We start from the raw sequence: 131,898 nt of genomic DNA, 5'->3' as shown, positions 1-131,898 counted from the left end.
TGCTCATTCAAGGCTTCCAGGAGGAGTGGGACAGACTTCCCCAGGACCGCATCAAACGCCTGGTACAGAGCATGCGTCAGAGGTGTACAGCCTGCATCACAGTTCAGGGTGGACACACAAGATATTGAGGACTGCTGTCATTCTGTCCTTGACTGTTAGGAGTGTTGTGTCCATTCCAGTGTCATTTTGTTTTGACTGTATTCAGGTGCGTGCCTTTGTGTTGCAGTGCTGTGACTTTGGTTGCACCACCCCTTGTGATGTTCATGCTGTTTATTTTTTGTGATTGAGGCAACCTCTTGTTTATTGATGTGTGTTTAGTAAAGATAGCTGAACTTACCTCTGTGTTCAAATATTTTTCATTTTTGCATGGAGGATTTCAATGGGTGTCCTCCGAAAGATTTGATAAGTTTATTTTGATGTTGAGTTTATACACTGAACCAGTGTCTTCCACACCTCTCATCGCTCCTCTCCTTCATGTGTATGGTCATGCATCATGACCGATGCATTTGGTCTGGTCATGATGCTGGTGACGTGGGCGTCAACGTGCAGCCGTGGACTTGGGTCGTGAACAACAACCCTAACAACTCGGTTATTGGGTAACCCGTATTGGTACGTTTATAGGGGGTAGGCAATGGAATACCTTAGGGCCAGGTACAGTCACATGAAAAAGTAAGTACACCCCATCTAAAGTTTTGACTTTTTCAACATATTTCAACATACAGCTATTTGATCTTCATTTCAACAATATTGACAGATAAAGGTGATATAATATAACAAATATCATGAAACATTTACATTTTGTAGTCCATTGTATAATTTAAATAAACATAAATGCAAATTTTGCATGTGGAAAAAGTAAGTACACCCTTGGCTCTAATAGGTGGTATTGCCCCCTTTGGCAGAAACAACCTCAAGTAGGCATTTCTGATAACTGTCTACCAGTCTCTGACATCGACTGGGAGAAATTTTTGCCCACTCCTCCATGCAGAATTCTTTCAGCTGTGCGATGTTTGAGGGGTTTCTTGCATGCACAGCTCGTTTCAAATCCCCCACAACATCTCGATGGGATTTACATCCGGGCTTTGACTTGGCCATCCCAGAACCCTCCATTTCTTTCTTTTCAGCCATTCCTTGGTGGATTTACTGGTATGTTTAGGGTCATTGTCATGTTGCAAGGTCCACCTTTGGTTGAGCTTCAACTTTCCGACAGACGGCCTCACATTATCCTCAAGCACCCTCTGGTACAATGAAGAATTCATAGTGGATTATATGATGGTGAGCGGCCCAGGCCCTGATGCAGCAAAGCTGCCCCAAACCATAATATTTCCACACCATGCTTTACAGTTGATATCAGGTTCTTGTGGTCAAACGCTGTCTTTGGATTTCGCCAAACATGTCTTCTGGTACTGTGGCCAAATAGCTCCACCTTTGACTCATCTGTCCAGAGCACATTGTTCCAGAAGTGCTGGTCTTTGCCGAGGTGTTCATTGGCAAACTTTAGTCTTGCCCTGATGTTCTTTCTGGACAGCAAAGGTTTCCTCCTAGCACACCTCCCATGTAGATCAAATTTGTGCAGCCTCTTTCTAATGGTAGACTCATGCACTTTGACATCAACAGTGGCAAGAGCTACCTGTAGGTCCCATGATGACATTCTGGGGTTCTTAGAGACTTCTTTCAGCATCTTGCGGTCTGCTCTCGGGCTGAACTTGCTGGGGCGGCCTGGCCTGAACGAGTTGGCAGTTGTTTGGAATCTTCTCCACTTGTAGATGATCTTCCGGACAGTCGAATGATTGATTTCAAATTGTTTGGAAATCCTTTTAAATCCCTCCCCAGACTCGTAGACATCCATAACCTTCTTTCTGAAGGCCTCAGAGAGCTCTTTTGATCTAGGCATGGTGACGCCGCACACTTCAACAAGAAAGAGCAAACCAAATTAAATGTCTGAGGTTTAAATACGACATGTTCCTCCAAGATCCTCTCTAACGATGTTCTAATCATTTGCACCTGAGCTGGTGCACCTGATTCTAATTTTAGATATTTGAAGTAGTGATAAATGTAGGGGTGTACTTACTTTTTCCACATGCGAAATTTGCATTTATGTTTATTTAAATTATACAATGGACTAAAAAATGTAAATGTTTCATGATATTTGTTATATTATATCACCTTTATCTGTCAATATTGTTGAAATGACGATCAAATAGCTGTATGTTGAAATATGTTGAAAAAATCAAAACTTTACATGGGGTGTACTTACTTTTTCACGTGACTGTAGGATTGTAGAGGATAGTGTGCTCCGAATATCGTGATGAACAAGAAGAAGCCTCTGTACCTAAGTAGGGACCCGTTTGACCGAATGTCGTGTAATAGTAGAGGATCAGTACTAATGTCCCGTGACCAAATCTCTGGAACAAAGGTTTGAAAGTATTTTTGACATGCCTGAAGGTTACTGAACAAATTTGGCTTGGGCTGCCCTCTTCAAAGTTCTGGCAATTTTCGGGTGGGGGTCAAATGATGTCAAACAGGGGTCCTAATTGAAAAATATTCTAATCCTTTTGAAAAGTATACTAAATTACTCGTCTCGTTTGAAGGAATCCAAAAAGGTATAGTTCGCCCTATCTGCGAACTTTAGTTACCGCGCTATGGACAGAAACATGAAAAGGTCAACGCACTTTGGGCAGGGGGTCAAATTTACTAATACGGTTAAGATTGTCCAATTTCAATGATCTTGGTGCCTAGTTATATGTTTTCTGACATGACAAATTTAATTGAACAGCTTTGAAAATTCAAAATAGCCATCTTGACCTTGAAATTTCAAAATGGCCGCCATAAATGAATGTTTGTACATAAAATTGGGTAACCCGGTTCTGGGTCAATTTTTTCCATTTAAAACTTATGTTTAAAGTACCATATTGACTGTGAGTGTCGATGACAAGACAGTTTGGCAACTAAATATATTCAAGCATTTTTTAAATGGCCGGCATGGACACCAAAATGGTGACTAAAAGAAGTGAAAAAAGTTACAGAAGCTATACATTTATAATCAAGTATAATGATATTTTCTTTAAAGTACCATATGACATGATGGACAAGAATGTGTTTATTTTACAAAAGTGACTCCAGATGCATGTCCCATATTGAATTCCACACAAAATGCAATATGTTAATGAGGATGACAGGCTGTGAATAACTGTACTTCAACAATGTGCTTTGCTCCATTGGATGAAAGTTTGTGGACAATGTAGGACAAAGCTGTTGTTATAAATCTTAAGGGGAATTGCAATAACCATTCTCAGAGAGCCTCCTCAGCGTCGACGAGTCTGGCATTTCACTCAGGCCAACTGGCACGGTCTTCAAACAGCCATCAATTATCTGGACTGGTCTCCCATCTCTACCACCTCTGACATCAACTCATCCTGGGAATTCTTCCAAAGTAAATTGCTCTCTCTCATGCACAGATTTATCCCATCTCGTCTTCAGTTGTCATACCCTTCCTCCCGTCCATGGTACACGGAATCTTGTGGTGAGGCTATTGCCCAGAAACAACTTGCTTTCGTCTCCTGGAAAGCAAATCCAACGGAAGGAAATCTCATTTCCTTTCACAAAGCCCGAAACAAGTGTGTGTCCACCCTCAGGAGAGCCAGGAAACGATATCTCTCCGTTCTCAAGACCGAACTCTCTTATCTGTCTCCCTCTTCCAAATCCTGGTGGCGTCTGGTCAAATTGGTTTCTGGTGTTTGTTCCCCCTCCATCCCCTCCCTCACCTCAAACGGCTACACGGCTGACTCCGCACGTGAAAAAGCTGAATGCCTCAACTCTGTGTTTGCCTCTAAATCTTGTGTCCCAAACCCATCCCTCTCTGTACCCACCGTACCCAGTCGTACCCAGCTGCTACTGGACTCTGTGTCCTTTCCTCCTGACAAGGTGGAAAAGTTTCTGTCAACCCTCGACTCTGATTCTGCAACTGGTCCTGACGGCATCAGCCCACGGGTCCGAAAATCATGTTCTTCCGCTCTTTCACTCCCTCTCTCTGTTCTCTTCACCCTCTCTTTTGCTCAAGATCATCTGCCATCTGCTTGGAAATCAGCCAACATCACCGCTTTGCACAAAAAAGGTGCAAAAACAGATCCTAGCAACTACAGACCAATCAGCCTTCTCCCAATTATCAGCAAAGTCATGGAATCCATCATTGCTTCAGACATGAAATCTTTCCTCTTCTCCAATGGCTTGATCTCTGACCATCAATTTGGTTTCAGACCTGGTCACTCTACTCTGGACATGCTGCTTCTGCTTTCTCAACAATGGATGGAGGTCCTCAATGCCAAACAGGAAATTAGAGCTGTCTCCCTTGACATATCACGTGCCTTCGATACGGTCTGGCACCCCGCTCTGCTCACCAAACTCTCCTCCTTTGGTATCCATGGAAATCTCTACGCATGGCTGGCGGACTTCCTCTCTAGCCGTAGTCAATGTGTGGCCCTGAATGGGTTTCTCTCATCTCCTCTTCCCGTTCAGGCTGGAGTTCCCCAAGGCAGTGTCCTGGGCCCTGTGCTTTTTCTGGTCTTCATCAATGATCTCTCTGACTCTCTTGAAAATCCGCTCTGTCTCTTTGCTGACGACTCTACTCTCTGTCGCTCCATTCCTCATCCCTCAGATCGGCAGTCTGCAGCCTACTCACTCTCTGCAGACCTGGTCAAAATCACAGACTGGGCAAACAAGTGGAACATGTCTTTCAATCCTGACAAATCTCACACTCTTACGATGTCTCTCCGAAAAGACCGACTGGACAACCCTCCCATCCACTTTCTGAATAATCCTCTCCAAGAAGTTCTGTCACTCAAGCTTTTGGGTCACACTATCTGCCATGATCTTTCCTGGGAAAACCACATTTCAAATCTGGCCTCCAAAGCCAGTCGCCGACTGGGCATCCTCCGTCGTGCGAAGTCCTTCCTTGGCATACCTGAGCTCCTCACCACATACAAGGCTTTCATCCGCAGCTCAATGGAATACTGCTCTCCCCTCTGGGCTGGTGCTCCTGCCTCACACCTAGCTCATCTTCACGCTGTTGAAACCAAAGCGTTCAGAATCATTGGAATCTCCCGCGATGAAGCTAACTCCAAGGGCCTTTCACTCACTCACCGCAGGCAGGTTGGTGTTCTTTTCGTCTTCTACTGACTCCTCTCTGGCCTTGCCCCCCCCCCCACCCCCCAGCTCTCTCTGTGCTCTATCCCCCAAATATTCCTACAGGTCGCACAAGATCTGCCTGCAACCCTCTTATGGTTAAACTGCCAAAATCAAGACTCTCTGCTCACCTTCACTCCTTCATTCCACTTTTCTCCCGCCTCTGGAACAAACTCCCTCACTCTCTTCAATCCCACTCCAACCTCCAGGTCTTTAAAACAGCTGTTCACCACCATCTCTTATCTTCCCCCATCCAAAACCTTGATCTTTTCTACCCCTGCTAATTTCACCCCAAATCCTACACTTTTTTGAAATACCAACTTCTGTCCTGGAAGTCCTTGGTCTCCTTGTGTTTTACACCTCTCCCCCCCCCCCCCCTTCCCACGCCTCCTCCCCCCAGGCCCTCTCCCTCCCGCGCTTCTCCCTGCTCTCAGGTGTTGTGTTTGTGTGCTTCCCCTCCTCTCCCCATCTTGTCTTCCGCTCCCTCTTTTTGTATGTTTTGTTTTGGTGGTTGATTTGTTTGTGAAATAAATGTTAGCTCTTTCCCTAGCCTCGATTCAGTATACAACAAAAAAAAAACAAAAAAAATGCTGTTGAATATTGAATGCACACATTTTTAAACCTGAATCATAACCCTGACTGAAGGCTAGGCTGGTGAGGCCCTCGACATTGAGCTGGAACACTGACAGGCCTTGGTACACTGACGTACGGGGGTCGGCCGCTTCAAATCATCGCTGAAGATGTGGGGCCTGGCAGACAGCGCCGCGTGCGAGTGCGGCGAGCCTGAGCAGACTGCCGAACACATAATTACCACCTGCCCCCTATACAGACCACCTTCAGAAGCCGGCCTCTTCGACGTAGGACCAGAGACGAGGGCATGGCTGCATGACACTGAGCTGGCCATCTGATGATACAAGAAAGAAGAAGAAGAAGAAGGCTAGACTAACAAGACCCTTCTGTGAAAAATGTCAACACCTGTACAGTACGGTGAATTAAAATTTCCTCCTCTTGTCCCCCGCTCCCTTTATTATGTTTTATGTGTTAGCTCTTACACGAGCCTCAAATTAGTATACAGAAAAAAGAAAAGAAAAGGGAACTAAGTCAAACTTGGTACAAGTATGTATAATTATGTACGTACCGATAAACTGATTTGATTATGAGGTCAAAGGTCAGAGGTCCCGTTGGGTAAAAATTAAGTTACTGCACTTACTTGTGAACCAGTAATGGGATTTTGACCTAACTTGGTGTAAGTATATATTATCATGCAAAGATGAACTGACTAGATTTCGGCATCAAAGGTCAGAGGTCATGTAAGGTCAAATGTGATACTTGCGGACAGCTGAAGAGATTTAAATCGAACTTGGTACAACGTACAAGCACGTATAATGATGTAATAATGTAGGTGGAGGTATATCGGTCGACATCACAATTTCAAAGAGTGCCATTCTCGTTTTATACTAATATCTTTATACTTTATACTAATATACTAATATACTTTATACTAATATACTTTATACTAATTTATACTAATATCACATTTTATACTCGTTTATATATATCTTGTTCCTCACTCGTCCGTCTGTTCGATTTGATGATGTTGTGGCGGACACGAAAGCTCACTGGCGTGAGGGCATCATTCCGCGCACCAAGTGGGCGGCGGCCACGCCCGAGGGGTAGGCGTGGCCGCGGGATATACACCGGGCGCGCAGCCCGGAGCGCTCCAGTGCTACAGTTGAGCTCTTATAATAAAGACTCTTGAACTTACCGCGTTGTCCGCTTCCTCCTTGTTATACAAGTAAGCGCGCGTAGCACCGCACTTCAATGTTGATATTAATGGTGCTCTTAACTATAAAGCCCCTTGTTAGTGGATATTAGTTAAGGTATAGAGGTTCACTACGTTAACAAATATAAATTCGTTCAAAATTTTGGGAGATTAGTAAACCGATACATTTTTGGAATCATCAGGGCATGGAGAATCCGAAAATCAATGTTGGCATTTGCACAGACACCGATTTTGGATTTTCAAAATGGCCGCCATAAAATACATATTTTGCACTATCTCGGCTTCTAGTCAACCTAGAAACTTCGTTGAATATGCTAATCCTATGTTTTCTGGGTCAAGGAATCCAATAAAGGCCTCAAAATAGTGCTCAGGATTATAGAAAAGCAACAAACAAAGGTAATTGAAAACCATCGTCTTTATATTTGTGATATAACTGTATTACATAATACATGATATTGCAAGTCCTTTGAAGTTATAGGTATGGGTTTATAAAGCAAGAAAGCAGCCGTGTTAGTATCAGATTGAACTATAAGTCCTATACACAGGATCTACTAGGTCTATACCAGTGTTTCCCTAACTTTATCCCCCCACGAACCCCCTGTGGATGTCAGAGGTGTCCACGAACCCCCAACTTTTCGAGACACGATCTGAGTTATTATTACACTATAATACGCATAACAGTGCTTCGTAAAAGATCAAGTTCATAGTGTAATATTGTAATGAAAAAAACCAAGAGATGAACAAATATTTATTCGGAAACTTCAAGATCAGATCACGAATTGTATCACGCATCGATCACCCATCACACACGATGAGACGGATGTTCCTGTTTTTCCTCCACGAGGCGTTTGATCCTCGGAGCTGTCTTGGAGAGGGTCACCCTCATGTCAGGGCCGACGTCAAGGCGTGCCCGCAGCTTTGTTTTCATGACGACCAACGCGGAGAACCTGGCTTCGCAGAGGTAGGTCGTGACGAAAGGCAGTGTCATTCGGAGCGCTTTCGCCGCTAGATTGGGGAAGGCCTCGTAGTTGCTTGCCCAAAACTCCGAGGGACTGCCGACGGTGGAGAACTGCATCTTCAGGCGGCCAGAGGCCTTCAGCTCGATCAGATCATCCTTGAGCTCGTTGTCGTCGTCGATGTCGTCCATTAGAATCGTGAAAGGATCCTGTATCCACGGATCGACCGACAGATTCGGAAAGTATCCATCAAAACTGTCAGACAGAGACTTCAGATGACCCTTGATGTCGACGACAAGCGTGGAGCAGAAATCATTCTGAGCATCGTCATCCGCGAGGATTTGAGCGAGCTCCGGGAAGTTGACGAATGACCGCTTCTCCATGCGGTTGCTCCAAAGCCGCAGCTTTTCTCGAAGCGAGTTGATCCGTTCCGCTGCTTCGCCGATCGTGAGGCTGGTCCCTTGACGTGATATGTTGAGAGCATTAAGGTGCCCGAAAATGTCGCTGATGTACGCAAGCCTCGCGACGAAGACAGGGTCGCCGAAGTAGTCCGCCGAGTCGTTGCCTTTCTCACGCAGGAAAATTTCAATCTCCTGACGCAGCTGGAGGACGCGGTTCAGAATTTGGCCCCGGGATAGCCAACGCACCTCGGTGTAGTACAGAAGATGAGTGTATGCAGCACCGATGTCTTCACAGAAGACCTGGAAGAGGCGGTGGTTGAGAGCCCGAGCGCGGATGAAGTTCACTGCTGTGACAACGATAGCCATTGCATCACCGAGCTCCTTGGGGAGCGTCTTGGTCGCAAGGGCGTGGCGATGGAGCACACAGTGTGTCACGATGACGTCGGGGCACTTGTCTTTCACCAGCGCAACGAACCCGGATCGCTTTCTCATCATCGCCGGGGCCCCATCCGTACACAACGATCAGAGCTTCGTCCACTCGATGCCGTTTTCTTCCATGAAATGGTTCACGATATTCATAATGTCCACCGATTTGGTTGTTGTTTTGAGAGAACAGAACAGGAACTCTTCCTTCACAGCAAATCCCGCCAAGGAGCGTGCAAAAACCAGCAATTGACTGCAGCTCGCTACGTCGGTGGATTTGTCGAGTTGCAAGCTGAAATGGCAGCGCGATTCCCGGAGTTCTTGTGTGACCTGAGCCACAATATCCTTTGACATGTCTTCAATTCTGCGCTTGATGGTGTTGTTGCACAGGGGAACACTCTTGAGTTTATTGGCCTCCTCGGGTCCGCAAACCAAGTTTGCCATCACCACGGCGCAGGGCTTTACAAGCGTTTCGCCAATCGTATGAGCCTTTTTGTCTTTTGCAATGAGGAGCGCTACTTCGTAGGAGGCTTCAAGGATAGGCTTCGTCGACGATTGGAACCCGTGCCGAGTCAAGCTACCCTTCGCCATGAAGCGAGCTTTCTTGCTTCGGAACACGTCTTCAGAGTCATTCTGATGAGTCGGATGGGTGCTGGCGAGGTGGGCTTTTAGCTTCGATGGCTTCATCGACGCCTCCGCCAGCACTTTGTAACACAGAACGCATTGCGGACGTTCAGTCCCATCCTTCTCCACAAACTTCATGAACCCCCACTTGATGTACGAATCATCGTATTTGCGCTTCTTAGACATCATGGATTGCGGTCTGAAATTGTGAAAAATATATATATATATATATGATGTTGATATAAATTATATGATATATCAGATTTTATTTCAACAAAAAGTACTCTAGTTTTGACTTTCAGAAACGTCTCACGAACCCCCTGGGATGGACTCACGCACCCCCTGGGGGTTCATGCACCCCAGTTAGGGAACCCCTGGTCTATACCGTTCAGGAATATGCTTTTACAGATCTTCATCACTGTCCTGAGTGTCATTTTCACAAAGGTGTCTACGCAAATGCCAACATTAATTTTTGGATTCCTCATGCTCTGAATATTCCAAAAATGTATAGTTTTGCTAATCTCCAAAAATTTTGAATGGAAAAACATAGTGAACCTGACTAGTAGCTTGGAGGTTTTATACACACTCACCTCTGAGCTGGCCAGCTTGGGTTTGAATCTCGGCCAAGTTATAAACTGTCATCCTGGTGTTTTGCATACAGGGTGCTCCATCAATCTGTGTGCCGTCTCTCGGATTGATGTTCAGTTGAGGGACCGGTCTGCCAATGCTAGTGGTTGGTGGATGTGAAAGATTCCACAGTGTCCTTCATGAAGAGTAGGTGAGTTATGACCACCCATCTGAAAAAAATTCCTGCACCTTCCATCAAGTATCCTGCGTCAGACTTATTTTTCGTCGTCAAATTTCATCATCGTCAAACTCAATTTCTTCCCATCTCTCTCTAAAACTCCTCTCAACTCTCTAATCTACTTTGAAAGCTCCACAATTACACCATGTGATTCAATAAACCTACTAGGTATTACCCTAACATCAAATTTTCCCTGGAATCCACACATTACACAAATAGCTAAGTCTGCCTCGAATAAAGTAGGAGTCCTGTACAAATGTCGAAGATTCTTCTTGAAGACTGTGAGTTGCTTCAACTATATAAAGGATGGATTCGTCCTTGTATAGAGTACTGCTCTCACATCTGGAAAGGTTCTCGTTCCACATATTTACTGGACAGAATTGAATCCAAAGTAATCCGACTTCTCAACTCTCCCAATCTGATCTCAAACGTCGACCCACTCGAATTCCGCCACCAAGTTGGCTCTTTCTCTTTTCTACGGGTATTACTTTGGTTTCTGCTCCCAATAACTTGTTGCTCGTTTACCTTCACCATTAGCGAGACCACAGAATACTCGACAAGACACTACATCGCATGATTATTGTGTGGCCATTGGCAACTCAAGGGTGGCCTGTTATGATGTTTGTTTCTTCTTCTCCACTGCCAAACTCTGGAACTCTTTACCTTCTCGTGTTTTTTCCAAACACTTCCAACCTTCCTCTTTTCAAAAAGCAGATTTTTTACTTCCTCAAAAACTTTTAGACTATTCTCTCTTTCTTCACTTTTCCATCAATGCAGCTCTTTTATTTAAGGTCTGGCCTCGATGAGGACTATATAGTCAGTGACTGAAGCCTTCAACATAAAAAAGAGAGTGGCGAATCCATCCAGGATTGATTCTAACGAAAATTTTCAATCCAGGTAAAGACATTACTTGTAAAATACACTGTGATTCTCTGTTCTGAAGTGAATATAATTTTCTGATAAAATAATATCGGAAGTCAATGAAATCATCAGGTGTGATGCATTGCTCTACTGGGCAGGTTAAATTGTTCATAATAACCCGTGCAATCTCTAACCAACAAGCACACTGATTGCCAGGATGAGGCTCATTTGTTTACCACTCCTCTTTATTCATGAACTCTTCCTACTACTGTAACTTTTGGCGATTCTTCCTCATATAGACCTAGTATCTCAACCATTCTGTTTATCACTTCAACACATTTCCGGTACTCCCATTTTCGCACACCTCTTCTCACCTTCATTCCCATGCCGTTGTTGGATGGCTCGACGTGAAATATTGAACCAAACACTTAATTCTTTTAGCAACGTCAATTGGCATCGATTATTTTGAAAAGGTCGAACACAAATAGCATCCCGATTCTAACTGAACCACAGTGTTACATTTCCGTTATCATTGTCTATTGGTGACTTTGGTGTGGCATCAAACTTTGGGACTGATTTGTGCCCAAGGAGAGAAGAGGCAAGAGGAGAATAAAAATAGCTTGTCTGCTTTATATACGTCACGCAGATGCAATTCATAGTAAACCCACTTTTGTTTGGCTTAATCTGATAAAAGCTTTAGTTACTGTCAGGAAATGAAATGCAGGTCTCTCCTGGCATTATGTCATCAGTAGGGAAGGGGAAGGGAGAGCAGGGTTGATTTGGGAGAAACAAAAACGCCCAAAGAAGCTAAGACAAAGCAGTAAAAGCAATTTGCACAGTTATTTAATTTACGCCTCCAATCTTTCACCCAGCCCGCTGCCCATATCCCAAGCATTGACTTCTGGCCATTTTATTACGATTATAGCTGTTACCCGACACCATATTTTTCCCCATCTCTCATTCATCAGAAAATCGAATTACAGACAGAACATAATGCTCCCCCTTTGTTGTCCCCCGTCGCAACGCGGAGCGAAAGGGGGCTATGGTTTTCCCCTGCATGCGTGCGTGCGTCTGTGCGTGCGTGCGGGCGTAAGCGAAGGACCGAATTATAATTTGGTGTGTGGGTGCAACCCACGTCAAAATCCAAGATGGCCACCACCATGTATGTCTGAACCTTGTGAGCGGAATATCTTGAAAAATAAGCGAAGTACCAACTTGTAATCTGGTGTGTCGGTGTATCTAGGCATAAGGAAGAACGCTATTGAAAATTGGGTCGCCACATCAAAATCCAAGATGGCCGCCACCATATATATGTCTGAACCTTGTGAGTGAAATATCTTGAAAAATAAACGAACTACTAACTTCTAATCTGGTGTGTGGGTGTATCTACGCACAAGGAAGAACGCTATTGAAAATTGGGTCGCCACGTCAAAATCCAAGATGGCCGCCGCCGTGTACGTCTGAACCTTGTGAGCGGAATATCTTGAAAAACTAGAACGCCACTCAGTAGAGCGCATACTCCCGCCGTGGGTCAAGTTGGAATAGTACGATTTCACTAAAGTTTGAGGGAGTAGTTCAGTGACAACACAAGACAGACACTGCACCAATATATATTTAGAATATATAGAAAATAATATTTAAAACAAACAAGGCAATTTCACTTACATTTTAGGATTCAGCGTTCAATTCTATATAAGTGAGTGTATTTTGAGGCATGTGTGACTTCAAATAAAATTGTAAGCCAGAAAAGACTTTCGTTTCATTCCTTAGGGATACAACATGTAAAACTGGCCCAAACGTCAAAACAAAACTCGCTCATTTTAAGTCGTACAAGCTAATGCGACCACTCATTCTTCTGGGAAGAATCCCGTGAACATGCTTGTCACACTTATAACTCACCTAAGTCTTTATAAGTTCATCAAATACTGACACCGCGATTGACATTCGCTGAGGTAAATGTTGATATCTCTTCTGAGGTAAAAAAACAAACAAAACAAAAAAGCAGTTTTAAAGCATTATACGTATCAAACGATACATTTTATGAAACCGGGAGACCGAATACACACTTTGGTGGTTTTAAAATGACAGAATATGTCTTTATTAGAAAAAAAAAACCTTGAAGTCGACGCTGCTAACAAAATACACCGCTCTAACGCATAACCACGAGTTTAAACTACATTTACAACAAATATGAAAACTATTTTAATATCACAATGTTAAATATAGAATATATAGAAGATAATGTTAAAAACAAAAGAGACCTGTCTTCCAATGGTAAACAATCCTTCAAAAAATTTCTGGATCCGGAATAATATCCTGAGCTTCACCAAAAACTAATCAATTCTTCCTTATCCCAAGGGCAATCATCCCACCAACTTTCATCCAAATCCGTTCAGAACTTTTCCAGATATCTTGTTCACAAACACACACACACACACACACACACACACACACACGGACACGATCGAATGCATTACTCCCTCGCGGGAGTAATAAGCGAAGTACCAACTTTAATCTGGTGTGTGTGTGTGTATCTAGGCATAAGGAAGAACGCTATTGAAAATTGGGTCGCCACGTCAAAATCCAAAATGGCCACCACCATATATATGTCTGAACCTTGTGAGCGAAATATCTTGAAAAATAAACGAACTACTAACTTCTAATGTGGTGTGTGGGTGTATCTACGCATGAGGGAGAACGCTATTGAAAATTGGGTCATCACGTCAAAATCCAAGATGGCCGCCTTGCGTCTTCCACTTTGTCAACTCACATCACTTCACCGACTGGGGACCTAGGCGTAATTATCCTCAGCTTTGCAGAAGACGACCAATGAGGCTTGTTACTCAACTGAAAGGTAGGTAATGGAAAAAATTCTCGTTGGGTCTAGTTGGGAACACACGAGTTATACTTAAGGTGTACACATGGATGATTGCACTTGATTGATGAACTCAGTAACACTTGATTGGGGTCAAGGTTAAATACCAAAAAATGTAATTACGAGCACATTTTAAAACATCTTTTAATGAAAGTTTATATATGCAATCAACTTTGGGGGACACATTAAATATGCTACGAATTTTTTGGGATTTGACCCCCGGGTCATGCCCCAGGGGGTGGTGACCTCGGATCACAGGGGTGAAAGCAGGAAAAATTTTAAACTCAAAATTTGATGTTGGGTCAATCCTGGTGGAACCTTTTGCAATCCTTTAACTTTTTTTCCTTGGGAAGGGTGAGGATTTGGGATGGCGTGCCATCGACCTTGCTCTACTTTAGCTTTGTGGGTGAGCTTCTTGAGAATTGATTAAATATATTAGCAGAAAATTTGAGTAAACCCATAAACTAGGAGAGAACCTTCAAACCCTTATCACATATTCAGGACCACACCCTTGCACAAACTGTAACCTATAACCAGTCACAGTTGCATCACATGTTCTGATGAAGTGATTGCATGTCCCAGACAGGCGTGTCTCAGAACTCACATCAACTACATTTTTGCTGGTGGTGGTAGTTTGTGTGCAGCCTGTCGCTGCTTGACTGCATTGTTTTTTGGAGGCGCTGCTGTTGCAGTGCCCCTGTTACCAGTCATCTGGTACTCATTTTGCCGACCTCAGAAGGATGACAGGCTGAGTCAACCCACCTGGTGTTACTTCAACGGCATGACAGGAGCTCCAACTCATGACCCTAAGATCTAAAGCCAGCCACCTTAACCGTTAAGCCAACACCAGTCTTGATTCTTTGCTAATTCTGTCAAAAGTTTTCTCTTTGTATTGCTAAATATCTTTGGCTTTATTTTTCCCCAAGAGTCCTATTATGAATGTAACTGTAAATTAATTGTGCACAAAGTGTTACAGAAATCCTAACATTACAAGGACACAAAATTTTTATTTTTTAAAATCTTTTTTCAAAATGAGAATTCTAATTTTCCTTTTTTGGAGAATTTTGATCTTAATCAGACTCAGTGGCAATGTGGCGAGAACATCTGCTCTGGTTTGGTATGAAGTCAGGAGGGTTAAAAAGATCATGGTTTTGGATGGGGGATGATCTGGGATGGTGATGAATGGCTGTTTTAAAGACCTGAAGGAAAATAAGGAGGAACAAATGAGTGGAGGGTGGAGGTGAGCAGTGATCCTGGATTCAGGTAGTTTCACGAGAAGGGAGTTGATGGTGGACTGTGTGAGCCCTGGAGAAACTTGGGGGGAGGGGGGTGGAGGGGTGTGGGGGAGGGAGGTCAAAACATGGAAAGAGCAGAGGGTGCAAGACCAAAAAGAAGGTGGTAGATATTGCGCATTCCACATGGCACGTCCAAGACGCAACATGTCAAATCATTATTTGCACTTCCCAAAATTTACTCCCTTCTATCCATATTGAGAACGTAACCTCCTCCTTAAATGTGTTTGACCAGCTTGTGGTTCTATCAATGTCTGCAGAGGGGGAAGATGCTGTAACCTGCCTATGTGAAGGAAGAGGATGTTACAGCGGAGGGTGCAGTCATCAGCAAATATAGAAAGAGGAATTTCCAGAAAGTCAGAGAGACCATTGATGAGGATTAGCAATAGGATGGGGCCAGAACCCTGCCTTGTGGCACTCCAGCCTCGACAGGTCGAGGAGATGAAAGGATCCCATTGAGAGCCACATGTTGACCACGAGCGTAGAGGAAGTCAGTACCAAGAGTGGACTTGGCCTTGGATTCCATAGGCAGAGAGTTTGGAGAGCAAGGCGGGATGTCAGACTGTATCAAATGCTCGAGATATGTCTAGACTCTAAAGAGACGTCCCTGATGTAATATCTGATGTTGATGGCCTCCATCGATTGTTAGCAAAGCAGAAGCAGCATGTCCTAGGCAGAGTGACCAGGTCTAAATCTGAACAGATGCTCGGAAATCACGTTGTTGGAGAAGAGGACGAATTTGATGTCGACTGCAATGATGAATTCCAGGACCGTGGTGATGATCGTAATCTCATAGGTCTGTAGTCAAGGGGATTCGTTTTTGTACCTTGTTTGTTTGTAATGCAGTGATGGCTGACTTGCAAGATGAGGTATGGTCCTTTCCCTCTTCCTTTCCCTCTCCCTTCCCCTCTCCCGCTTCCCCTCTTCCTTTCAGCTCCCCCCCTGCTCCTCCTCTCCCCACACCTTCCTCCCTCTCCTCTTCCCCCCTCTCTTCCACCCTCATCTCCCCCATCCCCTCTCCCACCTCCCCACTTTCCCTCCTCTAACCCCTCACCCTCCGTCCTTCTCACCACCCCTTCTAGGCAACGCCGGGTACTTCAGCTAGTTTTAGTATAATACATATTTCAGTCATTACTTTCAGTGGTGCTAAGCTATCTGCTCAGACATGAAACCAATGTGAAATTGTCCTTGTTCAGCTTTAATTGGCTACTGGGAGTTTTCCTTCAGCATTTGAGATATTTTACACAAGGGAATAAACAAAAGGAAACCCAACCACAGGTGGAATTTACTGTGTCATGTATAGTACGTATGCCTGAAACTCAATCTCATCAAAGTCACATAGTGGTAGTTGGGATTGGGGGAGTGGGGTAGGGAGGGAGATATAGAGTGAGTGAAGTGGATAGCTAGGGGATGTGAAGGTAGGAATTGGAAGGGGGGTAACGGGAGTGATTGGTGGAGGGTAAGAAATTAATATGACAGAAAATATGTCTTTTTTCATGTTTTGTCTTGTGGTGGAGCTTCAGCAACTGTTCCTTCACATGGATCCATTCTGTCGGACTTCCTTGACCTTTCGGAAACGAATCACTCCAGTGTTGATAGTGTGGGAAATCAGGATTTGTTTCACATTTTCTGTCCATATTTGTAACCTAAATTCACAATATTTTTGGGTAACTTCGAATAATATCTTAAGCACAATTAAACCTCATACTGAAGAAATCTTACTATAAATTAGGACAGGTAAGCTAAGAAAGATAGCCTTCAAGTTCAAGTATCGGTAACAAAGTATTCTGTTATTAGTCCCCTACCGGTGTTCACCGGAGGGGACTATAGGTTTGCACTCCGTTCCTCCGTCTGTCCGTCTGTCAGTCCGTCACGCAAAGAACAGCTTTCCGGACTTTTTTTCGAAACGCTTAATGCTAATGATTTCAAACTTGGTACATGGTTTCCTCCCAGGACAGATCAAGTTCGAACTTCACGACGTTTCGATCATTTTTGACAAAGTTATGGCACTTTGAACTTTGGGAATTTCCTCAACAGTTTTCTGGACTATAATTTGGAGTGCGGTAAGTCATAATACTGTCTTCTATGACAGTGCTACCGAATGCGGGTAGGGGACATGTATTGCAGCGCAATACTCAGAATGCTTGTTTTGCTGGCAATCTGTTATGCCCTGAGCCCAACTGAAGGCTGTACTCCTATGATGAAGAAGAGGCCACGCTATAGTGTTGAAGATAGGCCATTCACTCTAGCACTGGATGAAAGGCCCTGAAATATTTCAGTTGAGAACATCCAAGCATTTGCGTAACTCATGTTCCTGGATCCTGAGTTGAGATCTTGCACAGCCTCTTCTTCATCATTACCGACGAGCACTCCACACTCTGCTGCACTATTGCCCGAGTGTTCATCGAAAAAAACAATGTGGTCCTCTGCAGTAAAAAAAAAGATGGATGTCATGGCGACGCAATCTTTTGTTCTGTTCTTGAATACCTTAGGGGGGTTCATGCCAGAATAAGATGACAAAGGATGGAGGGGAATTGTATTCACAGAAGGGCAATGGGAATAGATGGACAAAGGATAAACACACGAACAAAGACAGAACTAGCACGGCACTCGGTAGAGCATATACCTCCATCAGACAGAACAGTTTACGTTTTGTATCCCGCCGGATCTGCATCTGTCCACAACGTTTTGAGATATCCTGCTAACAGACAGACAATTAGACAAACACACAAACAGACAGACACAGGGGGTGAAACCATAACCTCAGTCCACCTCCAGTGGCAGAGGGAGCTAGAGAGTTCATAGAACACCTTACCGCACGCAGTCTTGAGAAAAAAAGGACATGGGCGGGGTCTGAGGGCAGCAAATTTGATTGGTCGAGATTACGTAAAATGCCATAATATTTTGTCCAAGTACTGCTAAACCGAAGGTTTTTGGAAGTTCCCAGAAGGTGATGTTTGTTCTCCAGTGTTCAAGTATATAATTAAATTGAAATAAATTAAAGATTTTAAAGGTTGTAAAGGAATAAGAATTTTTTGAAAGCTTACCGCCGTTGCTGCAGCGTCTCTTACACCACCTTGTCAACTTTCCTGTCACATTCGTTAGTCGTGCCTGTTGTTTGTGTCCTTTATGACGTCGTCGCTAAAAACAGTAAGTTTCCTGTTCGGAATGATTTTCAATGTCGTTGGACTGCCAGACAGAATAAAAACATCATCTCACTCCTCTCTGCTCATGCGAGATTGGGACAAATTCAGAGGCAAAGTTCTGTAAAACTGCAGGTTCATTTTCTGATTGGTGTTCGAAATATAACATTCAATATAAATTATGTTCCTCGATCATAAACTGACGTTTGTGGACAGACAAAGTGACCAATTGCTTAACCCCACTTGTTCCTTCACGTGTGTGGGATAATAAGCGTAGAGCCTGCAAAAGAGAAGTGGGAGAAGGAGGTAAACAGGATTCGCGGGGGTAGAAAAGTTTATAGGTGAGAAATGTATGGTTCGGTCCATCCTGTGCAGTTGTAGCGGTTACCAGTAGCATGACACAATTACCCTGCACCGGCCGATGACGCAACCGGCGAGCGGTCACGTGTCCGGACTCGCCCGGACGTGTTGAGACTTGCCTTTACCGGGCGAACGCTTGCCTTGCATACCACGCCCCGTTGAGAGGCGTGGCTTATCTATTTGCATACCACGCCCCACCTGAGAGGCGTGGCTTTTGTGTGTTGAGTTTCTGATATATATTGCCGCCCGTTCGATGGGCTGATTCAGTGCTTTGGAGTTCGTTTGAGTGAGCTGGGAATAAATAGCTCAGAGAAACCTAATTCCTGGCATCGTCCATTTTGTCCGATTTTATCGTGCGAGCACAGCTCCCACAATTGGTGACCCCTTTCTACGAACACGGCGATGGAGTCAGCTGTAGCTTTGAAGCTCCCGGGCTTTTGGGAATCTCACGCAGCCGTTTGGTTTGCTCAAGCGGATTCTCAATTCGCCCTGCGAAAAATTACGGAGGACACGACGCGCTACCACCACGTGGTCTCCGCGCTCAACGCCTCTGCCGCGGCCCGGGTTCTGAGCTTCCTACAGCACCCACCGGACGCTGACAAATACGGCGTGCTCAAAGGCCTACTCCTCGGTGCGTTTGGACTCACGGAGACCGAATGCGCACGACAACTACTACACCTCCCGGAGCTGGGCGACGCCCGTCCGTCCGAAAGCATGGACCACATGCTTGCTCTTCTCGGTGACCACAGCCCGGACTTCCTCTTCCGCGAGCTGTTTCTCCAGCGGCTACCAGGGCAGGTACGGTTAGCTTTGGCTAATTCGCCCATCACGGACCCTCGCGCCCTGGCCAAGGAGGCCGATAAATTTTGCTCGGCCAGGCGACATGTCGGAGCGGCCGCCTGGGACCCTGGGCCGACCGAGGCAACGCCTGCGCCATGACCGGCGCCTCCACCGGCCGAGTCTGCGCCACTGACGGCTGTGGCCGCCGCGACGCCCCGTCGACCGAATCCGACGCGACCGCCGGAGCCTCCACCAGCGCGGACCATGTGCTATTACCACGCCAGGTTCGGGCAGAAGGCCAGAACGTGCCGCCCACTGTGCACTTTCGGCGGGTCGGGAAACCACCAGGCCGGCGCTCGCTGCCTGCCATGAGCATCGGCCATTCAGGCAGCCTTCTGTTTATCACGGACACGGAGTCCGGGCGGCGTTTTTTGTGCGACACCGGCGCTCAGCTGAGCATGATACCCGCCTCGGTGGAGGACAAACAGGCCACCCTTTGCGGCCCCGCTTTGGTCGACGCAAACGGTTCCTCCATCCGCACCTTCGGTTCGCGCAGCGTCGAATTCTGCTTCGGGGGGCAGCACTTTAGGTGGGACTTCATCACGGCGAACGTGCCCATGGCCTTGCTGGGTGCAGATTTTCTTTGCGCGCATGGGCTTTTGGTCGACGTCAAACGGCGTCGGCTCATCAACGCGGAGACCTTCAGCTCGCTCACTTGCTCATTGAGCGGCTCCGCTCCGACCAAGCTAGCCTGCGCGCTCCCGGCCATGGACGATTTCACCCGCCTACTCGCCGAGTTTCCCGCCCTCACGCAGCCGACGTTTTCGGCCGTCGCCGTCAAGCACGGCGTCGAACACCACATCCCGACCACAGGTCCACCGGTCTACGCCAGAGCTCGCTGCCTCGACCCGGCCAAACTCGCAGTAGCGAAGGCGGAATTCGACGCGCTGGAGCGATTGGGAATTGTGCGACGCTCGAATAGCGCGTGGGCCTCGCCCCTGCACATCGTGCCCAAACCGGGTGGCGGATGGCGACCATGCGGCGATTACCGCCACCTCAACGACGCCACCACCCCCGACCGGTACCCGATACCACACATACAGGACTTTTCCGCCCGTTTGGTGGGGCGGGTGATCTTCTCCAAGGTCGACCTCATTCGGGGCTACCACCAGGTACCTGTCCAGCCGGCCGACGTTCCGAAGACGGCTGTAATTACACCTTTTGGCCTCTTCGAGTTCCTCCGAATGCCGTTCGGCCTTAAGAACGCGGCTCAGGCCTTCCAGCGGCTGATGGACAGTGTGCTGCGCGATCTCACCTTTCTGTTTGTCTACCTGGATGACATTCTCATCGCCAGCACTTCCCGGGCGGAGCACCTCGTCCACCTGCGCACGCTTTTTGAGCGCCTTGGCCAGCACGGCCTCATCATCAACCCGGCGAAATGCCAGTTTGGCGTAACGGCCGTCGACTTCCTGGAGCACCGCATCACGAAGCGCGGGGCCGTCCCGCTGCCTACCAAGGTGGAGACAGTCACAAGTTTCCCGTGCCCTCGCTCCATCAAGGCCCTACAGGAATTATTGGGGATGGTAAATTTCTACCACCGGTTCGTGCCTCGCACCGCCCAACTCATGCGCCCCCTGTACGAAGCCCTCCGGGGCAGGCCGGCCAAGCACGACGTCGCCTGGACCACAGAGATGGACATGGCGTTCACCGGCGCTAAGCTGGCCCTCGCCAATGCGACCATGCTGGCGCACCCGGTGCTCGACGCACCCATCGCCCTCACCACGGACGCTTCCGACTACGCGGTGGGCGCCGTGCATGAACAGTGGGTGAACGGGGCTTGGCAACCGCTGGCCTTCTTCAGCCGGCAGCTTCGCTCCCTAACGAGCGCAAGTATAGCGCTTTCGACCGCGAGCTCCTCGGCCTTTACCTGGCTGTTCGCCACTTCCGCCATCTTTTGGAGGGCCGCCCGTTCACGGCGTTTGTGGACCACAAACCCCTGGTCTTCGCCATGGCCAAGGTTACGGAGCCGTGGTCGGCCCGCCAGCAGCGCCACCTCTCCGCTGCGTCCGAATTTACGACGGACATCCGGCACGTTGTGGGCAAGGACAACGCTGTGGCCGATTGCCTCTCCCGGTCCGGCGCGTACGCCGTCCACCTGGGTGTGGAATTCGCCCGCATGGCGGCCGAGCAGACCGCCGACCCCACGGTGCAAGCCCTCCGGACAGCGGACACAGGCCTGCGGTCGGCCGACGTCCCCTTCGAGGACACAGGCACAGTTCTCCTGTTTGACGTCTCCCTGGGCCAACCTCGCCCCATCGTGCCCACCAGATGGCAGCGGCACATTTTTGACACCCTCCACGGCCTTTCCCACCCGGGCCGGAAAGCATCACAGAAGCTCGTGGCAGCGAAATTCGTCTGGCACGGGCTCTGTAAAGACGTCCGCGACTGGGCCAATGCTTGTGTCGCCTGCCAGCGCGCGAAGGTCCACCGGCACACCCAGGCCCCGTTGGCACCATTCGACGTGCCCGCGCGGCGCTTCGACCACGTCAATGTGGACCTGGTGGGACCCCTTCCCTCCTCGCGGGGCTTCACCCACCTCCTCACAATGGTGGACAGGACCACTAGGTGGCCGGAGGCCGTCCCGCTGGCATCAACAACATCCGCCGACGTGGCGCAGGCCTTCATTGGCACCTGGATTGCCCGTTTTGGCGCCCCCTCGGACATCTCCTCCGACAGAGGTCCGCAATTCACCTCCGAGCTTTGGGGCGCGGTCGCCCAGGCCTTGGGGGTCAAGCTTCACCGCACCACGGCCTACCACCCCCAAGCCAATGGCTTGTGCGAGCGGTTCCACCGCTCGATGAAGGCCGCTCTCAGGGCCAGCCTCCAGGACGACGGTTGGGCCGACAGGCTCCCGTGGGTCCTATTGGGCCTCCGAACGGCCCCTAAAGAGGACCTCCAGGCTTCCACCGCCGAGCTGGTCTACGGCCAGCCACTGCGCGTGCCGGGCTCGCCAACGCTCGGTCCTCCAGGAGGCCGCCAGGAGATTTGCCCCCTTGCCCACGTCCCACCACGGCTGCCCCCAACCCCACGTCCCCCCAGTACTTCGCACTGCGGAGTACGTTTTTATCTGGCACAGCGCACACCGGGGACCGCTCCGGCCGCCGTACGATGGACCTTTCCGGGTCCTGAAGAGGGACGACAAGTCGTTCACCATCGACATCGGCGGCAAGGCGGACCGCATCTCCGTGGACCGCCTCAAGCCGGCCCATTTGGACCTCGACCAACCTCCACGGTTGGCCCTTCCTCCACGACCGGTCCGTCCCCCGTCAACCAGGCCCCCCGCCCGGCCATCCACCGCCCCGCCACCTACCACCCCCACACGAATCGTCAGGGGTCGTTTCGGCTGGGTCATCAAGACCCCCCTCAAACTGACTCTCCCGGTGCATGTTAATTTTGGGGGGGTTACCGATAGCATGACACAATTACCCTGCACCGGCCGATGACGCAACCGGCGAGCGGTCACGTGTCCAGACTCGCCCGTGCGTGTTGAGACTTGCCTTTACCGGGCGAACGCTTGCCTTGCATACCACTCCCCGTTGAGAGGCGTGGCTTATCTATTTGCATACCACGCCCCGCTGAGAGGCGTGGCTTTTGTGTGTTGAGTTTCTGATATATAGCTATTGCCGCCCGTTCGATGGGCTGATTCAGTGCTTTGGAGTTCGTTTGAGTGAGCTGGAATAAATAGCTCAGAGAAACTTAATTCCTGGCGTCGTCCATTTTGTCCGATTTTATCGTGTGAGCACAGCTCCCACACAGTACTTTATTGAACTGTATAAAACGTATTTTAGGGCTTGTGCTGCTTATAACTCCCCCCTTACAAAGTACTTGTTCACCACCCCCCCCCCCTCCGAATCTTCAAGCACTCGTAAAGGTTCTTTTTCCTCACTCCACACTCTGCCCAAGTTTTGTCACATCACTCAATGGGGATTGAATATGGTCGTGGTGGTTATATGGGGAACAAAGGGCAGTTTCCTAAATTAACATAACTGCATTTACAATCGCTTGAATGTGCATTGGCATAAAATGCGGTTCGAAGCTCAAAACAGCTTAACCGCACATCAGGGGCGTCAGAATTCCCGGATTGCACAAGCGAAATGTTATGTGTACGTGAACGCATATGCGACCCCTTCTGATTGGGCGGTCAGCGCAGGCAACGGACGGGGGCGGAGCAAGTGGAACCCGATCGCGATTGAGGGAGCGGGAGAGACGCAGACAAGCAAAGGGAAGGCAGGGGGTGGGTTGGGGGAGAGGCTGGGGGTTGTGACAGGGACAAGGAAATGTTGCAGAAAGGCACACGGCGAGGTGCACCTTATTGCTGGATGCAAGCTGGCTCTGTGCGCGCTCGGAAGGCTCCTCAGGTAAGGACCGACAAGGGGCGATCAACGTCGCTCCTCACACACCCACATTAACATTAATAATCCCTACCCTCCTTTCTTCCTCTCCACCACCGCTCTACGGGTGTGGAGCGCATTGCCGGCCGCGCCCTTGCGCTGCCTGCGATAACAAGTGAGTCCTTCATTCATCATTGGGAGAACACGTTTTTCATTCATCATTGGTAGGACATGAGCGAGTTTTTCATTCATCATAGCGCCTTGGCCACATCCTCACCAAGGAGGTAGACCAAGGTAGGACATGAGCGAGTTTTTCATTCATCATTGGTAGAACATGAGTGAGTTTTTCATTCATCATTGGTAGAACATGAGTGAGTTTTTCATTCATCATCGGTAGACCATGAGCGAGTTTTTCATTTATCATTGGTAGACCAAGAGTGAGTTTTTCATTCATCATCGGTAGACCATGAGCGAGTTTTTCATTCATCATTGGTAGAACATGAGCGAGTTTTTCATTCATCATAGGTAGACCAAGAGTGAGTTTTTCATTCATCATTGGTAGACCATGAGCGAGTTTTTCATTCATCATTGGTAGAACATGAGTGAGTTTTTCATTCATCATCGGTAGACCAAGAGTGACTTTTTCATTCATCATCGGTAGACCATGAGCGAGTTTTTCATTCATCATTGGTAGAACATGAGTGAGTTTTTCATTCATCATCGGTAGAACATGAGCGAGTTTTTCATTCATCATTGGTAGAACATGAGTGAGTTTTTCATTCATCATTGGTAGAACATGAGCGAGTTTTTCATTCATCATTGGTAGAACATGAGCGGGTTTTTCATTCATCATTGGTAGAACATGAGCGAGTTTTTCATTCATCATTGGTAGAACATGAGCGGGTTTTTCATTCATCATATTCATAGGTAGACCAAGAGTGAGTTTTTCATTCATCATATTCATAGGTAGACCAAGAGTGAGTTTTTCATTCATCATATTCATAGGTAGACCATGAGCGAGTTTTTCATTCATCATATTCATAGGTAGACCAAGAGTGAGTTTTTCATTCATCATATTCATAGGTAGACCAAGAGTGAGTTTTTCATTCATCATATTCATAGGTAGACCATGAGCGAGTTTTTCATTCATCATATTCATAGGTAGACCAAGAGTGAGTTTTTCATTCATCATATTCATAGGTAGACCAAGAGTGAGTTTTTCATTCATCATATTCATAGGTAGACCAAGAGTGAGTTTTTCATTCATCATATTCATAGGTAGACCAAGAGTGAGTTTTTCATTCATCATATTTATAGGTAGACCAAGAGTGAGTTTTCATTCATCATATTCATAGGTAGACCAAGAGTGAGTTTTTCATTCATCATATTTATAGGTAGACCAAGAGTGAGTTTTTCATTCATCATATTTATAGGGAGACCAAGAGTGAGTTTTTCATTCATCATATTCATAGGTAGACCAAGAGTGAGTTTTTCATTCATCATATTCATAGGTAGACCAAGAGTGAGTTTTCATTCATCATATTCATAGGTAGACCATGAGCGAGTTTTTCGTTCATCATATTCATAGGTAGACCAAGAGTGAGTTTTTCATTCATCATATTCATAGGTAGACCAAGAGTGAGTTTGTCATTCATCATATTTATAGGTAGACCATGAGCGAGTTTTTCATTCATCATATTCATAGGTAGATCAAGAGTGAGTTTTTCATTCATCATATTCATAGGTAGACCATGAGCGAGTTTTTCATTCATCATATTTATAGGGAGACCAAGAGTGAGTTTTTCATTCATCATCGGTCGAACATGAGCGAGTTTTTCATTCATCATAGGTAGACCAAGAGTGAGTTTTTCATTCATCATCGGTAGACCAAGAGTGAGTTTTTCATTCATCATTGGTAGGACATGAGCGAGTTTTTAATTCAACATAGGTAGACCAAGAGTGAGTTTTTCATTCATCATCGGTAGACCATGAGCGAGTTTTTCATTCATCATAGGTAGACCAAGAGTGCGTTTTTCATTCATCATCGGTAGACCATGAGCGAGATTTTCATTCATCATAGGTAGACCATGAGCGAGTTTTTGTTTCATCATAGGTAGACTATGAGCGAGTTTTTAATTCATCATAGGTAGACCAAGAGTGAGTTTTTCATTCATCAAAGGAAGACCATGGGTGAGTTTTTCATTCCTCATAGGTAGACCAAGAGTGAGTTTTTCATTCATCATAGGTAGACCATGAGCGAGTTTTTCATCATCATAGGTAAAACATGAGCGAGTTTTTCATTCATCATTGGTAAAACATGAGGGGGTTTTTCATTCATCATAGGTAGACAATGAGCGATTTTTTCATTCATCATAGGTAGACAATGAGCGAGTTTTTCATTCATCATAGGAAGACAATGAGCGATTTTTTCATTCATCATAGGTAGAATATGAACGCGTTTTTCATTCATCATCGGTAGACCATGAGCGGGTTTTTCATTCATCATTGGTAGAACATGAGCGAGTTTTTCATTCATCATCGGTAGACCATGAGCGAGTTTTTTTATTCATCATTGGTAGACCATGAGCGAGTTTTTCATTCATCATAGGTAGACCATGAGCGAGTTTTTCATTCATCATAGGTAGACCATGAGCGGGTTTTTCATTCATCATTGGTAGAACATGAGCGAGTTTTTCATTCATCATAGGTAGAATATGAACGAGTTTTTCATTCATCATAGGTAGACCATGAGCGAGTTTTTTTATTCATCATTGGTAGACCATGAGCTAGTTTTTCATTCATCATAGGTAGACCATGAGCGAGTTTTTCATTCATGTAGAACATGAGCGAGTTTTTCATTCATCATAGGTAGACCATGAGCCAGTTTTTCATTCCTCATAGGTAGACCATGAGTGAGTTTTTCATTCATCATAGGTAGACCAAGAGCGAGTTTTTCATTCATCATAGGTAGACCATGAGCGAGTTTTTCATCATCATAGGTAGACCATGAGTGAGTTTTTCATCATCATAGGTAGACCATGAGTGAGTTTTTCATTCATCATAGGTAGACCATGAGTGAGTTTTTCATTCATCATAGGTAGACCATCAGCGAGTTTTTCATTCATCATAGGTAGACCATGAGTGAGTTTTTCATTCATCATAGGCAGACCATGGGCGAGTTTTTCATTCATCATAGGAAGACCATGAGCGACTTTTTCATTCATCATAGGGAGACCATGAGCGACTTTTTCATTCATCATTGGCAAACCATGAGCGAGTTTTTCATTCATCATTGGGAGAACAAGTTTTTCATTCATCATAGGGAGACCATGAGCGAGTTTTTCATTCATCATTGGGAGAACAAGTTTTTCATTCATCATAGGTAGACCATGAGCGAGTTTTTTATTCATCATAGGTAGACCATGAGCGAGTTTTTCATAATCATAGGTAGACCATGGGCGAGTTTTTCATTCATCATAGGTTGACCATGAGTGAGTTTTTCATCATCATAGGTAGACCATGAGCGAATTTTTCATCATCATAGGTAGACCATGGGCGACTTTTTAATTCATCATAGGTAGACCATGAGCGAGTTTTTCATTCATGTAGAACATGAGCGAGTTTTTCATTCATCAAAGGCAGACCATGAGCGAGTTTTTCATCATCATAGGTAGACCATGAGCGAGTTTTTCATTCATCATCGGTGGAACAAGAGTGGGTTTTTCATTCATCAAAGGAAGACCATGGGTGAGTTTTCCATTCATCATCGGTGGAACATGAGCGAGTTTTTCATTCATCACCGGTGGCCATGAGTGTGTTTTTCATTCATCAAAGGAAGACCATGGGCGAGTTTTTCATTCATCATAGGTATAAGATGAGCAAGTTTTTCATTCATCGTTGGTGGAACATGAGCGAGTTTTTCATCATCATAGGTAGAAGATGAGCGAGTTTTTAATTCATCGTTGGTGGAACATGAGCGACTTTTTCATCATCATTGGTAGAAGATGAGCGAGTTTTTCATTCATCATCGGTGGAACATGAGTGTGTTTTTCATTCATCAAAGGAAGACCATGGGCGAGTTTTTCATTCATCATCGGTGGAACATGAGTGTGTTTTTCATTCATCAAAGGAAGACCATGGGCGAGTTTTGCATTCATCACAGGTATAAGATGAGCAAGTTTTTCTTTCATCATTGCTAGAACAAGACGAGGCCTCTATTCATCATTGGTGGACCAAGAGTGAGTCCTTTATTCATCATTGGTAGAACAAGAGCGAGCCCTTCTTTCACCATTGGTAGACCAAGAGTGAGCTTATCATTCATCAAAGGGAGAAGAAGAGCAACTACTCCATTCATCATCGGTAGAATACGAGTGAGTTTTTCATTCATCATTGGAAGACCAATCCGTCATTCATCATTCGTAGAACAAGAGCGAGTCCACAATTCATCATTAGTAGAACAAGAGTGAGTCCTCCATTCATTATTAGTAGAACAAGAGTGAGTCCTCCATTCGTCATTAGTAGAACAAGAGTGAGTCCTCCATTCATCATTAGTAGAACAAGAGTGTGTCCTTCATTCATCATTAGTAGAACAAGAGTGTGTCCTCCATTCATTATTAGTAGAACAAGAGTGTGTCCTCCATTCGTCATTGGTAGAACAAGAGTGTGTCCTCCATTCGTCATTGGTAGAACAAGAGTGAGTCCTCCATTCGTCACTAGTAGAACAAGAGTGAGTCCTCCATTCGTCACTAGTAGAACAAGAGTGAGTCCTCCATTCATCATTAGTAGAACAAGAGTGAGTCCTCCATTCATCATTGGTAGAACAAGAGTGAGTCCTCCATTCATCATAGGTAGACCATGAGCGAGTTTTTCATCATCATAGGTTGACCATGAGTTAGTTTTTCATCATCATAGGTAGACCATGAGTGAGTTTTTCATTCATCATAGGTGGACCATGAGTGAGTTTTTCATTAATCATAGGTAGACCATGAGTGAGGTTTTCATTCATCATAGGTAGACCATGAGTGAGTTTTTCATTCATCATAGGTAGACCATGAGTGAGTTTTTCATTCATCATAGGTAGACCATGAGTGAGTTTTTCATTCATCATAGGTAGACCATGAGCGAGTTTTTCATTCATCATAGGTAGACCATGAGCGAGTTTTTCATTCATCATAGGTAGACCATGAGTGAGTTTTTCATTCATCATAGGTAGACCATGAGCGAGTTTTTCATTCATCATAGGTAGACCATGAGCGAGTTTTTCATTCATCATAGGTAGACCATGAGTGAGTTTTTTATTCATCATAGGTAGACCATGAGTGAGTTTTTCATTCATCATAGGTAGACCATCAGCGAGTTTTTCATTCATCATAGGTAGACCATGAGTGAGTTTTTCATTCATCATAGGCAGACCATGGGCGGGTTTTTCATTCATCATAGGCAGACCATGGGCGAGTTTTTCATTCATCATAGGTAGACCATGAGCGACTTTTTCATTCATCATAGGGAGACCATGAGCGAGTTTTTCATTCATCATTGGCAAACCATGAGCGAGTTTTCATTCATCATTGGGAGAACAAGTTTTTCATTCATCATAGGGAGACCATGAGCGATTTTTCATTCATCATTGGGAGAACAAGTTTTTCATTCATCATAGGTAGACCATGAGCGAGTTTTTTATTCATCATAGGTAGACCATGAGCGAGTTTTTCATAATCATAGGTAGACCATGGGCGAGTTTTTCATTCATCATAGGTAGACCATGAGTGAGTTTTTCATCATCATAGGTAGACCATGAGCGAGTTTTTCATCATCATAGGTAGACCATGGGCGACTTTTTAATTCATCATAGGTAGACCATGAGCGAGTTTTTCATTCATGTAGAACATGAGCGAGTTTTTCATTCATCAAAGGCAGACCATGAGCGAGTTTTTCATCATCATAGGTAGACCATGAGCGAGTTTTTCATTCATCATAGGTAGACCATCAGCGAGGTTTTCATTCATCATAGGCAGACCATGAGTGAGTTTTTCATTCATCATAGGTAGACCATAAGCGAGTTTTTCATTCATCATCGGTGGAACAAGAGTGGGTTTTTCATTCATCAAAGGAAGACCATGGGTGAGTTTTCCATTCATCATCGGTGGAACATAAGCGAGTTTTTCATTCATCACCGGTGGACATGAGTGTGTTTTTCATTCATCAAAGGAAGACCATGGGCGAGTTTTTCATTCATCATAGGTATAAGATGAGCAAGTTTTTCATTCATCGTTTGTGGAACATGAGCGAGTTTTTCATCATCATAGGTAGAAGATGAGCGAGTTTTTCATTCATCGTTGGTGGAACATGAGCGACTTTTTCATCATCATAGGTAGAAGATGAGCGAGTTTTTCATTCATCATCGGTGGAACATGAGTGTGTTTTTCATTCATCAAAGGAAGACCATGGGCGAGTTTTTCATTCATCATCGGTGGAACATGAGTGTGTTTTTCATTCATCAAAGGAAGACCATGGGCGAGTTTTTCATTCATCATAGGTAAACCATGATGAGTTTTTCATTCATCATAGGTAGACCATGAGCGAGTTTTTCATTCATCACAGGTATAAGATGAGCAAGTTTTTCTTTCATCATTGCTAGAACAAGACGAGGCCTCTATTCATCATTGGTGGACCAAGAGTGAGTCCTTTATTCATCATTGGTAGAACAAGAGCGAGCCCTTCATTCACCATTGGTAGACCAAGGGTGAGCTTATCATTCATCAAAGGGAGAAGAAGAGCAACTACTCCATTCATCATCGGAAGAATACGAGTGAGTTTTTCATTCATCATTGGAAGACCAATCCGTCATTCATCATTAGTAGAACAAGAGCGAGTCCACAATTCATCATGAGTAGAACAAGAGTGAGTCCTCCATTCATTATTAGTAGAACAAGAGTGAGTCCTCCATTCGTCATTAGTAGAACAAGAGTGAGTCCTCCATTCATCATTAGTAGAACAAGAGTGTGTCCTTCATTCATCATTAGTAGAACAAGAGTGTGTCCTCCATTCATCATTAGTAGAACAAGAGTGTGTCCTCCATTCGTCATTGGTAGAACAAGAGTGTGTCCTCCATTCGTCATTGGTAGAACAAGAGTGAGTTCTCCATTCGTCACTAGTAGAACAAGAGTGAGTCCTCCATTCGTCACTAGTCGAACAAGAGTGAGTCCTCCATTCATCATTAGTAGAACAAGAGTGAGTCCTCCATTCATCATTGGTAGAACAAGAGTGAGTCCTCCATTCATCATTAGTAGAACAAGAGTGAGTCCTCCATTCATCATTGGTAGAACAAGAGTGAGTCCTCCATTCGTCATTAGTAGAACAAGAGTGAGTCCTCCATTCATCATTAGTAGAACAAGAGTGAGTCCTCCATTCATCATTGGTAGAACAAGAGTGAGTCCTCCATTCGTCATTAGTAGAACAAGAGTGAGTCCTCCATTCGTCATTGGTAGAACAAGAGTGTGTCCTCCATTTGTCATTGGTAGAACAAGAGTGAGTCCTCCATTCGTCATTAGTAGAACAAGAGTGTGTCCTCCATTCATCATTAGTAGAACAAGAGTGAGTCCTTCATTCATCATTAGTAGAACAAGAGTGTGTCCTCCATTCATCATTCGTAGAACAAGAGTGTGTCCTCCCTTCGTCATTGGTAGAACAAGAGTGTGTCCTCCATTCGTCATTGGTAGAACAAGAGTGAGTCCTCCATTCGTCACTAGTAGAACAAGAGTGAGTCCTCCATTCGTCACTAGTAGAACAAGAGTGTGTCCTCCATTCGTCATTGGTAGAACAAGAGTGAGTCCTCCATTCATCATTGGTAGAACAAGAGTGAGTCCTCCATTCATCATTGGTAGAACAAGAGTGAGTCCTCCATTCATCATTGGTAGAACAAGAGTGAGTCCTCCATTCATCATTGGTAGAACAAGAGTGAGTCCTCCATTCATCATTGGTAGAACAAGAGTGAGTCCTCCATTCATCATTAGTAGAACAAGAGTGAGTCCTCCATTCATCATTGGTAGAACAAGAGTGTGTCCTCTATTCATCATTGGTAGAACAAGAGTGAGTCCTCCATTCATCACTAGTAGAACAAGAGTGAGTCCTCCATTCGTCACTAGTAGAACAAGAGTGTGTCCTCCATTCGTCATTTGTAGAACAAGAGTGAGTCCTCCATTCGTCACTAGTAGAACAAGAGTGTGTCCTCCATTCGTCATTTGTAGAACAAGAGTGAGTCCTCCATTCGTCACTGGCAGAACAAGAGTGAGTCCTCCATTCGTCACTAGTAGAACAAGAGTGTGTCCTCCATTCGTCATTTGTAGAACAAGAGTGAGTCCTCCATTCGTCACTGGCAAAACAAGAGTGTGTCCTCCATTCGTCATTGGTAGAAGAAGAGCGAGTCCTCCATTCGTCACGGGTAGAACAAGAGTGAGTCCTCCATTCGTCACTGGTAGAACAAGAGTGAGTCCTCCATTCATCATTGGTAGAACAAGAGTGAGTCCTCCATTCGTCACTGGTAGAACAAGAGTGAGTCCTCCATTCATCATTGGTAGAACAAGAGTGAGTCCTCCATTCATCATTGGTAGAACAAGAGTCAGTCCTCCATTCATCATTGGTAGAACAAGAGTGAGTCCTCCATTCATCATTCGTAGAACAAGAGTGAGTCCTCCATTCATCATTGGTAGAACAAGAGTCAGTCCTCCATTCATCATTAGTAGAACAAGAGTGAGTCCTCCATTCATCATTGGTAGAACAAGAGTGTGTCCTCTATTCATCATTGGTAGAACAAGAGTGAGTCCTCCATTCATCACTAGTAGAACAAGAGTGAGTCCTCCATTCGTCACTAGTAGAACAAGAGTGTGTCCTCCATTCGTCATTTGTAGAACAAGAGTGAGTCCTCCATTCGTCACTGGCAGGACAAGAGTGAGTCCTCCATTCGTCACTAGTAGAACAAGAGTGTGTCCTCCATTCGTCATTTATAGAACAAGAGTGAGTCCTCCATTCGTCACTGGCAGAACAAGAGTGTGTCCTCCATTCGTCATTGGTAGAAGAAGAGCGAGTCCTCCATTCGTCACTGGTAGAACAAAAGTGAGTCCTACATTCGTCACTGGTAGAACAAGAGTGAGTCCTCCATTCATCATTCGTAGAACAAGAGTGAGTCCTCCATTCATCATTGGTAGAACAAGAGTGAGTCCTCCATTCATCACTAGTAGAACAAGAGTGAGTCCTCCATTCGTCACTAGTAGAACAAGAGTGTGTCCTCCATTCGTCATTTGTAGAACAAGAGTGAGTCCTCCATTCGTCACTGGCAGAACAAGAGTGAGTCCTCCATTCGTCACTAGTAGAACAAGAGTGTGTCCTCCATTCGTCATTTGTAGAACAAGAGTGAGTCCTCCATTCGTCACTGGCAGAACAAGAGTGTGTCCTCCATTCGTCATTGGTAGAAGAAGAGCGAGTCCTCCATTCGTCACTGGTAGAACAAGAGTGAGTCCTCCATTCGTCACTGGTAGAACAAGAGTGAGTCCTCCATTCATCATTCGTAGAACAAGAGTGAGTCCTCCATTCATCATTGGTAGAACAAGAGTGAGTCCTCCATTCATCATTCGTAGAACAAGAGTGAGTCCTCCATTCATCATTGGTAGAACAAGAGTGAGTCCTCCATTCATCATTAGTAGAACAAGAGTGAGTCCTCCATTCATCATTGGTAGATCAAGAGTGAGTCCTCCATTCATCATTAGTAGAACAAGAGTGAGTCCTCCATTCGTCATTGGTAGAACAAGAGTATGTCCTCCATTCGTCATTTGTAGAACAAGAGTGAGTCCTCCATTCGTCATTTGTAGAACAAGAGTGAGTCCTCCATTCGTCACTGGTAGAACAAGAGTGTGTCCTCTATTCTTCACTGGTAGAACAAGAGTGAGTCCTCCATTCGTCACTGGTAGAACAAGAGTGAGTCCTCCATTCGTCACTGGTAGAACAAGAGTGAGTCCTCCATTCATCATTGGTAGAACAAGAGCAAGCCCTCAATTTATGATTGACACGGCACAGTGGAATCTCCCTGTTGGAAATGATTTTTTGCATCCGGTCGTGTCCTCCATGTACTCTTCTCTGTCCTTCACTTGTCCGACATTGTATCTCATTCTCCAAGCTCGGTATCCATCAGATGACTGTGGCATCCGATTTTTAAACCAAAGGAAAGGAAGTGGCGCTTTCTAAATATGTGCTGTTAGCATTGCTTCCTCTGAAGCAGAGTATCGTGTCGGACATCCTTGTCCATGAGCCTCGACTGGCGCATACAGGAAGAAAGTAATCAAAGAAAATGACTTCAATTACATGGAAGTGTGACATGTGACGGTGGGGCGACTGACAATGTTTACATCATAAGGTCAATGTATTTTCCTTGTATTAAAAATAGATAAAAAATATTTTTTCCACACAATGTCATAAATATAGCAACAACTATGAATCAAAATACCTGAAAACATCCCGGGCGTCTTTTTAAAGTGGTTTGATGAATTTTTTGAAGGGACTGTCTGAGATCAGTTATGAGGAAAGGATGGCAGTACAGAGATGGCGTGTTTGCCTCTGAACTGTCTGCTTGATGATTTGCTTCTTTGTGGCATCGAATACGATTAGGTTTGCCATCGTCATGGGCAAAGGGAAGGCAGAGTACATCGTCCTTCGGATTTCCATTCTGTGTTTCGATTGTGCATGTTGAAAATCCCATGCTATCTCTCGAAAAGAGCAGGCTATTGTGGACTGTGCCATGGCCAGCCTCATTAACCCAACTTAGATTAATTGATGTGGATGTGAAATTGGATTTAGTTCATGGTGGGGTTGAGGTTAGTAAATGAATGTTGAGTTAAAGTTAATCTATTAAAGTTATTGGAATGTGGATTACTGATATGATGTGTCAAGTGGCCTCCTGCCGGGTAGTAACGTTTACCTGCGAATGTTGCAGGTCTACAACAGCTTCGTATTGCGTCCATTATTGATATGCGCACCCATTGGTCGGACAGTTGCCAGACCACACCCATATCTGTCGCTTGACTCCACCCACTATCCCACCGAACCAAAATGATATGGCCACCATCTTGATTTTTGGGTGGGCCTGACACATTCTGTCTCTAGGCCTCTGCCAATTATACACTGCCTGGGTTTGTTGCGTCAGATTTATATTGGCTTTGTTTAGGTCAAGTGTTATTGATGATTAGGGAACCCGAAAAATCTCATCATATGTCGAATATTAGTGAGGTTTAATCAAGCACGGCAGAACGTACAGTACGTCAGTACACACGGTAATCAGGCATTACATTGCATTATGTAATCAAGCATGATGTTTCCTGAAAGATATTTCCTGAAAGTCCTAGTCGTGTCCATTTATTTTATACCTTGTGCACTGCGCTGCCCCAACCCTCTCCCTTCCACAGATCTCCCGATGTCCCTATTCTCTTCTGTTGGTGTGCTTCCCTCTCTCTCCCCTCTTGTCTTTTGCTCCCTTTATTATGTTTTATGTGTTTCTGTGAATGGTTTTATGTGTTTTATGTGTTGGCTCTTACACAAGTCTCGACTTTGTGTATATATATACAGTGTATATATACAGTGTATATATATATATATGTATATATATATATATATATAATGTTATGCAAATTACGAAAAAAAATAGCGTTATGTAATTTTTGAACGCCCTCATATTGGGGTTAAGCAATCCGTGACAGTGTGATGAATCAGCTTGTTCTGATATAACCCTGGTGGAGGGTGACATGGATAAGAGGTGTTGAGTTAATTTTTTTAGTAGCGCATTAAATGTGTTTCCCAATTGTGCTGTTCATCTTTTACGAGTGCTCTAAATACCATATACTTTTCCCAATCGGCCCGTTACCAGACTTTGTAGCAGGTTGTGACCACAGTGCAGTCATTCTTGTTTACCATTTGAGCTTTTGTCACCAAATTTTCAACGAAGCTTTATTATGAGAATATGAAGAAGACACATTCATAATTTGGTCAAAAGGTCAAAGTTCAATGTCACACAAAATCGTCAATGCTCATGCAATTTAACTGAAATTTTAGGAATTTTGATATTGGGTCACTAAATGAGTTCAACCTCCCCCTCCAATTAAAGGTCAGTTAAGGTTGTGGTCCAGTTTCATCGGAATTGCATGTGTAGTTTCTGAGAAGAAAGCAAATACCTATTTTCGGGGGCAACGCACCCCCCCACCCCTGTAGACCTCTAAAGGGGCAGATTTTTAAAATGTCGTGAACAAACTTTTGTCGTGAACAAACTTTGGTACATCACGGGTGATCAAGGTTGTGGTCCAGTTTCATCGGAATTGCATGTGTAGTTTCTGAGAAGAAAGCCAATACCTATTTTGGGGGGCAACTTCCCCCCATAGACCCCTAAAGGGGCAGATTTTTTTTTAATGCCGTGAACAAACTTTGGTACATCATGGGTGATGAAGGTTGTGGTCAAGTTTCATCAAAATCGTGTGTGTAGTTTCTGAGAAAAAAGCAAATTCCTATTTTGGTGGGGACAAACCTGAATCCACCTTAACCCCCGGTAAAACCCCTTAGACACCGATTTTTTTAATGCCGTGAACAAACTTTAGTCACAATACAACAAATATAATTCGTGCCAAGTTTGGTCACAATCCCTTCAGCGGTTTCGGAGAAGAAGTTGCAAGTGTTTACAGACTGACGGACTGACGGACTGACGGACTGACGGATTGACGGACTGACGGATTGACGGATTGACGGACTGACGGACTGACGGATTGACGGATTGACGGACTGACGGACTGACGGATTGACGGATTGACAGAATGACGGACTGACGGACGGACTACGTGCCATCCCATAAGCTCCCCGCAACTTTGTTCCAGGTGAGCTAAAAATCAGCTCTACGGGGTTCTACGTGGGGGTTGCCCCCCTCCCCCTCCAAATTGTTGTTCTCCAAAGTTGGTTCGTGAAAGACCTGGACCAAAAGTATTACCCAGCAAATCCCACAACAAGGTGGGACTAATTGGGACCATGAAAGTACTAGTATTTGCATAGTCTAGATCTTGACTTTTGCTGGATAATGTAACAATTAAGGTTTTATCAAAAATAATTCTCATTTATTTTGGCTATGTTGTATAAAATAAACAAGACTGATAGTCTAACAACGACATAGCCAGGCTTGGATCTGCTAAGTGGAGGTTCTGCTGTCCCCCCGTCATGTGACCAGATCCTCAGCTCTGATTAGTGGATATTTGTGAGGGACATACATACATACACCGGACGGACAGACAAACGGTGTTCCAGATGGCATTGCCCAACGGGCTACGTCGTAAAAATATGGCTGCCGAACCACGTGACCGATAACGTCATAAATTTTTTATCTCGACCAATTTATCCATTGATCATGCTCAATAAATTTCGTATTGATTGGATCAAGCGTTCTGCTTGTCGATTTATGACGTCATAATGACGGCACCTATGACATCATCATTAACATATGTTATTCCCCATGGGGAGTACTTTACAATGAGCCACTTTCAATTTTTTCCATGGAGTGGTTTCGGAGATATGAAGTTGCAAATGTTTTCGTTTTTTCCAAGATGGCACCCTAGCACGTGACCCATGACATCATAATTATGATTAAAAATTACACAGGAGGAGGCGCCCCTATTGTGAAAACTTCGTGTGTCAATCAGACCAATGGTTGCAGAGAAAACAAATTATAAAGGGAATAAACCTACAAAATGCCAGCAGAAGGGACATACATACAAACATACAGTCACGTGAAAAAGTAAGTACACCCCATGTAAAGTTTTGACTTTTTCAACATATTTCAACATACAGCTATTTGATCTTCATTTCAACAATATCGACAAATAAAGGTGATATAATATAACAAATATCATGAAACATTTACATTTTGTAGTCCATTGTATAATTTAAATAAACATAAATGCAAATTTCGCATGTGGAAAAAGTAAGTACACCCTTGGCTCTAATAGGTGGTATTGCCGCTATGGCAGAAACAACCTCAAGTAGGCATTTCATATAACTGTCTACCATTCTATGACATCGACTGGGAGAAATTTTTGCCCACTCCTCTGTGCAGAATTCTTTCAGCTGTGTGATGTTTGAGGGGTTTCTTGCATGCACAGCTCGTTTCAAATCCCCCACAACGTCTCGATGGGACAAAATGCCAGCAGAAGGGACATACATACAAACATACAGTCACGTGAAAAAGTAAGTACACCCCATGTAAAGTTTTGACTTTTTCAACATATTTCAACATACAGCTATTTGATCTTCATTTCAACAATATCGACAAATAAAGGTGATATAATATAACAAATATCATGAAACATTTACATTTTGTAGTCCATTGTATAATTTAAATAAACATAAATGCAAATTTCGCATGTGGAAAAAGTAAGTACACCCTTGGCTCTAATAGGTGGTATTGCCGCTATGGCAGAAACAACCTCAAGTAGGCATTTCATATAACTGTCTACCATTCTATGACATCGACTGGGAGAAATTTTTGCCCACTCCTCTGTGCAGAATTCTTTCAGCTGTGTGATGTTTGAGGGGTTTCTTGCATGCACAGCTCGTTTCAAATCCCCCACAACATCTCGATGGGATTTAGATCCGGTCTTTGACTTGGCCATTCCAGAACCCTCCATTTCTTTCTTTTCAGCCATTCCTTGGTGGATTTACTGGTATGTTTAGGGTCATTGTCATGTTGCAAGGTCTACTTTCGGTTGAGCTTCAACTTCCCGACAGATGGCCTCACATTATCCTCAAGCACCCTCTGGTACAATGAAGAATTCATATTGGATTCTATGATGGTGAGCTGCCCAGGCCCTGATGCAGCAAAGCTTCCCCAAACCATAATATTTCCACCACCATGCTTTACAGTTGGTATCAGGTTCTTGTGGTCAAATGCTGTCTTTGGTTTTCGCCAAACATGTCTTCTGGTACTGTGGCCAAATAGCTCTACCTTTGACTCATCTGTCCAGAGCACATTGTTGCAGAAGTGCTGGTCTTTGCCTAGGTGTTCATTGGCAAATTTTGTCTTGCCCTGATGTTCTTTCTGGACAGCAAAGGTTTCCTCCTGGCACACCTCCCATGTAGATCAAATTTGTGCAGCCTCTTTCTAATGGTAACCTCGTGCCCTTTGATATCAACAGTGGCAAGAGCTACCTGTAGGTCCCGTGATGACATTCTTGGGTTCTTAGAGACTGCTTTCAGCATCTTGCGGTCTGCTCTCGGGCTGAACTTGCTAGGGCGGCCTGGCCTGAACAAGTTGGCAGTTGTTTGGAATCTTCTCCACTTGTAGATGATCTTCCGGACAGTCGATTGATTGATTTCAAATTGTTTGGAGATGTTTTTAAATCCTTTCCCAGACTCGTAGGCATCTATAACCTTCTTTCTGAAGGCCTCAGAGAGCTCTTTTGATCTAGGCATGGTGACGCCGCACACTTCAACAACAAAGTTGTTGTCGCGAGAGTTGTTGTTGAGATCTCGCGAGATCTTGGAGACGGCGGCAGGGATTTTCAAAGCTCCACACGGTCTCCACGTTTTTCGAAGTTAAGTCTGTTCACAATTGTATTTTGTCGAAACTGTATTTATCTTTCGGTGTGTGAAGTTATTGTGTGCAACTTTGGTTGTTTCTCGGTGTTTATCTTTCATAAATTGATCGTCTGTTTGCCGTGTCGTGTCTTGAGGCCTTGTACAGTGTGCACTGTACAACCTTGAGGCTTTGTTTTTCTCTCAGTGGTCCGTCGTTTGTGATCCAATAACTTTCGTTCTCTGTATTCCCAGGCTTTTCACCCATAGCCTACCTACTTCCTTGTGTAAATCTCAACTCAAAAAAAAAAAAAAAAAAAAAAAATACAATAACAACAACAACATTTCCTTCTCTGTTCTCATTCGTTTATTCATTCTTATTCGTTCGTTCGTTCTTCGACCACGTGTTTCTCCCCCATTTCCCCAGATAGTTTTCACTCATTAACCTTCAATGTTTACACTTTCCCCTCAAGTTATGTATTCCGTCATATTTTATAACACCTTTTTCTTCTTCTTCTTTAAAAGGCTGCTTTCGACTTGCTCACCAAATCAATTCATCCCAAAAAAAATATCCATCTCCTATAGTGCCTTTTTTCTACATTCCCTAAACTCTCCTGCACTCCATCCTCCATCCAGCGTCCTTAAACGTATTTTTAACTCGAAGGTCACAAGAAACTCATTTTGCAATAAATGTTCGTTTCCCATAAATCGTACACTTTCAAAAATCCAATCTCACCCCTCCCCTCCAAATCTTCCCCATAACCCCTCCCCTCCAAATCTTCCCCATCACCCCTCCCCTCCAAATCTTCCCCATCACCCATCCCTTTCAAATCTCCCCCCTTGCCCCCTCCCTCCTAAACTACCCCCTCACCCCTCCCCGCCAAGACGCCCCCTCGCCCCTCCCCTCCTAGACTCCTGCCTCACCCCTCCCCTCCAAATCTCCCCCATATCCCATCCCTTTCAAATCCCTCCCCTTGTCCCTTCCCTCCCAAACTCCCCCCTCACCCTCCCCTTCAAATCTCCCCACCCTCATTGCTTCTCAATTTCCCCCCTCTCACTCCCCCTCCTCAAAGCGTCCTCCCCGCTTCTTCCCCCTTCAAACTCTCACCTCCATCTCCCCCAACCTTCTGCCTCGCTCTTCCCCCTCCTCAAATAACACCTCATAGTGGCTCACCCAATCACCATCAAACCTTTTGTCCGCCCCATCCTTCCCTTTCTCCGAGCTATTCTGAAATCTCTGACACACCTTCAACAGCTCTCCCTACCTCTTCCACCTCTTCCACATCTTACCCTACCCCTCCTCCCCCCTGTTCTGTATCTGATGCTCCCCCTTCCTCTTCATTAACGGTATGGACCTCAAACATCCGGGGCCTTCGTTCAAACTTAACTGATCTCTCCATACAGGTTGCTTCTGTCAAACCAGACGTGATCTGCTTAACAGAAACTTTCCTCCTTTATGATGTCTCTGATTCCATAGTATCTCTCCCGGGCTACTCCCTCCTCCGGTATGATAGACCTGAGCCTCGTCCTGGAGGCGGGGTTGCTATCTTTATCAAAAACTCTCTTCCTCACTCGCCCTGCACTGCACTCTCTCCACCTCACCCCCAGGAATACCTCTGGCTACGGCTTCCCCTTCGCTCCCACCTCTTGTTCATATGTGTGTTGTACCGTCCACCAAACAGTGATGACTCCATCTACATCTCGCTGTCTGATGATATGGACCAACTTCTATCTACTCATCCCAACTCTCTCTTCCTCATATGTGGTGATTTCAACTGTCATCATGCCAGTTGGCTGGGTGTGGGTACCTCTCTCACCAGCCATGGCTCCTCAGCAAAGGACTTCTGCGACTCACTGGGACTGACACAATCTGTCAATTTCCCGACCCGGATCTCAGTCAACGGAACATCTTCTCTTCTGGACTTGGTTATGACTAACTTCCCTGAAAATGTCTGCTGCTCTTCTTCTGCTCCGATCGGATCATCTGATCATGTCCTTGTTAAAGTGGACATCTCTCTGACCATCCTCAGGGAGCCTGCTCAGCGTCGACGAGTCTGGCATTTCACTCAGGCCAACTGGCACGGTCTTCAAGCAGCCATCAATCATCTGGACTGGTCTCCCATCTCTACCACCTCTGACATCAACTCATCCTGGGAATTCTTCCAAAGTAAATTGCTCTCTCTCATGCACAGATTTATCCCATCTCGTCTTCAGTTGTCATACCCTTCCTCCCGTCCATGGTACACGGAATCTTGTGGTGAGGCTGTTGCCCAGAAACAACTTGCCTTCGTCTCCTGGAAAGCAAATCCAATGGAAGGAAATCTCATTTCCTTTCACAAAGCCCGAAACAAGTGTGTGTCCACCCTCAGGAGAGCCAGGAAACAATATCTCTCCGTTCTCAAGACCGAACTCTCTTATCTGTCTCCCTCTTCCAAATCCTGGTGGCGTCTGGTCAAATCCGTTTCTGGTGTTTGTTCCCCCTCCATCCCCTCCCTTACCTCAAACGGCTACACAGCTGACTCCGCACGTGAAAAAGCTGAATGCCTCAACTCTGTGTTTGCCTCTAAATCTTGTGTCCCAAACCCATCCCTCTCTGTACCCACCATACCCAGTCGTACCCTGCTGCTCCTGGACTCTGTGTCCTTTCCTCCTGACAAGGTGGAAAAGTTTCTGTCAACCCTCGACTCTGATTCTGCAACTGGACCCGACGGCATCAGCCCACGGGTCCTAAAATCCTGCTCTGCTGCTCTATCTCACCCTCTCTCTGTTCTCTTCACCCTCTCTTTTGCTCAAGGTCAACTGCCATCTGCTTGGAAATCAGCCAACATCACCGCTTTGCACAAAAAAGGTGCAAAAACAGATCCTAGCAACTACAGACCAATCAGCCTTCTCCCAATTATCAGCAAAGTCATGGAATCCATCATTGCTTCGGATATGAAATCTTTCCTCTTCTCCAATGGCTTGATCTCTGATCATCAATTTGGTTTCAGACCAGGTCACTCTACTCTGGACATGCTGCTTCTGCTGTCTCAACAATGGATGGAGGTCCTCAATGCCAAACAGGAAATTAGAGCTGTCTCCCTCGACATATCACGTGCCTTCGACACGGTCTGGCACCCCGCTCTGCTCACCAAACTCTCCTCCTTTGGTATCCATGGAAATCTCCACGCATGGCTGGCGGACTTCCTCTCTAGTCGTCGTCAACGTGTGGCCCTGAATGGGTTTCTCTCATCTCCTCTTCCTGTTCAGGCTGGAGTTCCCCAAGGCAGTGTTCTGGGCCCCGTGCTTTTTCTGGTCTTCATCAATGATCTCTCTGACTCTCTCGAAAATCCTCTCTATCTCTTTGCTGATGACTCCACTCTCTGCCGCTCCATTCCTCTTCCCTCAGATCGGCAGTCTGCTGCCTCATCACTCTCTGAAGACCTGGACAAAATCACAGACTGGTCAAACAAGTGGAACATGTCTTTCAATCCTGACAAATCTCACACTCTTACTATGTCTCTCCGAAAAGATCGACTGGACAACCCTCCCATCTACTTTCTCAACAATCCTCTCCAAGAAGTTCTGTCGCTCAAGATTTTGGGTCTCACTATCTGCCATGATCTTTCTTGGGAAAACCACATTTCCAAGCTGGCCTCCAAAGCCAGTCGCCGACTGGGCATCCTCCGTCGTGCGAAGTCCTTCCTCGGCACACCTGAGCTCCTCACCACATACAAGGCTTTCATCCGCAGCTCAATGGAATACTGTTCTCCCCTATGGGCCGGTGCTCCTGCCTCACACCTAGCTCGGCTTCACGCTGTTGAAACCAAAGCTTTCAGAATTATTGGAATCTCCCGCGATGAAGCTATCTCTGAGGGCCTTTCACTCACTCACCGCAGGCAGGTAGGTGGTCTTTCTGTCTTCTACCGACTCCTCTCCGGCCTTGCACCCCCAGCTCTCTCTGTGCTCTGTCCCCCAAATATTCCTACAGGTCGCACAAGATCTGCCAGCAACCCTCTGATGGTTAAACTGCCGAAATCTCGGCTCCCTGCTCACCTTCACTCTTTCATTCCTCTTTTCTCCCGCCTCTGGAACAAACTCCCTCACTCCCTTCAATCCCACTCCTCCCTCCAGGTCTTTAAAACAGCTGTTCACCACCATCTCTTATCTTCCCCCATCCAAAACCTTGATCTTTTCTACCCCCGCTAATTCACCCCAGATCCACCTTGTTTGAAATTCCAACTTCTTTCCTGGAAGTCCTGGCAGTGTCCATATGTTTTATACCTCTCCCACCGCCCCCTTCCCACGCCCCCCCCCCCCCCCCCCAAAGCCCTCGCCCTCTCTCAGATCTCTCGATGTCTCCATGTCTCTCGGTCCCTGCTCTCAAATGTTGTGTTTGTGTCCTTCCCCCTCTCTCCTCATCTTGTCTACCGCTCCCTATGTTATATGTTTTATGTGTCGGTTTGTCTTTCTGTGTGATTAATGTTCGCTCTTTCACGAGCCTCGATCTTGTATACAAAAAAAAGAAGAAAAAAAAAAGAGTGTTACGGATTTGTCACTTCTGTTGTTGTGGTTTTCATCCACTGTAAACATTTTTGATTCCATGTACTATTATTGTTTTCAAAAGGTTTATTGTGTATGAACTGTTTTCAAAAGGTGAAAAAGTTAGTGTTAAAAGAAACCGGAAACCGGATCGGGAACCGGACGATGACGAAGAAGAGGAAGAGAAAAAAAAGAAGGCGGAGCGAGTGGAGTCGGACAAGAAGCATAGTTGCTTTGCGGTCTGGAGCGAACATTGGCGAGCAAGAGTCATGAGTGAACTTTGGGTTTCCCAGGAAAGGGATTCCTGCGACAGAGTTGTTGTCGCTGTGACAGATTCACCTGCGTGTCAGGTTTTGCGATTGATTCCGAAGAGAATCCTCGTCGTGCCGTTACGTCTCGAGTACGGGCCATCGGCCGTATTGACTCACGTGCTTTGAGCGTCGAGCAAGGTTTCTTTGCTTCGCTTCAGCCGTTCCCACCGCATTCAGACGTTTATCTGGTGTGTGTGTCCAACGTGGATTTTGAAGGTAAATCTGAGGTTCGCCGACTGTGAGCCGTGAAACGTCCATACCCGCGAGTGTGATTTCCCAGTCGCCTGGAGGGCGCCTTTGGATTTCCCAGTCGCCTTGAGGGCGCCTTGGTGCAGCTTTGGCCGCGTGACTGTAACTGTCATCCGAACAGGATTCTCGTCACGATTAGACATCGTTCTGATGATCGCTGGACCGGATCGACTTTGGCTTAAAGCCGGGATCGACTTCGGCTTGAAACCGGAATCAACTTTGGTTTGAAGCAGGGAAAGAGACATTGGGAATGTTCTTGGTTCACTCACTTGGAGCACAGTGAGTTGTATGTTACGAAACTGATGGTACCATCATAGGATAAATATTGATTGTACTTTTGATTACTATTATTGTTGTACTGTTATTCTTGTGTGATCTTAATACAATATTTGTTTGTTGGTAACAATTGGTGTGGCTTCACCAGTGATCTTTGACATACAGAATAACACATTTTTCTGCCGTGACTCCTCTCGGGGCTCGGAGGTACACCGTGACCAGGGGGTTGGGGAGGAGCACGTAACAGAAATTGGGGGCTCGTCCGGGATCGGCCCAAATTGAAATTTTGGGCTCGTCTTTGCTAAGAGAATTTGGGGGCTCGTCTTTGCTGATTAAATTCCCTAACATTCGTCCGGGATATAATTCCCGAACATTCCCAAAATTCCCAAATTTGGAATTTTTCTAACATTCCCAAATTTTTCAGAAAATTGGAAAATTTTTGTGTGAAGGTTAACAGGTGCTAACTAATAGTCACCACGGTGTTTGATGCAGAAAAGTTTGCGGCGTCCCCTAATGAGGCATAGGTCCAAGCGTTAAAAAGATCGGAACTCTTGATATTGGCCAAACATTTTAACTTGGAGGTCCGAGCTCATATGAAGAAAGCAGAGATGCAGACATTGGTTGTAGAATCTCTGGTGGGACAAGGAACATGGACAGAGGTAGCCTTGGATTGGTTACCCGAGGAAAAATATAATGTGGAGCTCCGGAAAATGGAGATACAACTGCAGAGCCAGGAAAGGTTAAAAGAGTTGGAATGGAAAGCCAAGGAGAGCAGAGCAGAGGAAAGGAGAGCTGAAAGAGAACTCGAGGAAAGAAGCGTGGAACAGGAACGAGAACTCGAGGAGAGAAGAACAGAGGAAAGGAGAACTGAAAGGGAACTCGAAGAAAGAAGAGCAGGGGAAAGAGCAGAGGAAAGGAGAGCCGAAAGGGAGTTAAAGGAACATGACATGGAGTATCAGAAGGAACTTAAACTCAAGGAGCTGGAATTAATGGGAGAACGGAGAGAAGTAGTATCCATGCCGGCTAGTTCGTCAACTAGTCAGAACACTTGGGATGTTGGTAGGCATGTGAGGCTGGTTCCACCCTACAATGAAAAAGAGGTAGCCAAGTTTTTTTTACACTTTGAGAAAGTGGCTCAAATGCTAAAATGGCCTGTGGGGTCCTGGACTATGTGAGTGCAAAGTGTTTTGGTGGGTAAAGCTCAAGATATCTATTCGGCTTTACCGATTGACCAATGTGCAGATTATGAGATAGTGAAGAAAACCATTCTCAAAGCCTATGAATTGGTCCCTGAAGCTTACCGGCAAAAATTCAGTAATGCCAGGAAGAGGTAGAGTGAGACCCATGTGGAGTTTGCCAGAATGAAGGAAACCATGTTTGATCGGTGGTGTGATTCGAAGGGGATTGGGAAAGACTTCAAACTGTTGCGACAATTGATCTTGGTGGAGGAATTCAAACAGTGTGTCCACGCGGACATTAAAGTACATCTGGATGAAAAGAAAGTACCAGAGTTGTATGAGGCAGCAACCATGGCAGATGACTATGCCTTGACACACAGGATGGTGTTCCACAAACCTAACTTCCCTCTTAGAGTTAGCCAGGGGAGTTATGGTAAATCAGGTGCGGAGAACAAATATTCATGGGGGCGGCCTAGATATGACTATGAGGACAAATCTGATACCGTGACTTTTAGGGATCAGAAGACTACAGTTCCAAGACAGACTTATCTTCCGGGCGGCCCGAGGCAGACTTCGAGTTTTTCCTCCGGGCCTACTTGCGCTTTTTGCAAGAAACCTGGGCATTTGATGTCCCAATGTTATGCCCTGAAAAGGAAAAATCAGGAGCGGAGTCAGACTCGTACAACTCCGAATGCATTCGCCAATGCGAGAAATCTTCCTTGGAGGACAGTGCCTTGTGAAGGTTCCCATGCCAAAGTTATGGCATCACAGAACGACCTTGTTCAAGAGGGTTACAAACCTTTTATTTCAGAGGGGTTTGTGTCACTGGATGGTGACTTGACTAACCAGAGACCTGTTAGGGTATTGAGGGACACAGGAGCACATCAATCTTTGATGCTTGAGGCATTTTGCCATTGTCAGAGAAGATGGCAACTGGTGTTAGTGTTAGACGGCAACTGGACGGCAAATGAAATTACAGGGGGTTGGTGGCTATGTTAAAGCTCCACTTCATGTCATCCATTTGAAGTCTGATTTGGTGTCAGGACCGGTCACCGTAGGTTTACAAGCCACTCTTCCTGTAGAGGGAATCTCTTTTATTATCGGGAATGATTTGGCCGGTGGTCGAGTTTCTGGTAATCCAATGTTGGTTGAAAAGCCCAGTAGGGAAAATAACACCGCACAGTTAGAGCAGGAGATTCCTGGTATCTTTCCATCCTGTGCAGTGATTCGTGCTATGGGTAGGAAGCGCTCTGAAGAGAAGGAGAAGTAAGGCGATGTGGATTTGGGTTCCTTAGAGGTATTGGAGGAAAATTCTGAAAGAGGTAATAGGAAAGGGAGTGACTTCAAGGAACTTAAGGAAAAGGTGGCATCTGGAACCAAAGAGGAAATGGAGTGTCCGTCGGAGATATCTGGGAACGAGGTTGAGCAAACAGTGCTGGTCTGAAAGAGACTTGTTGAAGAACAACACGGAGATTCGGAGATCCGGAGTTTCATTGGTAAAGCCGTTACAGAGGAAGAGGCTATGAAGATACCTGTTGGTTACTTCATGAAAGGGGAAATACTCATGAGAAAATGGAGACCACCGGAGGTTCCAGCAAACGATGAGTGGAAAGTTCATTACCAAATTGTGGTCCCACCGCCGTACCGGAAGGAGATATTGAGTTTGGCGCATGAGACATCTTTGGCCGGGCACCTTGGAGTGAACAAGACCTGTGACAGAATATTGGTACATTTTTTCTGGCCAGGATTGCGACGTGATGTGGCGGAGTTCTGCAAATCTTGCCATTCTTGCCAACTGGTGGGAAAACCTAATCAGAAAGTCCCATCCGCACCTTTAAAACCCATTCCAGCTTTTGAAGAGCCATTCAGCCGTGTCATTATTGACTGTGTAGGCCCTTTACCTAAAACTAAGGCTGAACATCAGTATTTGTTGACCATCATGTGTGCTTCCACAAGGTTCCCAGAGGCAGTGCCTCTTAGAAAAATTACTGCGGCAGTTATTGCGAAGGACTTGATGAAATTTTTCACTTTGGTTGGCCTACCTAAGGTCATCCAGTCTGATAAGGGTTCCAATTTCATGTCAATGCTTTTTCAGCAAGTGGTACACCTGTTGGGAGTGGAGCAAGTAAGATCAAGTTCTTACCATCCCGAGAGCCAAGGGTCCTTGGAAAGGTTTCACCAGACATTGAAGATTATGATCAGAACGTATTGTTTTGAATGTGACAAGGATTGGGATGAAGGAATACCCTTATTGTTGTTTGCTACGAGGGAATCTATTCAGGAGTCATTGGGGTTCAGTCCTTTTGAACTTGTGTTTGGACACGCAGTGCGAGGACCGTTGAAATTGGTGAAAGGGCAGTGGCTACAGTAGGAGTCACAGTCAACAGTGGTGGAGTATGTGTCAACGGTTAGGCACAGATTGGCAAAGGCTTGTGAAGTTGCGAGAAGAAACTTGAAAGTGACACAGGATAAAATGAAAGTGAGACGTGACAAGAAATCTCAGATAAGAAATTTCAGTCCTGAGGACCGAGTGTTAGTGTTGCTTCCTGTTCCAGGTCAGCCACTACAGGCTAGATATTTTGGTCCTTATGCAATCGAAAGGAGGGTTAATGAAACAGATTACGTGGTGACAACTCCCGACCGACGGAAAAGCGGCAGCTGTCATGTCAACCGACTGAAGAAATATCATGAGAGGAAGCCTGTGGAAGAAATGGTTCCTGTCTCACCTGTCGTGCCTGTAGTCGGGGTGCAAGAGAATCCAGAGGTTGACGCCGGTGTGAAGTTTGATATCTTTGATGACCAGGCTTGTCCCAGATTGACAAACACAGAAGTGTTGAGTCATTTAGATGAGAAATTAGGTCATTTGACGAGGGAACAACAAGGGCAACTGTCCAGCCTAATTTTTGAATTTGCACATTTGTTCACAGATGTACCTGGTCGTACTGACTTGGTATATCATGATATTGAGGTGGGGGAAGCCACTCCTGTGAAACAACACCCCTATCGGATGAACCCTGTGAAGATGGAGTATCTTCGGAAGGAGGTTCAGTATATGTTGGAGAATGACATCATCGAACCAAGCAGCAGTGAATGGAGCTCACCATGTGTGTTTGTTCCAAAACCCGATGGCAGTTTTCGCTGTTGTACGGATTTAAAACGGGTTAATACAGTGACCAAGACCGACTCATATCCCATCCCGAGGATTGACTATTGATAGAATAGGCCCAGCTAAATTTGTAACTAAATTTGACTTACTGAAAGGGTATTGGCAGATTCCTCTTACTGATAGAGCCAAGGAAATCTCGGCTTTAGTCACACCAAATGGGTTGTATCAGTACAAGGTTCATCCCTTTGGATTGAAAAACGGGACTGCTACATTTCAACGGCTGATTAATAAGCCTATTGCAGACCTTGAGGGGGTGGAGGCTTATCTGGATGATGTCATCATCCACACCATCGTTATGGAAGATCATATTAAACAAATCCATGCATTTTTCAAGAAACTGACCGAGGCAGGGTTGACCATCAACTTATCTAAGAGTGAGTTTGTAAAGGCACAGGTGGTGTTCCTAGGCCATGTAGTAGGTCAGGGTCAGGTGCAACCGGTGACAGCCAAGATAGAAGCCATTGATCGCTTCCAAGTTCCAAAAGGGAAGAAGGAGCTTATGAGATTCTTGGGTATGGCTGGTTGGCACCAGCGGTTCTGCAGGAATTTTTCTGATGTGGTAGCCCCTTTAACGAATTTGCTGAGGAAAGAGACCAAGTTTGTTTGGGATGACAAATGTCAGGCTGCCTTTGCCCACGTCAAAGCAATATTAATGAGCTCTCCTGTCATAGCAGCCCCGGATTTTCAAGCACCTTTCAAGTTGGCTATTGATGCAAGTGATGTGGGGGCTGCGGCAGTTCTATTACAGGAAGATGAGGATGGAGTGGATCACCCGGTGTGCTACTATTCCAAAAGGTTTAACAAACACCAGGCAAATTATGCCACGGTGGAAAAAGAGACCCTTGCTCTCCTGCTAGCGCTTCAGCATTATGAGGTGTATCTGGGAACTACTACCTTTCGTATAAAAGTCTTCACTGATCACAACCCCTTAACCTTCATTCAAAAAATGAAAAAGAAAAACCAGAGGTTGATGAGATGGAGTTTGGCTTTGCAGGAGTTCAACTTGGAAATTGAGCATGTAAAGGGCAGAGACAATGTCGTTGTTGATGCTTTGTCCAGAGTGAACTAACGTTGGAAATTTCTGTTGGTTGTTTGGAAGTTTTATTGCTTTATTTTGGGAAATATTGATTATCGTGGCTCACGGGAATTGATGATTTGGGTGTGAGTTTTACTTTTGTTTGTTAAAAGAGTTTTTGCCTGCAAAGAAAGTTTTTACTATGTTCAAACTTTCTTTCTTGAGGGGGGGGAAGTGTTACGGATTTGTCACTTCCGTTGTTGTGGTTTTCATCCACTGTAAACATTTTTGATTCTATGTACTATTATTGTTTTCAAAAGGTTTATTGTGTATGAACTGTTTTCAAAAGGTGAAAAGGTTAGTGTTAAAAGAAACCGGAAACCGGATCGGGAACCGGACGACGACGACGACGAAGAAGAGGAAGAGAAAAAAAAGAAGGTGGAGCGAGTGGAGTCAGACAAGAAGCATAGTTGCTTTGCGGTCTGGAGTGAACATTGGCGAGCAAGAGTCACGAGTGAACTTTGGGTTTCCCAGGAAAGGGATTCCTGCGACAGAGTTGTTATCGCTGTGACAGATTCACCTGCGTGTCAGGTTTTGCGATGGATTCCGAAGAGAATCCTCATCATGCCGTTACGTCTCGAGTACGGGCCATCGGCAATTTTGACTCGCGCGCTTTATGCGTCGAGCAAGGTTTCTTTGCTTCGCTTCAGCTGTTCTCACCGCATTCAGATGTTTATCTGGTGTGTGTGTGTGCAACGTGTATTTTGAAGGTAAATCTGAGGTTCGCCGACTGTGAGCCATTAAACGTCCATACCCGAGTGTGTGATTTCCCATTCGGCTGGAGGGCGCCTTTGGATTTCCCAGTCGCCTTGAGGGCGCCTTGGTGCAGCTTTGGCCGTGTGGCTGTGACCGTCATCCGAACGGGATTCTGGTCTCGATTAGACATCGTTCTGACGATCGCTGGAGCGGATCGACTTTGGCTTGAAGCCGGGATCGACTTCGGCTTGAAACCGGAATCAACTTTGGTTTGAAGCAGGGAAAGAGGCATTGGGAATGTTCTTGGTTCACTCACTTGGAGCACAGTGAGTTATATGTTACGAAACTGATGGTACCATCATGGGATATATATGGATTGTACTTTTGATTACTATTATTGTTGTACTGTTATTCTTGTGTGATCTTAATGCAATATTTGTTTGTTGGTAACAATTGGTGTGGCTTCACCAGTGATCTTTGACATACAGAATAACACATTTTTCTGCCGTGACTCCCCTCGGGGCTCGGAGGTACACCGTGACCAGGGGATTGGGGAGGAGTACGTAACAAGAGCAAACCAAACTAAATGTCTGAGGTTTAAATAAGACAGGTTCCTCCAAGATCCTCTCTAACGATGTTCCAATCATTTGCATCTGAGCTGGTGCACCTGATTATAATTTTAGGTAATTGAAGTAGTGATAAATGTAGGGGCATACTTACTTTTTCCACATGCAAAATTTGCATTTATGTGTATTTAAATTATACAATGGACTACAAAATGTAAATGTTTCATGATATTTGTTATATTATATCACCTTTATCTGTCAATATTGTTGAAATGAAGATCAAATAGCTGTATGTTGAAATATGTTGAAAAAGTCAAAACTTTACATGGGGTGTACTTACTTTTTCATGTGACTATACATGCATGCATACATACGGATGGACGGACAGACAAACACTGTTCCAGACAGCATTGCCCTATGAGCTATACAATAAAAATTTGCACACCCTATAACTTGAACACCATTTTAACAAGATACAGTGGTCAGATTCCTGCTAATAAGGCATCACCATCAGTTTGTGTTTTGCTCTATTGTGGTAACTACTGGGCAACAGGTGTCACACTATATTAAAGTGGTAACTTAAAAGTCTCATTTTACTTCTGTCTCTTTACTCGGAATGCAAGGCGATCCCGTAAGGGCGACAAGCGAGGATCGTCCGAGGATCGGAGGCTTTTCCTGGACCCAGAACACGCAGACGCGAAGATCACGGACGTTGACTTGGAGCATCTGGTGTTGCTTCCACCCTGCATTGATCCCAAAGAGTGGCTCGCCACTCACGGTGCAGTGCTTTTACTTCCCTTATGTTGTTTTATAATTGCACTATTTGACTTGTTGGGCTGGCAGGATGACCTAAGTCCTAAAAGGTACAGTGCACTCAGAAAGTATTCAGACCCCTTCACTTTTTCACATTTTGTTATGTTGGAGCCTTGTGCTGAAATCGTTTAACTTCATTTTTTCCGTCATCAATCCACACTCAATACCCCCATAATGACAAAGAGAAAACAGGATTTTAGAAAGTTTTGCAAATTTATTAAAAAGAAAAAACTGAAATATCACATTGACATAAGTATTCATACCCTTTGCTATGACACTTGAAATTTAGCTCAGGTGCCTCCCATTCCTCTTGATCATCTTTGAGATGTTTCTACACCTTGATTGGAGTCCACCTGTGGTAAATTCAATTGATTGGACATGATTTGGAACGGCACACACCTGTCTATATAAGGTCTCACAGTTGACAATGCATATCAGAGCAAAAACCAAGCCATGAGGTCGAAGGAACTGCCTGCAGAGCTCAGAGACAGGATTGTGTCGAGGCACAGATCTGGGGAAGCCTACAAAAAAACTTCTGCTGCATTGAAGGTTCCCAAGAGCACAGTGGCCTCCATAACTCTTAAATGGCAGAAGTTTGGAACAACCAGGACTCTTCCTAGAGATGGCCGCCCGGCCAAACTGAGCAATCGGGGGAGAAGGGCCTTGGTAAGAGAGGTGACCAAGAACCCGATGGTCACTCTGCCTGAGCTCCAGAGATCCTGTGTGGAGATGGGAGAAACTTCCAGAAGGGCAACCATCACTGCAACACCCCACCGATCTGGGCTTTATCGCAGAGTGGCCCGACGGAAGCCAAACAGTTCAATCAAGGTTTCATCAGACCACAGAATCTTGTTTCTCACAGTCTAAGAGTCCTTTAGGTGCTTTTTTGCAAACTCCAAGCGGGCTTTCATGCGTCTTTCACTGAGGAGAGGCTTCCGTCTGGCCACTCTAGGAAGAGGTGTGTGCCTTTCCAAATCATGTCCAATCAAATGAATTTACCACAGGTGGACTCCAATCAAGGCGTAGAAACATCTCAAAGATGATCAAGAGAAACGGGAGGCACCTGAGCTAAATTTAAAGTGTCATAGCAAAGGGTATGAATACTTATGTCAATGTGATATTTCAGTTTTTTCTTTTTAATACATTTGCAAAACTTTCTAAAATCCTGTTTTCTCTTTGTCATGATGGGGTATTGAGTGTAGATTGATGAGGGAAAAAATGAATTTAAACGATTTCAGCATAAGGCTGCAACATAACAAAATGTGAAAAAGTGAAGGGGTCTGAATACTTTCTGAAAGCACTGTATTTACACTTACCTCATCCCCAGCTTCTTAGCCAAATTACAAATTCCTGCCACACCTACTGCTGGGATGGCAATGGCAATTCCTTGGCAATAAACTACTTCAGCAGCACCGACACTCTGTAACAGTTTATAGTACAACATTATCAAAAATTTGACTTGTTTCGAGCCGTTCCGTATGAGATACTTTCGTCTGCAAGATGCTTGATTGGTCTGAGAAAAGGAAGAGAAGGGATGATGATCAAAGAGGAAGGAACGATAGTGTGGAAAGAAGTGACAAAACGGTTGTCAGGAGGTAGGATAAAGGGGTGGGGTTCAAAAGCTACTTCATATTTACGTACATATTAAATAGACAAGGTCAGAATTTTACGTGTGAGTTCTCTCAGCTGATTTCATGGTGGGGTTGGGTGGTCTTAAACTACATAAGCTTGGGTTGTGCGAAAGTTGAAGGAAAATGCTGAAATTGTTGAGTGATTGCATTTTGTGCAAGAGTTGTAGGTATTGGACAGGTAAAGGCAGTTTATTGTTATTTAGTGAACACTCCCACGTTGGCACGGATTTTTTTGATGAATCATACATAATAAAGAACAAAATCTTCCAGAACATTTTTGGCAGGTTATTTGTACCGTACTCTATTGCCATTATTCCGCAGTGACGGCACTTCTGTGGTTTTTGGTGAGGATTAAGGTTGACATGCTTGTCTCACTACGGGATAGGACGAGCTGAAGTACAGTACTTATTTTAGGCGGCGTCTATTTATTACGTATGCAAAATGGGAGCATTTTTACTTACTTTTTATTCCTTGTGCTCCCTCTCTTCTCCTTATTCCTCTTCTTAACCTCCTTTTATTTATATACAAGATTGAGGCTCATGGAAGAGTAAGGTGATGAAAGGCAATGGACTGACAGTCGGACAACAGTTGGACACAATAAGTAAGAGAATGAATGGACAGGAGAGCAGGAGAGATTCGATGTGAAAAACAGCAACCTGCAATTAAGAGGGCTATGTTAGGTTAGGTAGGGTTTATATGCTAAGTTATGCTAAGTTAGGTTAGGGAAGGTTAATTGAGGTAGAACTCTCCTCCTTTCCTCTTACCTTACTAACTCTCTTCCTTCTCACGTTTGAACACGTAATGTCAGGCCGGATTACCCCTATAATGAATTAGCCCCCTTCTTGCTGTGTTTGTGCTTGTATCCAGGTTGTTCACATTGTACCTTCCACCCCCTCCCCTTGCTCACATTCTTTCCTTCATCAGTCATTCTTCCTCCAAGTGTCGTCTACTCTGATATTTGTTTGTTTTTCCCATTTTCCACTGTTCTTTCGGTTCCCTTTTGTGTCCTAGCTCTTCCATGAGCCTCACGTTGTATACAAAAAAAAAAGCATTATTCGATCTCCAAAAACTGAAACCGATTCTCAACATGCTCCTAACATTATTAAATAATTTATTTATTTATTTATTTGTATAATTATGACAGATTTTTATTAAACACCATTTTTACAAAAATCTTAGCTGAAACATTGTGCTTTTCTTTTAAGTTAAGCCACGGACTTACTGATCAGTACCCGTGTGTATATTATTGCACGGTATTCTGACTACATCAGACTGTGCAGACATTAACATAATGATGAAGTTCAGCTTTTGCTGTTAGTTCCAAACATGCTATGATGGATTGAGTCATGAGAGCCAGGAATATTCCGAGCTTAACTCTAACCTTCCTTTACTATGGGTTGGCATGAGAGCATTCCAATCTGGGAAGAACTCTGTTTCAAATCCTCTACACCATATGTGTTTGACCATTGTCTACTAATGTCCTTGTAATTCATGTAAATGTACAGCGATGTCTATACTAATGTCTCTGTCCTGGATATGATTTATTAACTAAACTCCACCACGAGCGTTAGAGTCTAACAACTGCGTAGCCGGATAAATTTCAAACTGATCCGATCAAGCGTTCTATTTATCAATTTATGACATCATAATGAAGGCACCTATGACATCATCATTAACATATGTAAGTGCCCATGGGGAGTACTTTGCAATGAGCCACCTTTCAATGGTTTCCATGGAGCGGTTTCGGTGATATATAAGTTTTTAGGTTTTTCCAATACAGCGCCAGTACCACGTGACCTATGACGTCATAATTATCTTTGAAAAATTATACAGGAGGAGTCGCTCCTTTGGTGAATATTTTGTGTCAATCGGACCAATGGTTGCAGAGAAAATGAATTTTAAAGGGAATAAACCCACAAAATGCTGGTGGAAGGGATATACATACATACATACATACATATATACATACATACATACATAAATGCATACACGCATACATACATAAATACATACATTCACATACACATACACATACATACATACACTAGCACACATGCATACATACACATACATACATACATACACATACATACTGTCGCGTCTCCGGGGAGTAAGATCCCCGATGACGGATAGCCGAAACGAGCTTTAACTCCGAGGCGTATTTCAAACTTGGCGGGATTATCTTTTCGCATGCACGGCAAAGGCCCGAATCCTTACCTGATCTGACGGCCGACACGGTGTTATCTCTCGACCCACAAACACAAAAACGAACAGGACAATAAATTGAAAGTCAGCAAATAATGATTTAATGAAAATAATGCGGTGCCATAAAAAATGAAAGGTGAGGTAAAAACTATATTCTAAGAGACACGATAAGGGAAGACAAATGAAAGAAAATGTGTTTGCATGGTGCTTTAGCCAGAACTCAGCCTGGCATCCTCAAACGGCCCTCGAAAGCCTGGCGGTCATCGAATGGGTCCCCGAGTCACCGCGTGGGAACCGCACAAGATGGCGTGCAGTCGCGCCCATAGTATCCACCCATCCATGGAGCGGCGGCCAAAATCCTTCCTCATCTGATTGTCACGATCCACCAGGCTCCTAACACTCGCCTCGCTAGCGTGCACCGCTCAAAGTGCAGCCACCTCCATCGAAGGCACAGGGAGAATGACATAAAATGCGACTGTTCGCCACAAAGGAAGGGCCAGTCCAAGTTGCGAACAGAGAGACGGACTCTTCCTCTCCCACATCGCTGACGTCACTCTACCAATCCTCAGGTCCCATCACAATATCTCGTCCTCTCGACCAATCGCCGTCTTTGTGGCGGGGCCTCACGGCCTTGCTTTATGCCTAATGATGAAGGTCGAGGCGGGGCCTCCCTGTCACGAGTCGTTGGGGGGCGGAGTCTAATCTCTCGAGAATGTTTGGATGACGTCGCCAGCCGTGAGGCAGGATTCACTGGCACGATCGGCAAATGAGCTGGGTTTTATTGTTAGCCCTGACGGCGTTGTGGGCGCATGGATCTCATTGATTGGCAGGCTGAATTTTACAAGAACAAAGGGAAAATTACAGGAGGCATTACACACTGGAGATTATTAACCATAATGCTATGGTTTGAGCCATGGATTTTAGCTGCTTTGAGCTGTTTTGAAATTGATTCACCACAAAACCACCCTCCTTATGGCGACATGCAAACGCTCTTACCCGCACAGTCGGCCTACTTAATACATCAAGATTCTTCTTCTTCGTGGCATACGGTCCATGCTAATTTATACAATCCTGCCTTCACTGAGGTATTTCATCTCTACCCCCCACAAACGTAACAATACATACATACATACATACAAACATGTTCTAGATGGCATTGCCCTACAAGCTATACTGTAAAAAAAAAGATGTAAAGATGCTGCATGAATCTTAACAATAAGATTTAAAGGAACTTAAACATTGAAGTAAGATCATAAATAAAGAGGGCTTAAGGATTCAATTATTGTAGAAACCTCATTAACATTCCAACATTCCTGCCTGTAAACGATGTTATGATTATGTCGGTTCATGGCTGTGGATCCTTTTGCTATTCCAAGATCCAGACATTCACTTTCATAAATAGAGAATAGAATATGCCATTTTAGGGATATATGGAATGGTAAAGAATGAGCAGAGTTTCTCCTGTCCTGATTGGGCACCATTACAAGGATTTACAAGGAAAATAGACACAGGAGGAGGCCATTTGGCTATAATCACTCCTGCAATCTAGCCAGACCCCAATAACACAATAACACAGGTTACTTACGAGTATATTCATTGTATGAACCACAATCTTACCATAATCGTAAAATAACTTAACATCCATATATATCATGTATAATCTACTTATGTATTATTTAACCTCCAGGCAGAGGATTTAGCCAGGCATAGTCTTTGAGGCTAATAAGGTGGCCACAATGTCTTGTTCCAGTTCTGAAATGTTATTACAACCAAACCAAACGAGATCCAATGATGCAGTTTTTGCATTTTGTCATATAATTCATAAAGTTTCTTCTGTTACTAGTGGTAACTCATGAAAATCACGGGCATAAATAGTGTTTATGTTCATACAAACTAACTTGCCCTTCCTCTTCCTTTCCGCTTCCTTTCAAAATAATTGTGTCCGTTGGCACCAACATTCATTCTGGCGGATCTCCTGAATATCGCTTTGTATTCAACTGCAGTATTGTCTCTTATAGTGTGGTTACTGGTAAGTATCCCCTTTACATTTCTGATCGCATTTATATTTGTATTAAAAGGCGTAGCTTGCCTCTCTAGTCGCTGCGCGTCCGGCACACATCGGGGCGTCTTCTTCTTCTCCTCGGTGTCAAAAGTGCAGTGTCTCACTGTGCGTAAAACAAAATGGCACGGTCATTCAAAACTTTTCACTGATTTTCAGCTTTTATTCCACACTTATAGACATTTGGAGACATAGGTATGCTTATATGGAAGGGTTAGTCATAACTACATAGTATCTCACACATCTTAGGGCGACAGGAGCAATAGTTGGAGAGAAGTTTCGATTACAAACTTCAGAAATAAGCGTTTTAATGATATAGATTCAGTACACTTCAACATGTGCGCCTTTAGTGGCACATCCAAGCGATAATCCACTGCAATCCACGTGTTGGCCAACATATCCCTCGCCACACTGCTGATGTAACTTGTTATCTTTGCACGAAGTGTTTCAATGTCAGCAACAGAGGTTTGGAAAAACACAATTCTTGAATTCTTGACATACCCCACAAGAAGAAGTCAAAGGGTGTCACATGGGGAGATCGTGCATGCTAAGGGGCTGACCCATCACATCCAATCTATCTACTGAGGAAGTTCTCGTTAAGGAAGTCAATGCACAAACAAACTCCAGTGTGGAGGTGCGCCATCTTGCTGAAAAATAACGAATGGCTGCAGTTCTTCCAACTAGGGGATAACTTGATTTTCCAGCCAGTCAAGGTACACAATTCCCGTAACATTCTGCTCAGGAAAGAAAAATGGGCCTATCGTGCATTATTCCACACCAAACATTAAGTTTTGGGCTATCACACGTTATGGCGGTTAACCCATCCGGATTCCTGAAAGGTGGCTTCATCAGAAAATCAAACTCTTTTTAGTCATTGTCTTCATCAATCGAGTTCAGCATGGAACATGGAAACTCATAGTGCCGTGACTTGTCATTTGTTTCTGAAGCTTGTCCAATCTGCACTTCACATGCGTCAAGATGCAATCTCTTGTGTACAACTTTGTGAACTGCAAAAAATTGATGACTGCATGGTGCTCAAGCTTTTAAAATTCCATCATTGAAGACTCTGAAAAGAACACAACAGTATTGACCATACACAAATGACAACGATCAGAGGAGACCACTATATGAGAAGACAGCTCAAAAATAAGCAAACTTCCAACTGAACCCTTAGTCGGATGGGGCGCTGTTAGCCTGCCTTGCCTGAGAACGGAGCAAGGCAGTGAGGAGCTTCTGCTCAGGACCTAGGCCCTCCTTGAGAAGCCTGGTCCAAAAATGTTCTTCTGTAAGTTCCAAGAATGAGGTTTCCATGGCAACCACACTTTGTCCTACAGAAGAATCATCGGCAGATGAAGCTGGGATCCAGATATCTCTAGTTGAAGGTGAAGACGATTACTTTCCAGTGGCACCTTTGGATGCCTACGATTATTGATGTAAATGGCCGTAAAATGTGTTCAATGAGGAAATGTGCCGCGGTGTTATTCCGGCTGCATCCATGAAGTGCGGACATTTCGTTCTTACAGGAATGGGGCTTCCAGTGGGGGGGGTCTTGTGATTGTAAGGATACTATTGTGAAGGGAATTGGTTTCTCTTGTCTTACCCAAATTGGTTTCTCTTGTCTTACCCAAATTGGTTTCTCTTGTCTTACCCAAATTGGTTTCTCTTGTCTTACCCAAATTGGTTTTTCTTGTCTTACCCAAATTGGTTTCTCTTGTCTTACCCAAACGGGTTTCTGTTGTCTTACCCAAATTGGTTTCTATTGTCTTACCCAAATTGGTTTCTCTTGTCTTACCCAAATTGGTTTCTCTTGTCTTACCCAAATTGGTTTCTCTTGTCTTACCCAAATTGGTTTCTCTTGTCTTACCCAAATTGGTTTCTCTTGTCTTACCCAAATTGGTTTCTCTTGTCTTTCCCAAATTGGTTTCTCTTGTCTTTCCCAAATTGGTTTCTCTTGTCTTACCCAAATTGGTTTCTCTTGTCTTACCCAAATTGGTTTCTCTTGCGTGCTTGCTTCCTCTACCTACTCGCTGTGTTGGGAACCTCCAGAAGGCTATTTTATGATTGTGGGTGGGAGCGGGTGGGAGCGGGTGGGAGCGGGTGGGAGCGGGTGGGAGAAAGCGGTATAGTCCGGCGTAGGCAGGTTCCTTCGATCGAATGTGAAGATAGAGAAGAGATCGTGGAGTGTTTGGTGTTTAGTTAGCAGAGATCGTCATGATCTGTGTTTGTTTTTTGTTTTTCTTTCTTGCATGACTATCTTTCAGCTTTGTTTGCCTCCAGTGTAGTGTTGTGTTCTTGCGTCCAGTCTTTTCCTTCCCTCCTTCATATTACAATATGCTTTGGACAGTGAAGACCCATTAACAATGATAGTTAAAGGTTTTGAGGGATTTCTGGACATTAGGCAGCAAATGATCTGGTTTGAGCCAGCTAGCACTTGATGGAATGCGTCCTCTGTGGGATTTCCTCGTCATCACAGTGACATTTTGTGGGTTACAGTAAAGCGTTACACACCCATCTGCCCTCACCTCCTCCCTGATGCCGTAGGAAAGGGTGGACGTGTTTACGCACAGACTTCTTGGAATAAGAGCCAAACTTTTGCCGGACCTTGTGCTATGTGCTATGGGCTCCATATTCAGAGGAAGGGCAAGGCCCATTGTGCGAGCAATGGATGCCTCTTGGTCTTGCCGGAATAAGGAATTTTATTACGTTTACTTACAACGCCATAAAGACTCACATATTTCGGATATGTTAACCAGATATTAATGGCTTTCTTCTGTTTTCTTTCTCATCTTTTTACTCACTGCCTTCCTTTTCACTTCCGCCACCAGTCTGGACGGCTGTTTTCACCGCTGTTTGTTTGTTATCAGGATAATTCAAAACGTTATGGACGGATTCGGATTAAGCTTGTTGGACTTGTTGGGTTTGTGACAAAGATGAATTGATTCGATTTTGGTGAAGTTCCGGATTACGAGAATCAAGTGATTAAAAATTGATCAAAGTGGTCAATTAAAAATTTATCGAGTGATTCTTCACCATTGAGAAATAGGACCGGAAACGATATATGGCATGATTTTTCAAAACGTTGTGGACAGATTTGGATCAAACCTGGTGGATGCAGTCCACCACAAGAACGTGGTGGATGTAGTCAACCACAAGAACGTGGTGGATGTAGTCCACCACAAGAACGTGGTGGATGTAGTCAACCACAAGAACGTGGTGGATGTAGTCCACCACAAGAACGTGGTGGATGTAGTCAACCACAAGAACGTGGTGGATGTAGTCAACCACAAGAACGTGGTGGCTGTAGTCAACCACAAGAACGTGGTGGATGTAGTCAACCACAAGAACATGGTGGATGTAGTCCACCACAAGAACGTGGTGGATGTAGTCCACCACAAGAACGTGGTGGATGTAGTCCACCACAAGAACGTGGTGGATGTAGTCCACCACAAGAACGTGGTGGATGTAGTCCACCACAAGAACGTGGTGGATGTAGTCCACCACAAGAACGTGGTGGATGTAGTCAACCACAAGAACGTGGTGGATGTAGTCAACCACAAGAACGTGGTGGATGTAGTCCACCACAAGAACGTGGTGGATGTAGTCCACCACAAGAACGTGGTGGATGTAGTCCACCACAAGAACGTGGTGGATGTAGTCCACCACAAGAACGTGGTGGATGTAGTCAACCACAAGAACGTGGTGGATGTAGTCAACCACAAGAACATGGTGGATGTAGTCCACCACATATACATATACATATACATATACATATACATATACATATACATTTATACATATACATTTATACATATACATATATTCAGAGGAAGGCTGCAAGTTAGTATGCTGCATCATGCTCACATGCAGTGGCGCAGTGATACTGTGATAGTTTGTGGCGCTTGGGGTGAAGGGCAAAAAGATTGCCCCCTGCAGGCACTGACATAGTCAGCAATTCCTATTGAGGCGGCCATATGTACTGTTTACCGGATTTTTTTTTTTTTTTTTTTTTTTTTTTTTGTATACTGAATCGAGGCTCGTGAAAGAGCTAAATTCGAACCATTAACCGATTCAAACGTTCACCTGATTTGAACCATTAGCCCTATTCACGTCTTACATTACGTTTCTCGGGCCATTACAGGATTCGAACCATTATCGGATTACCATAGTCCATAATTTACCCTATTTACGCATAGGCATCCACCTTTTGTACAAAGAAATCCACAACACCCCCCATTTTTGTAATGGTACAACCCTAACTTTGAATCGGGTAAAGGGTAAAGGGTTCTAACTTCACGGACATCTGTGCGAGTTGATAGAAATAGGAATTAGGAAAAAAGTTAATCCGGATGTAAAGAGTTTGTAAACATCGACCTGACACATTTACACGTTGCACGGAATTTAAACTGTGAAAAACGGTTCTGAAAGTTGCTTCTCGTGATGTCACGAGTTTGTTGTATTATAATTAATGTATAAAATACAATCAAATGGAGCATTTAAACGGTTTTTAGGGTGTAATTTGACGCCCCGTCCACTCCGCGCCTGGTGCGGTCGCACCCTCCGCGCCCCCCATCACTACGCCCTGCATACATATACATACACATACACACATACACATACACACATACATATATATATATATACAGTCACGTGAAAAAGTAAGTACTCCCCATGTAAAGTTTTGACTTTTTCAACATATTTCAACATACAGCTATTTGATCTTCATTTCAACAATATTGATAGATAAAGGTGATATTGTGGCGGACACAAAAGCCCACTGGCGTGGTGACATCATTCCGCGCACCAAGTGGGCGGTGGCCACGCCCGAGGGGTAGGCGTGGCCTCATGATATACACCGGGCGCGCAGCCCGGAGCGCGCCAGTGTTACAGTGAGCTCCTGAAATAAAGACGCTTATAAGTTACCGCTTGTCCGCTTCCTCCTTGCTCGCAAGCAGCGCGCGTAACGCCGCGCTTTACTGGTGACCCCCTCGACGTTGGATCTGCCGGAGCGATCCTTCCACACGCGACGCCATTGCCATGGCCAACCTCATCAAACTTCCCGAATTTTGGGAGGCTCAGGCCGAAGTCTGGTTCGTCCAGGCCGAAGCCCAATTTCAGCTTCGGCGCCTCACCGGCGATGACACGCACTATTGCCACGTCGTCGCCTCCCTCGGGCCCGGCACGGCCGCTCGAGTTGTGTCCGTCCTTCGCCACCCACCGGACGGCCACAAGTACGAGGCACTCAAGCGGCTACTCCTAGCCACGTTCGGCCTCACGGACGACGCACGGGCCGACCGCCTCCTGGATCTCCCCGAGCTCGGTGACACGCGCCCGTCGGTCCGAATGGACCATATGCTGTCACTGTTGTGCGACGAAGCCCCCGGTTCTCTATTCCGGGCGCTTTTCCGTCGCCAACTTCCAGCGCAGGTTCGCCTCGCGTTGGCCGGGACCGGGCTAACGGAACCCCGAGCATTGGCAGCCGAGGCGGACAGGTACTTCGCCGCTTCGGACACGCGGGCGAGAGTCGGCGTGGCCGTCACGGCCCTCGAGGCTGATGCTGCTGATGCTGCTGATGCTGCTGATGCTGCTGTTCCACAGCATCAGCTTATACAGCATACGCAGCATGCTGATACGCACCTCGTGACCGCCGCCACGCCCCGCCCACCGCCGCGGCGAAAACCGCCATCGCGGGGAAACCCGCCAACTCCACCGGCCTGGCGGAGCCAGCCGCGCTCCTCCAGCTCCACCACCTGGTGCTGGTTCCACGCCAAGTTCGGCCACGAAGCTCGGCAGTGTCATCCGCCATGCTCCTTCAACAGGTCGGAAAACGCCCGGGCCGGCGCTCAATAGTGGCGATGAGCGCCGGCCGTTCGAGCAGCCTGCTGTTCATAACGGACACCTTCTCCGGGCGCCGTTACCTGTGCGACACGGGAGCGCAGGTGAGTGTCGTTCCCGCCGGCACGTCAGACAAGCACGCCGCGGGTGGGGGCCCCGCGCTGCTTGCCGCGAACGGGACGCCCATCCGTACGTACGGAAAACGCTGCCTCTCTCTGCGGTTCGGAGGGCAGGTTTTCCGATGGACGTTCGTCACCGCCGACGTGCCCATGGCACTGCTTGGCGCGGACTTCCTGTGCGCTAATGGGCTCCTGATCGACGTCAAGCGCAGACGTCTTGTCCAGGCCGAGACGTTCAGCTCGCTCGCTTGTGCGTTGCCCAGCTCAATGAGCGGCTTGCCAAGCGGCTTGCCGAACGGTTCGGTTCCGGCCACGTTGGTCTGTACGCTTCCGGCAGCGGACGCATTCACCCGCCTCCTCGCCGGCTTCCCAGCCCTCACGCGGCCCACCTTCTCGGCGGGGGCCGTCAAGCACGGGGTGGCCCATCACATCCCCACCGTCGGGCCACCGGTCTACGCCCGGGCACGCCGCCTCGAGCCGACGAAGCTGGCGGTGGCAAAAGCGGGGTTCGCTACCCTGGAGCGACTCGGCATCGTTCGGCGCTCAGAGAGCGCTTGGGCGTCGCCGCTGCACATCGTGCCGAAGCCCCGCGGGGGATGGCGACCGTGCGGGGACTATCGCCGTCTCAATGACGCCACGACTCCCGACCGCTACCCCGTCCCCCACATTCAGGACTTTTCCGCCCGTTTGGTGGGCAGGTCCTTCTTCTCGAAGGTGGACCTCATACGCGGCTACCATCAGGTCCCCGTCAGGCCGGAGGACGTCCCGAAGACGGCGGTCATCACGCCATTCGGACTCTTCGAGTTCCTGCGCATGCCCTTCGGTCTGAAGAATGCGGCTCAGGCGTTCCAGCGACTGATGGACAGCGTCCTGCGCGACTTGGATTTTGTCTATGTCTACCTGGACGATATCCTCGTCGCCAGCGCGTCCCGCGAAGAGCACCGACGCCACCTCCGCACGCTCTTCGAACGCCTGGGCCAGCATGGCCTGATTGTGAACCCCGCAAAGTGCCGGTTCGGCGCCGCCATAATCGATTTTCTGGGGCACCGTGTCACCAGGCACGGAGCCGTCCCCCTGCCGGCCAAGGTGGAGGCGGTGAAGGGGTTTCCGCGCCCCCGCACGATCAGAGGGCTGCAGGAGTTCCTGGGCATGGTGAACTTTTACCATCGGTTCCTGCCCCGTATCGCCCAGCTCCTGCGCCCCCTGCACGAAGCTCTCCGAGGTAAGCCAGGCAAAGCTGACGTTACCTGGACCGAGCAGATGGACACGGCGTTCACGGGCGCGAAGCTCGCCTTGGCTAACGCCACCATGCTCGCGCACCCGGCGCCCGATGCACCGATCGCCCTCACCACCAATGCCTCGGACTACACGGTGGGCGCGGTGCACGAGCAATGGGTGTGTGGAGCTTGGCAACCGCTGGCGTTCTTTAGCCGGCAGCTTCGCCCGCCCGAACGCCGTTACAGTACCTTCGACCGCGAGTTGCTCGGGCTTCACTTGGCGGTCAGGCACTTCCGCCATCTGCTCGAGGGCCGTGCGTTCACTGCCTTCGTCGACCACAAGCCGCTGATCTTTGCGATGGGCAAGGTCACCGAGCCGTGGTCGGCCCGGCAGCAGCGTCACCTCTCGGCCGTGTCCGAGTACACGACGGACATCCAGCACGTCGCAGGGAAGGACAACCCGGTGGCGGATTGCCTTTCCCAGGCCGTCGCCCACGCAGTCCACCTCGGCATCGACTATGCCCGGATGGCAGCGGACCAGGCCGCTGACCCCGACGTCCAGGCCTTGCGGACAGCCGTCATGGGCCTCCGCGTCACCGAGGTGCCATTCGACGGCGCGGGCGCGGCCCTCTTGTGCAACGTCTCCCTCGGGCGTCCTCGCCCCATCGTGCCCGCGGGCTGGCAGCGCCAGGTGTTTGACGCCATCCACGGCCTGTCCCACCCAGGCGCGAGGGCCTCCCAAAGGCTGATCGCTGACAAGTTTGTCTGGCATGGCCTCCGGAAGGCCGTCCGCGGCTGGGCCAGGACGTGCCTCGCGTGCCAGCGCGCCAAGGTGCACCGGCACACCCAGGCCCCGTTGGCCCCGTTCACGGTGCCGGAACGCCGGTTTGACCACGTCCACGTGGACCTGGTGGGACCTCTGCCCCCCTCGCGGGGTTTCACCTACGTCCTCACCATGGTGGACCGCACCACCCGGTGGCCGGAGGCCATGCCCTTGGCGTCGACAACGGCGGCCGATGTCGCGCAGGCTTTCATCGCCACCTGGGTCGCCCGGTTCGGCGCCCCCTCAGACATCTCGTCCGACCGCGGCCCCCAGTTCACCTCGGAGCTCTGGGGGGCAGTCGCGCAGGGGCTCGGGGTCTGGCTGCACCGAACCACGGCCTACCACCCCCAGGCTAACGGCCTGTGTGAGCGATTTCACCGCTCATTGAAGGCCACGCTCCGGGCCACCCTCCGCGACGGCGGCTGGGTCGACAGGCTCCCCTGGGTCCTGCTGGGCCTCCGGACGGCGCCCAAGGAGGACCTGCGCGCATCCGCGGCGGAGTTGGTCTTCGGGCAACCGCTGCGGGTGCCGGGCGAGTTCCTCCCCGACTCCACGGCACCATGGTCCGCGGCACAGCAGCGCTCCGCTCTGCAAGAGACCGCCCAGAGGTTCGCCCCGGTGCCAATGGCATGCCACGGACACCCACCGACGCACGTCGCCCCGGAGCTTCGCACGGCGGAGTACGTCTTCGTCCGCCACGATGCCCACCGGACACCACTGCGGCCCCCGTACGAAGGGCCTTTCCGCGTGCTGGAGACCGGGACGAAGCACTTCACCCTGGACATCGGCGGTACTCCTGACCGCGTTTCGGTAGACCGCCTCAAGCCGGCCCACCTCGACGTGGACCATCCACCGCCAGTGGCCCGACCCCCACGTCGGGGCCGCCCCCCTGCGGGCGGACCCCCGGCACCGCCCAGCCCCGCCGCCACGCCGCCCCCCGGTCCTGCACCCATCCCAGGGGCAGCCAGGGGCATCCCACCTGGCATCCCTGCACCCCGGACGCCGCCGATCGCCAGGGGGCGCTTCGGCCGGGTCATTCGTCTGCCCCGCAAACTGGCCCTCCAGGTGTGCGGGAATTCTGGGGGGGCGCGTGTGGCGGACACAAAAGCCCACTGGCGTGGTGACATCATTCCGCGCACCAAGTGGGCGGTGGCCACACCCGAGGGGTAGGCGTGGCCTCATGATATACACCGGGCGCGCAGCCCGGAGCGCGCCAGTGTTACAGTGAGCTCCTGAAATAAAGACGCTTATAAGTTACCGCTTGTCCGCTTCCTCCTTGCTCGCAAGCAGCGCGCGTAACGCCGCGCTTTAATATAATATAACAAATATCATGAAACATTTACATTTTGTAGTCCATTGTATAATTTAAATAAACATGAATGCAAATTTCGCATGTGGAAAAAGTAAGTACACCCCCACATTTATCACTACTTCAAATACCTAAAATTAGAATCAGGTGCACCACCTCAGGTGCAAATGCCGGAGTGCAAATGCCTGCCCTTACCAGGAAGGAAGTCTGCCGGCAAATATTATGTATGTTGAAATATGTTGAATTATGCCGGAGGCATTATGATTTCAGGTTATCTGTCCGTCCGTGATAGGTTTTTCGTTACCGCAATAACTTGATAATGGCTAAAGGGACCTTCGTCAAACTCGGTGCAGGTATGTATTAACTGATTACAGTAAAGATTAACTGATTACATTTTGGGGCCACAAGGACAAAGGCCAACGGTCAGAGGTCATGTTAGGTAAAAATACTGTTACCGTGATAACCTGTGAACCATTGATGGGATTCTGACCAAATTTGGTACAGGTATGTATCATGATGTAAAGATTAAGTGATTCTTTTTTGGGGTCATAGGTCAAAGGTCAAAGTCTGTAATAGGTTTATAGCTTGAGAATAGCTGAAGTGAACCAATTCAAACTTAGTGCACGTATGTATAATGATGTAAAAATTATCTTATTCGATTTTGTGGTCATAGGTCAAAGGTCAAAGTCTGTAATAGGTTTATAGCTTGAGAATAGCTGAAGTCAACCAATTCAAACTTAGTGCAGGTATGTATAATGATGTAAAAATTATCTTATTCGATTTTGCGGTCATAGGTCAAAGGTCAAAGTCTGTAATAGGTTTATAGCTTGAGAATAGCTGAAGTGAACCAATTCAAACTTAGTGCACGTATGTATAATGATGTAAAAATTATCTTATTCGATTTTGTGGTCATAGGTCAAAGGTCAAAGTCTGTAATAGGTTTATAGCTTGAGAATAGCTGAAGTCAACCAATTCAAACTTAGTGCAGGTATGTATAATGATGTAAAAATTATCTTATTCGATTTTGTAGTCAAAGGTCAAAGGTACACTTATGTAGAATGATGTAAATATCAACTCATTAGATTTTGGGGTCATGAGGTCAAAAAGGTCAAAGTCTGTAATAGGTCTATAACTTGAGAATGGCTAAAGGGATCTAATTCAAACTTGGTTGGGGGCCCCACGGTCAAAGGCCAAAGGCCAAAGGTCAGAGGTCATGTCAGGTCATGTGAGAACTTGTGAACAGCTGAAGGGATTTAAATTAAAACTTGGTGCAGGTATGTATAATAATATAAACATGAACTGATTAAATTTTGGGGTCAATAGGTTAAAGGTCAGAGGTCATGTAAGGTAAAAATGTGCTAACTTGGGCACAGCTGAATGGATTTAAATCAAACTTGATGCAAGTATTATAATGATATAATAATGTGGGCGGAGGCATATCGGTCAACGTCGTGACGTGTAGGTCTATCTATTATCGTGACGTGAGTGAGGAGGCCTATTTATTATGTAGGCCTATCTATCCGTCGTAACGTGACCTACACAATATGTGTAGGCCTATCTATTACTGGCCAAATTATAATGGCATTGCTTCAGGTGAAGACTGGTATTACCTACGATAAAAATGAATGCAGTAATATGGCTAAAGGAGGCAATGAAGACCTTAAAAGCACATAGCAAAAGGAGAGGTAAGTGGAGAAATGTGCAGTTCATGAAGTGACAGGAGGCCAAACTTTAAAACTTTCATGAAGTGTTAGTGGGTCAAACTTGAAAACTTTAATGAAGTGTCAGTGGGTCAAACTTGAAAACTTTAATGAAGTGTCAGTTGGCCAAACTTGAAAACTTTCATGAAGTATCAGTGGGCCAAACTTGAAAACTTTCATGAAGTGTCAGTGGGCCAAACTTGAAAACTTTCATGAAGTATCAGAGGGCCAAACTTGCAAACTTTCATGAAGTATCAGAGGGCCAAACTTGCAAACTTTCATGAAGTGTCAGTGGGCCAAACTTGAAAACTTTCATGAAGTATCAGAGGGCCAAACTTGCAAACTTTCATGAAGTGTCAGTGGGCCAAACTTGAAAACTTTCATGAAGTGTCAGTGGGCCAAACTTGAAAACTTTCATGAAGTGTTAGAGGGCCAAACTTGCAAACTTTCATGAAGTGTCAGTGGGCCAAACTTGAAAACTTTCATGAAGTATCAGTGGGCCAAACTTGCAAACTTTCATGAAGTGTCAGTGGGCCAAACTTGCAAACTTTCATGAAGTGTCAGTGGGCCAAACTTGAAAACTTTCATGAAGTGTCAGTGGGCCAAACTTGAAAACTTTCATGAAGTGTTAGAGGGCCAAACTTGCAAACTTTCATGAAGTGTCAGTGGGCCAAACTTGAAAACTTTCATGAAGTGTCAGTGGGCCAAACTTGAAAACTTTCATGAAGTATCAGAGGGCCAAACTTGCAAACTTTCATGAAGTGTCAGTGGGCCAAACTTGAAAACTTTCATGAAGTATCAGAGGGCCAAACTTGAAAACTTTCATGAAGTGTTAGAGGGCCAAACTTGAAAACTTTCATGAAGTATCAGAGGGCCAAACTTGAAAACTTTCATGAAGTGTCAGTGGGCCAAACTTGAAAACTTTCATGAAGTATCAGAGGGCCAAACTTGAAAACTTTCATGAAGTGTTAGAGGGCCAAACTTGAAAACTTTCATGAAGTATCAGAGGGCCAAACTTGAAAACTTTCATGAAGTGTCAATCCACTACAAAGAGTGACATGTTTCTTTGTCTCCTGTGTGAACCAAGGCACAAACTTTGAAAAATTTCTGCCAATTTTGAAAATGTCCAATAACAATTTAAGGAAGAATATTTTCTTTAGTTAGACTCCAAACGATGTTGTTGTCATTCAAAGTGTTTTCTTGTTTTAATCAACCAGTTTGTGCAAGTGTTTTATGAACTTGTTACCAGTTAGCAATCACTTACTATGAAAGTGTTGTTGCATCAATAAAGCCAGCTCAGGGTCTCTTTTTTGCTTCTGTTGGTAGAAGTAATCTGAGGTTATGGATCGGTTTACAAACCACATTACCCAGAAGCACAGCCTTTTCTTCTTTCGTATGCAGCGCAAAGCTGCGGGGTGGCATCATTGGCTGAGGGCACAACTTGCTGCTGATGTAGTGCCCTCTGCTGGTAAGGGCAGGCATTTGTAATTTGGTCATGGTGCTGGCGATAGCTTACCTATTCTTCGCGAAGGACACCGTTGTAGTAGTAGTAGTAGTAGTAGTAGTAGTAGTAGTAGTCGTAGGTGTGTGTGTGTGTGTGTGTGTGTGTGTGTGTGTGTGTGTGTGTGTGTGTGTGTGTGTGTGTGTGTGTGTGTGTGTGTGTGTGTGTGTGTGTGTGTGTGTGTGCATGTGGTCTACATATATGTATGTATCAGCATCCACAATGTACAGGAGTGAAGGGTGATTTGCCCATTAACCCCAAAAAATCCCCAATTTAGCAACGGACCATCAAAAAAGACTATACACCATCCACTGGGAAAGCCAAACAGTCTTTCCTTCAGCTTTCAGCGTACAGAAAACTCTAATGAGAATCTATTGTGACAGCCAGTTCATCCATCAAATCGGATGGGCCAAGAGAGTGCACCCAAGACGAGCCAGCTGTGGTTTTAAAATGCCCTGCTATTGCGAACAAACAGCCATGAATTTTGCTCACACTGCATTATATTGCAGCCATAAATCATCTGGACTGGTCTCCCATCTCTACTGCCTCTGACATCAATTCTTCCTGGGAATTCTTCCAAAGCAAACTGCTCTCTCTCATGCACAGATTTATCCCATCTCGTCTTCAGTTGTCTTACCCTTCCTCCCGTCCATGGTACACTGAATCTTGTGGTGAGGCAGTTGCCCTGAAACAACTTGCCTTTGCCTCTTGGAAGGCTAATCCAACTGAAGGCAATCTCAGTTCCTTCCACCAAGCTCGGTACAAGTGTGTGTCTACCCTCAGGAGTGCCAGGAGGCACTATCTCTCCACACTCAAGATTGAACTCTCAAACTTGTCTCCTTCCTCCAAATCCCGGTGGCGTCTGGTCAAATCCGTTTCTGGTGTTTGATCCTCCTCCATCCCCTCCCTTACCTCAAATGGCTACACAGTTGACACCGCACGTGACAAAGCCGAATGCCTCAACTCTGTGTATGCCTCAAAATCTTGTGTCCCAAACCCATCTCTCTCTGTTCCCACCTTTCCCAGTCAAACCCAACTGCTCCTGGACTCTGTGTCCTTCTCTCCTGACAAGGTGGAGAAGTTTTTGTCAAACCTCGACTCTGATTCTGCAACTGGACCCGACGGCATCAGCCCACAGGTCCTAAAATCCTGCTCTGCCGCTCTATCTCACCCTCTCTCTCTTCTTTTCACCCTCTCTTTTGCTCAAGGTCATCTGCCAGCATCTTGGAAATCAGCAAACATTACCGCTTTACACAAAAAGGTGCAAAAACAGATCCTTGCAACTACAGACCAATCAGCCTGCTTCCAATTATCAGCAAAGTCATGGATTCCATCATTGCTTTGGATATCAAATCCTTCCTCTTCTCCAATGGCTTGATCTCTGATCATCAATTTGGATTCAGACCAGGTCATTCTACTCTGGACATGTTGCTTCTGCTGTCTCAACAATGGATGGAGGTCCTCAATGCCAAACAGGAAATCAGAGCTGTCTCACTTGACATATCACGTGCCTTCGATATGGTCTGGCACCCAGCTCTGCTCACCAAACTCTCCTCCGATGGTATCCATGGAAATCTCCACTCATGGCTTGCAGACTTCCTCTCTGGTCGTAGGCAACGTGTGGCCCTGAATGGATTTCTCTCATCTCCCCTTCCTGTTCTGGCTGGAGTTCCCCAAGGTAGTGTTCTGGGCCCTGTGCTATTTCTGGTCTTCATCAATGATCTCTCCGACTCTCTGGAAAATCCTCTCTATCTCTTTGCTGATGACTCCACTATCTGCCGCTCCATTCCTCATCCCTCAGATCGTCAGTCTGCAGCCCCCTCACTCTCTGCAGACCTGGACAAAATCACAGACTGGTCAGACAAGTGGAACATGCCTTTCAATCCTGACAAATCTCACACTCTTACTATGTCTCTCCGAAAAGACCGACTGGAAAACCCTCCCATCTACTTTCTCAACAATCCTCTCCAAGAAGTTCTGTCGCTCAAGCTTTTGGGTCTCACTATCTGCCATGATCCTTCTTGGGAAAACCACATTTCCAAGCTGGCCTCCAAAGCGAGTCGCCAACTGGGCATCCTCCGTCGTGCCATGTCCTTCCTTGGCACACTTGAGCTCCTCACCACATACAAGGCTTTCATCCGCAGCTCAATGGAATACTGTTCCCCCCCTTTGGGCCAGTGCTCCCGCCTCATACCTAGCTCGGTTTCACGCTGTTGAAACCAAAGCTTTCAGAATCATTGGAATCTCCTGCGATGAAGCTAACTCCGAGGGCCTTTCACTCACTCACCGCAGGCAGGTTGGTGGTCTTTCTGTCTTCTACCGACTTCTCTCCGGCCTTGCTCCCCCAGCTCTCTCTGTGCTCTGTCCCCACAATATTCCTTCAGGTCGCACAAGATCTGCCTGCAACCCTCTTATGGTTAAACTGCCAAAATCTAGGCTCTCTGTTCACCTTTACTCTTTCATTCCCCTTTTCGCCCGCCTCTGGAACAAACTCCCCCACTCCCTTCAATCTCACTCCTCCCTCCAGTTCTTTAAAACAACTGTTCACCACCATCTCTTATCTTCCCCCATCCAAAACCTTGATCTTTTCTACCCCCGCTAATGCACCCCAGATACACTTTTTTTGAAATTCCTACTTTTTTCCTGGAAGTCCTTGCAGTGTCCATATGTTTTATACCTCTCCCACCTCCCCCCCAAGCCCTCCCCCTCCCACATTTCTCCCGATGTCGCTGCTCTCAAATGTTGTTTGTGTCCTTCCCCCTCTCTCCCCATCTTGTCTACCGCTCCCCTTATTTTTGTGTTGTATGTGTCGGTTTGACTTTTTGTGTGAATAATGTTCGCTCTTTTACGAGCCTCGATCTTGTATACAAAAAAAAATAAAAAATATTGCGAAATGAATGAACCGCGTGACAGACCAACACACTAAATTTTGAAAAAAGGTTTAATAAATAACGTAAGTGCCGGGGAAGAACAGGGATGGGAGAGAGAGAGAGAGAGAGAGAGAGAGAGTGTGTGTGTGTATGTGTGTGTGTGTGTGAGAGAGAGACAGAGACAGAGAGACAGAGAGACAGAGACCGACCGAACGAACAAACTATTTCAATAATGTACAGGGTCACTATATAATTATAAAAACCCTCCCTCCCACAATAACTTGTTTGGCTTATTGCGTTGACTTACTATTTCATCAGACAGGTACTCAGACAGATAGAAGTTAAGGGGCACAAACAACCTCCCCCTCTCATGACGCCTGCATAAGTTCGATGCTGTAGCTCGAGAAGGGGGCTGGCATGGGGAAGAGATTGAAGGGGAAGAGATTATCTGGCAGACCGCATCTGGCAATGTTGTCTCTGTGGCTGCATGTCTCCTCAGTGCTGCAGAACCCCCATCTCAGTAACTAGGTCCTGCACCCTGAGCTGCTCTTCATCTCTCCACTCCAAAACCCTGAACAGTACTCAAACCCGACTGCAGCTCATCCCATGCTGCCACGTGCTGGCCCCCGATCTCTGTCTCCAACTCCAACTCCAACACCATCTACCACATTGGATTTGAGTTCCCGTGGACTATAATCATCCCGCGACAATGTGCTGGTTGGCTCTTCTCGAACCAACGTATGCTGCATCATGCCCACCGTTGCCATAGTGTCAGACGGTTCCTTGGATATCTTTACTTAAGAGTCCCTGGGGGATCCCACAGTGCTCATCGCAGTATTTCTGGTAGTGCTCAGATGGGAGCCGCTTACTTTCTGTGGAGCGGCTGTCTACAGTTCATTACAATAAAACACATGGACAGTAACGAAGGAATTATTTAATGGGTCAAGAAATGGAGAGAAGGAGAGTGGGGGTTTAGACACATACGGAGGACAGTGGAATCGTGATTATCAGTTCCTAATACATTCTTCGAAATGTGAAATATCATTTCCACATAGCTCCCGTACTCTTACGCTCAACATGTACCAATGGCATAACTATGCTTTAATGGCACCGGAGCCTTCTTTATATTAGGTTTAAATGCAAAAGTACACACACCCCCAGTTACAGGACAAATTTTTAGTTAATCAATCAACATAAATAATTTCATTGACTTAAAAAAAAAAGTTAATCTAAAATTTAATGGACGTCATTTAAATTTAAGTGAATGTTGAGCTTTGCCTGCATGGGCAGCTTTTCAATGCAGCGTGGGGAATGGCTGCTATAAACGGGAGACTGACGAATGCACAGACAGACACCATCGTTCAAAATATATGATTGAAGACTTCCCTTCCCCGGAAAGACAAACAGAAGTACACCATTCAGGCAATCAAGCCTACGCAATGGCTGCCCAACTGTGACATTTTGTCCGTGCTCTATAATTACTCCCGCGGGAGCAAATGCATTCGATCGTGTCCGTCCGTGTGTGTGTGTGTGTGTGTTTGTGTTTGTGTGTGTGTGTGTGTGTGTGTGTGTGTGTGTGTGTGTGTGTGTGTGTGTGTTGTGTGTGTTTGTGTGTGTGTGTGTGTGTGTGTTCGTATGTTTCTTGTGTTCGTGTGTTTGTGAACAAGATATCTGGAAAAGTTCTGAACGGATTTGGATGGAAGTTGGTGGGATGATTGCCCTTGGGATAAGGAAGAATTGATTAGTTTTTGGTGAAGTTCAGGATATTATTCCGGATCCAGGAAAATTTTTTAATGATTTTTTTACCATTGGAAGATAGGGCTCCAACTTGACCCACGGCGGGAGTATGCGCTCGACTGAGTGGCGTTATAGTTTTTACCTGCGACATGTTGCAGGTCTACAAAAGCTTAGTGTTTTAAACGTGTTATAATGTGTTGCTCTTGTTGTTGTTATTGTTGTTGGGGTTCTTTTTGTGGGTCGATTTTTGAAATATACACCCATTGGTCAGACAGCTGCCAGACCACACCCACATCTGTCACTTGACTCCACCCACAATAGTGTTGATATGAAATTATATGGCTGCCATCTTGTTTCCTGGTGGGCCGAATATAGGTTCTCTGCTGATTATACACTGCCAGGCTTTGTTGCGTCAGATCTTCCTGTTCTGGCTGGAACCAGGGGGGGGTTTGTTTGGGTCAAGGAATAAATAAAATAAATTGGTTTTGTTTGGGTCAAGTGTTCAATTTTATTAGTAAGGTTTAATCAAGTACACATGTGCCTCCCTAAAAAATAGCGTTTGGTAATTTTTGAAAGGCCCCATATGTGCATTAAATTTGCGTTTCTCAATCGGCCCATTGCCAGATTTTTAAAGTCAATTCAATCACACTTAATGGCTAAGGTCCTGTACCTCAAATGACCATGCACAGGTTTTTATGAGGAAAAGCTTTATTACCACAAAGAGAGCTGGAGGGTGAAAGAGAAAGAGGGACACACACACACACACACACACACACACACACACACACACACACACACACACACACACACACACACACACACACACACACACGACAAAACTGAGGTAACAGATAGGGAATAAATCCGTGTTCGGAATCACTATGAATCTTATCTAATGTTATCCACGAATGTGGGAACACGGGATCATGGGACAGACAAGCTCACAACTTCTCACCCACCATTTTCCTCCCTTTTGTAACTTTTAAAAATAACTGTATGTATGTATGTATGTATGTATGTATGTATGCATGTATGTATGTATGTATGTATGTGTATTGATCTCTCCCTCCTCCTATTCATTTTGCAGCTATGAACTTCTTCACACTTGTGAATCTTCAGTACAGCGCTGTATCAGAATTTTGCACAGCAGAGTCCTGTCCTTCAATGACTGCTTGTGGGGTGTAAGTTCAAAGGGAATGATTGAGGCTGGGGGTTGAGGTGGACTAAAGTAATGAACAAACCGTCAGTCTTCCAAATATGAATTTGGAAGTTAATTGAAAACAAAGTAGAAATTAAAAAAAGAATTGGTGGATTGCATGTTGAAACCATGTGTGTAAAAGAATGCCAGTCAGCAATGGTGCAAAACAGAAAACAGTATCGTCATTTTTTCCACCCAATTAATTTTAAAAAGTAACAATATTTGGAAAGCACATATTTTCGATTGAAAGTGAATTGTCAGTGGTATAAATCATTGTTTGCCAATCACAGAAAATTTTCTACTTCTGTTACATTATGTCCAGCAGATGACATGATAATCATTTTGCAAGGAAAATCAAGACATGTGACTCCTGTTTTTGCTATTTTACCTTTTTTGCCTTTCTAGTTAGTTGCTCACAAGAAATGTCTCTATAAGTTGCTTCCATGTACCATATATTATTAAGTACTAGTGAGGTACCCATGCTACTCACAGGTGGGAGGCCAGAAGCAAACAGACAATGCAGATACGGCGAATGGTAAAGCATGAAACCAATGAATTCCACATTCCTGTAACACCTTCGGTCGCACGTCAGACATGGAGAGCAAGTTCGTGAAAGACTTCCATGAAAAACGTACCCATTCGCAAACAAACGGATACGTTCACGTATAGAAACATCTATTGTGGGTCCGTGGCGAATCTGCATATGGCGATCCGCGAAGTTCACGTTTAGAAAGTAGAAAGCATCATGGCATGTCGTCATTCACTTGAACTCGATATCTCTTTTTTTCATTCCAAACATTGTTAATGTTTCCTTCATTGTAAAAACTACCAAGTCAACAGTTAAAAGGATTTTGAGCCAATAAGTGTTACAGCCTTGGCAAGATCGATGGAGACAGCCAGCTTATACACCACCCAAATAGCTATGTGGAATTCTCTCATGAAGAGATTAAACCCTCGTCATTTGAACTTTGGCCGAGGTCATTATTTACTTTTAATGATGTTTATATACGAATCAAAAAGAAGATAATTGGTTTTGGGTCGTCCTTTCCGCATATCTCGTGGGATTGTGAGTTGGAGAGACGACCGTGATGGCGGGGAGGGGGTTGGCATTCTCTCAAGCAGGGATTCAACCCATGTCCTTAAAAAAGGTCTTTGTCCGAGGTCACCGAGTCTGATCGGTGCAGCTGTGCAGCCGTTTGTGCGGTACATGGGAAAATAGCGTTATGCGGGAGTCCAAACCTGAAAATGCTGGAGGCCAAAGCTGAAATTGGAAAAACAATATAGCCTATTTTACTCCTGGAGATCCCAGGATTATCCACCCAAAATATTGTTGCGATCGGTTCAGCCGTTTTTGCGGTACCTCCGAACGGACGGACGGACATTTGGTGAATTATAGTAAGATAGTGCACACCCTATTATATAAATTAAGTGTTTCCAAATTTATTGGTGAGCATTGTATACATTGAGAAGAGATCTTCCATTTTTACACAGGAGGAAACTCCACCACCAACATGTAACAGACACTTCTGGTGTGAATATGATATGGTGTATGCATATATTTAGCTCACCTGGAACAAAAAAATGTTCAGGTGAGGTATTAGCAGCATTCGGTGTCCGTCAATCAGTGAGTCAGTCAGGCTGTATGTAAACATTCGGAACCTCTTCTCCGAAACTACACACACAATTTCGATGAAGCTTGACCACAGCCTTCGTCACCTGTGTTACGTGCTCCTCCCCAAACCCCGGTCACGGTGTACCTCCGAGCCCCGAGAGGAATCACGGCAGAAAGATGTGTTATTCTGTATGTCAAAGATCAATGGTGACACCACACCAATTGTTATCAACAAAAACTATTGTATTAAGATCACACAAGAATAACAGTATAACAACAATGGTAATCAATTGTACAAACAATATATATTTCCTATGATGGTACCATCAGGTTCGTTCAATATAACTCACTGTGCTCCAAGTGGGCGAAAAGAAGAACATTCCCAATGTCTCTATTCCGGCATCAAGCCAAAGTCGATCCGCTCCAGTGATCGTCAGAACGATGTCTAATCGAGACCAGAATCCCGTTCGGATGACAGTCACAGTCCCGCTGTCAAAGCTGCGCAAAGGCGCCCTCAAGGCGACCGGGAAATCACACCCTCGGGTATGGACGTTCCACGGCTCCCAATCGGCGAACCGCAGATTTCTCACCCAAAAGCCGCGTTACACACACACACCAGATCAACGTCTGAATGCGGTGAAAATGGTAAAAGCAAGGTGAAAAACCTTGAGCGAAGCGCAAATCCTGCGTGAGGCAAAAATGGCCGACGGCCCGTTCTCGTGGCGTAACGGCACATGATTCTCTTCGGAATCAACCGCAAAACCCGCCACGCAGGTCTATCTGTCACAGCGACAACAACTCTGTCGCAGGAATCCCTTTCCTGGGAAACCCAAAGTTCACTCGTGACTCTCGTTCGCCAACGTTCGCTCCAGAGTTCGAAGCAGCTAGGCTTCTTGTCCCACTCACTCGCTCCGCCTTCTCTTTCTCCTCTTCCTCTTCGTCGTCGTCCGGTTCCGGTTTCATTTAAAACATTAACTTTTTTACTTTTTGAAAATAGTAACCTGTATTTCCCTTAAACGACAACAATAATAGTACATGGAATCAAAAATGTTTACAGTGGATGAAAACTACAACAACGGAAGTGACGAATCCATAACACTTCCCCCCCTCAAGAAAGAAAGTTTGAACATAGTGAAAACTTTCTTTGCAGGCGAAAACTCTTTTAACAAACAAAAGTAAAACTCATACCCAAATGATCAATTCATGTGAGCCACAATAATTAATATTCCCCAAAATAAAGCAACAAAACTTCCAAACAACCTACAGGAATTTCCAAAGTTAGTTCACTCTGGATAAAGCATAAGCAACGACATTGTCCCTGCCCTTTACATGCTCAATTTCCAAGTTGAACTCCTGCAAAGCCAAACTCCATCTCATCAACCTCTGGTTTTTATTTTTCATTTTTTGAATGAAGGTTACGGGTTGTGATCAAAAATTCAAAGCAAAGCAAATCTATAGCACTTTTTGAAGGAGACCGAGCTGAGAGCCTGGTTTCATGGTGGTTGGGTGGTGAGGCCTTGAAGTATTCACTGCATGGACGCATTTAGGAACGTGGAGTTCACAGGTTAATCCATGTAGGAATCTTGGCTCGGCTGCTCCTGAGCACTCAGTGCTTCCAACTCTTCTCTTGATCATAAAAATCATAATCACAGTTGTAGAGTCGGGTGCTGTAGTCACGTGAGTAGCGGTCGCCATCTTGGCTACCACCGTAATAGTCATCCCGTCGAGATTTGCCAAAACTGCGCTGCTGCTGCTGGGAACCTCCGTAGTAATCACGACTGCGGCCGCCACCAAAACTACTACTCCCACCCCGGGAGCCATAGCCACCCCTGAAACTACCTCTACGTTTTCCTCCTCTGTAGCCCCCTCAACGCCCATGGCCTGCCTTCTCTACTGTTATGGTCCGACCATCCAAATCCTTGCCATTCAAATCCTTTTCTGCATCTTTGGCATCCTTTGTGTTTTCAAACGTGACAAAGCCAAACCCTCTCGACTTTTGCATCTCCCTGTCTTTTATCAGCAGCACTTCCAAGAGTGGTCCATATTTGCCAAAGATAGAGTCCAGAACATCTTCACTTGTGTCAAAGTTCAGTCCACCTACAAAGAGTTTGCCAACATTGCCTCCATCCATGACTTGTGTGTGCTGACACTTAGTTTCAGGGTACTCGACAATAAGTGCCTGTGCAAAGCGTGACATCAGTACCTTCTCCTTCTCTTCAGAGCGCTTCCTACCCATAGCACGAGTTGCGGCACAGGATGGAAAGATACCCGGATTCTCCTGCTCTAACTGTGCGGTGTTATTTTCCATACTAGGCTTTTCAACAAACATTGGATTACCAGAAACTCCACCACCGGCCATATCATTCCCGATAACAAAAGAGATTCCCTTTACAGGAAGAGTGGCTTGTAAACCTACGGTGACCGGTCCTGACACCAAATCAGACTTCAAATGGAAGACATGAAGTGGAGCTTTAACATAGCCACCAACCCCCAAAAAAGAACACCAACACCAGTTGCCGTCTTCTCTGACAATGGCAAAATGCCCTCAAGCATCAAAGATTGATGTGTTCCTGTGTCCCTCAATACCCTAACAGGTCTCTGGTTCATTAAGTCTCCATCCAGTGACACAACCCCCTCTGAAATAAAAGGTTTGTAACCCTCTTGAACAAGGTCGTTCTGTGATGCCGTAACTTTGGCATGGAATCCTTCATAAGGCACTGTCCTCCAAGGCCGATTTCTCGCATTGGCCAATGCATTCGGAGTTGTACTAGTCTGACTCCGCTCCTGATTTTTCCTTTTCAGGGCGTAACATTGGGACATCAAATGCCCAGGTTTCTTGCAAAAAGCGCAAGTAGGCCCGGAGGAAAAACTCGTGGTCTGCCTCGGGCCCTCCGGAAGATAAGTCTGTCTTGGAACTGTAGTCTTCTGATCCCTAAAAGTCGCGGTATCAGATTTGTCCCCATAGTCATCTCTAGGCCACCTCCCTGAATATTTGTTCTCCACACCTGATTTACCATAACTCCCCTGGCTAACTCTAGGCGGGAAGTTAGGTTTGTGGAACCCCATCCTGTGTGTCAAGGCATAGTCATCTGCCACGGTTGCTGCCTCATACAACTCTGGTACTTTCTTTTCATCCAGATGTACTTTAATGTTCGCGTGGACATACTGTTTGAATTCCTCCACCAAGATCAATTGTCGCAACAGGTTGAAGTCTTTCCCAATTCCCTTCGAGTCACACCACCGATCAAACATGGTTTCCTTCATTCTGGCAAACTCCACATGGGTCTCACTCTCCCTCTTCCTGGCATTCCTGAATTTTTGCCGGTAAGCTTCAGGGACCAAGTCATAGGCTTTGAGAATGGCTTTCTTCACTTTCTCATAATCTGCATATTGGTCAATCGGTAAAGCCGAATAGATATCTTGAGCTTTACCTACCAGAACACTTTGCACTAACATAGTCCAGGACCCCACAGGCCATTTTAGCATTTGAGCCACTTTCTCAAAGTGTAAAAAAAATTTGGCTGCCTCCTTTTCATTGAAGGGTGGAACCAGCCTCACATGCCTTCCAACATCCCAAGTGTTCTGACCAGTTGTCGAACTAGCCGGCGTGGGTACTACTTCTCTCCGTTCTCCCACTAATTCCAGCTCCTTGAGTTTAAGTTCCTTCTGATACTCCATGTCACGTTCCTTTAACTCCCTTTCGGCTCTCCTTTCCCTCTGCTCTTTCCTCTGCTCCTCTTTCTTCTTCAGCTCTCCTTTCCTCTGCTCTTCTCTCCTCGAGTTCTCGTTTCTGTTCTGCTCTTCTTTCCTCGAGTTCCTTTTCAGCTCTCCTTTCCTCTGCTCTTTCCTCTGCTCTTCTTTCCTCGAGTTCTCGTTTCTGTTCTGCTCTTTCCTTTTCTGCTTTCCTTTCCTCTGCTTTTAACCTTTCCTGGCTCTGCAGTTGCATCTCCATTTTCCGGAGCTCCACATTTTCTTTTTCCTTGGGTAACCAATCCAAGGCTACCTCTTTCCATGTTCCTTGTCCCACCAGAGATTCTACCACCAATGTCTGCATCTCTGCTTTCTTCATATTAACTCGGACCTCCAAGTTAAAATATTTGGCCAATATCAAGAGTTCCGATCTTTTTAACGCTTGGAACTGTGCCTCATTAGGGGATGCCGCAAACTTTTCTGCGTCAAACACCATGGTGACAATTAGTTAGCACCTGTTAACCTTCACACAAAAATTTTCAAATTTTTTTTTTGAAAAATTTGGGAATGTTAGAAAAATTCCAAATTTGGGAATTTTGGGAATGTTAGGGAATTCTATCCCTGACGAGGATGTTAGGGAATTCTATCCCGGACGAGATTTGAGAATTTTGTCAGCAAAGACGAGCCCCCAATTTCTGTTACGTGCGCCTCCCCAAACCCCGGTCACGGTGTACCTCCGAGCCCCGAGAGGAGTCACGGCAGAAAGATGTGTTATTCTGTATGTCAAAGATCAATGGTGACACCACACCAATTGTTACCAACAAACAAGTATTGTATTAAGATCACACAATAATAACAGTACAACAACAATGGTAATCAATTGTACAACCAATCAATATATATTTCCTATGATGGATGGTACCATCAGGTTCGTACAATATACCTCACTGTGCTCCAAGTGAGCGAAAAGAAGAACATTCCCAATGTCTCTATTCCAGCATCAAGCCAGAGTCGATCCGCTCCAGTGATCATCAGAACGATGTCTAATCGAGACCAGAATCCTGTTCGGGTGACAGTCACAGTCCTGCAGTCAAAGCTGCGCAAAGGCGCCCTCAAGGCGACCGTGAAATCACACCCTCGGTTATTGACGTTCCACGGCTCCCAATCGGCGAACCACAGATTTCCCACCCAAAAGCCACGTTACACACACACACCAGATTAACATCTGAATGCGGTGAAAATGGTTAAAGCGAGATGTTAAACCTTGAGCGAAGCGCAAATCCTGCGCGAGGTAAAAATGGCCGACGGCCCGTTCTCGTGGCGTAACTGCACTTCGATGATTCTCTTCGGAATCAACCGCAAAACCCGCCACGCAGGTCTATCTGTCACAGTGACAACAATTCTGTCGCAGGAATCCCTTTCCTGGGAAACCCAAAGTTCACTCGTGACTCTCTTTCGCCAACGTTTGCTCCAGACCTCGAAGCAGACCTCGAACTCTTGGTATTCAGGAGTTACAATATGTGGCACTTATGAGCATGAACAATTTACTCGAAACCTCCACTGGTGTTTTCTACTATTATAACAACGTTGACTGTAATTAGGTGAATAAATCGCCTTTTACATTGCATCGGCATGGTGCAAAGCCATATTGGCAAAGCCATCTTCACTCTTTTTTTTCTTTTTTTTACCACCTTTTTCTCCAGCGGCTATTACATCCACCTATCTAACACATTACATTAGTTCTTCGTACCTCTCATATGCGTCCATTATGACATCTTTAAAAACAGTAAGTTTCTTGTTCGGAATGATTTTCAGTTTTGTTTGATTGTTAGGCAAGCAGACAAAATAAAAATATTATCTCACTTCTCTGCGTGTATGTGCGAGGGGACAAATTCAGAGCCAATATTATATGGTAAAGCGGCAGACTAAAAGAGCAGAGTAATCGAAACGGTAGATTAATCATGTTCTGATTCGTGTTCAAAATATAACATTTGATTGAAATAGGCTGTTCCTCGATCATAAACTGATAAGACAGACAGATGTACACACAGACAGATGCGCACACAGACAGACACGAACCAATTGCTTAACTTCGCTTTTTGCTTCACGTGCATGGAGGTAATAAGGAAATATACAGTCGTGGCCAAAAATATTGGCACCATTGCACTTTATTCAAATAACTTACAATTTTCACTAAAAATAAGTTGAAGTTGACAAAAGTATTTGGTCTCCACAATTCTTTATTTAACTGTTAGTATTACAGAACCTTTCTTTTTGAGTCAGAACTTAATATATCCTTTTAAATGAAAAAATAAAAAGAAATGGCAGTGACAAAATTATTGACATTTTTGGTAATATTTGGTAGCACAGCCTTTGGACAAAATAACTGCAGTCAAGCACTTCCTCTAGCCATGAATGAGCTTCAGAACAGTCCAGCGTTTTCTCTTGAACCATTCCTGGGTGCTTTTTTGAAGTGTGTTTGGGGTAATTGTCCTGCTGCAAGACCCATGACCTTCGACGGAGACCCAGCTTTCTGACACTGGGTTAAACATTGCACTCCAAAAGGCCTTGGTTCCAAAAAAAATCCAAAAATGCCACACTTGTCTACTGCTCCCCTCCTGATATCATGATGCTATGCACACATTCAAGGCACCCAGTGCCAGAGGCAGTACAGCAACCCCAAAACATCACTGAACCTCCTCCATGTTTGACTGTAGAGAAGGTGTTCTTTTCTTTGAAGGCTTCATTTTGTTTTCTGTAAACAGAGATGATGTGCTTCACCAAAAAGTTCTAATTTGGTCTCATCTGTCCACATGGCATTCTCCCAAAAGGATTTGGACTTGTTCAGGTGTGTTTTGGCAAACTCCAGTTGGGCTTTCTTACGTCTCTATCTCACCAGTGGGATCCTCCTGGGTCTCCTACCATAGAACCCCCTTTCATCGAGTTGGCGACGGATGGTACGAGTTGAAACTGTCGTACCTTGTGTCTGAAGGTCAGCTTGAATCTGTTTGCCAGTTGATTGAGGTGCTTTCTCCACCACTTGAACAATCATTCGCTGCAATCTTCGATCAAGTTTTCTCTTGCGGCCATGTCCAGGGATGTTGGCTACAGTGCCATGGGCCTTAAACTTTCTGATAACATTACGTACGATGGACACAGGAACATCAAGGTCTGGGATGGACTTGTAGCCTTGAGATTGTCCATGCTTAGCTACAATCTTGTGTCTGACCTCCTTAGAAAATTCTCTGGTTTTCTTTCTTTTCTCCATGCTCATTGCGATGCACACAATGACACAAAACAGCAGAATGGCTCCTTTTCTCTATCCAAACTGGCGACTCACTGAAATGAGTGATTTGTATTGTGCAACTCACCACAGGTGAGTTCAATTCCAAAGTAAAGGAGAATCACCTGCTTGAAATCTAATTATTTCTAACAACTTCTAAAAGGTGCCAATAATATTGTCCGGGCCATTTTAGGAATTCTGTGTGGAATAAGCTAAGATTTAGTAATTTTCTCAGCTTTTTTGTTTTGTTCCACTGCAAACCAAAGAAATACATAATATGTGGATACCAAAAGATTTTTTTATTTTAACAATTTTCTGGAAGAAATGGTGCATTTGAAAAAAGTGCAAGGGTGCCAATATTTATTGCCACGACTGTATGTGGATCTGTTTGTCCATTCCTCATGGAATCAAAAGCTGCTTGGCAGACATCCACCAAATTTTGCATCCGTGCTTGGGGTACCAAGGGTCAAATTAAAGGGCCTTTAAATAAATCCCCTCAGCCCCCCCCCCTCCCACCCTCACCCCTTCCCAACGAGAGTGGGGAGACGAGTTGTGATTTTAGCCTGCACATGTGGAATAGTGTATAACTGGTCGAACCACTGACCCCTGCCAGAGAGGGTTTGCGTTGCAGGTGAGAATGCACAATTCCCTTAGTTAAAAATTCGTTCCAACTGCTTTATTAGAGGAGCCATTTACTCTCATTATAAAAATAAATAATAACCACCTTTAGAGGCCATTTATTCCCCGCAAAGCGGGGGATGGCCTTTTTCGGGAACCGTGGTTGTTGTTGTTTTTTGGTCCCCTTTTTGAAGCAATGTTTTACGGCCGGATGCCCTTCCTGACGCCAACCCTTTTTGCCGCCTTTAGCGACAAACAGAGAATTACCAATGAACTGGTACTCAATTAGCCGACCTCGGAAGGAATGACAGGCTGAGTCAACCCCCTGGCGTTAATTCAGCAATCGACCGGGATTCGAACCCAGGATCCTAGGATCCTAAGTTGGCACCCTAGCCACTAGCCCAACACCAGGGTCTCATTGCCACGGGTAAATTGCGCCTCAATGATAGCATCTCTGATGCTATCAGCATAGTATATACACATATTCTATGCAAATTGTACAAAGAAAGGAGTCTCACATTTCATTGGAGTAAATATGCTGCAAACAAGATATCTGACTCATTTGAAAGGAAGTTTGGTACGCACTTCTTGAATTATTACTGTTGAATATCATACAATTTTTGGGTTGATAAAAATTTCTTTCTTTCTGCCATAGAGAGGGTTCAGCATACAGCACATGGATTGATTATATGGCTAGCTAGAGTAAGGAATGGGGAGCGGTTGAAGGTGACAGGATTTTATACTTGGAAAGGAGGTGAATACAAGGAAATCTGATGGAGATGTGTAAGATAATGAAGGGGGACGACAAAATCAGTGAAGAAGAGTTGTTCAACAGAATGGACAGTGGCAGGAACAAGGGCCACAACCTGAGAGTAAGAAACTATCGGGGACGCCTCTTCGCAGTGGTGTACCCCCAACGCGAGTTAGGGGCCAAATCTTCCCCATTCTTCCCTGATGCCCAGATCCGTCAGGGTAGCATGGTCATAATCAGATTGTCGATCGGTCCCCATGAACTGGCCCTTTCCCTCTTGTCGCTTTTCCCTCTCTCTCTTTCTCTCTCTCTAACTTTGTCGTGGCCCAGACTTCTTTAAGGTGGTACACCATCCGGGATGTGGGGATCTCTGGGTCGCTCCTGGGAGATCGATTGGCTATCTCCGTGCAGCGGGCTTGTTCGTGTTACGGATTCGGCCCTTCCGTGGTTGTGGCTTTCATCCACTTGTAACATTGCTGGTTATGTATTATTATTCTTATCGGGGTTGGAAGGAAACGGCGATTATTGTTGTTTAAGGGAAATGGTTATTGTGGTTAAAAGGTTAAAAGCGCTCTTGGTAAAAATGAGACAGGAAATCGGGTCGTGCACCAGAAGACGTCGAGCGAGGAAGAAGAGGTCGTGAGGCAAAGGTCGGGGAAGACGTGTGGCGAAGCTCCGTACCTAGCGTGGTCGAGCGTACATCGCGAGTGAACTTTGAGTCCTTGAAAGGAATATCGTGCGATAGGTGTTATCACCGGAATGTTGAGGAACCTGCATAGTCAGGTATCGGCATTGAGGTTCCGGAGAGTCCTTGCCTGGAGGCTCCGGCGAGTCCTTGACTGGAGGCTCAGGCTCGAGTGAGAGCCGTCCACCATTCTGCCCCGCACGCTGCGTCCACCGAAGAAGGTTTTGGTATGCGGCAACTTTTCTCATCCTCCGGCCGTCTGCCGGGGATGCGTGAGCGAAAGCGGCGTTTGAAGGTTACACGGAGGTTCGCTGATTGAACGGCGAATGTGTACGTCGGCGCACGTCTTTGGGGATTTTCCATTCTACCGCGAGTTTGCTGGGGGTTGGACCACGTGACTTCTGTGCCACTTCGACCGCCTACGCCTCGATTGATCTTGATTGGACATTGCTCCCACGATCGCTGGAGCGAATCAACTTCGCCTTGGAGAGTTATAGAGACATTGGGGAGTGCCGTGAGTTTGAGATAAGTACTAGATAAGATGGTACCATCTTAAGATTTTGATTGTCTGGATTTGCTATCGTTATTGGGGATGTTATTCCTGTGTGATTTTAAATATATTATTGGTTTGTTTATAACCATTGGTGTGGTTTCCTTATTGATTTCGACACGGAATAATATATATTTTTCTGCCGTGGCTCTTCCCGGGGTTCGGAGGTGTACCGAGACCAGAAGGTCGGGGAGGAGCACGTAACATTCGAGAGAACTGTCCGGGGCTATACAACAACAACAACCTGATAGTAAATACGAGGAGAGTTAAGACTATGTTAAGGCAGATGTGTTTTACCCAGAGAGTAGTTGATGCATGGAATGGTCTTCCTGGAAAGGTTGTGACAGCAGAAACATTAAATCGGTTTAAACTGGAATTGGATAGGTACCCAGAAGCATTACGGATAGATGGGTATATGAATATTGTCTTGATGGGCCTAATGGTCTCTTCATGCATTGAAGTTCTTTGTGTGATTATTTTAGCAATATATTCATGATGTAATAAATTTAGAAAATTATAATATGAATAACCTACAACTTTTGTTCATGTAATTGTCATATTAGTTAGTGTCTTGACCATTTTATTTCTTCGGCTAGTTGATCGGGGCGGAAACCTGAAATGAGAACACTACTTTTTAATTTGAAATAATTTTCCAAATAAATATTTTCTGAAGAGTAAACCCTAAAAGGGTGATTGTACATTATACACCTAATACAACATGGCATTTGATTAATTAGTTGCTTCCCATACACAATGCCCATGCCTTTCTGGTTGTTTCAGACAGTACTTCTGGCATGATGACCGAGGGAAGAAGATGAAGTGTTCTGGCCCACAATACGTCGACTATGTTCTGTCTTACATCCAGACGGCCATCACAGATGAGCGGTTATTGCCTACCAAGTATGGTAAGCAATATCATATCAGTTATTGTTAATCAGTTAAGTCACAAATATTCTTCACCAATAATCTATTGATTTATAAGAGAATCAATATTAGCGTATTCTTTTTCAAAAAACTTCCTCCCATACAAGATTTATCTTTTTAACCATCATCAGAAGGGGCCTCCTCCTTCTCGTCACCTGACTTGCTCATCACACTGGTTTGGCTGGTGGTTTGTTAACTACCTCTGGGGATTCATTCCCACCCGATTCCTACTCCCTACCTTCATTCTCTATGTACACTGTACAAAGGTATTTTAAATTTGATGGGGAAATTAGGTTGCCAGTTGTTTTTGCATTGACTGTGTCGTATAATTATAATCCAAACATGACACATGTTTGGCCAGCACAACAGGCCTAACGGACAAATTTCAATACCAAACATGGAGTGCTAAATCAAACCTCCACATTCAATGGTGGATATGGATGGGGAAAACTGGTGGGGAGAGGTGCAAGGGTTTGTTTGTTTTCTCAATTTTTCTCTGGAATTGAATATTTTGATTTGACCAAATTTGCCTCCTTTCAATCCAAATACTGCCCATTCCTGAGAAATTAATCAAAACCTCAAACTCAACAGAAAATTTGCTTTGGATGTGCCATAGCACGATGGAACAAAAATCATTGGAATCGATATAATAATATAATATTAACTAGAGAACCAGAACCACCTTTAGAGGCCATTTCCCCCCGCAGAGCAGGGGTTGGCCTTTTTCAGGCAAACGTGAACCTGAATTTGATATGCAAATTTCAAGTCAATTGTGGTCTCCTTTTTTGAAGCAATGTTTTATGGCCGGATGCTCTTCCTGCCGCCAACCCTGTTAGTCGCCCCTTGCGACACACAGGGTTCTAAAGGGTAATTTTTAAAAGGGTTCTAAAGGGCTCAAGCCGGCACCCTAACCAGTGAACTGGTACTCAATTTGCCGACCTCGGAAGGATGACAGGCTGAGTGAACTCCTCTGGCGTTGATTCAGCGATCGACCGGGATTTGAACCCAGGGTCCTAGGATCCCAAGCCGGCACCCTAACCACTAAGCCAACACCAGGCTACCCATTAAAATGCCATTAAAATTAAAAATTAAAATTAATTAAAATGCCAATAGAACCCATTAAAATTACCCTTTAGAATGACCCTTTAGAATTACCCTTTAGAACCTTTCAGAATTGCCCGTTAGAACTCTTTATAATTACCCTTACGAATGACCCTTTAGAATTACCCCTTAGAAAGCCTTTAGAATTACCCTTTAGAATTACTCTTTAGCATTACCCCTTATAAATAGCCTTTAGCATTACCCTTTAAAATTACTCTTTAGCATTACCCTTTAGAATTACCTTTTAGAACCCTCTAAAATTACCCATTAGAATTACCCTTTAGAACCCCTTTATAATTACTCTTTAGAACCCTCTCGAATATTATCTAGAGAGTTCACAGAAAATCTCATCAGTCTTGAAAAAAATGACATGGAAACGGTCTTTTCAACTCTTGCTTTGCATTTCATACGAGCACAATTGATATTTACTGCTGGCCACGATTTTGTCTGAATCTTGATATTCGTCTACCAAAGGGTGCGAGTGGGAAATATGATGGGTCGAGGTGACATAAAATGATGTAATATTTTGGCGAAGTACTGCAAAACTGAAGGTTTTTGGAGGTGGGAAGAAGGTGGTTTGTGTTCTACAGTGATGCAGTCTATCATTCAATTGAAATACTCGTAAAAAAAAGGTTTTAAAAGCTGTAGAATTTTTTTTGGGGGAGGTTTACCTCCGCTGATGTAGTGTCTTTTACATCACCTGATTTGACACTTTATATTAGTTATTCATGCCTGTTGTTTGTGTCTTTTATGATGTCTTTAAAAATATCAAGTTTCTTGTTTAGAATGATTTTTAATTTTGTTTGATTGCCAGGCAGACAGACAGAGTAAACCGAGAAATGAACAAAACCCCTTAAAATACCCTTTAGGATTACCCATTAGGATTACCATTTAGAACCTATTTAAATTACCCTTTATAACCCATTAAAATTACCCTTTAGAACCCTTTAGAATTACGCTTTAGAACCCTTCAGGATTACCCTTTAGAACTCTTTATAATTACCCTTTGGAATCACCCTTTAGAATTACCCTTTAGAATTACCCTTTAGAACCCTTCAGAATTACCCTTTAGAATTACCCTTTAGAATTACCCCTTAGAATTACCCTTTAGAATTACCCCTTAGAATTAACCTTTAGAACTCTTTAGAATTACCCTTTAGAACTCTTTATAATTACCCTTTAGAATTACCCTTTAGAATTACCCTTTAGAACCCTTCAGAATTACCCTTTAGAATTACCCTTTATAATTACCCTTTCGAATTACCCTTTAGAATTACTCTTTAGAATTACCCCTTAGAATTAACCTTTAGAACTCTTTAGAATTACCCTTTAGAACTCTTTATAATTACCCTTTAGAATTACCCTTTAGAATTACCCTTTAGAATTACTCTTTAGAATTACCCCTTAGAATTAACGTTTAGAACTCTTTAGAATTACCCTTTAGAACTCTTTATAATTACCCTTTAGAATTACCCTTTAGAATTACCCTTTAGAATTACCCTTTAGAATTACCCTTTAGAACCCTTAAGAATTACCCTTTAGAATTACCCTTTAGAATTACCCTTTAGAATTACCCCTTAGAATTAACCTTTAGAACTCTTTAGAATTACCCTTTAGAACTCTTTATAATTACCCTTTAGAATTACCCAAGCATTTTTGGTCCTCTTAGAATTAACCTTTAGAATTACCCTTTAGAATTACCGTTTAGAAGTCATATATAATTACCCTTAATAGCCCTTTAAGTAGTGTAATAATGTTGCTTCTGGGACACCTCCGTTTAACATGGGAAATCCCTATCTAATGTCATTTACCCCCTTGTCTTTTTCAAAAATCATAAACACCTCTATTTCTCCCACCCTCATCTTTATGAACCTTTTGTCTGTAGTACCTATCCTTAATGTTGTTCATTAGACCACTCAAACACTACAAATATTTGTTTTCTCTTATAGACCTATCATCCTTCTTCTACATATCATCTGGCAGATTAATCTTTGACCCATTCACTTCCATATTAATTCTTTCCCTCCCTCATTGCCCCTAAAGACCTCTATTTCTCTCACCCTGTTCTTTACGAACCTTCTAACCTTTTGACATGCTATCCTTATTCATTAGACCACTTAAACACCTGTGATCCTTCTGACCTTATAGACCTTTTAACCTTTTACTCTTAATATCATCTGGTGAATATAACCCACTCAAACATCGATCCGACAAATATTTGTTTATGTGTGGGAAATAATTTAATTCTCCTACAACTCTCCTCACCGTCTAATACATTAACAAAAAATATGTTTGAGTTTGGTTCTTTATTAAGATATTTTAACTGAGCTAAGATAAAATGGTAAACCTCCCTCAATGTTCTTGTTTGAGCGCCTCCAGTGCCACACACTTTTTGGTAGGCTCTGCCCACCTTTTGTTAAGCTCCGTCCACTTTTTGGTAAACCCCGCCCACTTTTTGGTAAGCCACGCCCACCTTTTACTAAGCCCCGCCCACTTTTTGTTAGACCACGCCCACTTTTTGCTATGCCCCGCCCACTTTTGCTAAGCTCCGCCCACTTTTGCTAAGTCCCACCCACTTTATAAACTCTTCAGCATTGTATCATTTCCAGGTAATACATTACATCATTTTCAGGGAATTTCCATCACATCATTTCCAGTTAAGACACGCCCAGGGAATTTCCACAGGAAATGACACACACCCAGCCCTTCTTATAAAAGGCACCGACCACACAGGCTTTTTCAAACACGCTTTCTGCTTCACTTGAGAATGGACTCCTATGCCGAAATGGAATGGGATAACTTTGCTATTCCTTGGAGTCCTACTACCTGTGTAGAACTCAGCCTTCAGATTGATGAACTGGACTCGAACCTCTTATCAATGGAGGTAAGTTTGTTTATTTATTTATTTATTTATTTAATTTTTTTTTTTTTTTTTTTTTTTTTAGATGAGACTCATGTAAGAGTTAACAAAGTTTATTTTAATATTCATAGAGCTTGATTTATACAAATAAAAATATTGTATTAAATTAATACATTGTTATTTTCTTTCACAGGAAATTGTATCTGAGATACGAAATGAAAATTCTGCTTTTAACACAACTTGGGATGAAGTTATTTTTTTGTTTGAAGACATTTTGAACAACCAAGACCCCCAGAACGAGTTCTACCTTGATGACCCAGCCAAAGAGTTATACCTTGGAGATCCACAAAATCCTGAAAAAGAGTTTTACCATGATGATACTTGTTGTGAGTTATCAAAACAAAACCCACTGAACAAGTTCTACCTTGATGAGCCAGAATACAAGTCATACATTGGAGACCCACAAATTTCTGAAAATTGGGAAAGGGGAGTTCTCCCTGATGGTCCGCAGTTATACTATGTGAGACACATCATAGAAACCCTAAAAAATTGGGCAAGGAGAGTTCTCCCTGATGGTCCGCAGTTATACTATGTGAGACACATCATAGAAACCCTAAAAAATTGGGAAACGGGAATTCTCCCTGATGGTCCGCAGTTATACTATGTGAGACACATCATAGAAACCCTAAAAAATTGGGCAAGGAGAGTTCTCCCTGATGGTCCGCAGTTATACTATGTGAGACACATCATAGAAACCCTAAAAAATTGGGAAAGGGAAGTTTTCCCTGATGGTCCGCAGTTATACTATGTGAGACTTATCACGGAAACCCCAAATATTTCTGAAAATTGTGGTTCTACCTTGGGGACTTGGAAAGATGGTTATATTTTTGGAGACTCGGAATGGGGGTTTTGTTTTGATGACTCGGAATGTGATACCTATCTTGGAGGCTCAACAGGAATGTGGTTATACCTTGGGAACTTGGAAAGTTGGTTTTATTTTGGAGACTCTACCTGTGGGGTCCATCTTGGAGACTCTTTGGATTCTAAAGCAATGAACAATGTTCTTTGTTTAATGACGCTTGATTTAAGCAATATCAAGAAAGTTCGAGGAAGAAAATGCTGGAAAATTCTTTCTTCCCATTTCTACTTCTTCAAACTTGAAAGCCTTGAAAGACAGAATTGGAAGAAGAGGAAAAAAAAAAAAATGAAATACATATTTTTAAAAAAGAAGAAAAAAAAGATTATGTTAGGGTTTGGGTGGGATTTTGAATGTGAGGGTTAGGGATGGGGTTGGGTTAGGGATGGGGTTGGGTTAGGGTTGGGATTTTGAATGTGAGGGTTAGGGTTGGGGTTGGGTTAGGGATGGGGTTGGGTTCGGGTTGGGATTTTGAATGTGAGGGTTGGGGTTGGGTTAGGGATGGGATTGGGTTAGGGTTGGGATTTTGAATGTGAGGGTTAGGGATGGGTTGGGGTTGGGTTAGGGATGGGGTTGGGTTAGGGTTGGGATTTTGAATGTGAGGGTTAGGGATGGGGTTGGGTTAGGGATGGGGTTGGGTTAGGGATGGGGTTGGGTTAGGGATGGGGTTGGGTTAGGGATGGGGTTGGGTTAGGGTTGGGATTTTGAATGTGAGGGTTAGGGATGGGGTTGGGTTAGGGATGGGGTTGGGTTAGGGATGGGGTTGGGTTAGGGATTGGGTTGGGTTAGGGATGGGGTTGGGTTAGGAATGGGTTGGGTTAGGGATGGGGTTGGGTTAGGGATGGGTTTGGGTTAGGGATGGGTTTGGGTTAGGGATGGGTTTGGGTTAGGGATGGGGTTGGGTTAGGGTTTGTATATTATTATGACTCACTCACACATACACAAAAGTTAAGCCCCAACTGGAAAGTTGAGGGATTCTGTGTTTGGGGTTCACAGATTTAAAAACGTATCCCCATTATACACACACAAAAGTTAAGCCCCAACTGAAAAGTTGTGGGATTCTGTGTTTGGGGTTCACAGATTTAAAAACGTATCCCCATTATACACACTCAAAAGTTAAGCCCCAACTGAAAAGTTGTGGGATTCTGTGTTTGGGGTTCACAGATTTAAAAACGTATCCCCATTATACACACACAAAAGTTAAGCCCCAACTAAAAAGTTGTGGGATTCTGTGTTTGGGGTTCACAGATTTAAAAACGTATCCCCATTACATTTTATTTATTTATTTATTATTTTCAAGGGTATTATCTGCTTACTTGTGTTTTTTGTAATTCTTGTGAGTAAAATGAACCCAAGATTTCTTCTCCATTTAAATCATATAATTTGTAGGTCCAAGGGACTGTATCCATTACATCAACGATTTTAAATAATTCATTAGTCCATCTCTTTGTATAACCTTTCTCAAAATGGCTTTTCCATTTGTATATTCTTACAATATCACCAACTTTAAACTTGGGCTTTCTCAAATTAATCTCCTTTTCATATTCTAATTTTGTAAATGTTTCTGATGGTTTTGATTTTGTTGATGAATGAACTGTATTATTGTAATTATCTACAATATCCTGAATTAAATACACCCATTTTTGAGAACTGAGTTGTGTGAATTTTTTATATAATTTCTCTTTTAAAGTACGATTAAAACGCTCAATAACAACTGCCTTTCCTTCATTAAAGGTGCTGTATAATTTAATACCCTTCCCCTTAAGAAATTTCATGAATATTTTGTTATAGAACTCTGTTCCCTCATCAGTCCATAACTTCTTTGGTTTCCTTTTATCCCGATCAAATATTCGCTTAAAGGCTAACATTAAAGTATCACCCCTTTTATTTTTTAAAGGGACAACCCAGGCAAATCTACTCCTCAAATCAATAACGGTTAAAGCATACCTGTATCCCCTGTCATTATTCAATTCAATTAAATCAGCGGACCATATGTGGTCGGTGTATTTAGAATAAACCTTCCTTCTTTTAAACTTTGTGATTATAGGTTTGTGTAATTCTTCAGCCAAAAGCTCCTCAGTCTTGATGACATCATTAGAGCCTAATAGTTTTTTGAGGAATAACCAAGACCAAGTTTCAATTTAGCATTTATCAAATTTCTCACAATAAACCTATCAACTTTCTCTCTCAACGTTGGATTTTGTATCAAAGACAAATTATACAACATTTCGCTGTCGGCTTTATGTTTTTCAGTCAACGTAGTGGTATCCCCATAAGCAATATCATGCTTCATACACACTTCATCAACCCTATTTGTAGGTTTAGACCAAGGTTTAGGATTGTTAGCCTCATCTAATCTTTTATCCAAGTTTGTTCCTGGACCACAGAAAGAATACCCTGGAAGGTGTAATTCCCCTGGAATTCCAGTTGTTGTAAATTTACTTCCTGACAGAAACTTTTGTATGTCTCCTCCTCTTTTAGGAGAGATGAATTGGCACTTTTTAGAGCCACACACTTGACATATTCCTTTTTGACAAACTCTATTATTTTTAGCTTTAACATAAGAGATATTTTTAGATTTAGTTTTCTTTTTACATTTGAGACAATAACTCATATTTATTTATCAGAAAAATTCCGACAGAGTATCAAAACCTTTTTGGTTTTCAACATATACATTTCAATCTTTATTTTTAAAACATAAAGAATCCTAAGGAATGCCTTCACTCTCTCCTCCATTTATTTACAAATAAAAACTAACTAAAGTCAATGACACCAACATCATCAATCACATAATCTTTTCCTTCTTCTTCTTCTTCTTCTTCACCACTTTCTCGTTTAAATCTCCTCCCTGAAATTGAAGACATTGACGTTCTTATTTTTGAAACCATTATCTTCATAAGAGTTGTTAATTCTTTAATTTCCTCTTCGGTGCGTTGAGATTGATTTATTTGCTTTAATACACTCAATCTTTTATGAATCTCAGTGATTTCCATCTTTTTATATTTTTCCTCCCTCTCTCTTTGCTCCCTCTCCTCCTCCTCCATTTTCTCCCTCTCCTCCTTCTCCTTTTTCTCCCTTTTCTCCCTTTCCTCCTTCTCCCTTTTCTCCCTTTCCTCCTTCTCCTTTTTCTCCCTCTCCTCCTTCTCCTCCTTTTTCTCCCTCTCCTCCTTCTCCTCCCTCTCCCTTTCCTCCTTCTCCTTTTTCTCTCTTTCCTCCTTCTCTTCTTCAACTCCTTCCTCATCCCTTGCTACCCTTGAGTTTGAACCCCAAAGAATATTATACATATACTCATCTGGATTTTGAGATATTCTTGTATCTATAATTATTTTTCTCATAATAGGATACCAATAAGATTTGTTGACGATTTCTAAAAGAGTTTTATATTTCATAACTTTGAGAAGTTCATTTTTATTTAATATTTTAAACAAGTCTCTATTTGTGGGTTTAACAATATCAGTATAAGGCCAGTTTTTTATGACAAAATTCCCATGTATATGCTCCAAATCATAAGGTATGTAATACCGAGCACCCTTTTCTTGTAGGTATCCTTGAATACAAAAATTATAATTCTCTTGTAGTCTTCTTCCTGCCATTTATGTATCAGAAATATATGTGAGATTAATATTATGACAGGTAATACCACCCCATCTTCCCACTACCAAATCGGTTTGTATTCCTCGGCTTTCTATCCTTATCTCATTACCTTCCTTCTTTGTCATGCGAACCATCGCTATACTATCATATATTTTTATTTTCTTAAAATCACGTATTTGTTGTTTACTAATTGTACTTCCACATAAATCCTTATCTTCACCAAGTGGATAATATTCTTCTTTACGAGACTGATTTAAATCATGTAGGTCTTCTATGTTTATTGAAAAAGACCAATTATACCCTAAATCAGGCATATCATACCCCCATTTATTAATTCGCATATTAACTAAATGTCCTTCTTTATAAAATTTAATTGTAAGCAGGTAGTTAAATTCAATGAGGAAAGGTGTATGGTCAGTATAACCAGGTGTTGTGGTTGTAAATTTTACTTGTTTCACAAAACGTGCTGTTTTCTTTAAAGATATATATTGTGATAAATCACTGAATCTAATCAAGTCATTCGCATCTGTAGGGTTTGGATAATTGATTAATTTATAAGTATTCTTCATATTAATATTTTTACTTACACTATATTTTTGTCGTTCAGCCTGTGCCTTTGTATAATAATTTGATAAATCAATATCCTGAGAGGATTTTCCAAAGATAGAACCATCTTTTCCAACATAGGTCATTTATATTAGATAAAAAATGATATCATAAAAATTTTCATTATTGTTGAGTTGAAATAATACATATAAACATAATTGGCCACAACATTTAGAATTAATTTCTTGAACTTGGAATGTTTGATAAACACCATTCTGTAAGAATTGTATTACTTCAACAGGTGGTGGCATACCATAACTATCAAAATAATATTTATCCTGACTATTATGAATACAAACCCAATGAGAACCATTCTGTGTGTCTAAATTCATAATAATATTCTTTGTATTCTTATTTATATGTGTTAATTCATCTCTCATACAAATAACCACATTATCAATTTTTAGTGTTTTACAATACTTAGCTAGTTCTATATTTGACGTTGTATTCTTTCCAAATTGTTTAAACCATTTATCCATTTATTTATGAGAAAGATACAATCCATTACCCCGTTTAGTTAGTTTAACACCCGCTTGAGCGATAGAGGAAAGCATATCTCCAACCAACAATCTAGCTTTATCAGGTAGACTTTCAAGTTTTTGAGCAAAATCTACAATTACACCACTTCCACTAATTTGTTTCTCCAACTCCTTGTTATGTCTTTCCAATTCTTTTTGAGCTTTTAGTTGTGCCTTCCTTTCGTTAGCAGTTTTTACCGCTGCTGAAATACCACCAGTCAATGCTCCCGCCGCACTTAAACCAGCAAATAAAGGAATTAGAAACGGGAGAAATCCTCCTCTTGACTCGTCTATTGAATATTTCTTTAACATAGGTTTCGTCATTTTAATTTTAAGTGATCCAACATCATTTAGTGTTTTTACTTGTGTGTGTGTGAGTAAAACATCAATTCTTACAGCTCCTTTTCTTTGAATTGTATTAACATTAATAATACAAGGCTTTTGATTTTGAATACAAGATGTTAATTTATTAAGATTGATTTGATTAACATATACCCCAACCATTTATTTATGAGAAAAAACCTATGTGATATTAATCATAACACCATTATCTGTATTAATCTGTAATTCTGTTTCCTCCAAAAGCAAACAATATGCATTAACCTCTTCACTCTCCCCTCTTTCAATGTATAGAGAAGTATCCACTCGATTAGACTTTATAGTTTCCTTTTGAGAACTCAGGTCAATTGCGTAGATTGTATAAAGTTTTTGAAACGCAACCATATCCAAAATAGGATCATTATTACCATTACTTTCACACACCTTTTGGTAGGACTTGTAGGCTTCCGCATAATCATTTTTTTCCCAATCAATTTCCAATCTATCTCGCGGATAAAATGTGCCATCAAGAGAAACCCGAAGTTGTTTCACCTTTGCATTATCACTCAGGGCATTATTCTTATTAGTACCGTCCTCTCCATCTGGTTTTTTAAAAATGAGCCAGAGGTATCGTGGCTTTCCTTGAAGAACACCTAAATTCCAAGTGTAGGTAGTGTGTTCCAGTTTAACGTGTTGACATCTTCTTTTAAGGTATGATACATTTAGCGGTTTCTTTGAGTTAAGTCTTCTATTTAACATCTCTTCCGTTTTAAGATTAGGAGTATATTCACTGATATACCAACACAAATCATTAATAACAAATTTATTATTTTCTCCAAAAGCATTTTCATCCCCAAAAAGCAATCTATTTACATTATCATTCCTTTGTAGTTGAAATCTAATTTTAAGCCCATACAAAACTTTATCATAATCACAAAATCCAAATATACCTTTCAGAGGTACTGCTACGGTAAAACTATTCTCAGCTTTTGCGTCATCATTATACATTGACTTCCTTTGACTATAACCAGGGTCTGCGTTTGTACCCGTTGACATATCAGGAATAAAACCCTCAACAGCTCCCTTACCCATTCTATCACTAAACGAATATAGTGTAAATTTCATCATTTCAGATGTAGCAGAGACATAATCAACCGCTTCAACCTCTTGTGTTCCAATATACAGGCGGACACTGTCAAACATTTTCCAGAAGAAATCATTTACGAGTGTAGCATTAGTATTATTCGCAGCCTTAGTGAATTTAAATTTACACAGCAAGAAACTATCAGCTATATTCAAGTAAGTTTGTTGATTATTTATTTCAAAACTTTTTGTTCCGTTTGAATTCCAGTCTGTTCCTGTTATAGCATTTACCTTAAAATAGTCTTCCTTTTTAGTGGAGTTTGAAATGATAATCGTATCATCCAAATCATAGATACTATCAATCGCTTCCATACTTGTATTTATATAGCATTAAAATTGTTGAAACCCTGACCCAAGTATTTTAATGATTTTTTGTCGTTCTTGTGAAGATAGTTGAGTTTTACCTTTTTTTATTTCTTTGATTGCTTGTAATTTATGAGACTCCTTTTGAGCATCTTTTATACTCTTTATAGCACCCGCAACGGAGCCCACGGCAGAAGCAGTTGAACCAATTAGGTCTTTATGTTTAAGGATGGTTGAACCAATACCCATTAGAGTATCAATTATCCCATCTCCTTTATTTCGAAATTGATGACCTACACCTCGTTGTCTCTTAGGTTTATAGTATCCTCTACCCACATACCTTGTATAGTCTGGTGAAAGGAACATGCCCTCCCCTGTAATTATTTTATATTTTCCCAACTCGTGTTTTCTCACAATAACCATTATTTATTTATTGAAAAACTTCACGTAGGTGAATTCTGATGGATATAATTTCATCATTAAAGGATATCATACGATTATCTTGGTCGGTTATCCTAAAATTTACTCTGTATATGGTTTTTCCTGACACAGGTAAATAGACAAGATTTTTTGGTTCCATATTAAATTTATAACCAATCGGGGTTGAGTATGCACTGAATGAAAATATTGTATTTGTTCTTATTCCATCGTTATAAGCACCATCAATCAAATCACAATGAATTAATACTGAATTTATACCGGAGGATATTTGGATAACATTATCACTGTAAAACGTCCCGTTATTTTCAATCTTTTTTGAAGAGAAACCCAATAGCTCTCTAAACGAATTTTCAATCGTGAAATCAACTTTATAATTATTTTTAAGTTTAATAGTTGATTTTGAAGTGTGTTTTTGAATATCTATTACAATATTTTTTGGTTCATCACCTTTTTCTTTCATAAGGCGAGAGACTTCTGAAGATATTTGAGAAATCTCGTAAGCTCCAGGTGAAACGGTTATAGTTTTATATCCACTTCCTGGATTATAACTAAACTTGTTGTTTTTCTCTGTGATATTAAAAAGGGTATTGTAAGTTTCCATTGACAACAAAGATGCCTCATATGAGGTAAGGGGGTCAAGTTGTAGTGGGTAAGGGAATGAAGCTGTGTAATCGCTCGTTGTGAAATTAAAACTAAGAATTGTGCTTCTCATCTTATTTAATATCTAATAAAATATCTTTGTATTGACATTTATTAATTATTTTCATGTTCATCAACTGATCTAAAATGGCTGAGGATTCATTAAAACAATTGTTGTTTCCAGCCTTCTTACTACCTAACAACAATAATAGCCTATTAACTAATTGTGATGGGTCATTTGGAAGAAAACTAACACCCGAACCAAGCTTACTTAAAGCATCAATAATATGTTTCTCCTTCTCATTCTTCTTACTTTTACCAGCAACAGAAACTCCATAATCAAGTGCATTTAGCAACTCAATATATACCCTATCTTCCTCTCTTTCCATATCAAGTGGTTCCTCAAAATATTTTGAACCGCTGAATCCGGGGTTTGTTAGAAGAAACATTAATCTTGGAGTTAATTTAACATTTGGTTGAGTAGAACTCAAGAACATCAATTCATCATTAAATATCAATACCTTTTCTTCCACAAGATGAAACACTGCTGGTTCTTCTGTTGGAATGAGACCTGCTCTGGTTTTTGAACCCGCCGAATATTCATTGTTTTGAAGAGCTTCCACAACATAATTAGGGGGTTGATTTACCTCCTCAAGTTTCCGAAATAATCCCTCGTCATCATATTCTAATTCACCAAGTTCTTGTTTTGTTATCTGACTAAAATCTTTGAGCATTTGAAGTTTTTTCGGAGTAAATTCTACCGTGGGTACTGTAGGTGAGTGTTGAGTTTTCAAAAGTGGTTTAAAGAATTTCTCTTGTTTTCTTTCAAAGGCTTCTTCACCAGTTAGTTTCTGTCTCCGTTTCTTCTTTATCTCTTCCTGTTGTTTAACAACTTTTGAAACTAATTGTTGATGTTCCTTAAACTTTCTTTCTCTTTCTTCAGTATTCATTTTCTGTATTTATTTATTGAAAAATATCATTTAGTATCTCATCTTGTTTCACAACAATATATTTATATTTTCCAATCGTGTGTTTCATATAATTTTCAAATTCTTTTTTACTACATAACGTAGAGCAATTATCTCTCCAAAAATTATTTACATCTATTGAATTTAACTTAAATAAAATAAAAGTATTGGCATTGTTTCTTATTGAGCGTCGAGGGAGTTGAAAATATGATTGACTAAGATATATACAATTACAAGAAGAATGTCTCCCTCTTGTATAGTAGCTATCCATTACTGTTTGGTTTCTCTCATTAACACAATCATCAAAGATGACGAGGTTCTTTTTTGATTTATCTAAATCTTGAGGTGAAGGTATATCATCCGTATTATCACTGAGAATACAAGTTATGGGTTTCGATTTTGATTTCTGTGTATCACAAAATAATTGTATTATATCTTCAATATTATAATCATTCAGTTTGTTTTGAAGTTTAAATAAACCGATAATGTCTTCCTTTTTAAGACCTGCATTAAAACCCTGTGAGAGTAGTTGATACTCGGGTTGAAAACTTGACTTTGTAAAAATTATTAAATTATCATAATCTAAAAAATTAGGACCAAGGAGCATCTTTAAAAGTAAACAGGTTTTCCCACATCCGCTTGAACCAACTATTAGACATCTCAATGAATTTGGAATGTTTTTATGGTTATTAAATTTTATCTTATTTTCCCAAACGGGTAAAAAATCATTCATTTATATATTTGGAAAACAAGTCATCCAACTTTTTTTGAGCTATTTTAGAAACTCTATATTTTATCCTGAGTTCTGGTTTAATTTCAAAATAATTCATTATTTTATTTATGTAGTATCTTGTATTAACATTTCCATTAAAATTATTTTGAATAATAAATATCATTAAACCCTTATACATTTCCTCAATACAAAGAGTCTCTTTCCTTGTAAGAAATGGTGTATTATCACCATAATGCTTAACATTCATCTCTCTTATTAATCTTGTAAAGTAATTCATTTTTGGTTCTAATTTAAAAGAGTTATATGTTTTTTTATATTTCTTATTATCATTAATTAGAATATAATCACAGAATAAACATTGTTTATATGAATCCTCATCATTAAGCCCCACTCTATCACAAGCCGGACAATTCTCTAATTTATCATATGGAGAGTCTGGAAATTCTAAATATCCTTCAGAACTTATCATATTTATGTGGTAAATTTTTACTTAAACTAAACGCAAGTTTATTCATTAATAAATACAATGTTTCAAAGCACAAAAGACAAATTTCAATCAATCTCTACTTCGGTGGAAGATATAGAAAAATATGTCAAAGATGTTAAATTGAACAAAGATAAATATGGAAATTTTTGGGTAAAACCAGTTATGGAAAATAACATGAGCCCCTCTATTTCATTTAAAGGAAGAGCTCTAACTATACCTGGAAAGACATCCATTAAAGTAAATCTAACAAAAGTTTCTCCTCTACTCCTGGCAATTTATTCAAAGCTTGAAAAAGTGATTGACCACGATACTTTGAAAAAGAATGATAAGACCATTAATAATTCTAGAGGAGACATTTGTATTTTCTTTAATAATCCAAAGGGTGTAGATCTAAGTAAAATGAATGATGTTAATATTTCTGGTGAAATGTCATTTCGTTCTATGATAGTTAGAGATTATTTAAAGATAACTTTTGATATAAAAATTGTAGAGATTGAATCTGTTAATGAAAGAAAGTATATAGATATTGATGGGAATATTTTTCTTGCTAATTAAATATGAGTCAATACAGCAGTGAAGATTTTACTATTTCATTGAACTCGGACGATAGTGATGATAGTATTTCATTGAACTTGGATGATGGTGATGATAGTATTTCATTGAACACAGATGATAGTTATGATACTAATAGTTTGTGCTCAAATGATAGTTATGAGAGTAGCTTTATTGATGACTCTGAGTATGATTCTGAGTATTCATGTGATAGTTATGACTTAGATGATTCTGAGTGAAAAAGTGTTTTAGTTTAAGCACAGTGATATATATAAAACGGAGCTGTAAAGCTCAAAAGTGTTTTATTTTAAGCACAGTGATATATATAAAACACCACGTTTTCTCACGCTATAAATATGGTTTATTGTGATACTTGCGAGAAGGAAGTAAAATATTATAAACAACATATTCTCACCGCAAAACATACATACAACATTTTAAACAAACTTTCCCCTCTTCCACCTGAAACAAAACACTGTTCTACATGTAATAAAAATATCCTCAAGAAAGGCTTCAAAATACATCTTAAAACAAATCTACATTTATCAAATTTTATCACAACTAAAAACTCTGATGGAGCATTCAAAGGACATATTAAAATAAGAGTCTTTAACTTCAAACCTCCTGAACCAGAGTCTATAGTTGATGCTGTAGAAATAGTTAAACCTGCTGTTCAAACGTTGATTGAAAAAACACTAAAGGAAATGAAACCACTTAAATTTTATATGGGAGTAAAATTAGAAATGACAAAGGATGAAGGAGTTATAGATGCACCATACATGAGAACTGAGCCACACTTTATATCTTCATATCAAGATTTTAAAACATCAGGAGTCTATGATGAACTTATTAAACAAGAGCAAGATGTGGATAATTCAATCGTAGGAAGTGGATTCAATATAGGAAAAATTATTTACATAGACATTCATATTCTTAAATCAGATCCTCTAAAAGCTTCTTCTTACATTGATTTACCCAGTGTTATCAAAAATAGAAAAGCAGTTATCAATATCAAAAATAAAGACAATAAATGTTTTCTCTGGTCTATTTTAGCACACTTACATCCTCCACATTTTCATGATGAAAGAGTATCTCATTATAAAAAATATGAGAATACATTAAATACGAAAGATCTAAAGTTTCCGATGACTTTAAATGATATTCCTAAATTTGAAAAGATGAATAATTTATCAGTTAATGTTTATGGTCTAACAGAAACAAACAACATTCAGGTTTTAAAGCTTTCTGACAATTGTAAACAAACTCATATTAATCTTCTATATTTTAATTCAGACGAAAATTCACATTATACATACATCAAAGATATTGCTAAATTAATAAAACCACAAGTCTGTAAGAGAACAAATAAAATATATATTTGTTTGCGTTGTCTTAACTTCTTCAATTCACAAGAAAGATTAGATAAACATTCAAATTATTGTGGCGAACATAAATCAACGGTAATCAATATGCCTAAAGAAGGCTCAAAGATCACATTCAAAGATGAAAATAAAAAGATCAAACATCCATTTGTTATATATGCTGATTTTGAAAGTATTTTAGAAAAAATTGATACTGCTTCTCAAGATCCAAAAGAATCATACACAAATAAATATCAAAAACATACTCCTTGTGGTTTTTGTTATTATATCAAATCATCCGTTGGTGATAAATATAACAAGTTAGAGATGTATAGAGGCTCAAATACCCCAGAGGAGTTTGTGAAACGACTAGAAAAAGACTGTGTTCGATTAACCAAGATAATGAGAGAAACCAATAAACCAATGTCCTTAACAAGTAAAGAAAAAAGGGAATTTATAAAAAACAATGTCTGTCATATTTGTGAGGAGAAAATTGGTAAAGGTCTAAAGGTTAGAGACCATTGTCATCTCACTGGTAAATATAGAGGTCCGGCTCATCAAAATTGTAATATTAATTATCAACTCCCCTCTTTCATTCCTGTCTTTCTTCATAACAACGCTCATTATGATACACATCTATTTATCAAGGAACTCTCAAAGACTTCTGGAAGTATCTCAGCAATTCCAAACACGGATCAGAAATACATTTCATTCACAAAAACAATTCACACATCTCCTATTACTCATATCAGATTTCTTGATACATTTAAATTCATGGCAAGTCCATTGGTTAACTTGGTTCAAAATCTAAAAGAGTTTCCATGTCTTTCAGAGTATTTTTTAGATAAAGATTTTCTAACACAAAAGGGAATTTACCCCTATGACTATATGGACTCATTTGAGAGATTCAATGAAACACAACTTCCTTCAAAAGAAAATTTCTATAACAAATTAAATAATAGTCATATATCTGATAAAGATTATGTACACGCACAAAATGTTTGGGAAAAATATAACATCAAGAATCTTGGCGAGTATCACGATTTGTATCTCAAAACTGATGTGCTTTTATTGGCCGATGTATTTGAAGCCTTTAGATCTGTTTGTCGCACTGGATATGGATTGGATCCTGCTCACTACTACACAGCACCTGGATTGGCCTGGAGTGCGATGTTGAAAATGACAAAACAAGATTTGGATTTGATAACCGATGTTGATATGCTTTTGATGATTGAAAAGGCAAAAAGAGGTGGAATTTCACAAGTCTGCTCGAGTAGATACGCAAAAGCAAATAACAAATATCTTCCAAATTATGATCCAACGAAAGAGAGTTCTTACTTGATGTACTATGACGCGAACAACCTGTATGGCTGGGCAATGTCTCAGGCTCTTCCTTATGGAAAACTTAGATGGGTAAAGGAAAAAGACTACAAAAACGTTTTACAAGATGTATGTATCTCTACACAAAAAGAATTGGATGAAGAAAAAGTTGGTTATTATTTTGAAATTGATTTAAAATATCCAGAGGAACTCCATAACCTACACAAAGATCTCCCATTTGCTTGTGAGAAAGAAAGTCCAAAGAAAGAATGGTTGAGTGATTATCAACGATCGTTTGATATAGGTGAATCAACAGAAAAATTACTTACTACATTATATAACAAGAAAAATTATGTTCTACACCAAAGAAATTTGCGACAATATTTATCAAAAGGTCTAAGAGTAGAGAAGATCCATAGGGTTCTAAAGTTCAATCAAAGTCATTGGTTAAAGGGGTACATTGATTTTAATACACAAAGAAGAACAGAGTCAAAAACAGATTTTGAGAAAGACTTTTATAAATTGATGAATAATGCGGTCTTTGGTAAGACTATGGAGAATGTGAGGAAAAGACAAAATATCAGACTATCAACATCTTGGGAACAAGCATCAAAATTAATTAATAGACCGAGTTTTACTCGAGCTGAGGTCTTTACTGAGAACTTTTGTGCGATCCATTTGATTAAAGAGAGTATTGAAATGAACAAACCTATTTATATTGGAACAACAATTCTTGATTTATCAAAGTCATTAATGTATGATTACTTTTATAATAACTTGAGGAAGAAATATCAAAATGATGTTAATCTACTTTATATGGATACAGATAGTTTTATTTTGAAAATTAATACCAACGATGTTTATTCAGACATGAAAAGAGACATTAATATCTATGACACGAGTAATTACAGTCCAGAGAGTGAGTTGTTCTCTTCTAAAAATAAAAAGGTGATTGGAAAGTTCAAGGATGAATTAGGAGGAAATGTTATGAGTGAATTTGTGGGATTGAGGTCAAAGGCTTATGCTTATAAATACATTGTGAATAACGTTGAAAAGACTGATAAGAAGTTAAAAGGTGTAAAGAAAAATGTTATTAAAGAAACAATAAACTTTAAGGATTATTATAACTGTTTAACAACAAAGAAAGAAGAGTTTAGAAAGATTAATGGAATAAGAAGTTATAAACATCAATTATATTCAGAAGAGATAAATAAGAAAGCATTGGGGGCTTTTGATGATAAGAGGTTTATTTTAGAAAATGGAATTGATAGTCTCCCTTATGGTTATATAAGTATATAAGTGATAAGATATATATATAAGTGATAAGATATATATAAGTGATAAGATATACATAAGTGATAAGATATATATAAGTGATAAGATATATATAAGTGATAAGTTAAAAAAGGGGGGGGGGGGTTGGGGATTTTAACGGGCTACCGCCGCCTTTTTTACTATTATATAAATGATAGAACCAAGTATCAACCAGACTAAAGAGTGGAGGTGTAATCAACCTTGGTATATAAATGGAAAACATAATGAATGTGAAAAATATCAAATAGGTATAATTGAAAAGGCAACTGGTAAAAAAATTCACAAAACAAATAAGAGAATTAATTTAAATACCGGTGAATTGGGTAAAAAAGATGGAAATATTTTTGAGTGGACGGAAAACTTTGATGGTTGTCAGGAAAATATATACTTTAATTTTAAAATGGTATGTGGCACTGGAGGCGCTCAAACAAGAACATTGAGGGAGGTTTACCATTTTATCTTAGCTCAGTTAAAATATCTTAATAAAGAACCAAACTCAAACATATTTTTTGTTAATGTATTAGACGGTGAGGAGAGTTGTAGGAGAATTAAATTATTTCCCACACATAAACAAATATTTGTCGGATCGATGTTTGAGTGGGTTATATTCACCAGATGATATTAAGAGTAAAAGGTTAAAAGGTCTATAAGGTCAGAAGGATCACAGGTGTTTAAGTGGTCTAATGAATAAGGATAGCATGTCAAAAGGTTAGAAGGTTCGTAAAGAACAGGGTGAGAGAAATAGAGGTCTTTAGGGGCAATGAGGGAGGGAAAGAATTAATATGGAAGTGAATGGGTCAAAGATTAATCTGCCAGATGATATGTAGAAGAAGGATGATAGGTCTATAAGAGAAAACAAATATTTGTAGTGTTTGAGTGGTCTAATGAACAACATTAAGGATAGGTACTACAGACAAAAGGTTCATAAAGATGAGGGTGGGAGAAATAGAGGTGTTTATGATTTTTGAAAAAGACAAGGGGGTAAATGACATTAGATAGGGATTTCCCATGTTAAACGGAGGTGTCCCAGAAGCAACATTATTACACTACTCCTTTATTAACCCTTTAGATCTCTTTCGAATTACCCATTGGAATTATCCTCCAGAATTAAACACGGTGGGTTAGAAAGGTTCTTATTCATCATTTTTGACGATTGGATGAACTGATGGAAGGAAGGACATGGCCAAATATTGAAGCGGCTTCACCACTTAAAAATATCTCACTCCTCTCTGTTGACGCACAATCGGGACGAAATCAGAGCCAAAGTACTGCTCAGTTACAAGTTCATCTTTAGTTTCATGTTCAAAATACAAAATTAAATTGAAATTAAATTGTCCCTCGATCATAAACCGACGTCTGTAGACAGACAGACAAACAAACAGACAGACAGACAGACAGTGAACCAATTACTTAACCCCACTTTTCGCTTAGTGTGTGGGGTAAGAAGAATATGTCTCCTGACAATGAACTTTGACACACTAGGAGATGAATTACCATCTGCTTGGAAGACAGCGAACATTATTCCTCATACAAAAAAATGGATCCCCTCAAATTCAATCCAGCAAGCCAATTCCAAAACCTAAGCGAGGTCATGGAATCAATCATTGTGGCTGACATCATCTTTCCTCTTCTCAAACAGTAATCTGATCATTTTGGATTCCCTTCTGGTCGCTCACTTTTGGATATGCTGCTGATTTAACTCTCAACATTGGATGGGGGCCCTGGATCTTAATCTTGATGTCTGGTTTGTCTCTCTGGACACATCTAAGCGATTTAACCCAGTCTGCCACTGTACTCTGCTTGATAAGCCTCTGCCTGTGTCATCCAAGGCCACTTACATTCCTGGCTAATGGACTTCCTTGAATCATGCAGTGAGCATATAGCCCTGAATGGAATCCTGCCATCTCATCTCCCAGTAGAGGTTGGAGTTTCCTATGGCAGTGTCGTGTGCGTAGTGTTGTTCTTAATATACCTGTTTGACATCTCAATCGTACTCCTTACCTACGAAATTGAATGCCCTGCATAACCCACTTTTGCTATTTGCAGATAATTCCACTTTATGTGGTAATGTATCCGCATCCCACCGACAGATTGGCAGCAGCTGACTCCCTCTCTGCTGACATGGAAATTATCAGACGCTAATCTGACAAATGGAATGCATCATTCAATCCAGGCCAATATCATACCCTCATCCTGTCTTTCCTGGATTGTCTTATAAACCCGCCTATATAATTACGCAATCAACCCCTAGAAAAGCCTGGTGTTGGTTTAATGGTTAAGCTGGCTGGCTTAAGATCCTAGGGTCTTGAGTTCAAGCCCCTGTAGTGCCGTGGAATTAGCGCCAGGTGGGTCGATTCAGCCTGGCATCCTTCCAAGGTTGGCAAAATGAGTTCTAGCTACCTGGTAAGGTGGAAATGCATCACTGGCATGGCCACGCCCCCAGAAAAAGAAATGATGCAGCTAAAGAGGCACAGGCTGCATACGAATAAATAAACAAGAAATACGTCGTGCATAGCACAATACTTGTGAAATCCCTAAAATAAGTTGTTGACCTATGTTGACCTATGTTGACCTCAAAAATAATTGGTGGTTGAATGCTGTGACCTGATATGCAAATCCTCTTCAAATTTCAAGTCAATTGGATGAAAATTGAGGATTTTAGAAATTTGACCAAGTTGTTGACCTTTGGACTATGTTGAGCTTTTGACCTCAAAATCAATAGAATTCTTCCTTATGACCAACTCTACCATTTAGTGAAGTTTCATAAAGATTGGTTTTAAATTATGACATGTAGGCGATTGACATACAAACAGACAGACAGACAAACAGACAGGATAACGCACAAGACCAACCAATATATTTGAAAAATCCTTTTTACAGTCTGTCCTTTCACTTGTTCTTCCATATTTATAGAATTGCTTTGTTGGTTTATGCAAACTTTTCATCGATTAGGACCCATCAAATGTCTTGGTAGGACCCATCAAATGGCTGCCAGTAATTGTGGTCACCTTTTTCTTATGGATTATTAGCCGAATGCACCCGGCGTTGCCCGGGTTCTTTTTGAATGAATTTACTACTATAATTCAGCTTTTACTCGCGGCCGTAGAAGATTGACTACTATAATTCAGCTCAGCTTTTAATTGCGAAATGGGCCCAGCCCGGCCAAGGCGGCCTCGACCGGCCTCGCCACCTAGCCTAAAATTTCCCAGGCCCCTTCCCGACATTTTTGGTTCTTTTTGAATGAATTTACTACTATAATTCAGCTTTTACTCACGGCCGTAGAAGATTGACTACTATAATTCAGCTCAGCTTTTAATTGCGAAATGGGCCCAGCCCGGCCGAGGCGGCCTCGACCGGCCTCGCCACCTAGCCTATAACCTTCCCAGGGCCCGTCCCGACATTTTTGGTTCTTTTTGAATGAATTTACTGCTATAATTCAGCTTTTACTCATAGCCGTAGAAGATTGACCACTATAAATCTGCTCAGCTTTTAATTGCGAAATGGGCCCAGCCCAGCTGAAGCGGCCTCAACCGGCCTCGCCACCTCACCTATAACCTTCCCAGGGCCCGTCTCGACATTTTTTGTTTGAGAAGGTTCCTCCTATCTTTCACCGTTCAGGAGATTAGCGCGTGCAGACAAACAAACAAACAATCAAACAAACAAAAACTTTCTTATATATATATATAATAAATAATAAATAAAATAATAAGAAGAAGAAGATAGATATATTTCACAGTCATTTTTATTCCTGTTGTTTCTCATAGAGATAGTTGAACCAATGTGCAAATACAATTTCAGTTTTGAATAACATCTCAACGGAATTACCATTGAGTCCATTGGCTAAGTTCCAATAGCTTTGAAGTCTAATCTTACACTCGTCCATTGAATACCATAACCACATGACCTTTCAGTATTTCATCGCAATATGGATGCCAAGCCCTTTATGCTTGCAGGCAGCAGCTTCCCCACTATGTTTGAGGCTCTTGTCAGGAATATCTTCAGGCTTCTCTTCCGCATCGTGGCACATCTTTATTGCTGCCATTACCATGATGTGCTCCAGCTGGACCTGCATGCTCACCTCAACTCTTTTTTCACTCACTTCGTTTACTTTGGTCGACACTTCCACCTCCTTGATGCCCGTGAACTTTCGCCTGTGACCGATCTCGTCGAATTGCTCTGCAGCTCACAGCAGCCCAATTCTGCTTCCAGGTGACCAGAACATTATCCGCCACAGTTCTGACATTCATGTTGTTCCGTCCCCTCGACCTGAACTTTAATTATGTTGGAAATGGGAGAATCTTTCCAAGGTGCAAGGTCAACTTCAGCCTTTCGTGGCCACTGACGATTTCAAACATTAATATTGTGACAGAAGAATGTCAGTGACTCCAATTCCATCATGGCGTTTGAACTAAGTAAAGAGAAAGAGACAAAATTAGTCAAAACATTTGTTTCTATGTGCTGATACCTCTCTCTTCCATGGTGCCCTCCCCATAGCCATGCACAATATGTGGCTTATCATTGCAGCAAATGGCTGCACAGGTTATAGCGTAGTTCCCTCAGCTTCCTTTTGTATATGCAATAGTAGCCGCTGGTGTTGATTGCCACATGGGCGAATTCTGCCATACGCTAGAGTCCGAGATGCTGCAGGAAGCCATTTTTATTCCAGCTGGCACTGGTAGGAAAAATGTCACTTAATTGCGTTTTTCCTTCCTCTTCTTCCTTTTTTGCTGTATTTCATTGTCAATTTGCCAAAAAAAAAAACATGGCGTTAATTTACGTGCCTTCCTTTGCACAACTTAGATTGCGATTATTTATCTATTTTACCACATTACCAAGCGCATATCTGTTTCCCTCTTATTGTTTGTTGAACTGTTGCCATTTTCGATGTATTGTCAATAAATCATCAATGCTTGTACTTGAGTAAAGTAGAGTCGAGTTAAGACTAATACTCGAGAAGAGGAATTTGATGAGACACATGTCACTTTTACTTACAACTCGGATTGAGATGAGTGCTGCAATTTCAGAAAAAGAATAAAGACGTCACATTCGATCTGATGAATACAGCACGCCCTGCTCAGACCACCAGAATGTATTCATTGTTCTATGTTTCAAACACAGCATTTCCAGTGTTGTTGTTGTTTTTGTTGTTGTATAGCCCCAGACAGTTCTCTCGAAGAAGCTCGTGGCATGGAGACAGCCAATCTGTATCTCCCAGGAATGACCCAGAGATACCCCAAATCCAGGATGGTGTACCCACACCTACACAAACTCAGGGCCACAACAGAGTTAGAGAAAGAGAGAGAGAGGGCTGGTCCATGGGGACCGATTGGCACTCTGACCGTGACCGCGCTGCCCTGACGAACCCGGGCAGCAGGGATTAATGGGGAAGATTTGGCCCCTGACATGGCCCCGAATGGGGAAGAGGCAAATCTACAGTGCCATGGGCCTTAAACTTCTTGATAACATTGCGTACAGTGGACACAGGAACATCAAGGTCTCTGGAAATGGACTTGTAGCCTTGAGATTGTCCATTCTTGGCTACAATCTTGTCTCTGACCTCCTCAGACAATTCTCTGGTTTTCTTTCTATTCTCCATGCTCATTGCGGTACACACAGTGACACAAAACAGCAGAATGACTCCTTTTCTCTGTTCAATCTGGTTGAATGAGTGATTTTTATATTGTAGGCACCTGCAACTCACCACAGGTGAGTTCAATTCCAAAGTAAAGGAGAATCACCTGCTTGAAATGTAATTATTTCTAACAACTTCTAAAAGGTGACAATAATATTGTCCGGGCCATTTTAGGATTTGTGTGGAATAAGCTAAGATTTAGTAATTTTTCAACTTTTTTTGTTTTGCTTCACTGCAAACCAAAGAAATACATATGTGGACACCAAAATATTTTTTTATCTCAACAATTTTCTGGAAGAAATGGTGCATTATTCGAAAAAAGTGCAAGGGTACCTCTATTTTTGGCCATGACGGTGTGTACTATGATCTTAAAAGCCCATTCATGAGTCTTTGATACAAGAAAAAAATGGTTTGAAGTCATAAATTGAAGAATTATTTGTTGATGAAAGCTTTTCCTCCTCACCCTTCCCCTTATTCCCATTACAATGGTACATAATATCGAGATTCTTCTCACCCAACATTCATTCTTTCCTTTCCCTTGGGTCAGTATTTTCCTGATATAGAGATATGAATGCAGTTGTTGTTGTTTATTAGCCCCAGTCAGTTCTGCTTGTAGTTGTTGCTTATTGGCCTCAGTCAGTCCTGCTTGAATGGCCAGCGGCAGGCATAGAAATAGCCGTTGGATCTCTTGGAAGCGACCGGAGAGAGGTTGATCACGAGAGTCGAAGTACCGTAAAGTATTAGAAGATGCACAAATTGTTTTTTGTTTTGTTTGTTTTTGTATACAAGATCGAGGCTCGTGCAAGAGCTCCTAAATTAATGTCCTAACATTAATCACAAAAAAACAAAAACGGACACAGAACATAAGATAAAGGGAGCGGGAGACAAGATGGGGAGAGAGAGGGAAGCACACAAGTGCAACATTTGAGAACAGGGACATCGGGAGATCTGTGGGAGGGAGAGGGCTTGGGGGAGGAGGCATGGGAAGGGCATGGGAATCGCAAACATCCTGCATGCTGGAAATGAAGATACAAAGATGTAAGAACGATTGGAAGAGACTTTGATTGAACAGCGGATGTGAAACCGCAAATGCAAGATGCAGCTGGCAGGCTGCTCCAAAACTCGGGTCATCAGAACGTTTCAGCAAAACAAAGGGAACGTTTTGACGAAGAGACTTTCATACATGATTAGGTAATCAATCAATTTGGTAAAATTTCCTTTTTTGACTGCAGAGCTCAAGGTTCATAGAAGAGATGGAGAACAGGAAGGTGAGAGGCCAACAATGAAAATTGAACAGGGAGAGATGGATGATGGGCCATTGTTTTCTGCCAAGGCAGACAAAGGCTTTTTCCTCCCTTTCACAGACTACGTCATGGGACAACTACCCCTGTCCTCAATCCACTTATCAGCAATGGGCTTAGCTTGTTTTAAAGAATTTGTGGTGAATAATAAGAAGATATTAAAGTATTTACACTAAAAATGGGCAGGTTGTGGTGGGATGAGAGATGGGTAGATGGGCTAAGTTACTCATCCATTGGGGTAGGGTTGCGGAATGAGTAGGTGGGCCAAGTTACTCATCCGTTGGGGTAAGGTTGCGGAATGAGTAGGTGGGCCAAGTTACTCATCCGTTGGGGTAGGGCTGCGGAATGAGTAGGTGGGCCAAGTTACTCATCCGTTGGGGTAGGGTTGCGGAATGAGTAGGTGGGCCAAGTTACTCATCCGTTGGGGTAGGGTTGCGGAATGAGTAGGTGGGCCAAGTTACTCATCCGTTGGGGTAGGGTTGCAGAATGAGTAGGTGGGCCAAGTTACTCATCCGTTGGGGTAGGGTTGCGGAATGAGTAGGTGGGCCAAGTTACTCATCCGTTGGGGTAGGGTTGCGGAATGAGTAGGTGGGCCAAGTTACTCATCCGTTGGGGTAGGGTTGCGGAATGAGTAGGTGGGCCAAGTTACTCATCCGTTGGGGTAGGGCTGCGGAATGAGTAGGTGGGCCAAGTTACTCATCCGTTGGGGTAGGGCTGCGGAATGAGTAGGTGGGCCAAGTTACTCATCCTTGGTAGTTTGTTTAATATGAATATTTGACTTGTTCCCTTTTCAAATCTTGCACAAAATTTGGGCAAGTTCATCCTCATATCCGAGTGTTAAATATGAAATGTCACTTTGCCCTTTTTAGCATCATATCTTCAGAAGGCTGAATAAATGCCAATAACTTGGCTGTTGTTTTTTTCACGTCATTGTTTTGTATACTCGGCCATTTTGTGTGCAGCACATGGCATCATTCCTCGTTGTAGGTCAGAGCAGGAATTTGGGATTTTATCCAGGGTGGTGATGATAACTCCTCCTCCATGAAATGCACCAAGGGATCTCTAATCTCCTCCCAAACAAGCAGTCCTCCGGCTTAACTTCCATCCGAGAGACGGCGCAAACAGTAATGAACCAGGATCACAGTTTATAGCTGGGTCGAGATTTGAACCATTTTACCATTTTTTAAAATTATTTTACTGCTTTGTAACTTGCATTGGATAAAATGTACTGAGGCCTATGGTTATACACTTGGTGTATCATGCTAAATTATGAAAATAAAGCTTCCTTTATGCCTTAAACATCTCTTGTCTGACTCTTTTAGGCATCTCTTGAGAAGGAGCCAACCTGGTGGTGCCTTGTTAACTTAAGTGGCACCACAGCCGACTCCACCTGTGAGAAGGCTGAATGCCTCAATTCTGTGTTTGCTTCCACATCTTATGTCCCCAAACCCTCGCTCTATGTAACCACCCTACCTTGTCGTATCCAACTGCTTCTGAACTCTGTGTCTTCTGAGCCTGTAAAGGTGGAGAAGTTTCTGACAACTCTGACTATGCTACTGGACCAGACGGTATTAGCTCCTGTATCCTAAAAACCTGTTCTTGCACATCCTCTCACTGAAATCTTCACCAGTATTGTTTCCCGAGGTCATATTCAATTTGCTAGTAAGTCAACAATATGAGATCAGAACCATCTCCACAAGTAAACATACATCAAACATTCGATAGAGTCGGGCATCCCGGCCTGCTCTCCGAACTCTCTGGCCGTGGCATCAAAGCCCAAGTCAACTCTTGGCCTATTGACTTCCTCCAGTCTCATAGCCATGTGGCTCTCAACATAATGGTTTCATCTCCTTTCCCAGTTAAGACTGGAGTGCCTTAAGAGAGTGCCCTGGACACAGTCCTATTCCTAAACATTAACTTAATTAAGTAGCTTAGAGCAGGAATTTGGGATTTATAGATATACCATCTATATGTCTTTGGCTCTCTGGAAAATCCCCTTTATCTATTTGCTGATGACTCCATCCTCTGCTGGTGACATTCCTCATCCTTCGGACAGGCAGGCAGCAGTCTTTTCCCTCTCTTCTGACCTTGAAAGAATCACAAGATGGTCAAACACTTGGAACACTTTCAATCCTGATAAATATCTCACATTTCAGAATGAACATGTCTCACACTCTTACTATGTCTCTACGAAAAGACCGACTGGACAACCCTCCCATCTACTTTCTCAACAATCCTCTCCAAGAAGTTCTGTCACTCAAGTTTTTGGGTCTCACTATCTGCCATGACCTTTTCTGGGAAAACCACATTTCAAATCTGGCCTCCAAAGCCAGTCGCCGACTGGGCATCCTCCGTCGTGCGAAGTCCTTCCTTGGCACACCTGAGCTCCTCACCACATACAAGGCTTTCATCCGCAGCTCAATGGAATACTGCTCTCCCCTCTGGGCCGGTGCTCCTGCCTCACACCTAGCTCGTCTTCACGCTGTTGAAACCATAGCGTTCAGAATCATTGGAATCTCCCACGATGAAGCTAATTCCAAGGGCCTTTCACTCACTCACCGCAGGCAGGTTGGTGGTCTTTCTGTCTTCTACCGACTCCTCTCTGGCCTTGCCTCCCTATCTCTCTCTGGGCTCTGTCCCCCAAATATTCCTACAGGTCGCACAAGATCTGCCAGCAACCCTCTTATGGTGAAACTGCCAAAATCAAGACTCTCTGCTCACCTTCACTCTTTCATCCCCCTTTTCTCTCGCCTCTGGAACAAACTCCCTCACTCTCTTCAATCCCACTCCTCCCTCCAGGTCTTTAAAACAGCTGTTCACCACCATCTCTTCCCCCATCCAAAACCTTGATCTTTTCTACCCCCACTAATTTCACCCCAGATTCACTTTTTTGAAATACCAACTTCCTTCCTGGAACTCCTTGGTGTCCTTGTGTTTTATACTTCTCCCACCCCCCCCCCCTTCCCACGCCTTCTCCCCCCGATCTCCCAATGTCCCTGCTCAGAAATGTTGTGTTTGTGTGTGAAAATGTGGTGATATCCAAGTTAGACTGGACATCGGTTAACAAGCAGGCATCTGGATCGTGTAAACTGACCATAGCAGTGCGGATGTTCCGCAAGGATTCGTTTGCCTCGGTGGAGTCTTCTTTGGTCTAGAAAGCAGTTTTCATTTATCGTGTTGGATTGCTTGTTAAGGGAATCATTGATGCTTCATGGTTTTGAAAGACGAAAAATCCCACAGCACTTTCTGATGAGAGAGAGAGAGAGAGAGAGAGAGAGAGAGAGAGAGAGAGAGAGAGAGAGAGAGAGAGAGAGAGAGAGAGAGATTTTGATTTTTGTTCCTCTTTATTGAAAGGTATCATTCAATGTGATTCCAGACAATTATTTCCAAACAAAAGGGTTATGGCTTACTTCAAAGAAAAATACATGCAACACATGCAGAGGAAGAGCATGGTGGATGGGGTAACATAGAAGCAAAGATTCCAGATTATAAATTAATTACTAGAACACCATTAACCAAGCTACATAAAGATTGTTTGGCACACCATCGTTTTTCAAAGACAGCAAAATCATGGGTTTCAAACTCAAAATGGACACGAGATGTAACCGACGCTTTAAAAATCCTTAAAAGGTCATCAGCTAAAGTATCAATGTTCTGCAATTTCCGTTTTCTTGAAAGATAAATGGCAAGCTTTGCTTCAGAGCACAAGAAGTTCCCTAAAAAACATTCATTTTTACTTAAATGAGAAATATTAAAACCATATATAAAAACACAATGTGTGAAAATCAAACCGAGCCCCTGAGTCACACGTAATAAAATATTAAAAAGGGAGGACAGTCTCGAACACTCAATGAAACAATGAAAAATGGTTTCAGGGGCATCGCAGAAGGGGCACAATTCTGAATTTTCAGAACATATGCGATGGGACAGAACATTGCAAGGCAAGATGTAGTGCGCCAGCCGCCATTGTAAATCCCCAGAGCGCTTGACGATTGGCTCCTTATACATCATGTGCCATTTGATTGTTGCGGAATGGCCAGCTTGAAGCAACGCTTTCCAATGAGCTCGTGGCTCTGCAGGTCTGTCAGGAATGAGAGTGTTAACACTTAGACTATACACCGAGGATTTCTCCATCGAGTTAAAGGAGATAAAACCCCGAAATGAAATTAAAAGACGAGGAAAAGGACATTGGGACAGAGGGAGGGCAGCCTCAATCTCTGGATCCCACTTTAGCCCGGTTAGTTTAAAAGCTCGTGAAATCACGGAGAAAATCCTTCCAATAACTCTGATGGATCTCACACCAGTTGCCACGGCAACATTAGCAGCTGGCTTCCATCTATACGTAAAGGGATTCCTAAGGTGCTTGACCCTGGTAAAGTTGACATCAATGAACTTTTGCACAAAGGAACGGTCACTACAGACCCCTTTAAAAAAGGGATTAAAGAAAATTGGTTCATTTAAAAACATTTGGAGAGTATAGGCACTGGTGACGCGGCAAAACGCGACTGTCCGCCATGCTTCCAGCATACTTCTGTAAAACAAGGGGATCGATGTTATGTCCACCCTCGCTGCGTCAAGAAGAAAGATTTCGTCACCGAAACCAAGTCTCCCCGCTTGCCTGAGCAAGCAGTGTGCAAAGGCTTTCCATGGTCCATCGGAATACAGCAGCCTTCGTAATGCAAGGAGGCGAAAAGCCATCACTTTACTTGTTACGTCTATCAATCCCTGTCCACCTTCAGCAATGGGCAGACTTATTACGCCGGGCCGGAGCCAGTGCTTCCCATCCCAAAAGAAATTGATAAAAATACTTTGGAGCTTTTTAAGAATAGAACCTGGGGCCTGTAGTGCCATAAACCTATGCCACAGCATCGATGCCGCAAGATTATTGATGACCAGAGTACGACCCCGATAGGAAAGCTGTCTCAATAGTCCCCTCCATTTTTGCAGCCGCTGCTCAGTCTTGGTAATCAGCGATTCCCAGTTTTTAGAAAAGAAATCCTGAGTGCCGAGAAAGACCCCGAGGTAGCATATCCCATCATGTGCCCACTCAAGCTGCATTGGCAGGGTCGGAGGGGGGATACCATTCTGGGGACCTAAGTAAAGAGCTTTGGACTTCTGCCAGTTGACCTTTACGGAGCTAGCCAAGGTAAACTCATTGGTGGACTCGACCAGGGCACAAATATCTTCATCGGAATTAACAAACGCGCATAGGTCACCCGCATAAGCGACGGTCTTTACCGGGTTGGCCAATGGCAGAGGACAGAAACCATGAAGCCGTGTGCGCAACCGATTCAGAAGAGGCTCAACGGAGAGGGAATAAAGAAGGCCGGACAAAGGGCACCCTTGGCGAATACCCCGAGTCACAGAAAAAGGCTGACTTAAAATATTATTCACCTTAAGCAGGCTAAAAATATTATTATACAATAATTTGACGTGACCGATGAAAGTTTCACCAAAACCAAACCCCCGTAAAACAGCAAAGAGATAAAAATGATCGATGGCATCAAAAGCCTTTTCTTGATCTAAAAACACTAGACCAACATTTCTTTGTTCCGCGGTACAAATGTCAATCGCGTCACGCACAATAAAAATACAATCATGTATTGTTCTTTTTGGGATACAATATGATTGATTGGGGTGTACAATATCCCCGATGACAGGCTTGAGGCGGTTTGCGAGAGTTTTTGAAATAATTTTATAGTCAGTGCAGAGGAGGGAAATTGGACGCCAATTTTTAAGTTGCTGGAGGTCTCCTTTCTTAGGTATGAGAGCAAGTATAGCCCTGCGACAGCTGATTGGTAACAAGCCTGATCGTAGGCTATCAACTAAGAGGTCAAGCAACTCAGGTCCCAACAAATCCCAGAAGGTTTTGTAGAACTCTGCAGGGATTCCATCAAGTCCAGAAGCTTTACCTGTGGGCAAAGTTTGCAAAGCAGTGAAAAGTTCGTCAAGAGTCACTTCCTTGTCAAGTTGTTGACATGCAGGTTCGGACAAGGTGGGTAAAGAAGTGGTTAAGGAACGAATCATGTCTTCTTTAGTGTCTCTGGCACAATACAAGTCAGAGAAGTATTGTTTTGTCAAGCTTCTAATGTCTTTTGGATCGTGTGTTGTTCGGCCTCCTGGTGCCTGCAGCGAAGTTATTTGCTGGTTTCTCTTTTTTCGTGCTTCCAAAGCAAAGAAAAACTTGGAAGGAGTATCAATAGAGCTGTAGTTCTCCATTCGTAGCCTTATTAGAGCCCCTCTGGCTTGTTTTGCACAGAGTTGAGCAAGGAGTGCTTTCTTCGTTGCTATTAGAGAACTGGTCCTTTCGGCACTGGGAGCTGGAAGGCTTGACTGGAGAGACAATATTTCTTTGGCAATTAGAGATTGCAGCGCAGATTCATTCCTTGTACAAAAGGAGCTATATTGCTGGCAAAAGGTCCTAATATGGGTTTTCGCATTGTCCCACCATTGTGTGAGGCAGGAGTAGGAAGGCTTCCGTAGTAGTAAGGCTTCCCAAAAGGCTCGGAAGGCGACAGGAAAAGCGTCATCTTGCAGAAGACTCACATTGAAGGTCCAATGGGCAGTGCCACGATTTCGAGCCGGGGAGAGTATATGAAGAACAACCATGTGATGGTCCGAAAAACCACTTGGGGTGGTGTCAACATGGTCTATGACATTTAGAGAGTCATTATTTATGTAAAATCTGTCTAGCCTTGCAAGAGATAACCGGCCATTTGCACATCGGCACCACGTGTATTGCCGTGCAGATGGGTTCTGGAGTCTCCATACATCCATAAGGGAGAATTTGGACAATGCTCTCTTTAAGGGTGTTGTACTTGATGGGTGGGGCTCTTCTCCATTACGATCAAGGGTGGGATACAGTGTGCAATTAAAGTCCCCACACAGACAAACAAGACCATCAAAATCAAGGTGTGTGAGGGACATTTCTAACTGTGTGAAAAAAACTAATCTTTCTGTGCTCGTGCTGGGTGAATATACATTTATTAAAGTGTGTTTGTAACCATTATAAAAGAAATTAACTGAGACTAAATGCCCTTTAGTAATCTCCTTAAAAGTGACATTTTCAGGACAGAAAGAAGGATTTAAATAAATAGCCACTCCAGCACTAGGACAGGTCAAGCTACTAAAGAACCACTGTCCTTTCATGATGCGAGTCCATTCGCTCATGCACGAAGAGCTACATCTTTTCTCTTGCAAAAGAGCAACATCGAAATGTTTTTGCTCGACAAGCAACTTTACCTGAGCTTTACGCAGGGGTGAACGTCCCCCATTTATATTTAAAGTTACAACAGAGAAGGTCATGGTGTAGGTAGGGAAGATTTATCATGTACAGGGAAGTTAGGGTGTGCTTGTAGCTCTTTCCGAGCTTTCAATACACACTTTCTCAGGCGAAATACTTGTGACTCAGTCACACCAAGTTGTTCAGCCTTAAGGAGGAGACGTCTTGAGGAGTTTATAAAGCCAGACAGGTTCGGGAAGAAGGTTATAATTTTAACCTTTTTCTTTCGAAAGGTGTCCTGAAGAAACTTTAGAATTTCCATGGGTGATAAATCATCATCACCCTCCAGTTCCTTGGCTATTGCTGGGTCATTCCAGACCTCGCTACTAGCACTAGAGGCGAGCGACGAGGCCCCATCTGAGTCGTAATCCGAAAGGTCTTCATTTTTTTCCCCACACACCGAAACCGATGCTCTCATAACGGGAATATCGTCTTCTGCTAAAGGTGCAGCTGTTTCCACAGCGGGAGTTTTAAAAACCGTAACAGGGATTGACGTTTTTATATCAGAGGCTTTGCACTCTCCTTCTGGAGCTGCTACTTCTTCTGCCTCCATTACTTCAGACACTTCATCGTCAGCAGGGCGCGGGACGAGAGCAGGTTTGTGGTTCTTGACTTTAGTTTCAGTAACCGGGGGGGTTACCACAACATCTTGGGGCATTGCGCTTGGTCCTTGTTCATGAGAGGAATGAACGGAAACGTCTTCTTCCATTTCAGCAAACACACTGAACCTATTCTGCAGCAGAAGACCAGCTGCAGGGGCTTCTGTTTCTAAAAAAGAAACATTACGTTCGTTCGACGGCGCTATCTTTTTCGAAACGCTCGCCTGTATGTCCTCATTACCGCTTCCTCTTTTATAACTCCTCCTGGAGGACACGGTAGTAAAACCCGCGTCATCAGCCGGTGAATTATCGATTTCCGCGCTCGAATGTGAAGGCTGATCTGCCATCCCAGACGCGCCATTATCATTGCGAAGATCGACATTTGGTTCTGTCCATCTAGATGTGCCACTAGCATCGGCATTTGCTCCTGACTGTCTCGATGTGCCACCGGATACACACTTCGGACAAGCACCTTTTAAATGTCCGAAGGCACCACACGTGAAACACGTCATTGTCTCTGTTGCGATGTACATTCGATAATTTCGATTTTCAACGACCAACGTAGCTGAAGCATTGAGCGATTGAGCATTGTTTTTTAACACCATGTAACAGTGCCGCCGAAAGGACATGATATGGCGGACTGTAGAATCCGAACGCAAACGGAAGGGAATCATGGAGATTTTTGACACCACGGTGCCAAACTGTGTTAAAACGGACAAAATCTGTTCATCTATCTATAATTCCAGCAATCTCTGTGTGTCTGTCTGTGTGTCTGTGTGTCTGTGTGTTTGTCTGTGACCGCTGTTTCTCGACAACCACGGGTCCGATATACTTTTAACTTGCCAGGTATATTGCTGGGGACCCGAGGATGTGCCTTTTCAAGGTTTCATATTAATCGGACAATTACTTACCGAGCTATGTCCAAAAAACGATTCAACCAATCAGAGAGCAGCGAACTATCGCGTGTGCCGACGTGGCGGACACACTCTGCCTCGGATGGCACATTTGAGAGCGTATTCATTTATTTCACGTTTGCAAACTATGTTGGCGTTAAACTATGTTTTACAACTAATAAAAACGAATTTGCGATTCATTCGCTTTCCTGCGCGTTTGTGCACGCGATGGCGATTTCTTTACCAAACTCCGGAAGCCGTTCGCTTTGGACCAAACCATTGCATGTAAATAGAGGGGGGGGTTCTGTGGTCGTTGCGAATGGACCAAACCATTCATGTAAATAGAGGGGGGGGATTGTCACTGTACTCGCAAGCCGTTCGCCGTTCGCTTTGGCGTTGCGAATGGACCAAACCATTTCATGTAAATAGAGGGGGGGGATATAATTTTAGATAGATATATAGTACGGGCATATATATAGTACGGGCATGCCCTAGTTTTTAACAAAAGGCGGTAAATTAGATAAAGTGATTTTCACCGCCGGTGAGTCCAACATACTAACGTTAACGAAAATATCTGGTGGTAAGGACAAACCAGTTTCAACCGCCTGAGCGACATAGCGCTCCTCGGAAAGAAAAACAACAACTCGTTGGTTCATCTTTGAGGCTGCTAACACATTTTCAAAACCAACGAGTTCACCCAAGCCCATCACAACGTCATCGACCCGAACCCCGTCGGGTGGACTAACTATTACCCCATTTTTACGAGTAAGTGACTCGTAAATGCTGTTCTGCAAACGACTGTTTGCCATAGCGATAAATGAACCAAAACTAAGGAAATATTTGAAAAAACAAAACAAAATAGAACCTCTCGCAAGCAAAGCCTGCAGGCGAAGGTAAAAAGAAAAGAAATAGAATAAGGGAGCCGATAAACGACGGTAATGAAGAACACGGCAAGCAGAGCACAGGCCCGAAGAACACAAGGTTCTTTAGGACTCGCACCAAACTCACCGTGCGCGCTCTCTTTCTCTCTCTTGTCTCAACAAAGAAGGAAAACACGGGGAAAACTTCACAAGCACGTACAAGGACACAGAGGGAGTGAAATGGGGGATGGGAAAGGCAAACAACACAACACAGTACTCACAGCTCCTCACACACAGCAGCCATGATTGCCACACCCATGCACGACTCACCAACGACCAGCAGAGAGAGAGAGAGAGAGAGAGAGAGAGAGAGAGAGAGAGAGAGAGAGAGAGAGAGAGAGGGAGAGGGAGAGGGAGAGGGAGAGGGAGAGGGAGAGAGACGGAGAGACGGAGAGACGGACGAAGGAAGTGGAGCCAAGCGGTCGCATTGCTTCGAAAGTGGTTTTGGAAAGTGGGGATATTACAGCTTCAAGTCAATGTGTGTTGGAGTTTTGTTAGTATATTATACCTCATTAGGAGTTAGGACTGTGTGGCAGGTGAGATACTTATGCCTCTGGTGGGGCTGGGAACGTCGTTGAGCTCTGCAAATATACTGCTGAAGAGGCCTGCCTGGTGGATTCATCTGCTGATTTGGGGGATCCAGGACTACTGAGGATTCAGGAGTTTGGAGTGGCTGCTGGATTGAAGAGAAGAGTGGCAATTGTGGACCCGAAGCATCATCGGACGTTACGAGAAGGCCAGGCTCATGAGAGTCAACGGAACAACATGTGCAGATCAGACTGACCGAGTACAGCTGTGAATACTCCCTGTACATTCGGTGTTGTTTTGAATATAGTTTCATTGTTCATTTGCTACGAGTGCTGTTGTGGTCCTTATAGCGTTCCCACAATTCCCAGAATCCGGCTAAGAGGTTTCTTGGTGCGACCATCATCATTACACTGTGGAACAATTTTCCTCATTTTCTTCAATCTCATTCCTCCCTCCAGGTCTTTCTGGAAGTAGGAATGTTCACCCCTCCATCTCAGATTAGTCCCCGTCTTAAGTCATGATCGTTTCTACCCCACTAACCCACTAACCCTCCCCAAGCCCACCTCTGTCCAAATTTCCAGTCTTTCCTACTTCCTGAGAGTTTGGTTCTGTATCCATCCACCCAATGCCCCTCATTCCTCCCCACATCCCTCATTTGTCCCCTACCGGTGTACACCTGAGGGGACTATAGGTTTGCACGCCGTCCCTCCGTCCGTCAGTCCGTCATGCAAAGAACAGCTTTCCGGACTTTTTTCCTAAACCCTTAATGCTAATGATTTCAAACTTGGCACATCGTTTCCTCATGATAAGTTACAGATCAAGTTCGAACTTCACCACGTTTCGATCATTTTTGACAAAGTTATGGCACTTTGAACTTTGGTAGGGGACATGTATTGCAGCGCAATACTCAGAATGCTTGTTTGTCCTCCATTTTGTCCCTCCACCGTGCTGTTGCCATTTCCCTGCTCTATTTCAACTGTTCCTTTTGTTTCGTTGCATCCTGATCTGTTCTGTGTTCTATCTCTTCCACGAGTCTTGATTTTTGTATGCAAAAAAATCATTAAAATAGTTTTGCATAACACATTTTAAAATATATTGAAACATTACCTGCTGTCTGCTGAAAGTTTATTCTCCCAATCTACTCTTCTGGCTGCAGCCAATACACAGAAATCAAATCTTGACAAGTTGTCAAGATTATAGGTAGCCATTGTCATAGGTAGCCATTGCCTCGTACTAGCTGATCTTGGCCCTGATACTTGTACGACTTAGTGTTTTGCGAAACAAGTATTTTTTTCTGCTGGGCTCTGCAAATGATCTTCACGCCTCCATGATATGGTACCAGCTCTTCTTTCTTCTTTTGCATTCAGCACATGCATGCGGGTAGCACCATTTGCTGGAGTTGCGGCTGTGCCGCTGACCCAGTACCCCTGTAGGTTAGGGCAGGAATTTGCAATTTGGCCAAGCGTGCTAGTGATACCTCTCACCTACTCTTAATGAAGGATACCGTGGGGTCTTTAATGCCCACCAACCAACGCCGGCAGATGGGATGTTCAGTTTAACGACCACCTGAGGGATGGCACATGCACATTGATGCCTCCAACTAGCCCGTCACACTTCTCTTTTCACATTTTCCATCTTTCCTGGTCTCAACATTGCCAACACACTCCAAGTACTAACTGTGTTGCTGTGTTGTCTTTATCTGTACGTTGTCACCTCCCCTGCCAAATGCGACACTCCTAGCCTGACGTTGTGGAGTTCCTTTTTCGTTGTTATTGGCCCATCCCATGCGCAGCAGAAGACTGGGTTTTGTAATCACCTCTGTGTGCCTGTGTCTGTGTGTGTGTCTGTTTGTGTGTGTGTCTGTGTGCGTGTGTGTGTGTGTGTCTGTCTGTGTGTGTGTGTGTGTCTGTGTGCGTGTGTGTGTGTGCGTGTGTGTGTGTGTGTCTGTCTGTGTGTGTGTGTCTGTGTGCGCGTGTGTGTGTGTGTGTGTGTGTGTGTGTGTGTGTGTGTGTCTGTGTGCGTGTGTGTGTGTGTCTGTCTGTCTGTCTGTCCGGGCCGTAACCTTTTTACCTTTTGAGTTTTGTCATCAAAATTTCACCAAAGCTTTATTATGATAATACGGAGAAGGCAAATTAATAATTTTGTCAAAAGGTCAAAAGGTCAGTGTCACCTAATATCATCTTTCATCCAATTGACCTGAAATTTAAATTTACCATTTCAGTTTTGTTATCAAATTTTCAACAAAGCTATATTATGATAATACGGAGAAGGCAAATGAATAATTTGGTCAAAAGGTCAAAGGTCAGCATCATAAAATCATCAATTTTCATTCAATTGACCTGAAATTTCAAGAATTTGCATATTGGGTCACTGAATTAGTTCAACAATCAAAAGCTAGAAGCTGATTGTTATTTTAAGATCAAAAGGTCAAAGGTCAGCATCACATAAAATCATGAATTTTCACCCGATTGACCTGAAATGTAAAGATTTTGCATATTGGGTCATTCAATTGGTTCACTAATCGAAAGGCAGGAGTCCATTGTTTTTTTTAGATCAAAAGGTCAAAGGTCAAGTTCGCATAAAATTTTCAATTCCCGTTTAATTGACCTGAAATTTTAACAACTTTCATATTGGGTCACAGAATTGGTTCACCAATCAAAAGCTAGAAGCTGATTGGTTTTTTTTTAGATCTAAAGCTCAAGGGTCAAGGCTGCATAAAATCATCAATTTTCATTTTTTTTTTTTTTTTTAAACTGTTTTCGTTATTTTGTGCATATGGAAGAAGAAGACGTTTTGCATTTTCAGATGCTTTCTAGTTTGGTTATCTGCTTTCCATTTACCACTACAAAAGGTACACGGGGAAGATATTTAAGGTGGTTTTGGCTTCCTGAACTAGGAATAGCCCACAAAATGGGTTGGTTGTTACTATTGTCCTGGAAAAGGGTTATCTGGTTGCCACAACTTGCAGTGTCAATCAGCCGGAAGGCTTTAGAAAGCCTTTTGAGACACGCCAGCCTCAACCCCTCCACTCCCTCCCCCATACCACACCACCTATTTGAGAAGGGAATCAAGCCTCAGATGTTTTATGGCTCATTGATTGTCATCAGCATAGAGTGGATTTCACAAACAATTTTGAGCCATCCCATGTGAAATGAACGCAACCATCCACTTCTAAATGCAATATCAGCTTCGACATGATTTTTACCTGTGACATGTAAGTCCACAATAACTCTGCGTGGTTGTTGTTGTTGTGGTGGTGGTTCTTTTTGGGGATCGATTTTTGAAATGTGCACCAATTGGTTGGACAGTTGCTGGACCCCACCCACATTTGTCACTCGACTCCACCCACCATGGCACCGAGATGAAATAATATGGCCGCCATCTTGTTTCCTGCCGTGTCGGCCTCTGCTGATTATACACTGCCCAGGATTGTTGTGTTAGATTTCCATTGGCTTTCTTTGGGCTGAGTGGAACGATGAGGGACCCCAAAAAATCAAATTAATGTCAAATAAAAAGTGTTAAGTAATTTTTGAACCGCCCCATATTGGAGTTAACAATCCGTGACCGTGTGACAAATTAGCATGTTCTGATATAACGGTGGCGGAGGGTGACATGGATGATTGGTGTCGAGTTAATTTTTTAAAACCCTTTCCCAATCGGCCGTTACCAGATTTTTTATTGCAGGTTGTGACCACAGTGAGGTCATTCTTGTTTATTTATTATTTACTGAAATTACACTCCAGCCCCTTTTTGTGCAAGTGACTTGATCAAACAAATGAATTTTTAGCTTTTATGATACATGAGATTTGTGATGCCTAAAACTCTTCTTTGATGCCAACAAACTTTCATTTCGAGGTCAATTTTATCAGCATTTTTTAGGATGGCAATGGGCTTATTGATCTCTGCTGTGCTTGCTAATTTAGCCATGGAAGAGTTAGAAGACCAAATATTCCCTACTCTGACCGCCCCACCAAGATTCTTGTTTTGTTGTTGATGACACTTTGTTGTGGTTCAAAACAATGGAATCAATGCCCAAAGAGATTATTCATTCAGTACTTCCTTCCATCAAATTGACAAGGGAAGATGAATTCAACATGGCATTATTATTTTTGGATACAACAACAATAAAAATTGCCTGGTTGTGGGGAGAGGGTGGAGATTTCAGTTTTATGGAAACCATCACACGTAGACCACTTGCGGGATTTCACATCCTGCCCCACCACCCCACACAATAGAGCTCGGTCCGCACACTGTGGATGAAAGCAAAACAAATCCCCCTCCACCACAGAAAGTTTACACGAGGATATCAAACATCTGAGAAAGGTTCTTCAAGCAAAATTACCTCTCATGGCTTTGGGACTTTGGGACAAACGAGTTGGTGCCGGCACCATGAACAAATTCCAAATTCCTGGTTCATCGGATCGGATGTGCAAGGAAAGATGTGTTGTGCGCATCTGCTGGAATTGTGTGCAGATTAATATGTGGGTTTAATGAGAAGGGGTTAGTTAAACATCGAGTTCCAAGTGGCTGACAAGTGGCTTACCTTATACACGTCTGACAATAGGGATCCTGCAGGGACTACCCTCAACACCTGGCTTGAAGAACACACACATTTTGTATGTGCTGGACAGGCACCTGCTCCACGATCGTCAAAATCGCCTTGGAAATTGGTAAAACATAAAGTGGAAGGATACAGTTATTGCGATTAACACGTCACATTTCTTATAACCGTGGAGAGCTATCGAGGGGTCACACTCGCAATTCCTGATCAACATTCCCTGGCAATAAATTGAGTGTATTTCCAAGAGATCAGGTGGTTTAATGGTGGGAAAAGGTTGTGGGATATCGACAGCAGACATTGAGACCGGCAAATCACACAAACTTCCTAAACTGGCGAGAATGTGGGAAGGGGGTCTTCTGGCGGTGGAAGGAAAGACAAATTACAATTAAGATGCTCAGATCCAATTCATGGTGATGGATGTAATGTGTCAGTTAATTATGAAAGGTTGTAGAATTGTAAATGTTAACTTGGTGCTTAAAGCTAATGTCGCATATGGTGTGCTTTTGTCCTCCACTCCGGAAAAGTCACAATTATTCTCTGAGTTTGAGAAGGTATAAGTCATGGGGCAATAGAGGAAATGCTCACCCTCTCGGTTCCCCAACCCCAAACCCACCACTTGAAGACTTTTTTAAACTAATGTTAAAAAATCTTATTTCCCCAATCTGTACAGTCTCATTCTTCCCTCCAGTGCTCTAACACAGCAGTTCACCACTACCTCATCTGGTCACCCCCCACCCATGTACTTGTAAACATAAAAACGACGATTATTTGGACATTCAAGTCAACAATTTAGGTGTTAATTTATGTGTTTTGAAAAAACAATTAAAAATTAGCAATTATATCTCACTCCTGATTGGCTACGATGATGCCTTCCATATCTCCATGATTATTTGATCGAACCTCGAAATTTCGTATGCTTACCTGCAAATGCAATTTTTGAGGGGTCCTCGACTATATATATATATATATATATATATATATATATATATATATACAGTCGTGGCCAAAAATATTGGCACCCTTGCAATTTTGTCAAATAATTCACCATTTCTTCCAGAAAATTGTTGAAATTAAAATATATTTTGGTATCCACACATGTATTTCTTTGATTTGTAGTGGAACAAAACATAAAAGCTGAAAAAATTACTAAATCGTAGCTCATTCCACACGGAAATCCTAAAATGGCCCAGACAATATTATTGGCACCTTATCGAAGTTGTTAGAAATAATTAGATTTCAAGCAGGTGATTCTCCTTTACTTTGGAATTGAACTCACCTGTGGTGAGTTTCAACCAGTTTGAACAAGAAAAATCACTCATTCAACCAGTTGGAATAGAGAAAAGGAGTCATTCTGTTGTTTTGTGTCACTGTGTGCACCGTAATGAGCATGGAGAAAAGAAAGAAAACCAGAGAATTGTCTGAGGAGGTCAAACACAAGATTGTAGCCAAGCATGGACAATCTCAAGGCTACAAGTCCATCTCCAAATACCTTGATGTACCTGTGTCCGCCATATGCAATGTTATCAGGAAGTTTAAGGCGCATGGCACTGTAGCCAACCTCCCTGGACGTGGCCGCAAGAGAAAACTTGATCGAATATTGCAGTGGAGGATTGTTCGATTGGTGGAGAAAGCACCTCGATCAACTGCCAAACAGATTCAAGCTGACCTTCAGACACAAGGTACGACAGTTTCAACTCGCACCATCCGTCACCAACTTGATGAAAGGGGGTTCTATGGGAGGAGACCCAGGAGGACCCCACCGCTGAGAGAGAGATATAAGACAAGTGGAGTTTGCGAAAACAAATTAGAATTAGATGACCAAATTAGAGCTTTTTGTTGAAGCACATCATCTCTAAGTTTACAGAAAACAAAATGAAGCCTTCAAAGAAAAGAACACCTTCCCTACAGTCAAACATGGAGGAGGTTCAGTGATGTTTTGAGGTTGCTGTGCTGCCTCTGGCACTGGATGCCTTGAATGTGTGCATGGCATCATGAAATCAGGACATTACCAAGGCATTGTGGAGCGCAATGTTCAACCCAATGTCAGAAAGCTGGGTCTCTGTTGAAGGTCATGTGTCATTGCCATGGTTTGCACGGATTTGCACGGTCCGGATTTGCACGGAACCAGCAGGACAATGACCCCAAACATACATCAAAAAGCACCCAGGAATGGTTCAAGACAAAACGCTGGACTGTTCTGAAGTGGCCAGCAATGAGTGCAGAGCTCAATCCCAATGAGCACATGTGGGAAGATCTGAAAACAGCAATTGGGAGAAGGCAACCTTCAAATCTGGGAGAACTGGAGCAGTTTCCACAAGAAGTGTGGGCCAAAGTGCCAGTAGGGAGTTGTAGGAAGCTCATTCATCGCTATAGGAAGTGCTTG

At 43.4% G+C, this 131,898-nt stretch overlaps 1 protein-coding gene across 1 annotated transcript; it reads left to right on the top strand.

Annotated features, from left to right (window-relative positions):
• The first annotated feature begins 23,567 nt into the window (after positions 1-23,567).
• Positions 23,568-112,849, top strand: LOC137415931 (MOB kinase activator 2). Its single transcript, XM_068101488.2, has 5 exons — positions 23,568-23,902; positions 52,122-52,276; positions 76,402-76,495; positions 88,482-88,606; positions 111,753-112,849. The coding sequence occupies exons 1-5, from the start codon at positions 23,568-23,570 to the stop codon at positions 112,010-112,012; spliced, it is 969 nt and encodes a 322-aa protein (XP_067957589.2). The 3' UTR covers positions 112,013-112,849.
• Positions 112,850-131,898: the final 19,049 nt, after the last annotated feature.

The sequence above is a fragment of the Myxine glutinosa genome, chromosome 1 (assembly GCF_964187855.1).
Source record: "Myxine glutinosa chromosome 1, kmMyxGlut1.1, whole genome shotgun sequence".
Lineage (NCBI taxonomy): Eukaryota > Metazoa > Chordata > Myxini > Myxiniformes > Myxinidae > Myxine > Myxine glutinosa.
This window is presented reverse-complemented; position numbering and strand designations above follow the sequence as displayed.

Coding starts and splice junctions, on each gene's coding strand:
- LOC137415931 (XM_068101488.2), top strand. CDS start 23,568: ATGCGGTTCGAAGCTCAAAACAGCTTAACCGCACATCAGGGGCGTCAG. Junction 52,277..76,401: donor AGAGTGGCTCGCCACTCACG/GTGCAGTGCTTT, acceptor TTCATTTTGCAG/CTATGAACTTCTTCACACTT. Junction 88,607..111,752: donor GTTATTGCCTACCAAGTATG/GTAAGCAATATC, acceptor TTATGCTTGCAG/GCAGCAGCTTCCCCACTATG.